The following is a 121,896-nucleotide window of genomic DNA, read 5'->3' on the forward strand; positions in this document are numbered from 1 at the left end:
GTGGGGATGCCCCCACTGAGGCTGGAAGGCATGAGCCCTCGAGTAACTTGGGATTCCCGCTCCTCCCCCCTGCCCCATCTTTCTTATAGGGATCATTTGACTGGTTCAGCTGCTCCGATTGAGTAACTCTGGGCTTTGAGTCCTAACGACAGGCCAGCCCAGCCATATTCTGTTCTATTTAATTTAGAAGGACAGGATATATATGCTCTAAAGTAAATACACTACCCGGGGGGGGCGGGGGCACCTTTCAGCATATAAATTACAATTCAATAAAAACAACATAAAACAATTAATGAAAAAGAGACATGATCAGCAATAAAGAAAAACAATTTGCTTTTGGGCAAGGCCCAGAGCTCAGTGGCAGAACATCTGTTTTCCATTTGGAAGGTCCCAAGTTCAAGCCCTCCTCCAGATAGGGCTCAGCTCAGTCCGTGTAGATGATACACTGGATAATAATACAAAAGGTCTTCCGCAGCTGGCAAACAACAGGAAGAGAGAGTGCTTCCTAGGTTAAGGTGCTCCATAATCTGCACACAGGCACTGAGCATGCCTTGAGTGACATTCTCCAGGCTACCAGTATTCCAACAACCATCCTCCCTCCCTCATGAGCAGCAGCATAGTGGCAAATTCAAAAGTGCAGGCTCCCTTCATGATCGTTACAAGCCAGACTCCTTTTTAGGATCACACAAGTTCTGAAACCTCCTCCTGTAAAAGGAGAGATAAATGTAAAATTGCAAAAGCATCAGTAAGGTAATGCTTTCTATTATGAAGAACGAAAAGGTCACAGAATAGCAAGCAAGCTTTTCAGCTCTCCAGACCTGTTCATCAGGCGGGATGTTAAATGAAATGGGGGAAGGGCAGCTGCGCGGCATGTCGGAGTCCAAAAGTTGGCCGTCTCCCGAGAAGCCCAGCTCCCTGCTTCAGGGGCTCAGCATGAAGAGAAGAAGGAGTGCCAGCAACAGGGCCCAGACTTTGAGTGGGATGCCCCTTTGAGCAAAGCCAAAGAAGTAGTTGCTTGAGGCAGCCACGAGAACAGGGGCCACTCAAAGAAAGAGATAAGCTTATGGATGGTGTGGAGAAAGTGGACAGGGAGAAGGCTTTTCTGCCTCTCTCATCATCATACTAGAACCCAGTGGGATCATCCAATGAAGCTGAATGTTGGAAGATTCAGGACAGGCAAAAGAAAAGGCTTCTTTCCATTGCTCATCATTAAACTATGGAATTTGTTCCCACAGGAGGCAGTGAAGACTACCAGCTTGGGTGACTTTAAAAGACAATTAGACAAATTAAAGAGGCTAAGGCTATTAATGACTACTAGCCCCAACAGCTATGCTGTTCCTCCACTGTTGGATGCAGTATGTCTCTGCTAGGAACCACAAGTGAGGTGTTGAGCCTCCGCTCTCTCTCGACGAGCAGGGAGAGGGAAGGCATGAATTGCAGGCGCCTCCACGGCCAGAAGGCGCAGAAGGTCCCGCTGTTGTTGTGTCTTTTCCAGCCTAGGAGGAAGGGAGTGTGTTAGATGCTCCGCCAATGCCCATGGGGGAACCCTCCCCCTTTCAGGATAGTGCTCAGCCTCCAAACGCCCTCTTGGAGCCGTTAGGGGAGGATTCCAAAAGAGCAGTGACTCCTCCTTTGCCAAGTGGTGAAAGAGCAGGAACTCCCCCTTTGTCCACCCATAACTTAGAGATGTCTGAGGCTTCCCCACCTTCTACTTCCCTGTCTGTTGATAAGGACCCTGTTTTGTCAGACGAGCCCTTGGAAGTTCGCCCCCCTTCACCTCGCTCTTGACGGCGGGAAAAGCGTACTGGTCAGAGGGCGGGGGTACGAAGGAGTGAGAGATTGCGCTCCAAAACTTCCCCTATATAAGTCTGCTGAGTTGGGAGGGGGGTGTTGCGTCAACTCTCTTTTACGTTGCAGAGCATGTCTAAAGTGTTGTTAGGGAATTATAGTGAGTTATTGTAGGAACTCTATGAAGCGCACCACTTTTGATGTATCAATTTCTCTAATAACACAAGATTTACTTGCACCAACGTCTCAGCCTCTTGGGTCCGACTCTGGACGGGACATGGAGGACAGTACCACTGCATTCAGGTCCTGCTTGCCTGCTTCTCATTGGGGCATCTGGCTAGCCATGGTGAGAAGAGGGTGCTGGACTAAATGGGCAGAAGGAACATCTTCTGATGTTCATAGGAGGTGGGTTCCAGGACCCCTTGCAATTCTGCAGAGGTCCACCAGGTACAACCTGTGGTTCAGCTGGATTGTGATTGTCTTCTTTGGGTAGCAAAATGCCTTTGGCCGCCTCTGCTTCCGTGCGTGTGCCATGCAGAACTCAGAAGTCCATCAAAACCAGTTCCATACCCTCCAGGTTCCGGTTGCACTTAGTCATAAGTTCACTTGATCTCTGTGAGGCCAACCTCATCCCTCATAGAATCATACACTACTAGAGTTGGAAGGAACCTATAAGGCCATTGAGTCCACCCCCTGCACATTGCAGGAATCCAAGTTAAAGCAGAACCGACAGGTGGCTGTCCAACCGCCTCTTGAATGCCTCCAGCGTGGGATAGCCCACCACCTCCCTAGGTCATCGGTTCAACTATCATACTGCTCTAACAGTTTGGAAGTTTTTCCTGATGTTCAGCCAAAATCTGGCTTCCTGTAACTTGAACCCTTTATTCTGTGTTCTGCACTCTGGGTGATCAAGAAGAGATCCTGGCCCTCCTCTGTGTGGCAACCTTTCAAGTACTTGAAGAGTGCTATCATATCTCCCTCCTCCCAGTTTGAGAAGAAACAATTGATAAGCACTCCGAGTACGATTCCGTAGCCAACTGTGGATCCACCTGATACTTGTTCCATCCAGCCCACATTTAGCTAGCTTGTTAATCAGGATATCATGAGGCACTTTGTCAAAAGCTTTCCTGAAGCTGAGATATATTATGTCCACAGCATTCCCGCAGTCTACCAGGGAGGTTTCCCAATCAAAGAATGAGGTAGGATTGTGGTTGTTATGTGCCTTCAAGTCGATTATGACTTATGGCAATCCTATGAATCAGTGACCTCCAAGAGCATCTGAACCACCCTGTTCAGTTCTTGTAAGTTCAGGTCTCTGGCTTCCTTTATGGAATCAATCCATCTCTTGTTTGGCCTTCCTCTTTTTCTACTCCCTGCTGTTTTCCCCAGCATCCTTGTATTTTCTAGTGAATCATATCTTCTCATTATGTGTCCAAAGTATGATAACCTCAGTTTCATCATTTTAGCTTCTAGTGAGAGTTCTGGTTTAATTTGTTCTAACATTTGTCTTTTTTGCAGTCCATGGTATCCGCAAAGCTCTCCTCCAACACCACATTTCAAATGAGTTGATTTTTCTCTTATCAGCTTTTTTCACTGTCAAACTTTCACATCCATACATAGAGATTGGGAATATCATGGTCTGGATGATCCTGACTTTGGAGTTCAGTGATACATCTTTGAATTTGAGGACCTTTTCTAGTTCCCTCCTAGCTGCGCTTCCCAGTCCTAGCCTTCTTCTGATTTCTTCACTATTGTCTCCATTTTGGTTAATGACTGTGCCAAGGTATTAATAATCTGTAATTATAATCTTTGACAAGTTCAGTGTCCTCATTGTCAGTTTTAAAGTTACTTTAGTCTTCTTGACATTCAGCTGTAGTCCTGCTTTTGTGCTTTCCTCTAACTTTCATCAGCATTCGTTTCAAATCAATACTAGTTTCCACTAGTAGTATTGTATCGTCTGCATATCTTAAATTATTGATATTTCTCCCTCCAGTTTTCACACCTCCTTCATCTTTGTTCAGTCCCACTCTCTGATATGTTCTCCATATAGATTAAACAAATAGGGTGATAAAATACACCCCTGTCTCACAACCTTTCTCCGTATTCTGTTCTTACAGTAGCCTCTTGTCCAGAGTATAGGTTGCACATCAGGATAATCAGATTCTGTGGCACCCCCATTTCTTTTAAAGCATTCCATAGTTTTTCATGATCTACACAGTCAAAGGCTTTGCTGTAATCTATAAAGCACAGGGTGATTTTCTTCTGAAATTCCTTGCTCCGTTCCATTATCCAACGTATGTTTGCGATATGATCTCTGGTGCCTCTTCCCTTTCTAAATCCAGCTTGGATGTCTGGCATTTCTCGCTCCATACATGGTAAGAGCCTTTGTTGTAGAATCTTGAGCATTACTTTGCTTGCATGAGATATTAAGGCAATAGTTCGGTAATTACTGCATTCCCTGGAATCCCCTTTCTTTGGAATTGGGATATATATTGAACACTTCCAGTCTGTGGCTATTGTTTAGTTTTACATATTTGTTGACAAATATATTTGTAAAAATTTGGACAGATTAAGTCTCAGCAACTTGTAGCAGCTCTATTGGTATGCCATCTGTTCTTGGTGATTTGTTTCTTCGAAGTATTTTAAGAGCAGCTTTCACCTCACATTCTAAAATGTCTGGTTCTTCATCATACGGTTCCTCCGTGAATGAATCTGTCATCCTTGTATCTCTTCAGTGTATTGCTTCCATCTTCCTTTTATTTCATCTCGGTCAGTCAGTGTGTTCCCCTGTTGATTATTCAACATCCCTACTCTTGGTTTAAATTTCCCTTTCATTTCTCTAATCTTTTGGAACAGGGCTCTTGTTCTACCTTTTTTGTTGTCCTCTTCTATTTCTATACAATAACTATTGTAATAGTTCTCAGTTCCTACTTTGGCTCAGTCTTCTCCCAAAACAGGGTCTTTGACCCTCCTGGCAAATGTGAAGTTAAAGGGGCAGGATTGAAAAGTCTGGGATGAAAGCACGATTAACAGGAAGATGTATAAAACACCCCACAAGCAAATCAGGATGAATGCTTATCATTGTATAACAGCCCCATAAACAAATCAGAACAAATGCGCATTAAGACTGGGCACTTCCAGACTATCGCTGTTTTTTAGGTGAGGTTTAATCACATACCGGCAAGATCAAATTGCGCAATTACAACTGTTTGGGAGCTTTTGTGCAACAAACCCGCTCCCCCCAAAAGATCAGACTTTTTGCATCTGGTTCAGCCATAGTGTTCTCACAGTGGCCAACAGATTCCCCAATGGGAAACCCGCAAGCAGGACCTGAGTGCAAAGAGCACTCTTCCCTCATGCAGTTTCCAGCAACTGGTATTTGGAAGCAGCCTATGGAGATACAGCATAGCCATCATGGCTAGTAGCGTTTTCTTCCATGAATTTGTCTAGTCCTCTTTTAAGGCCATCCAAGTTGGTGGCCATCACTGCCTCCTGTGGGAGCAAATGCCATGGTTTAACTATCTGCTCTGTGAAGAAGTCCTTTCTTTTGTCTGTCCTGAATCTTCCAACATTCAGCTTCATGGGATTTCTAGTGTTATGCGTTTGTCCTACTGTGGGCCAATGCAAGAGACCTCTAGCTGAACCTCCAACTGAGGAGACTCCTTAGACTTCAGCTGAGCCCAAGAGACATACAGCCAGCAACCTCCCAAGAACTGGTGGAGGAAGGCAAGGCTGCATTTTCAAACAAACATAACCAGCTTCTATTGGAATGCAACCAATAAAAGAATTGTACCCTATTTCTGTCCGCAAATCCCCCCAAATGGCCCATAGTTGATGCTCTGGAGCCGCTGAGTCTGAAGCATTGTTGGAATTGATTGGACTGGACACCCTTGGGAGTCCCCCGTGTATGTAAACAGCTCTGAGCCTTCTCAAGGAAGAAAGAGTGGGATATTGCCAATAATAAATCATCCTAGGTCCTTTTAATCACTACTAGTATCTGACCAGTTCTTCTCCTCTGGCCACATTTTGCGTCTCTAGGAATATGTCTTGCATGGACAGGTTGCACCAAATAAGTATGTTTGGCCCAGGCTGGTGCTCTTTACTGGGGATAGGACAGAGTCTTTGCATGATCAACTTTCAGAGCATAGCAGCAGAGCATGAAATTGAAGACGTGAAGCCCAGCAAGGGAGGTACTAGGCTTCTTCCTCAGAAGTCAGATGCACAAAGGTATGCCAAGTCCATTTAGGAGTGCTACAGGCTCAGAGAGCAAAGTCTGGCCCTGCAGCCAGATGGAAATGGCATGATGGAGCAGGAACTGCAGACACCCACTGACTGTAAGCCACACAGAGGAGGGGTGTATAAGTCTTGTAAATGCAATCAATTATGGACCTCTCGTAAATGAAGGGGGGTAGCTCTGGCTACCCACCCACCCTCCACCCTGGCTTCTCCCAGATCAGCAGTGGTTGGTCAGCCTGATTACTTAGGATGCCTTTTTTATTTTATTGATTTTTTTAAGCTGCAATTTCATTAAGCAGGGAAAAAAGAAAAAAGAGAGACAGAAAAAGAAAAAGAATCCCTGTTGGCTCACATTAACAAAATATGTAAACATCTACAGATCAGTACATGCCATCCAAATGTCCAAATATGTATCCAGATGAAGTTGCTGTTTATAGAAGGTATGCTCCGATGTAGCAAGGTCATTTAGGTCATCAGGCCATTGCATAATAGTTAGCGGGTATTTGTCTTTCCAGGCTCGCAGTATGAATCTCTGTTTGCCAGTCTGGGTCAGTTTCAGTTGCCCGTTGGGGATTGTGGGACCCCTCAGGTTTGGGAAGATGATGAGAGGGCAAGGAAGTCTGAGGACAAAGTAGGAAGATGCCTGGTAGTGGTGCTTGAATTATTGGGTGGGGAGGGAGGGGAACCCCTGCTGAAATGCACAATCCCCACCTCTGGTTCCTCCCAATTTAGTCAAATCATTGCCATACCCATCCTGCTGTGGGAGGGGGGCTATCACACAAGGGAAGGGGATGAGAACCTAGTCAGAGGCAGCATGCTTCTGAAAACCAGTTGCCGGAAGCCTCAGGAGGGGAGAGTGTTCTTGCACTCGGGTCCTGCTTGCGGGCTTCCCCCAGGTACCTGGTTGTGAAGAGATCCAGGCAGGAGGGACAATTTGGGTGGTCGCTGTGAATAGAGGTGGCTTCTGTGTAGGTGCAGCATGTTGGTTATAGTTTATTTCTATGCTGCCTTTTGGCCAAAAAGGTCCCCAAGGCTGTTCATAAAGAATTCACACAAATACAAAATACAAGTAAGAAAAAAACAATACAAATTACAAAACTTTAAGACAATAACATTAAAAAAACACTCCTAAAAGCCAAATACATTCATCTTCCTGACAAAGGGCAGTCTCCAGAAAGATGTCAGGAAGCCCTCACCTGTAGTGAGGGGCAAGTTAGGTGGGAAAGGCTTGCTCTGGATGGTCCCAGAACAGGCTCACCCTTGCCAAAGTATCTGTTAACTGGGGCAGGGTATTGCAAAGACATCACCCCACTGCTGAAAGAATTGCACAGGCTACCTATTAGCTACCAGGCCAAGTTCCAGGTTCTTGTTTGGTGTACAAAGCCCTATACAGCTTTGGACCAAGATGCCTGAAATATCATCTTACCCCTTATATCACCAGTCGATCACTGTGCTCTGCAGGTGAAGGCCTCCTGCAGATACCATCTTATCAGGAGGTCTGTTCTGCACAACATAGGAAATGGACCTTTAGTGTGGTGGCACCTACCCTGTGGAATTCCCTTCCCTTAAATATTAGACGCCGGGGAAGGAACTGGCAATTCCACCCCATATTTACGGCCTGCCTAGTAAACGTCGCAAGACGTCACCCTAAGAGTCGGAAACGACTCGCACTATAAGTGCGGGGACACCTTTACCTTTAATATTAGACAGGTGCAATCTCTGTTGTCTTTTCAGCACCTACTGAAAACCTTCCTCTTTCAACAAGCCTTATCCCAGTCTGCATCTGTATCTTAAAAAAGATGTTTTAAAGATGTTTTATAGGTTTTTTTAGCATTTTCATGCCCGTTTGCTGCCCTAGGCTCCTTTGGTAAGGAAGGGTGGGATATTAGTTTATTGTAGTAATAATAATAATAAACAGGAGTTATGGGGGACAGACTCCCCTGTGATTCACGCACTGCTTGATAGGCGCTGTCTCTTTGTCCTCAATATGGTGTTTGAGTATAGAAAGGCCCTGGTGGATTGTGTCCTTCTTCTCATTGCAATGTGATTTTTAAAAAAAATTTTGTATAATTTTATTTATTTATTTATTTGTTTGTTTCATTTATAGACCGCCCATAGCGAATAGCTCTCTGGGCGGTGTACAAAAGGTTAAAATACAAAATAAGACAATAAAATCAAGCTACACACAATAACGTTATAAACATTTAAACATTTAACAGTTAAAATGCCTGGGAGCATAGCCAGGTCTTAACCTGGCGCCGGAAAGACAGCAGCGTAGGCGCCAGGCGTACATCTTCGGGGAGGCTGTTCCACAATGTTACTGCACACAGTCTTCTGTTACAATGTCTCCGGTTTCTTTGAACTTTAATCCTGTCCTCCATAGTGCTTGCAATTATTTGCAGTTTTGTCTCATTCACTAATGTCATAGTGCAACTTTCCTTCAGCTAAGCTACTTCTAAAAAGGCTGCTGAGCTTGGGACAATCCTCACAGTCTGTGCTCTGTCGCTCTTGCTTTGTAGCTCTTCCCCCACTGCCACATTTGTGTGCTCCTGATGCTTGGCTTAGTTAGAATAGGTGCAACCTGTTTTCAGTGTGTTGAGAGTCATCCTGTACTACAATATGAAGTAACAGTAAAAGAGAGAGTGCCTCTGAGCCTAGGCCGAGTGCATTGCCTTCCCCAGCTCACCTGGGATTAGACAGCATTTCTTGCTGTCAGATAATGCAAGATCTCAAGCACTGACCAGCTATTCTTCTTCCAGCAGCAACTTCCAATTTAAATCCCTCAGATCAGATGGACAAGAACCATGTCAGGTGGTAGGTGCTCTGTCTGTTGCTCTAACCTCATAGAATCATTTGAGTTGGAAGGGGCCTGTAAGGCCATCAAGTCCAACCCCCTGTTCAGTGCAGGAATCCAAATAAAAGCACATCCAACAGGTGACTGTCCGGCTGCCTCTTGACAGGACATTTTTCCTGATGTTCAGTTGAAATCTGGCTTCCTGCAACTTGAGCCCATTATTCCGTGTCCTGCACTCTGGGAGGATCAAGAAAAGATCCTGGCCTTCCTCTGTGTGGTAACCTTTCAAGTACTTGAAGAGTGCTATCGTATCTCCGTCAGTCTTCACTTCTAAAGGCTAAACGTGCCCAGTTCTTTCAGTCTCTCCTCCTAGGGCTCCTGCTGGGAGGAAGGACGGGATATTAATCAAATCAAATCATATCAATCAATCGGGCTTTGTTTCCAGTCCCCTGATCATCCTTGTCGCCCTCCTCTGAACCCGTTCCAGTTTGTCTGCATCCTTCTTAAAGGGGGATGTTCAGAACTGGACTCAGTACTCAAGATGAGGCCTAACCAGTGCTGAACAGAGGGAAACCAATACTTCATGCGATTTGGAAACTATACTTCTGTTAGTGCAGCCTAAAATAGCATTTGCCTTTTTTGCAGCCACATCTCACTGCTGGCTCATATTCAGCTTGTGATCAACAACAATCCCAAGATCCTTCTCACATGCAGTATTGTTGGGCCAAGTATCCCCCATCCCCCAACCAACCATTCTCTTTGGTTTCTTTTTCCTAGGTGTAGAACTTTGCACTTATCCGTTTTAGAATGTGCATTCTACACATGGTTAAGAGGCACTGTATCCTGTGGAACTGTCTCGTTTTCATTGATTTTGTTATTTTGAAATGATTATTTGCCCTGCAGAAGCAACAATGTGCCTCTACACATGCTCAGAGATGGTCGGTCCAGAGGGCTTTTTTTAAAAAAAGGGTAGTGGTCACCCAGGCTGAAGCGACGTATGTGGGAAGAGGTGGGGGCAAAGGATGGGGCTGAGCTAGGTTGTGGCCCTCTGGGTGGGGGAGGGCTCGTTGATGTAGGAAGGGGCTCCCTACGGGATGCTCTAGGCCGCGGAAGGGAGAGGGTATGGGCGGGGCTTCTGATGCCGCGGTTGCCATGAGAGCAGGAGGAAATCGCTCGCTCCCCCGCCCTTCGGCGATTGCCATGGCAGCGAGGAGGGGTGGAGCTAAGAATGAGTCCCGGCCGGCGCCTGCTTGAGCGCGACGCATGCGCAGGAATCCCGCCCGCAAAGCCGGCCCGGTCTGTGCGCAGGTGACGCTGCCGCTGCCGCGAGAAGGGAGGCGGGGAGGACGGAGCCTGCCTGCCTGCCTGCCTGCCTGCCAGCCAGCCGCCGTTGCCGCGCCGGCAGCGCCGTGAGTGCTGAAGGTGAGGGAGGGGTAACGGGACGCCCCTCAGGGGAGCAGCGGGATGCAGTCTGCCCCGTCACCTCGCCCGCCCCCTCCCCCCACCACCGCAAAGAAGAGCCCAGCTGCGCTGACCCCCAGGGGGAGGGGGCTGCTTCTCCCCGCCGATTTAGTCCCTGAGGGGGCCGCAGCCGGTGCGCGCGTGAGGGGGGGAGGGCTGTGCTCTGGGTCTTCGGCGAAGGAGGGTCCGGTGGCTGTGGCGGGCCGAGTGACTCCGCAGTCCGCGTACGACGTTGGCGGCGGCGCTCCGTTGGAGGCCTGGGCGCCCGGGGGGAAGCAGCAGCCGCAGCCAGGCCATCCCCCGGCTAGGGTCCCAGCCCCTGCCTTCGTCAGCGAGGCCTTTGCGCTCGGGGTGCGGAGCGGACGGAGGGGGGCATTTCGGGAGCCGCCGCGCCTTCCGCCGCCCAGCCCCGGTGGCATCGCTGCGCCTCACGCCCTGTGAAGCAGCAAAGGGCCTGAAGGGGAGGGGAAGCGTTGAAGTGTTGAGCCCCCACCCCACGGCCATGCTCCGCCCCGGAGCTGGGGGAGAAGTGGGGCCGGGGAAGCCCTGAGGAGCTCCTTGGCAGGTGCCCCCCCCCGCTTGGCGGCTTGGGCTGCAAGGTCTCGGCGCCCCCCTCCTCTTGCTGCTCTAGCAAGGTGATGGCGTGACAGCATTCAACTGCTGCCCGTTCTCGGGGCACGCGCTTGGGTGCGTGCCGCCTGTCGCTGCTGCTGCTGCTGTAAAATGGTTCCTGCCCGCACGTGCAGAGTGGAGAGGTAGCTCCCTCTTTTCTCCCGGTTGCAGCCCCTTCCCTGTTCTCAAGGGAGGAGGAAAAGGAGAAGGATCTGACCGCTACGCTGCCCGGTGCGTGTGCGCTGTAGTTTCCAGGCCCTGCCGGCCTTCCTCCTCCTCCTGGTCACACAACAGACCAGTAACCCTGTAGGTTGGTGCGTGGGCAGTGAAGTGGGATAGCCCCTGTGGATGACCTTTGGTAGCTTCTGCCCTTGTGGCTGTCAGGCTGACACAGGCCAAGATCACAGAGAGTACCACCTGGATGTGAACATTTTAAAGGGGAAAGCCAGTTGAATTTCAGCTGTGATGGAAAACTAGCTCTCAGTTCTGGCTGCTAAGCTGAAAACTGGTCCCTTTATCCTGAATAATGATGGCCAGTGCATGTCTTGCTAGCCACCAATCCTGCCATAATGCATACAAGTGCTACCTCCACCACCTCCTTATGCCAAAAGTTATTGTGATCAGTTGGAGGTTGTTAACTTTAAGAGCAATTCAGTAACAGAACAACGTGCCTAATGTAGGGAGTATGTTCTTCATTCATACAAGCTTTTTATGAGACATGTTTACCTTGGGATTTGGGTAAGCCACATTATTCTTGATGATTCTTTTGGTTTGTATGCATAAGAAAGTGATCAGATTCTAGACCCCATTGCCAGTGCAGTACATGATTTGTTTGCCCTTTGCAAAATATCTTTGTCCATCCCTGTTGATTTATTGGCCCATTGGATGTCCACAAATAGGCCCCAACATGCTCTGTGGGAATCCCTGGCATAGTTTGAGAGGGTGTGGCTGAAGGACCATTTTAGCAACGAGTCACTTGTGGACATTGTCTCTGCTTGCCTTTTTGCAGTGTCAGGCAAGATGCTGGGCACCCTAGCAATATTGCTGTGTTTTTCAGTCTGCTAGTAGGCGCCTTGGATCAACATGCTGCTGCTTATGGATTGACAAGCACCCTTGGGTGAGTGCCCTGCCTTGGTGCTCCAGCATGTTGTCTTTGGATGCTCAGCACCTGCTAAAGAGGGCAAGGAAAGGTGGCTCTCAGCAGCTGCTGGGGCCCATTTGAGAAAGCCGCTGGGGCCTCTTGTGCAGCCCAGCAAATGGAGCTGTTGGTGCTTATGGTATCGGCATTCTCTTGTCAAGTGGCAGCTGCCCACCCTGCTCTTTTTCAGGTCAGGGATGGTGGGAGTTAGAGTCCACCCGCACTGGGGAAGGTTGCCGTAGAGTTGGGCCGAATGGCAGTTCTTGTGGCTGTCTGTGCCAGAAAAGATGGCAGTAAAGTGGCTTTTGAACCGTCTTGTATGTTCCCCTTGAAGCACATTTTGTTTGGGGAGGAGGATGTCAAAGTGTCACACGGAGGTCGGTGTCTGAGAAGTGCGTTTTCTCCTAATTCATGCATGTACACCACTTGATGACTCATAGTTGAATGTGTGAACAGACTGTTGCTGAAAAGCTGTGTTTGGGGTGATGTGAGAACTCTGTGGTGGCCCAATTATGTATGAGCTCTTAGAGCTTTACTGACTTCTTACTGTCCCATGACTTGGTGTTGGCAACTGCTCCAGTCGTACCCAAGTGGGGAGAGAGAACATGCCCCCCCTCCACCCTGTGGGGTCTCAGAGGAAGCTGGCATTGTTCCCTTGCTGTAAAGAGATCCTGGATGTTCTGTGCAACCTGCCTGAAACTTAGTCTTGATCACTCTTGCACTTGGATTGCATGAATATTTATGAGGCTGTCCAACAGAATAATTGGCATCAGTGCCTGAGATGCCATTTCCCTAAATAAGCCTCTCTGGCACTGCCTGCCTGCCTCTGCACGGCCCTCAGCAGGTACATTCAGGGTGGATTGGGAGTGTGCATGTATGGCTGGCTGCTGTTCACATGGATCAAGTGCTGGGCACCTTCCTCTTGTCCCGTGTTAGAGCAGCCCATTCTGGGCTGCATTTGCAGATTTCCCTTAACCCACTGTAGCCAAGTAGCAGGCTGAAGGAGGAAATTGAGGTGAAGCGTGGGGATGGTGGGATTGCCTTTTTTCTTTTTAGTTCATTGAAAAATAGCATTTTCTGCATTCACGTTGAACTTGCAAATCAAACTAACATAGCGAGGGAAGGAAAGAATTACTGGAGAAGAATTATTCCTTGCTTGAATGAGGGTTCTGGTGAGGAAATAAGGTTCCAAGTCACACAGGAAGACCTTGAGGGAAGTAGCGGCAGCAGCAATTCAAGGTACAGGCTGGGAAGACATGGCTACTTTGGACTCCAGCCATTGTCTTTTTTGGGATGGGGATGGCAGGAAGCGTACGGTTTGTGGTCTCCCTCCTTGCACAGGCATGTGTGAAACGCCAGATCTCTGGGCAGCCTGAGATTTTTCCATCTCGGACAAACAGCTGCTAATAGATGCCTTGAAAATTTTCAAAGGAAGGAATTCCACAAGCTTCCCAAGCAGCTGCTTCAGTAGATCCTTGCAAGGTCCTCATTTCCCTCTCTTACTTAATTAGAAGTGCTTCTGAATATTTGAAATCATTCAGCATATCTGATCGGGATAGGCAAAGACATGGCCTTCTGTTTTATGATAGGATTTGTTTATGATAGAAGTTGTTTAAAAACACTATATTAGAAGCTCAACTGGAGTGCATACCGCAGATCAGAAAAGGTACCGCCAGGGCCAAGAAGATACCAGCATGGTTAACGAGCAAAGTCAAGGAAGCTCTCAGAGGCAAAAAGTCTTCCTTCACAAAATGGAAGTCTTGTCCAAATGAAGAAAATAAAAAAGAACACAAACTCTGGCAAAAGAAATGCAAGAAGACAATAAGGGATGCTAAAAAAGAATTTGAGGAGCACATTGCTAAGAACATAAAAACCAACAACAAAAAATTCTATAAATACATTCAAAGCAGGAGACCATCTAGGGAGACAATTGGACCCTTGGATGATAAGGGAGTCCAAGGTGTACTAAAGAACGATAAGGAGATTGCAGAGAAGCTAAATGAATTCTTTGCATCTGTCTTCACAGTGGAAGATATAGGGCAGATCCCTGAACCTGAACTAACATTTGCAGGAAGGGATTCTGAGGAACTGAGACAAATAGTGGTAACGAGAGAGGAAGTTCTAAGCTTAATGGACAGTATAAAAACTGACAAATCACCGGGCCCAGATGGCATCCACCCGAGAGTTCTCAAAGAACTCAAATGTGAAATTGCTGATCTGCTAACTAAAATATGTAACTTGTCCTTCAGGTCCTCCTCCGTGCCTGAGGACTGGAAAGTGGCAAATGTAACACCAATCTTCAAAAAGGGATCCAGAGGGGATCCCGGAAATTACAGGCCAGTTAGCTTAACTTCTGTCCCTGGAAAACTGGTAGAAAGTATTATTAAAGCTAGATTAACTAAGCACATAGAAGAACAAGCCTTGCTGAAGCAGAGCCAGCATGGCTTCTGCAAAGGAAAGTCCTGTCTCAGTAACCTATTAGAATTCTTTGAGAGTGTCAACAAGCATATAGATAGAGGTGATCCAGTGGACATAGTGTACTTAGACTTTCAAAAAGCGTTTGACAAGGTACCTCACCAAAGGCTTCTGAGGAAGCTTAGCAGTCATGGAATAAGAGGAGAGGTCCTCTTGTGGATAAGAAATTGGTTAAGAAGCAGAAAGCAGAGAGTAGGAATAAACGGACAGTTCTCCCAATGGAGGGCTGTAGAAAGTGGAGTCCCTCAAGGATCGGTATTGGGACCTGTACTTTTCAACTTGTTCATTAATGACCTAGAATTAGGAGTGAGCAGTGAAGTGGCCAAGTTTGCTGATGACACCAAATTGTTCAGGGTTGTTAAAACAAAAAGGGATTGCGAAGAGCTCCAAAAAGACCTCTCCAAACTGAGTGAATGGGCAGAAAAATGGCAAATGCAATTCAATATAAACAAGTGTAAAATTATGCATATTGGAGCAAAAAATCTGAAGTTCACATATACGCTCATGGGGTCTGAACTGGCGGTGACCGACCAGGAGAGAGACCTCGGGGTTGTAGTGGACAGCACAATGAAAATGTCGACCCAGTGTGCGGCAGCTGTGAAAAAGGCAAATTCCATGCTAGCGATAATTAGGAAAGGTATTGAAAATAAAACAGCCGATATCATAATGCCGTTGTATAAATCTATGGTGCGGCCGCATTTGGAATACTGTGTACAGTTCTGGTCGCCTCATCTCAAAAAGGATATTATAGAGTTGGAAAAGGTTCAGAAGAGGGCAACCAGAATGATCAAGGGGATGGAGCGACTGCCTTACGAGGAAAGGTTGCAGCATTTGGGGCTTTTTAGTTTAGAGAAAAGGCGGGTCAGAGGAGACATGATAGAAGTGTATAAAATTATGCATGGCATTGAGAAAGTGGATAGAGAAAAGTTCTTCTCCCTCTCTCATAATACTAGAACTCGTGGACATTCAAAGAAGCTGAATGTTGGAAGATTCAGGACAGACAAAAGGAAGTACTTCTTTACTCAGCGCATAGTTAAACTATGGAATTTGCTCCCACAAGATGCAGTAATGGCCGCCAGGTTGGACGGCTTTAAAAGAAGATTAGACAAATTCATGGAGGACAGGGCTATCAATGGCTACTAGCCATGATGGCTGTGCTCTGCCACCCTAGTCAGAGGCAGCATGCTTCTGAAAACCAGTTGCCGGAAGCCTCAGGAGGGGAGAGTGTTCTTGCACTCGGGTCCTGCTTGCGGGCTTCCCCCAGGTACCTGGTTGGCCACTGTGAGAACAGGATGCTGGACTAGATGGGCCACTGGCCTGATCCAGCAGGCTCTTCTTATGTTCTTATGTTCTTATGATTTAGATTTAAGGAGGCATTAATGAAGGAAGGGAGGTGAGAGGGCAGGCAGTGGTGAGTGAGCTGCCTGACTGGGGGTGCTGCTGCCCACTTGGCACCTTGTGTCACTGACCTGCTGTCTGTGCCCAGCCGTGGGGCAGAGGTGCTGTGTGTGTGAGATGGGAGAGGCCCTCTGTTGGTTTTGCTGGAACCTGTCAGCAGAGCCTTCCTTCTCTGTGCTGTTTCCCAAGCCAATGATATCTCTTGCCCAAGTTGGCCTCAAAGAATTCATCTTTGACCATTTTTCCAGAAAGGAAAATAAAAAAAGAAGTGCCATTGAAAGAGATGTATCTGGGGAATGCAAGGAAGGTGGCCTGGTTTTTCTCGTTTCTGTTCTGTGCTTGGAGACATATAAATCTAAGAATTTCTTAGACAGGCAATGGTGTTAGCCCATTACTTTGGTATATATATGCAACATTGTTTGGGACAGGCAGCGACAATGGGACTGGGGAACAGGCAGAGGCGTAGAAGGCCTAGCGGTCCTGATGATGCTCATGAACCAGGTATTGTGGAGCAGGATTTTTTTGAGGGGGGGGGAGATGGAGAATGAGAGGGTGCAGAAGGCCTGTCCTAGCAGTGGTGGTAAGCAGAAATTCACCTCCACTCGTGTAAGTGAGTCTTCCTGTTCAGTGCCCTCCTGTTGTGCAGTACAATTGCCACAGCTTGCTTCTCTTCCTGAGAGAGGCCATGGTGGCCTCCCATGGGTTCTCACCCAGGTAGAGTCACTTGTTGATTGCCCTGATTATGGTAAGCGATGATAAGGAAGTGAGTGTGGCTGGGGACCTGATTGAAAAGCTGTCAATGACATTCTGGCAGCAGCAGTTGCTCTTTTGTAGTGGGGGCAGCCGCTGCTGCAGCCTCATTTAATTTTGCTTTATTTGAGTAGGGCTTTGCCACTTTATTTGAAATGGGCTCCACCCACCACTCACAATGTTTGTTTTTTCAGTGTTACTCTGCAGTTGTATGTCTCGGGTGCTGATATTCAGAGTTCTGACACAGCAGGCTCTACTATGAGGCTGTGCCAGGACTGTTTTGGAGAGGGGTAGTGGAGGAGTGCAGATATTGAAGTCCTTGGTTGTTGGAGGGGAAATCAGCCCTGCTGCTCTGGGAGGGAGGGAGGGAGGGAGGGAGGGTGTGCGCATGCTGAGAGGTGCCCATAGCAGTTGCTTCCCTTGGAGTTCTGTGGCCTTGCACAGAGGCCCCAAGGACACCTGCATGGCCTGGGTTAAATTCCAGCTCTTTACAGTTACTACAACTAGAGGGTTATTTACAGTGCCTTGCAAAAGTAATCACACCCCTGACCAGTGCTGACCCCTGAATTACAAATGGTACATTATAATTTTGTTCTGTATTATATTTTATTTTGAAACACTGAAACTCAAAATCAATTACTGTAAGGTGACATTGGTTTTATGTTGGGAAATGTTGGTAAGAAAAAACCCTAAAACATGTTGCTTGCATAAGTATTCAACCCCCCACATTAATATTTGGTAGAACCACCTTTCGTTGCAATAACACCTTTAAGTCTTTTGCGGTAGGTATGTACCAACTTTACACACAGTGTTGGAGGGAGTTTGGCCCATTCCTCTTGGCAGATTAGCTCCAGGTTATTCAGGTTGGTGGGACATTGCTTGTGGACTGCAATTTTCAAAGAGCATCACAGATTCTCAATGGGGTTGAGATCAGGACTTTGACTGGGCCACTGTAGGACATTCACCTTTTTGGCCTTCAGCCACTCCAATATTGCTTTGGCCTTATGCTTGGGATCATTGTCCTGCTGAAAAGTGAATTTCCTCCCAAGCTTCAGTTTTTTAGTGGACTGAAGCAGGTTCTCTTGCAGTATTTCCCTGTATTTTCTTCATCCATTCTTCCTTTGATTTTAACAAAATGTCCAGTCCCTGCTGATGAGAAGCATCCCCACAGCATGGTGCTGCCACCATCGTACTTCACTGTAGAGATGGCGTGTTTTGAGGCATGGGCAGTGTTAGGGTTGCGCCACACATAGCGCTTTGAGTTTTGACCAGAAAGCTCTGTCTTGGTCTCATGTGACCACAAAACCTTTTCCCACATTGCAACTGGGGCACTCTCATGCTTTCTGGCAAACTCCAGACGTGCTTTTAGATGGTACTTTTTGAGTAACTGCTTCTTTCTTGCCACCCTCCCATACAGGCCGGAGTTATGCAGAGCTCTTGATATGGTTGACTGGTGCACCATTACTCCACTCCCAGCCACTGAACTCTGTAGCTCCTTCAAAGTGATTGTTGGCCTCCCTGTGGCTTCTCTTACAAGTCTCCTTCTTGTTCGAGTGCTGAGTTTTGAAGGATTTCCTTTTCTTGGCAGTGCCTGGGTGGTGTGATGCAGCTTCCACTTCCTGATTATTGATCCAACTCTGCTCATTGGGATATCAAACACTTGGATATTTTCTTGTACCCTTTCCCTAATCTATGAATTTGTATTACATTATCTCTCACTTCTGTAGAATGCTCTTTGGTCTTCATTTTCCTTCAGATCCACAGCCTGACCAATCATCCTTCAACAGTGGGTTTTTCATTCTGACAATGTGACAGCAACTTTAATGGTTCACAGGTGGAGGCCAATGATAAGGTAACTGTGTCCTAGATAGGGCAATTTCTCTCATCTGTGTAAACTGGGAGCTCCCGCAGCACAGGGGGTGGATACTTGTGCAAGCAACATGTTTCAGTTTTTTATGTTTCTTACAAACATTTCCCAACATAAAACCAATGTCACCTTACAGTAATTGATTCTGAGTTTCAGTGTTTCAAAATAAAATATACAGAATGAAATTACAATGGACCATTTGTAATTTAGTAATTTGAGAGCATTGGTCAGGGGTCTGATTACTTTTGCAAGGCCCTGTATTTAATCCCATCATTTGCCACTGGCTGTGGTCTTTGTGTACCCCTTCCCCACAATCTTGTTTGATAGGTTTTTTTAGACATTGGATGGGAATCTGTGAGATCTGGCCCGTGGGCATTTTGGTAAGAGAAAGAGTTCTCTTGAGTTACGAAGCAGGTGTAGTTGTGTGTCTGTCTTTCTCATCCCTCCACCCCTGGCTGGTCTTCTTCTCACATGGCCAGCAGGCTGGAACATCCTGCACAGGTTGCTGCTGTCAGCAGCTGCCAGGCCACAGAGTCCCTGGTGAGTGATGGGCAGTGTGGGAGTAGATTGTGTGCAGGGAATCCCCCCCCACCCATTGTCTTCGCCTTCCCTGTTTTTCCCCTGGGTCATTTCTTAGGCCCTGGATAGTTAAACCCAGTCCTGAACTGTCCAGCACACTGGCTGGTAGCATCTTGGACAAACAGTGCTTTTCCTTCTGTCCCTTGGAGTATGCCAGTACCATGGGGACTTGTGGCTCCATCAGCACAATCTTGTGACAGCAGGGTTTACGACAGAAGCATAGCAAAATGTTTCCTAGCAGTTAGCTTCCTCTGAAGAGTGTGGACACTGAGGTTTATCAGAGCAAGGCATTTCTGTTAATGCTCCAGATGGAATGCTGTGGGGAAGGGTGGTGGTGCATGCAGAGTTCTGGGACTTCTCTTGCCAGAAGCCAGAGGCCTGGCTCATACAGAACAGGTCAGGTTCTCAAGCGAGCTGAGCAATGGAGCTCACAGGTGCTTCTAGAATGATCTGTAGCCTACTCTGCAAGTCCTTATCCCCAGACCCACATGTGTGTGTGGTCTTGTGGTGGTTACCTGGTGATGAAAAGGCACTCCACTTTTGTTCAGATGGAGAGGATTAGAGGCAGCATGATGCTGGGGGACCACAGTGTTACACAGTGCAAGTGGCAGAGCTTCTGCCTTACATGGGACGGTGCCAGGCAGGGGTTTGGAGTTGGAGTCATGGAGTCGGAGTCGGAAACAATTTTGAGTGGAGTCCGAGTCGGTAGAAATGTACCGACTCCGGCTTCAAAATAAAATTTGATTGACAATTTTTTAAAAATATAAATTCAAAATGTCAAAGAAGCTTCCCATGAAGTCAGCTGTAGTTGAGCATTTCACCATAACTCAAGATGAAAAACATTTTGTGTGTCAGTGTATGACACAGGACCCAGATGAAGAGAAATGCTGTGATGCCAAGATCAGCGCATATTCAGGCAGCGATAAAAATGCTCCTATGAGAGCTTCCAATTTAAAAAGACATTTACAGCCCTTTCCAGGCCTGTGGAGTTGGAAGCAATTTTGGGTGGAGTCGGAGTCGGACAGTAGAAAAATAGAGGAGTCGGAGTCGAAGGTTTGGCGTACCGACTCCACAGCCCTGGTGCCAGGTTCTGTTTTCGGCATCTCTGTGTAGAGCTGGGAATGTCCCCTGTCAAAAACCCTGGAGACCTGCTGCCAATCACTGTAGACAAGGTTAAGCAAGACTTGGGTGTCAAGCAGCTTTCCATGCAACAGTGAGAGGAGGAGGGCTAGGCCTCTCCCACCCTGCTTGTGGGCTCCCCAGAGGCATCTGGTTGGTCACTGTGAGAATAACGCTGGAGTAGGTGGCCCTTTGGCCTGATCCATCAGGAGTGGATCTTTATTACATTATTAGCCAGCGTGGTGTAGTGGTTAAGGTGTTGGACTATGACCTGGGAGACCAGGGTTCAAATCCCCACATAGCCATGAACTTCACTGGGTGACTTTGGGCCAGTCACTGCCTCTCAGCCTCAGAGGAAGGCCATGGTAAACCACCTCCGAATACCGCTTACCATGAAAACCTGTAAGTTGGAATCGACTTGGAGGCAGTCCATTTGGACATTTTTTTTTAGCAAAGCCTACATCATCTTCCCTTCTAGAGTTGGGTCCCCCTTCTATCCCAACATAAGCAGCTAAGAGCTAAGTCCTACTATGAAGCTCACTGGGTGACCTTGGGCCGGTCACTGCCTCTCAGCCTCATGAAAACCCTATTCACAGGGTTGCCATAAGTTGGAATCGACTTGAAGGCAGTACATTATGTTCTGATATGTTTTTTCTATTTGTAAATACAGTTGTATACTGCTATTTCACTTTTTTAAAAAATCAGCATATCAAAAAATACAGTAAAAACCATTAAAAATACAGTAAAAACAAAGGTCGACTATTGTAAGAAGACATATTCTGTATAAGCCTGGCGGAACAGAAAGGTTTTCATCAGGTGCTTAAAAGTTAAAACAGAAGGCGCCTGCTGAATCTCTGTTGGCAGAGCACTCCAGAGAACTGGGCCAGTGACACTGAAGCCCCGATTTCGTGTCGGTGTTAAATGAGCCTCGCCAAATCGGGGGACAATCAATGTCGCTCCTGCAGATGATCTCAGTGATCAAGGTGGGATATAAGAGTTCAGGCAGTCCCTGAGATACCCTGGACCTAAGTTGTTCAGGGATTTGTAAATCAGTACAAGGACCTTGAACCCAGCTTGGGCATGGACGGGCAAGCAGTGCGTATCTCCCGGACATGGGAACCACCTACCCAAAGATCCTCCGTCTTCCAGGATTCAAGCTTACTTTATTGGCCCTCACTGTGTTGAAATAGTTGGAGAAATTTTGCTCTATGCCTCTGTTTCTCCATGACTGATGAGGTGGAAGTGTCTTTGGAGTCATCGAGGTTTAAAGGGTCTCGCTTACTTTAAGGGTTTGGAATAATGAGTTGGGAAATGCTTCAAAGTGTTTGTGAAGCAACCTGTGAGGAATTAGAGCTAACACTGTTATCTTTTTGGCGCCAGGTCAAGACATGTGTTTTTAAAGTGTTTTTAAATTTGTATATTTGTATATTTGTTTTTAATGTTTTTAATTGTAAACTGCCCAGAGAGCTTCGGCTATGGGGCGGTATACAAATGTAATAAATAATAATAATAATAATAATAATAATAGAGCTAGGCTGTCTGCCCATTGCTTGTAATGATAAACATTTCAAGCTGGGCATGTGATGACATCAACTTTGACATTTGTGACTTCAAATTCCCACATACACATCTTTGAAAATGGCACACTTCTTCAGTATTATGTACGTGCAGGAGATTTCCCAAATCTGAACATGCTGGAGGGGGCTTCTTTTGCACTTTCCCACCTGGCATGCTCCGGTCGCTCCTGGGTCTCGCGTTTGACCTGCAGTCTAGTTTCTGTTCCTTAGCTTGTCTTTGCAGTCTCAGAGTGAAGCTCTGGGGGAAATCTGAGGTGCCTAGAAACTCTGCCAAGGGATGTGAAATGCTTTTCTTGGTCAGCTTTGAGTCTGTTGCCCCATTGTCTAGCTTCAGAGTAAATATCTGTCTACTGTTAGAGCTGGGCTGTCGGTTCTCAGAGGCCCAATTATTCTGGCTTTTCTGCTTTGGAGCTGACATTGTTGCCTGTGTAGGAGGTGCTTGAGAGACAGAGCCTCTGCCACATTTCTGTAAATGCGGCTTCATGGAACATCAGCATCTGCGCTGTGTTACTCAAGCTTTTGGAGCACAATTCAAAGAGCAGGTCTTGGCTTGCAAAGTCTGGGCCAGCATACTCCCAGGACCATCATTTCCTTTATATCTCATTGCATTCCTGCCTTAAATGCCATTTGACAGAAAGGTGGAATAGAGATTTAACAAATAATCCAAATAAATACATTCTGTGTCATCTGTAAGTGACCTGTTAACAAAGTGATCGGTACCACAGATCCTAATTGTGTAGGGAGAAATGGCTTGCCCTGGAGCTATAGTGTCCCTGGCTCCTGCACACCCATCAAAACCAGACTCTAACCATCTTCTGGGAGCTGGCTAAATCCTGTATATCTGGTCCCACTTTTACTATCTGAGATTAGGCAGGGTACTTACAACAGTTTCACTGCATTGTTATTACTATATGTGTGTTTAATCCACAGTGAATCCTCAGGATAGGGAGGCTAGGAAATCTTTTGGCTGATGCACAGGGCTTGTTCTGTCTGGACAAACAAAAGAGATGGTGAAAGCAAAGACATCTTGTTGAGCAGTAGTAGAGTGTCTGCTTTGGATGCAGAAGGTTCCAGTTCAATCCTCAGCATCTCTAGGTAGGGCTGGGAATGTCCCTTGGAGAGCCACTGTAGTCAATGTAGATAGTGCTGATCTAGATAGACCTGTGGCCTGACCTGGTATCAGGTCAGCTTGCTATGTTCTTGGAACAGCCCACACCAGCTGTTTTAACTACATGGGCAAGAGGTCTCTGAAAGAAGGCTCAGGGGTTTCAGGGTCCAGCTACTGGGTGAACTGTGTTCAAGCAAGGCCCAACACCTCCAGGGATCATTATGGAGATCTGGGTGATGTGTATTCCTTCTCTTGTGTGGGTTAAACAATTTGCATATTTTTTCTTTGCTTATGTCTACTTTTGCTAGTCATGAGGAGGAACGCAGAAGCCTCGCTGGGAGGTGGGAGCTGTGCTTCCTGGCGGAACAGAATAGATATGCTCTCTCTGAGCCACAACAGGCAGCGTCAAGCGCAGGTCTAGGGTTGTATCCACTGATGTCTGTACACAAGTGGAAACAACTTTCCTTTAATCTCCCTGCTCCTGCAGTCCCCTGCCTGTTCACCCCAAATCTGCTCTGTAGACTTGGGGAACCTCCAGGACCAGGTTTGGGAGGGCATAGAGAAGAAGGGGAAATCCCATTGTTGGATTCCACCCTTAGACTGATATCAGTGTGGAATATGGGACAGAATAAGTTTTGGTCAGGGCCCCATCTGCATCCTTGTAGAAGCTGCTGTTGGTATTTTAATACAAAGGAAGTGGCTCAAAGCAGGGCTTTTTATTTGATCTTGGCTGGGGATCCACAGAAGTCTCCTCCCTGAGCATAATGACAACCTATTTCTGCTGTTTCCTATTCCCAATCCATTGAAAGTAAGCTGTTGGAAACGGGGTAGAAGCTAGTGTCTTCAGACTGCTGAGAAGAATCCATGGGAATGGTGGTTGGGCTGCCTCTCCTAGACCCACTGCTCTGGGCCCCCATTCCCCCTTATTTCTGTGCCTGTCCAATGATGGAATTGGGTCTGTCCTGTGAGGTTGGTTGCTGGCATGTTGCCAGGTTCTGGTTGGTTTCCCCTTTTAGAATGCATTTGGCCTTCACATGCCGATTGCTTTCTAAATCTGCCCCCTGAATGCTTCCGCCTTGGGATTTGAATAAGCAAGACTAAGCAAACAGTGGGAGGGTTGGCCAGAAAGAAAAGCCCTGTTGCTGTGGAGTGGGGATGGGGGCACAGTAGATCTGTGAGTGCCTGGAACATGCTAGCTGGGAGGCCTCTGCTGAGTGGCACCCAGATCTGCTCCCTTGGTTTTTTTGAGCCTCCCGCTCATGTGCAAATAGGATAGGATTCAGCAGGGAGATTAGACTGTCTCCCAGAGCCAGTGGTATTGTACCTTAGCCTAAGTCTGGGCTGGTACCGAGGGTATACTCAAGCAAAATCTTCCAGAGGGAAAGCAGTTTGCCTGTTGCAGCAAAAACAACAAGAGTCTTGTTTAAGACTTAAGGACAGATTTGTTATGCTGGAAGCTTTCATAGACTAGAGTCCACTTCATCAGTTGCATGAAATATTAATCCTCAGTTGGGAAGTGTATGCCTGGGTAGAGAGGAAAAATTGTAAACAGCGGAACCAAATGACCCTGAAATGCAAAAAGGACTGCCTTGACAGGTCTATGCAAAAACTAAAAGAGCTGACATTTGGGGCTGTTTCAGTGTTTGGCCTATTTGTGACTGGCTCTGTTATGTGGTTAGACAAGCACAGGAGTTACACATCTTGCAACAAACCCAGATGCCAATTCTGTCTCCAGGGCCATACGGACACCATACTTTCATTCCACTGTTACTCCACTTTAAACAGTCATGGCTTCCCCAAAGAATCCCGGGAAGTGTAGCTTGTGAAGGGTGCTGAGAGTTGTTAGGAGATCCCTTTTCCCCGCACAGAGCTACAATTTCCAGACTTCTCTGGGAAGAGGGGCTGACTGTCAGACTACTCTGGCAATTGTAGCTCTGTGAGAAGAATAGGAGCCTCCTAACAACTCTTAGCCCCTTCACAAACTCTAGCAAAAGAAATGCAAGAAGACAATAAGGGATGCTAAAAAAGAATTTGAGGAGCACATTGCTAAGAACATAAAAACCAACAACAAAAAATTCTATAAATACATTCAAAGCAGGAGACCATCTAGGGAGGCGATTGGACCCTTGGATGATAAGGGAGTCAAAGGTGTACTAAAGAACAATAAGGAGATTGCAGAGAAGCTTAATGAATTTTTTGCATCTGTCTTCACAGTGGAAGATACAGGGCAGATCCCTGAACCTGAACTAACATTTGCAGGAAGGGATTCTGAGGAACTGAGACAAATAGTGGTAACGAGAGAGGAAGTTCTAAGCTTAATGGACAATATAAAAACTGACAAATCACCGGGCCCAGATGGCATCCACCCGAGAGTTCTCAAAGAACTCAAATGTGAAATTGCTGATCTGCTAACTAAAATATGTAACTTGTCCCTCAGGTCCTCCTCCGTGCCTGAGGACTGGAAAGTGGCCAATGTAACGCCATTATTCAAAAAGGGATCCAGAGGGGATCCTGGAAATTACAGGCCAGTTAGCTTAACTTCTGTCCCTGGAAAACTGGTAGAAAGTATGATTAAAGCTAGATTAACCAAGCACATAGAAGAACAAGCCTTGCTGAAGCAGAGCCAGCATGGCTTCTGCAAGGGAAAGTCCTGTCTCAGTAACCTATTAGAATTCTTTGAGAGTGTCAACAAGCATATAGATAGAGGTGATCCAGTGGAGATAGTGTACTTAGACTTTCAAAAAGCATTTGACAAGGTACCTCACCAAATGCTTCTGAGGAAGCTTAGCAGTCATGGAATAAGAGGAGAGGTCCTCTTGTGGATAAGGAATTGGTTAAGAAGCAGAAAGCAGAGAGTAGGAATAAACGGACAGTTCTCCCAATGGAGGACTGTAGAAAGTGGAGTCCCTCAAGGATCAGTATTGGGACCTGTACTTTTCAAGTTGTTCATTAATGACCTAGAATTAGGAGTGAGCAGTGAAGTGGCCAAGTTTGCTGACGACACTAAATTGTTCAGGGTTGTTAAAACAAAAAGGGATTGCGAAGAGCTCCAAAAAGACCTCTCCAAACTGAGTGAATGGGCGGAAAAATGGCAAATGCAATTCAATATAAACAAGTGTAAAATTATGCATATTGGAGCAAAAAATCTTAATTTCACATATACGCTCATGGGGTCTGAACTGGCGGTGACCGACCAGGAGAGAGACCTCGGGGTTGTAGTGGACAGCACAATGAAAATGTCGACCCAGTGTGCGGCAGCTGTGAAAAAGGTGAATTCCGTGCTAGCGATAATTAGGAAAGGTATTGAAAATAAAACAGCCGATATCATAATGCCGTTGTATAAATCTATGGTGCGGCCGCATTTGGAATACTGTGTACAGTTCTGGTCGCCTCATCTCAAAAAGGATATTATAGAGTTGGAAAAGGTTCAGAAGAGGGCAACCAGAATGATCAAGGGGATGGAGCGACTCCCTTACGAGGAAAGGTTGCAGCATTTGGGGCTTTTTAGTTTAGAGAAAAGGCGGGTCAGAGGAGACATGATAGAAGTGTATAAAATTATGCATGGCATTGAGAAAGTGGATAGAGAAAAGTTCTTCTCCCTCTCTCATAATACTAGAACTCGTGGACATTCAAAGAAGCTGAATGTTGGAAGATTCAGGACAGACAAAAGGAAGTACTTCTTTACTCAGTGCATAGTTAAATTATGGAATTTGCTCCCACAAGACACAGTAATGGCCACCAGCTTGGATGGCTTTGGATCTAGGGCCTTTTCAGTGGTGGCCCCCGAATTATGGAATGTCCTCCCAGATGAGATACGCCTGGCGCCTTCTTTGTTATCTTTTTGGCGCCAGGTAAAAACGTACCTCTTTGCTCAGGCATTTTAAGCTTAATTTAATTTTAATTTTAAACTTAATTGTATTGTAATTTTTATTTTAATTTGTATTTAATTTTGTTCTTAAATATGTTCTGTAATCCACACTTGTTCGTATTTTAATTGTGGTTTTATCTTATGTACACCGCCCTGAGAGCTTGTTGCTATAGGGCGGTTTAAAAATGCAATAAATAAATAAATAAATAAATAAATAAATAAATAAAAGAAGATTAGACCAATTCATGGAGGACAGGGCTATCAATGGCTACTAGCTGTGATGGCTGTGCTCTGCCACCCTAGTCAGAGGCAGCATGCTTCTGAAAACCAGTTGCCGGAAGCCTCAGGAGGGGAGAGTGTTCTTGCACTCGGGTCCTACTTGCGGGCTTCCCCCAGGCACCTGGTTGGCCACTGTGAGAACAGGATGCTGGACTAGATGGGCCACTGGCCTGATCCAGCAAGCTCTTCTTATGTTCACTTCCCAGGATTCTTTGGGGGAAGCCATGACTGTTTAAAGTGGAATAATAGCAGAATAAAAGTATGCTGTCGATGTGGCCCAGATCTACTCAGGCCGTGCTATTGTAGGACCTAATAACATCATCCACATTTGGGGGTCCTTTACTTGGCCATCCTCTGTGGTGGACTGTTCCATCTCCTGCCAATGATGCCCTCCTACTTTCTACATAAGAGGGTCCCCGTGCAAAAGACTAAATGGGCACAAACCTGACCTCAGAAGCCAGTGGGAGAATATTTTTCATTCTTCCAAGGTGTTCAGTGCCAGCCTGAAAGGTGCCATTCTCCAACAAAGAAATTTCAGAGGAGACTCCAGAACGAAACTAGAACTTATCAGAAAGTGTGTTTCTTTTGCTTGTTTAAGATATTTTTACCCTGGCCTTTAGCCAGAGGAGACCCAGTATGGTGTAGTGGTTAGAGTGTTGGACTATGACCGGGGAGACAGGGTTTGAATCCAAGAAGCTCACTGGGTGACCTTGGGCCAGTCCCTGCCTCTCAGCCTCAGAGGGAGGCAATGGTGAAACCACCTCTGAATACCGCTTACCATGAAAACCCTGTTCATGGGGTCGCCATAAGTCGGAATTGACTTGAAGGCTGGCCATTTCCCATTTTAGCCAGAGAGGCTCCCAGAGCAGCTTACAATCCAAAACAATTTGAGACTAAAGGGTTTCGGGGGGAGCGTTTATTTATTTCTTTATATATTGTTCTGTTTGTTCAGGTTTGAATCAAGATGTGGCTTCCTTGTTCCACTGCAGGTATTATTAATACAGTAAAGATGATTGTTTTATTGCTGCCAATTACTGCTGCTGTAAATGGTCGTTGTGCTTATCATGTATAGTTAAAATAGGGATCCGCAAACGTTTTGGGCCCTTGGGCACATTTGGGTTCTTGAGAAACTGCTGTGGGTGCACTCGCAAAATGGCTGCTGTTTGGGCATGGGCAGTCACAAAATACCCATTTCACAGTAGGCAAGCTGAGGAAGTTGAGAGGCAAACAGTTTGCCAAAGAAACTGAGTACAATGAACGGATGGGGTCTGAGCCCCAAAACACTAAACCACTTTTCTGAGCCCAGTTCCAGAGCATGGAATTGAGACCTGTTCTTTTTAACTTGTGCATAAACAATCTAGACTTAGGGGTGAGCAGTGAGGTGGCCAAGTGCATAGAACGGTAGAGTTGGAAGAGGCCTATAAGGCCATCAGGTCCAACCCCGTGCTCAAAGCAGGAATCCAAATCAAAGCATTCCCGACAGATGGCTGTCCAGCTGCCTCTTGAAGGCCTCCAGTGTCGGAGAGCCCACTACCTCTCTAGGTCATTGGTTCCATTGTCGTATGGCTCTAACAATTGGAAGGTTTTCCTGATGTTCAACTGAAATCTGGCTTCCTGCAACTTGAGCTCATTATTCTGTGTCCTGCACTCTGGGACGATTGAGAAGAGATGCTGGCTCTCCTGTGTGTGACAAACTTGCATGTACTTGAAGAGTGCTATCATATCTCCCCTTAGTCTTCTCTTCTCCAGCATCAACATGCCCAGTTCTTTCAGTCTGTCCTCATAGGGCTTTGTTTCCAGTCCCCTGATCATCCTTGTTGCCCTCCTCTGAACCTGTTCCAGTTTGTCCTCATCCTTCTTGAAGTGCGGAGACTAGAACTGGACGCAGTACTCAAGATGACTAACCAGTGCTGAATAGAGGGGAACTAATACTACACATGATTTGGAAACTTCTGTTAATGCAGCCTAATATAGCATTTGCCTTTTTTGCAGCCACATCACACTGTTGGCTCATATTCAGCTTGTGATCAACGACATCAGGGAAAACTTCCTAACTGTTAGAGCCATACGACAATGGAACCAATAACCTAGAGAGATAGTGGGCTCTCCAACATTGGAGGCATTCAAGAGGAAGCTGGACAGCCATCTGTTGGGAATGCTTTGATTTGGATTCCTGCATCGAGCTGGGAGTTGGACTTGATGGCCTTATAGGCTCCTTCCAACTCTACTATTCTATGATTCTATGACAGTTCCAAGATCCTTCTCACATGTTGTATTGCTGAGCCAAGTACCCCCCAACTGTACATTTGGTTTCTTTTTCCTAAGTGTAGAACTTTGCATTTATCCCTGTTGAATTTCATTCTGTTGTTTTCAGCCCAATGCTCCAGCCTATCAAGGTCCCTTTGAATTTTTTTTCTGTCATCCACGGTATTAGCTGTGCCCCACAATTTTGTATCACCTGCAAATTTGATAAGCACGCTCTGATTGATAAGTTTGCTGATGATACTAAATTGTTCAGGGTGGTTAAAACAAAAAGGGATTGCAAAGAGCTCCAAAAGGACATCTTAAAAGGGCAACCAGAATTATCAAGGGGATGGAGTGACTCTCCTATGAGGAATGTTTACAGCATTTGGGGTTCTTTAGTTAGAGAAAAGGCAAGTAAAAGGTATGTCATGTTAGAAGTATGTGAAATTATGCATGGCATGGAGAAAGTGGATAGAGAAAAGCTTTTCTCCCTCTCACATAACACTAGAATATATGGACATCCAATGAAGCTGAATGTTGGAAGAGTAGAAAATGTAAATGTACTGCCTTCAGGTCGATTCCGACTTATGGCGACCCTATGAATAGGGATTTCATGAGGCTGAGAGGCAGTGACTGGCCCAAGGTCACCCAGTGAGCTTCATGGGTGTGTGGGGATTCGAACTCTGGTCTCCCAGGTCTCTCTGGTCTCCCAGGTCTCCCAGGTCCACGAGCTAGAGGGAGCCCCAGCTGACGAAGCGTCAAGGCCCCAGCTGACAAAGCGTCAAGGTGAGTTAAGCAGCAGAGCGAGTTCGGCAGCAGGGCGAGGAGGCCAGGGCCCCCCACTCTGCCGTCTGTTCCCTGACCTCAACTAAACCGCAGTCTCCAACCCATTGACGTAATAAACCTTAAACAAAACTATGCAGGTAAGAAGCCAGCAGGGGTGTGGGGGCTTTCCAGTGTTTTGCACCGCCTGCAGCATGTACGACTATCTGCCTGTTGGACAGAAGTCGTGGGTGTGCTCTCGGTGCAATGAGCTCCTGGCTCTCCGGGAACGACTTCATTTCCTTGAGGCCAAGGTGGCGGACCTGGAAAAGCTGAGAGAGGCAGAGAGGTGTGTGGAGGAGGCCTTCAGGGACGTTATAGCTGTATCCCACTCCAACGATGATAGCTCTCCTGCTATCATGGACAACTATGGTCTCGGGGAAGGAGAGCATCCAGCTGAGGAAGAGGGAAACGATCCCTTAGAAGGGACCCATTCCTTGGGGGATGAGCAGCTATCCTCTCGTGCCGAGGATATATCTCCAGGGGGTGGAGGGATCCTTGTAGTGGGTGATTCGATCATTAGGAACATAGACAGTGGGGTGTGTGATGGGCGTGTAGACCGCAAGGTGTTTTGCCTGCCTGGTGCGAAGGTTGCGGATATCGCCCGTTGTTTAGATAGTTTGGTAGACAGTGCTGGGAAGGAGTCAGTGGTCGTGGTGCACGTTGGCACCAACGACATGGGGAAATGCAGCCGTGAGGTCCTGGAAGCAAAATTTAGGTTGCTAGGTAGGATGCTGAAAGCCAGGACCTCCAAGGTGGCTTTCTCTGAAATGCTACCAGTTCCACGCGCAGGACCAGCCAGACAGGCCCAGCTTCGCAGTCTCAATGCGTGGATGAGACGATGGTGTCGGGTGGAAGGGTTCGGATTTGTTAGGCACTGGGGAACATTTTGGGACAAGCCGGGCCTGTGCAAAAGGGACGGGCTCCACTTGAACCAGAATGGAACCAGACTGCTGGCATTTAAAATTAAAAAGGTAGCAGAGCAGCTTTTAAACTGACTGAGGGGGGAAACCCGACAGGAGCTGAGAAAGGTCCGGTTCAGAATAAACCTCCCCCCTGGGATAAAGACCAAAGAAATGATGAAATTTTAAAAGGGGTAGGCCTAGAAGTAGGCATTATGAGAGCAGGGGCACAGCATATAAATTCAGAAGAGCAAAATTCCCACAGGCCTAACCACAAGTGCCAAAGACACTTGAAGAGAGACACTGCTTACGAGTGCCTGTACGCTAATGCTAGGAGCCTCCGAACCAAGATGGGAGAACTGGAGTGCTTGGTCTTAGAGAAGAGCATTGATATAGTGAGCATAACAGAGACCTGGTGGAATGGAGAAAACCAGTGGGATACGGTTATCCCTGGATATAAACTATATCGGAAGGACAGGGAAGGACGTATTGGTGGCGGAGTTGCTCTATACGTGAAAGAAGGCATTGAATCCAGCAAGCTCGAAACCCCAAAAGAGGCAGACTCCTCCACAGAATCGTTGTGGGTGGTGATACCGTGCCCCAGGAGGGACTTAATACTGGGAACGATCTATCGTCCCCCTGATCAAAATGCTCAGGGAGACGTTGAGATGAGATATGAAATTGAGGAAGCATCCAAACTAGGAAAGGTGGAAGTAATGGGTGACTTCAACTACCCGGACATAGACTGGCTGCATATGTGTTCCAGTCATGACAAAGAAGCAAAGCTTCTAGATATTCTAAATGACTATTCCCTAGACCAGTTGGTCATGGAACCGACCAGAGGGGCGGCAACCCTGGACTTAATCCTCAGTGGGGACTGGGACCTGGTGCGAGATGTAAGTGTTGTTGAACCGATTGGGAGCAGTGACCACAGTGCTATTAAACATACATGTAACTGGCCAATTGCCAAGAAAATCCAACACGGTCACATTTGACTTCAAAAGAGGAAACTTCACAAAAATGAGGGGATTGGTAAAAAGAAAGCTGAAAAACAAAGTCCAGAGGGTCACATCACTCGAAAATGCTTGGAAGTTGTTTAAAAACACTATATTAGAAGCTCAACTGGAGTGCATACCGCAGATCAGAAAAGGTACCGCCAGGGCCAAGAAAATGCCAGCATGGTTAACGAGCAAAGTCAAGGAAGCTCTTAGAGGCAAAAAGTCTTCCTTCAGAAAATGGAAGTCTTGTCCGAATGAAGAAAATAAAAAAGAACATAAACTCTGGCAAAAGAAATGCAAGAAGACAATAAGGGATGCTAAAAAAGAATTTGAGGAGCCCATTGCTAAGAACATAAAAACCAACAACAAAAAATTCTATAAATACATTCAAAGCAGGAGACCATCTAGGGAGACAATTGGACCCTTGGATGATAAGGGAGTCAAAGGTGCTAGAAGCAGCTACCTCTTTTGAGCCTGAAGAAGACAACGACCCTGGAGGCTTCTGGTGGAATTCCATCTTGTCCCACTTGGTGTCTGTCGTTCCTTGGCTCATGCCAGGAAGACTATCAGCTGATAGTCTGTGGCCTTGGGTGCATCTGGTCTTGGCGGGCCCAGCTCTTAAAGCACGAGCCAAATTCTCTCTGGTGGCTCCTGAGCCAGCTTGTTTTAGGGTCTCTGCAGGAAGCAGTGAGGGTTAGTCCCTCCCTCTTATTTTCTTTGACTCACCCTTCCCCACAGTGAGTTTTTAAAAAAATAATGCAGAAGTTGCATGGTGCTTTTATTACAGGCACGCCTCAGAATTGAATATTTAGGACATTTTGTGCGCTTCTGCTTGCCCCTCCAAAAGGACACAGCACATTCTGGGAGGGGCGATTCCTCAGTGGTAGAGCACATGTTGTGCATGTTGAAAAAGGCTCTGGAGAGCTGCTGCATGACAGAGGAGGTGGGGAGGCTGGACAGACCAAGGCAGTTTCGGGGAACCTGGAAGGCCCAATAGACAGACCAGAAGGCCTCAGCCTTAAACAGCTGAAGCTCTTTGAAGACCAAAAGCCTTTGTGTGAAGCTGTAGTGTCTTTGCAAAAGTAATGCTTTCATATTGCTGAACTACAAATGGTACACTGTAATTTCGTTCTGTATGGTATTTTATTTTGAAACTCAAAATGAATTGTTGTAAGGTGACATTGGCAATTCACTATTCAGCAGGACAGTGATCCCAAGCACAAGGCCAAAGCCACATTGGAGTGGCTCAAGGACAAAAAGGTGAATGTCCTACAGTGGCCCAGTCAAAGTCCTGATCTCAACCCCATTGAGAATCTGTGACGCTCTTTGAAAATTGCAGTCCACAAGCGACGTCCAACCATCTTTGAAAATTGCAGTCCACAAGCGACGTCCAACCAACCTGAATGACCTGGAGCGAATCTGCCAAGAAGAATGAGCCAAAATCCCTCCGCTACTGTGCAAAGCTGGTACATACCTACCTCAAAAGACTTAAAGGTGTTATTGCAACGAAAGGTGGTTCTACCAAATATTAATGTGGGGGGTTGAATACTTATGCAAGCAACATGTTTTAGGGTTTTTTCTTACCAACATTTCCCAACATAAAACCAATGTCACCTTACAATATCCCCTCTTCGGATGCACACCTTAATGTGGGGTTTGAGTGTGTTGAAGAAGCTGAGAGCAATGCCATCAGGAGTCTAGACCAAGAGGCTAGACTCCTAGCAGGGGCACCCAAGGCGGAATGGTCAAAGCTGAAACACCAGACTAAGATGCATCCAAACTCAGGGGAAGGCAATGGTAAACCACCTCTGAATATCTCTTACCACGAAAACCCTATGAACAGAGTATCCAAAATGCAACACGAGATACTGCTGGAAGATGAGACCCCAGGTCAGAAGGCACTCACCGAGATACTGGGGAAGAACAAAGGACAAGTACGAGTAGCGCTGTGACTAAGGATGCAGCTGGGTCAAAGCCGAAAGGAAGCCCAGAGGCTGATGCGCACAGATGCGAAAGGAGAGTCCGGAGTTGTACGACGCACACAAGAGGAACATGGAATGTGAGAAGCATGAACCAGGGAAAGTTAGAAATTGTCAAGCAAGAAATGGAACGCATCAACATTACAATACTTGGTGTGAGTGAACTAAAGTGGACGGGAATGGGACATTAAGGCAACTACAAAATATTTTATGCAGGAAATGAGAAATTAAGAAGAAATGGGGTTGCTTTAATAGTGAGAAGTGATGTAGCAAGAGCAATTAGGAGCTACAATGCAAGGTCTGAGAGAGTGATATCAATGAGATTAAATGGGAAACCTATCAACATAACCATCATCCAAGTCTATGCTCCGACGGCAAATGCAGAAGAGGAGGAATTGGAGAGATTTTACGCAGAAGTACAGGAAGAAATTGATCACACACCAAAACAAGATGTGCTGATAATCATGGGGGATTGGAATGCAAAAGTAGAGAACAGAGAAGAATTAGGAATTGTGGGGAAATGGGGCCTAGGAGACAGAAACAAAGCAGGAGAAAGACTTATTGAATTCTGTGAAGCCAATAATTTGTTCCTTGCGAACACATTTTTTGAACAACCAAAAAGACGACTGTACACGTGGACATCACCAAATGGTCAATATAGGAATCAAATTGATTATATAATTGGTAGCAGAAGGTGGAGAAGTTCCATACTTTCTGCAAAAACAAGACCAGGAGCAGACTGCGGTACAGATCATGAACTGGTCGTATCGAAAATCAGAGTAAAGCTAAAGAAGACCAACAAAACAATCATAACGCCAAAATACAATTTAAATAACATCCCAGAAGCATATAAAGATCAAACAAGGAACAGGTTTGAGGCTTTAAACTTAATTGACAGAGAACCAGAAGAACTATGGAATGAAGTCAGAGACGTTATCATAGAAGAAAGCAAAAAGACAATCCCTCTAGTTAAAAAGAGAGAAAGACCTCAATGGATGACTGAAGAAACTCTTAAAATGGTCAAAGAGAGAAGGAAAGTAAAAGCAAGAGGAGATAGAAACACGGCCAGAACCCTAAATGCAACAATACAGCGACTAGTATGTAGGGACAAAGAGAACTATTACAATAGTTATTGTATAGAAATAGAAGAGAACAACAAAAAGGGTAGAACAAGAGCCCTATTCCAAAAGATTAGAGAAATGAAAGGGAAATTTAAACCAAGAGTAGGGACGTTGAATAATCAACAGGGGAACACACTGACAGACTGAGATGAAAAAAAAGGAAGATGGAAGCAGTACACTGAAGAACTCTATAGAAGAGATGCCGGGATGACAAATTCATTCACGGAGGAACCATATGATGAAGAACCAGAAATTTTAGAATGCGAGGTGAAAGGCGCTCTTAAAATACTTGGAAGAAACAAATCACCGGGAATAGATGGCATACCAATAGAGTTGCTACAAGCTACTGAGACTGAATCAGTCCAAATTTTGACTAAAATCTTTCAAGAAATATGGAAAACTAAACAGACTGGAAGCGTTTCATATACATCCCAATTCCAAAGAAAGGGGATCCCAGGGAATGCAGTAATTATCGAACTGTTGCCTTAATATCCCATGCAAGTAAAGTAATGCTCAAGATCCTACAACAAAGGCTCTTGCCATATATGGAGCGAAAAATGCCAGACGTCCAAGCTGGATTTAGAAAGGGAAGAGGCACCAGAGATCATATTGCAAACATACGTTAGATAATGGCACGGACCAAGGAATTTCAGAAGAAAATCACCCTGTGCTTTATAGATTACAGCAAAGCCTTTGACTGTGTAGATCATGAAAAACTATGGAATGCTTTAAAAGAAATGGGGGTGCCACAGCATCCGATTGTCCTGATGCGCAACCTATACTCTGGACAAGAGGCTACTGTAAGGACAGAATATGGAGAAACCGATTGGTTCCCCATCGGAAAGGGTGTGAGACAGGGGTGTATTTTATCACCCTATTTATTTAATCTATACACAGAACATATCATACGGAAAGCAGGATTGGACCAAGAAGAAGGAGGTGTGAAAATTGGGGGGAGAAATATCAATAATTTAAGATATGCAGACGATACCATACTACTTGCAGAAACCAGTAATGATTCGAAACGAATGCTGATGAAAGTTAAAGAGGAAAGCACAAAAGCAGGAGTACAGCAGAACGTCAAAAAGACTAAAGTAATGACAAAAGAAGATTTATGCAACTTTGCAGTTGACAATGAGGACATTGAACTGTTGGCATTAGGCCGTACTGCCTAAGGATGTTTTCATCAGGTCTGAAAGAGTTACAAGCATGTGTCTGAAGGAGGAGCGTTATCAGCTAAGACTGGCCTGGGAAACAGACACGTTGCCATGGCACTGGGTGATAACAGCTTGGGAATAGTTCTAACAGCTATCTGTACATCTTTGCGTTTGAGGACCTTTTCTAGTTCCCTCCTAGCTGCACTCCCCAGTCCTAGCCGTCTTCTGATTTCTTGACTATTGTCTCCATTTTGGTTAATGACTGCGCCAAGGTATTGATAATCCTTGACAAGTACAATGTCCTCATTGTCAACTTTAAAGTTACATAAATCTTCTGTTGTCATTACTTTAGTCTTCTTGATGTTCAACTGTAGTCCTTTTGTGCTTTCCACACTGATGTGTGTGGGAAAGGAGGGGGGTCCTTCAGTGGCCATGTAGGAAAGCTTTTCTGTTAAAAAGAAAATCATTGCTGCCTTGGGCAATTATAAGCCAGTCTTTGGGCAAGATGCTCAGATGGAAGGTAGCTAGACAACTCTGTGCTGTTGAATTAATTAGGTTTGTTTCTGGCTTTTGGTTGGGTTTGGGTACTGAAGACGCCTTGATCTCTTTGGTTGTATACTGGGAGAGGCAGGGATGAACTAGATCAAAGTGGTTTGTTTATTTTTTTAATTAGGAGATTTCTACCCCACCCTTCAGTATTGCTACTCTTAGGTTGACTTGGTGATAAATTTAAGCTCAGTCTAGGTAAGACAGAGTAGTTGATGTAGAAAGACTCTGTCCAGTTGGCTACAGAAGTACCTATTCTAGATGGGGTTGCTCTCCCCAGTCTATGCTGGGGTGGGGTACTTCTGGACCTGTCATTCTTTTATGGAATCCTTGGTAGCATCTGCTGCGGCCCAGCACACCATTCTTCAGCTTCAGCCGACAGACTGCTTGCACCTGCTACTGGAAGATAGAGACCTGACTACCATTATTATTATTATTATTATTATTATTATCATTATCATTATCATTATCATCATCATTATTTATACCCCACCATTTTTCCATTGATGACTTCTAGACTAGATTTTTATGATGAGTTCTGCATGGGACTGCCCATAGTGCGGAAGGCTGCCTCCCTTGATAGCTAATGGGCCTAAGTTGGTACTTTACCTTCAAGTTCCTCCCGTTGGCTGCCACTTTGTTTCCAGGTTCACAATCAATATATTGGTTTAGACCTATAAAGCCCACAAAGGCCCAAAAGGAGGTTATATTGTTCTTGCCAGTTTATTTTTTAATTATTCTGATTTTATGACTATGTTTTTTAATTATTAGAAACAGTTTAATGCTATTTTAAACTAGAGTTCATTTTTAATTATATCTGTTTATACTTATTCATTTATGTATTATATGCTTTTATTTTTGATAGGTTTTTAATTGTATGTGTCTTTTATCTGGAAGCTTCCGCGAGTTCCAATTTGGAAAAATGGCGGGGTATAAATAACAACAACAACAACAACAACAACAATAACAATAAATAATAATAATAATAAATGATAATAATAATAAATGATGGTCCCATCTCTGACTTAAGGTCTGTTAATGAGACCCTGCTGAAAAATCCACGCTTTATGTCAGTGCCAGGATGGCCTTGGTGAGGAGCGGGGCTTCTTATGGCCAGGAATGTGGTGATCCCTTTCTGGTGGGGGTGGGGAGCCTGCAGCTTCTTCTCTCACCCTTCTGGAAGCACGTTCAGATTCATCTTTTCTCTTGTGCTTTTGGAAACTGGGTTTGCTTACTTACTGGTTATGCGCTTTTTTGCATTTGTTTTTTAAGCTCAGGATCCCACTATCTTCTGGAACGCCTCTCTTTCCATTGTATTATTGTATTTATATATTTTCTGATTGTTTTATTGTTATGTACACCGCCCAGAGAGCCCTTGGGCTTAGGGCAGTATATAAATTAAATAAAATAAATTAAATAAATAAAATAAATCTTGATATGAACCTACCCAGACCCTTAGATCTTCTGAGGCCCTCTGCTAGGTCCCCCCTCTGAGGCCCACCTGGTGCCTTAATTGACATCTTTTTGATGCCAGGTGAAGACTTGCCTTTCTTCCAGGCATTTTCTCTTCTGCAGAGATGACAGACCTATTAGGGTGGCCTGCCCCCAGAGGCTGACGGGTCCATTTGGTTTCCATATGGTTCTTGGGGATTTTCTAGCTCATATTGCTGGTGCTCCTGTTGAAGCCCTAGTTGATCTGTGGACCCAGATGGCCTTGGCTGTTGTCACGATCGTTCCTGAGCACCCTCTCCCACTTGTTAGAGCCCTGTTGGCTCCTTGGTACACACCAGAACTTAGGGCAGTGAAGCAAGTTGGGAGATGGCTTGAACGCAAGTGGAGAAAAACTCCAGACAAAAGCAGCTGAACACTAATAAGTGCTCCTTATCAAGCCTACTCAGTGGCAGTGAAGGCGGTGAAAAAGGTATGCTTCACTACTTCCATTTCATCCTCACTGTGTTGTCCAACAGAGCTTTTCCAGGTAGAGTCTGACCTAAAGGAAGTGGTGGAACCTATGGCGGTTCACTGTGATTTGTTTGCAAAATACTTTGAGGACAAAATTGTTGGCATCCATTGGGGTCTTGTCTCCACTATTAGAGCAGATGACTCCCAAGAGGTGTCCAGAGCACTGTCTAGTCCTATTGTGTTGGATGTTTCAGTTGGTAGAGCATGGGGACGTCGACAAGGCACATGGCTCACCTGTGCTCTTGACTTTTGTCCTTCATGGCTGATAAAAACTAGCAAGGAAGAGACAGCTAGCTGGGCCAGAGAGGTGCTTAATGCCTCCTTGTGAGAAGGTGTGGTTTCAGCTTGCCTAATGGAGGCACTGGTAAGACCACTCCTTAAGAAAGCCTCTCTGGATCTGGAAAACCTAAATAATTATTGGCCAGTCGCTAATGATCTGTTCTTGAGCAAGGTTCTTGAGCATGTGGTTGCAGGCCAGATTCAGGCTCTTTTGGATGAAACTGATTTTCTAGATCCATTTCAATAGGGGTTTAGACCCAGTTTTGGCATAGAAAGTGCTGTGGTCGCCCTTGTATGATGACTTCTGTCAGGAGAGAGGTGGGTGAGTGTGTCCCTATTAATCCTCCTTGACCTCTCAGTGGCTTTCCATACCATCGACCATGGCATTCTTCTGGAGCAGATGTCCAACTTAGGGGTGGATGGCACTGCTCTGTGGTGGTTCTGAACCTACTTGGATGGTCACTTTCAGAGGGTGGTGCTTGGGGAGTATTGTTCAGCCCCGTGGAGCCTCCGACATGGGGTTCTGCAGGGTTCGATTTTAACTCCTGTGCTATTTAACATCTACATGAAACCTCTGAGTGGGATCTTCTGGAGTATGTTGTCAGCAGTATGCTGACGTCACCCAACTCGGTCTCTCCTTTACATCTCCAGGTGTGGCAGTGGATGTGCTAGACTGATGCCTTGGTAATGGACTGGATGAGAGCCAGTCAACTGAAGCTCAATCCAGACAAGACTGAGGCACTGGTAATGGGTGGTTCCCTAGACTAGGTGGAGGGGATGTGGCCTGCTCTTGATGGGGCTACACTCCCTCTGAAAGAGCAGGTATGCAGCTTGGGGGCACTCCTGGATCCATTGCTGTCACTTGAGGCTCAAGGGGCCTTGGTAGCAAGGAAAATCTTCCACCAGCTTTGGCTGGTGGCCCAGCTACAACCCAATCTGGAAAGAGATAGCTTGACTTCTATGCCCTGATAACCTCTTAAACTAGATTACTGCAATTGTTATATGTGGTGCTGCGTGTGAAGACGGTTCAGAAACTGCAGCTGGTGCAGAATTGAGCAGCCAAATTGCTCACCAGAGCAAGACGGCCTGAGCACAACTACGCTGCCTACCAATTAGCTTCCAGGCTCAATTCAACGTGCTGGTTTTGATCTATAAAGCCTTATATGGTTCAGGCCCCCAAGGACCTCAAGGACTGCCTCACCCCATATGAACCAACCCAGACCCTGCCTTCAGCATCTCAAGCCTTTCTTCGTATGACCCTCCGAGGGAGGTGCAGCGAGTGGCGACATGAGAGTGGGACTCCTCTTCTGCCAAGCACTTGGCTCTTCCTTTTGGAGGGCTCTTCAAGTTGTAGCCTCTTTTAGGGGGTAGGTTGTTGTATGTATATGTTTTTAAAGTTTGTATTTTAAGTTTTTATACTAGTTTTAACTTTTTTATTGATTGTAAGTTGTTTTGGGTTCACTTTTGTGAAGAAAAGCAACTAACAAATTTAATAAATAAACAAGTTTCATAGACTGAAATGATGTTGTCTGCTGTGAGTATGCTGCCAAAGCTTCCTGTGGCTGTCTGGGTGTGTGTGTGTTTTATTGTTTTGTTTTTGTAGCACAATATATTTGTTTTTGTTTTTAACATTGTTATAAGTCTCTTAGGTATCAAGCAACGAATAAATAAAAATAATTTTGGGTGTTTTAAGATTGCACACAATTTGTATTCAAAAGTGGCATAAAAACTCAAATGAGATCCTCGACCCTGCCTAGTCCATCTTTGGCAACGGTGCGTCCAAGGGCTTTTTGAAAACCTCCAAGGATGAGGAGTCCAGAGTGTTTTCTAGGCTGCTTGTTCCAGTGCGGAGCTTCGGGAAAGTGCCTTCCTTTTTACTTCATGGCTCACCTAAACTTGCCAATGACAGTACCGCTCATCTTGGGAAAGTTTTTTTTTTTTTAATCCAAAGCCAGAGTTTTGATGCCTGCAATCTTTCACTTAGGCCCCACAGAATGGCGGTGATGGTGGACTTGTTCCCCTCTCCAAGCAGTTTTCATAAGGACAGAAGGGAATGTTGAAGCAATTATGTACCACTTTGCTGTTAGTGCCCAGTGATAGAATCTGTAATTCACAGAACTGATTTATGTGGATTGATAAGGCTGCAGCAACAAGCCCTAAAAGCTGGTTTATACGTTTTCAAAGAGTTCTGCTGAAGCGCAGCAGGCAGTTGCTGGATTCTAGTGATCAAGGCTTCCTGTCAGTTGCTCCCAATTGCCAGCTTCCCCTGTTCGCTTAATGGAACCTCTTCAACCTGCTCTTTTGTAACATTTGCATTCCTAATAAAGATCTCAATTCTGTCAACAAAGGAACGATAACATTTTTCAAAATGCTTGTTCTTCCCAATTTTTAAGCTGCTAGTCTCAGAAGTATCCAGAACAGGCTTGCATGATTCTCTACCTGCCCACCACTCTTTTATGGCTTGCTAGTATTGCCTCCTCTCCTTTCTAACTGGTGCCTGTACTCTTCATATTGCAAGTGCTTATTCAGGCAACTGCTTCCTGAACAGGGACTGGAAGAGTGCAGAGCCAAAAGGGAGGAGAGGAGAGAGAGAACGTCAGCTTGATCCCCACCTCTCTCTTTAAAACCAGACAAAGGTGTGGAGAACTGGATGGGCGTCCTCCTCGCTCTCTGTAGCTTTGGCATGTGAATCTGCCAAACAATATGGGCGAAGCCTGAGGTGGTGCCTCCCTCTTGCTTCTCCCTACCCGCCTTCATCCAAAACAGCCCACAGCTGGGTGTCTCTCTGACTCTGGCCAGCCAGCCCCCTGAGATGAGGAAGGCCCGTTTGAGAGGGGGGTTCAAAGCAGCCTCTGCCAGGGGGATTGAGGTATTCTTACTTCTGCTGCTGCGGCCTGGACAGGTGAGGGGGGAGGCATTTTGGCCTCCAGAACTAAAGGTCTACCCGAGAGGTTGGGAGACCATTGGAAGTCCTGAGGAAGAACAAGGTGCTCAGAGAATGAATGAAATGAAATAAAGAAAGACTCCAAACCCAACACCCAGGTCTAGTCATCCTCTGGCTAGTTGGGAGCTGTACCTATGGAGCCTGCTTTTAGAGGAGGGGTGGCCAGCTGACATCTTGAGAGCTGCTTCTGACTTGGGGAGACTCTTACTTGGCCCCCAAATTTTAATTATCCTTGTTAGAGAAACAGGGCTTTTAAAAAAATGAAATCCAGCTTATAACTTTGCAGGTTCTAGACAGGTCACCACAATTGGCCATTCTTAATTTTTTTACTGACATTGATGGGAATTTGATCCATAAGGTGTTGATAGGATACCTCCTCATGGCGGCTGGGCTTACAGTGGTGACTAAGCACTGGAGAGGCCTTATAGGCTACTCTCCATTATTGGCTTCGTGGCAAAACTCAGGGTGGCACAGGGAACCTTGAAAATAATTTTTTGTCAACATGATATCCTTTTGTGGTGTATATTAACCAAAAAGAACATTCCACCTTAATATGCCTGAGTTTAGAATATGTGACCTACTCTTCAACTTTTCCCCCTTCTCTCTTGGTTGATACTGATTCTTTGCTTTCTTAACTTGCACTGCCCCCAGGTGTAAATGGGGCCACAAAGCACACTGTTCTGTCCTGTATCCAAACATGTCTCCAACTTACACTTCAGTTTGCTGTAAATAATAAAAACTCCTTTGTTTCTGCCGTTGCATAAAGGGGAGTTTAAAGGGGGTGATTTTTCTTTGCTTATGGCCCACTTTAAATTCCTTTGAGTGGACATGGTATGTTTTTGTGTTACTAACAGACTGTGTTTGAGTCACTCTTCGTTTACTGGTGTTGTAACATTTTTTCTATATGTCTAAAATCAATAAAAATAAATGAAGAAGAAAGCCAGGGTGTGTCTGTAACCCACCTTGGGACCTTCTGGTGAAGGGCAGGCAATAAATCTCCATCTCCTTCTCCTCAAACTGGGCAGCAAAAAAGAACTGATGAAGGACTCAAAATCTGCCGCGGAGGCAGAGCAGAACTGTCTGAGGCTCGTAGCCATTGATAGCTTCATCCTCTACAAATTTGTCTCGCCCTTTTTTAAAGCCTCCCAAGTCGGTGGCTGTCAGGACACTGGGATGTGAGGGGATGCTGCGGGGTTGCCGCTTGCTCCTTGCCCGTCTCGTGCTCTTTCCCTCAATGGCAGGAGCGTGTTTGGGCACTACCCAGGCATCGTGAGCTCCCACTGGGCAGGCTTAACTCCCCTGGCTCCGTTTCTCTGTCAGGCACTTTGCCTCTGACTGCTGTCGCCCTCTTCTTTGACTTGACAGATCAGTTTTGGCATTTTGCATTGGACACGCGACTGCTGAGCACTGTGATGATGTGCATGAACTGAGGGGGGGGCTCTGCTACCTGGCTAAGGGCTCAGCTGAGCTGCTCTCAGGTGAGCTGGGGGAGGCAGCACCACCTTCTGCTCCTTGGGCTGTGGGTGCCTCTGCAGGCCTCTGGAAAAGGAGGCTGGCTTCCTCCATTGTCTGCATAGGGAAGCCGAGACTCTTGGGTGGAGGTGAGGGGAAGTGTCTCCTGCCATGCCTCTCCTTGAGCCACGGGCCCGTGCCCCAGGCTAGAAGGCTTCTGCTGCTTTGCACATTTGCATCCTTCCTTTTCTCAGTTGGTGGCTCTCAATTCATTCAGTATAGTAAATAAAAACAAACTGGATCTCCCCCAAAATGCTGCAGTGGCTGTATTCCTCCTAGCCCCTGAGCGGAGTATTGGAGAGAGCACAATCTACAAGGTATGCCTTCTTAATTTTACAAACGGTGTAATGAATGTCTCAGAAGCTTTTCCAGTAGCCAAAACGAGCTGAACTGAAATGCTGGACAAGGGAGAAAAAACATGACAAAGCACAAGTTAAGGTAGTTTAAAGGCGACATTTTTGGAAAATGTGAAGCATGGTGGAAAGGTATTGGGAGGGCAGACTTAATGGATTGAATGTGTACCAAAGATAGAGAGACGTCCAGCCTTGTAAGCGATGCCAGGCTCCTGACGTGCCTGGGGGTGGGGGACGCTTTGGCCCCTGCAGATACTTACTGCTTCTGAGAAGGGCTGCTCAGCGAGATGTCAGCTCTGCCCCCCATTTCCTCCCGTGGTTTTTCACAGCGGGGGGGGGGACTGTGCTCCTTTTCACTGTGATCCCAACGGGCTCTTTCCAGCTCGGGCATGATCTGATTGGGGCTTCGTGGCCCGCGCTTCCCACCGGAATGTCCTGTTCTTCTCCCGGGGCACAACACATTTCCAGCAGAGCACCAGGAACCAATTGGAAACCCAGGAAGTTGCCTTCTGCAGAATCTCGCTACTGGCCCACCTAGCTCAGTACGGACTGCACTGACTGTCAGCAACCCCCCAGAGTTGCAGGCGGGAACTTTGCCCAGCCCTACCTGGAGATGCTGCCAGGTGTTGAACTGGGGGGCCTTGTGCATGCCAGGAAGTTTCTCTCCTGCTGAGCTATGGCTGCTGCTGCTGCCTCCACCCCCTTGCAGTAGATGTGGGAGCAAAGGGTGTCCAGAGGTGCCTTGAGGAATTTCCTTGGAGCTGACCTCCTTGTTGGGGCGTTGGCTGCTGCACCTTAAGTCAAAAGGGAATTCCCCCAGGCCGGATCAGATGGCTCAGTGTTCCAGGCTGGCTGGCTTGGGAGTGTTCTTGCTTCCCTGGTGGCCCATGGCTTGGCTCAGTTGATGGACGCGAAGGCGTCTGGACTGGGTCTCATTGCCTAGCGCAGCAGCTGGCTGAGGCTACTTTGGCAATGGGTCCACATAGCTGCAGACTTTGGAGGGCTGAGTGTCAATGAAACTCAGTTTGGTAGAGGCCTGGGTCAGGGAGCCCCGGGTTCAAGACCCACCTGTGCCAGAGACTCATTGGCCTGATTTGGGCAGGTCACTATCTCTTGACTCGAGTTCCCTGCCAATAAAGTCCAAAGAGCAGTGGCCCACCTCATAGGGTTGTTGCGGTGCCCGGGTGTTCAAATCATTATTGCAGTGAATCATTTGTGTTTTCTGGGACTTCTCAATCTCGTTGGCATGCTAAGGAGAAGCAGGGCTGCCTCTGTTTCTGGTAAACTTGCAGGGATGTCTGAGTGAGCACTCCTGCTTTGGTGAGGGCTGTATGACCATGTCTGCCTCTCCTGGAGGCCCCATGATGGCATAGGAAGCTGGGGGGGTTGGGAGGGAGGAAGAAAGGAAGGCCAAGCTGCCTTTCAGCACGTGTGCATGTGTGTGCACACTGATATTGTCAGTGGTGGACCAGGAGGAGCTTGCCAGTAGTTATGGCTTTCCGCCTGTGATGGCTTCCTTAGACTGGCAGAGTCCTCTGCACAGGACTCTTCTCTGCCGGGAGCACTCTTGCTGTTGTTGTTATGTGCCTTCAAGTTGATTTCGACTTTCGGCGACCCTATGAATCAGCGACCTCCAAGAGCATCTGTCGTGAACCACCCTGTTCAGATCTTGTAAGTTCAGGTCTGAGGCTTCCTTTATGGAATCAATCCATCTCTTGTTTGACCTTCCTCTTTTTCTACTTCCTTCTGTTTTTCCCAGCATTATTATCTTTTCCAGTGAATCATGTCTTCTCATTATGTGTCCAAAGTATGATAACCTCAGTTTCATCATTTTAGCTTCTAGTGAGAGTTCTGGTTTAATTTGTTCTAACACCCAATTATTTGTCTTTTTCACAGTCCACGGTATGCACAAAGCTCTCCTCCAATACCACATTTCAAATGAGTTGATTTTTCTCTTATCCACTTTTGTCACTGTCCAACTTTCACATCCATACATAGAGATCGGGAATACCATGGTCTGAATGATCCTAACTTTGGTGTTCAGTGATACATCTTTGCATTTGAGGACCTTTTCTAGTTCCCTCCTAGCTGCCCTTCCCAGTCCTAGCCTTCTTCTGATTTCTTGACTATTGCCTCCATTTTGGTTAATGACTGTGCCGAGGTATTGATAATCCTTGACAAGTTCAATGTCCTCATTGTCAACTGTAAAGTTACATAAATCTTCTGTTGTCATTACTTTAGTCTTCTTGACGTTCAGCTGTAGTCCTGCTTTTGTGCTTTCCCCCTTAACTTTCATCAGCATTCATTTCAAATCAATACTAGTTTCTGCTAGTAGTATCGTATCGTCCGCATATCTTAAATTATTGATATTTCTCCCTCCAGTTTTTACATCTCCTTCATCTTGGTCCAATCCCGCTGTTTGATATGTTCTCCATTTAGATTAAACAAATAGGGTGATAAAATACACCCCTGTCTCACACCCTTTCCGATGGGGAACCAATCTGTTTCTCCATATTCTGTCCTAACAGTAGCCTCTTGTCCAGAGTATAGGTTGCGCATCAGGACAATCAGATGCTGTGGCACCCCCATTTCTTTTAAAGCATTCCATTGTTTTTCATGATCTACACAGTCAAAGGCTTTGCTGTAGTCTATAAAGCACAGGGTGATTTTCTTCTGAAATTCCTTGGTCCGTTCCATTATCCAACGTATGTTTGTGATATGATCTCTGGTGCCTCTTCCCTTTCTAAATCCAGCTTGGATGTCTGGCATTTCTCGCTCCATATATGGTAAGAGCCTTTGTTGTAGAATCTTGAGCATTACTTTACTTCCATGGGATATTAAGGCAATAGTTCGATAATTACTGCATTCTCTGGGATCCCCTTTCTTTGGAAGTGGGATATATATTGAACGCTTCCAGTCTGTGGGCCATTGTTTAGTTTCCATATTTCTTGACAAATGTTTGTCAAAATTTGGACAGATACAGTCTCAGTAGCTTGTAGCAACTCTATTGGTATGCCATCTGTTCCTGGTGATTTGTTTCTTCCAAGTATTTTAAGAGCACCTTTCACCTCACATTCTAAAATTTCTAATTCTTCTTCATACAGTTCCTCTGTGAATGAATCTGTCATCCCGGCATCTCTTTCACAGAGTTCTTCAGTGTATTGCTTCCATCTTCCTTTTTTTCCATCTCGGTCAGTTAGTGTGTTCCCCTGTTGATTATTCAACATCCCTACTCTTGGTTTAAATTTCCCTTTCACTTCGCTAATCTTTTGGAACAGGGCTCTTGTTCTTCCCTTTTTGTTGTCCACTTCTATTTCTATACAATAACTTTTGTAATATTAGCAGCCTGTGGATCTGAGGTGCACTTTGTGGATTAGGAAACAGAACCAAAGATGGAAGAGCCTCCAAGACGAGAGAAGGGAAAGGGAATGCAACTCAGGGAATCAACCAGTTTTTCTCTCACTGTGCAGAGCCTGTTTTCTTGGATGCTTATTGTTGGCGGTGGGGTGCTTGGGAGGGAGTGGCCTGCCTGCAAGGGAGGAGCCAGCAGCCCTTAAGCAGCGTATGGGCAGTTAAAGGTGGGTGTTGAGGGAGCTGCTGCATTCTGGGCTTTGTCCTGCTGCTTGTTGGCTTTGCTTTGCAGGGCTGAGTTCAGCGGAACTGCCCGTGTGACTGGAGCCATGGGAAGGGAGTCTGGCCAGCTGTAGCCCCCTTTTCCTTCTCTTGTTGATCAAGTACAGTTGCAGCCAGCAGGAATTGCAGGCCCCAGCCAGCAGTGAAGAGGGGGGTTGCTAAAGCCCAGCTTGGTGCCTGTCCTGGGTCATGATGTGCCCCCCCCATTGTGGCTGCCCAGGGGTGCTCCTCCAGTTGGCCAAAGTGATGGATTTGGGCTGGCAAAGTGGAAGTATTGGGCACATTCTGCCAGGAAGAAGGGCCATCTCTGATCATTCCAGCGAGCCTTCTCAGTGAGGGGATTGTGCCTCATGTCAGGCAGTGGGAGGCAAGAGGCCATTTGGCTTTTCTGCCTGCGGCACTGCTCAGTCTCCACTTGGGCTCCTGGCCCTGATGGTGGCAGCAGCAGCAGCAGCAGCAGCTCAAAGCAGCAAGACTGCTTTTGGCCTCAGTTCCTGCAGATCTAAATGGTGGGGCCTGCCCCCAATGCCAGTCCCTGGGCAACAACAGTGGGAGAGGGCCGTTGCGCTCATGTCCTACTTTGTGGGGGCCCCTTTGAGGGCATCTTGTTGCCCACTGTGGGAGATGGGGCTGGACTAGAAGGACCCTTTGGCCTGATCTAGCCGCAGGGCTCCTCTGATGTTTGTACCAATCCATTCTTTTGCCAGTTCCTTGGGATTTCTTGTGTCTGCAAATTCACCTTAGTTGAGCAACCCTTAAGCCACTGGACACTCTGAGCCCAACTTCTGAGGCAGTCAGTAGAGATGTGAAGGCCCAGGGGAAAAACTGGGAGGAAACAGCCTTCCCCATCTTCCTGTCTCACCCCCCCCCGGCCTTCACATCTCTAGCAGTCGGCTGACGGAGGTAGAATGGGGAGATCTGCTGGACACTTCATGCCTGGCAGTGCTCTTCCTGAAACAGAATTCCCTTTCCGGCCAGGCAGGGGTGGTGCTGGGCAGTGTCTTCTTTTCTTGCATCACATCACCAACCATGTGAGAGTGAGAGGAAGAGGCCCCTTTGATCAGTTGGGTGATGGATCATGGTTATATGTCTAAGAACATCTTCAGGAAGAGTCTTGTCTTAGGAAGGGCTCAATTGCTGAGGCAGTCCTGAGCTCCCTGGCCATTCATGGGGTCTGTTAACAAGTGGCAGGACCAGGACTGAGTCATCTTGGAGGGAGGTGTGTGGCAAGGCCCCTGCCTTGGCAGTTCAGAACCTGTGTGATGTCAAGGTGCCCTCCTGGCCTGGAGCGAGGAGATCCAAGCTGGGCTGTCGCTCTTTGTCCTGCCTGGCAAATCCCTCCTTCCTGGCTCTGGAGGCTGGCTACAGAAGGGGCACCACCAGGATGCCTTTGTTGCTCCGCCTGGTCTGGGTTGCTGCATCTATTTCCTTCCTCAGGGGACTGGGAGTCCCTGGAGTGATCTGCTCCTCTTCCCCTTTGCTGCCCCAAAGACACTGCTTTGCCTTGGCTCACTGGAGGGCCGCCCGAGGGCAGTGTAGGTTCCTTGCCATGGGGGGGGAGGGGGGAGGCCTACTTGCTCCCTCTAGTGTGCCTAGTGATGAGGTGTCAGCCCTGTCATCTGATTGGCTGAGAAGGCAGGAGACTTTGTGACATGCCTGGGAGTTGGCTTTGGCCCTTCCTAAGGGCAGCCCTCCTTGGCCTGCATGGCGGGAGGGGCTGGTGCTGGCGCTGGCCGGGACTTCCGTCCAGGTGATTGCCTCAGCTTCAGTGGAGCCAGTGCTTCACCCTGTGAAGCTGTACCCTACCTTGTGCCCTCCTCTTTGTGTGCAGTGGCCATTATGGTGCCTCTGGCTGCCCCCTGATGGCACAATTAATGCTTGCAGGCAGAGAAACGGGTTGGTGCTGGGGAGGGGCGAGTGGCAGGGTCCTGACTGTCTGAGTTCAGTCTCCTGTCTGCTGCTCTACAGAAGCTGCGTCCTTTACAAAAGGCAGAGGGCTGGAGCCCCTCTCAAGTTGGGAGGGGCAAGGGTGAGCCTGGCGTACACAGCCTGCTCTGAGCCCCGAGGACTTGGCGGCCTTGACAGACTTGCACCCCCCTCTTGCGGACTCACACTGTGATTTCTGTGCTTCGTGTTGTCTGACTGACGCAGTGCCGTGAAGACTCTTCTGACATCTTCTACCTGCTTCTTTAAAAAGATGCACCTGGGGGAAACTGAAATCTGCATCGGTCCTGGGTGTATGCTGGGCAGGTGAAGCCTTTGTCCATTGCCTACGTGAAGGGCTGACCCCAGCCACAGTGGGAGCACTTGGACAAACCCAGGGGCAGGGGGCTGCCATCTGTGCTGGTAGTTCAGAGGGCGGTTAGTTGGCTGGGCGCTGCTCACAAGGCCAGGGAGTCTCCTGCTGGGAGGGGGAGGGGTGGCTCTGCCCCCCCTTTCCTGGTTGCTGTGGGATGTGATGCCTACAGTGGTGCTTCAGTGGAAGCTAATGAATCATTTTTGGCTCCTTCCTCCCCCTCTAAAACTAGGCTTGTTAATTTCTCTTTCAGATGGGTTTAGATTGCGCTTGGAGACGAAATGTGTGGGGTTTTATTTATTTATTATTTCAATTTATATACCGCCCTTAGCAGAATAGCTCTCAGGGCGGTGAACAAACAAGATAAAATACAATATATCATAGTAAAAAATCACAAAAACATGTACAAATAAACAACAGAAAGCACAACAAAAATGAAATACAACACAAATTAAGAAGGATACATATTAAAAGTAGAAAGATTAAGAAAATTAAAAGATTAAAATGCCTGCTTTGCCTTCCCTTATGTCTTGGTTTGCTTGTGTGAATCGCCCAAAGCTACTTGCTCTGCTGGTAAAGCAAGAGGCACTGAGTTTCACAGGCAGTGAGTTTGTGTGTGTGTTTGTGCAGAGGTCTTGTGTTTGCTCCTTATCCTCTCCACTTGAAGGGTCTCTGGTAGCCCGTGCTGAGGAAAGCCTTTGCCGGAGGCCTTCCTGTTGGGGCAGGGCTTGGACTAGCTTGCCTCCTGCGCGCTCTCCCCGGAATGATGTCTCCCTTCCTTCCTTCCTGCAGTTGGGGCATGGCGGTCAATGTGTATTCCACATCTGTGACTAGCGAGAATCTGAGTCGTCATGACATGCTAGCTTGGGTCAACGACTCCCTCCAGCTCAGCTACACCAAGATCGAGCAGCTGTGCTCAGGTACTGTGAGGGGCCAGGAGGGGCTCCCCAGGGACCAGGGCTCCCCTGGCCATAGGTGTCACTAGCGGCAATGGAGTGGGCCTGGGATGGTCAGGCACGCTCTGGTTGCTAGGCGTTAAGGGGCAAGGCACCCAGAACGTGGTGCCTCCTGGTCACGACGTTAGGGGGCAACCTGGCTGTCTGCACACAGATGGAAGCCAGCTCCGATGTCCTTGCCCTCAACAGGCGCTGCCTATTGCCAGTTCATGGACATGTTGTTCCCCGGCTGCATCCACTTGCGGAAGGTGAAGTTCCAGGCCAAGTTGGAACATGAGTACATCCACAACTTCAAGGTGCTACAGGCTGCCTTCAAGAAGATGGGCGTGGACAAGGTGGGTCTCTGCTGGGCAAGAGGCACAGGAGAGGCTGCCGTTGGGCCCTGTCAGGGTGGCTGAGGCTGCTCAGGGAGGCCTGCCTTTCCTCAGCCAGCTGACCGCGCCACTGGAGTTTGGTGGAAGGGAGGAGGTTGCCCTGCCTAATCTTGGACCGGCTGAGATGGAACCACTTATGTTCTCGCTGGGTGTTCCCTGAACCTGATCTCCTCAGCCCCCTTCGCTTGCAGGGCTGGCATGTGAGGGCTTCCTATAAATACGTCAGGGCAGAGGGAAACAGCAGCCTATCTAGCCGCAGGGCACAAACCTAAGAAGAGCCTGGCTGCTGGTTCAGAAGCAGAGGCCCATCTAGTCCAGCATCCTACAGTCATAGAAGAGTAGAGTTGGAAGGGGCCTATAAGGCCATCAAGTCCAACCCCCTGCTCAATGCAGGAATCCAAATCAAAGCATTCCCAACAGGTGGCCGTTTCCTTAACAGAAAAATCCTGTTTTCTTAATGCCCAACCAGATCTCCTCATGGCAATCAAGACCTGGGCGCAACAGCACTCTCACCCACGTGTGAACCCCAGCAGCTGGCATTCAAAGGCATATTGCCTCCAATGCAGGAGGCAGTACATAGCCATCATGGCTAGTAGCCATTGATAGTATTCAGCAAACCTGTTAAGGTGGCCGGCGGGGGAGCTGGGCATCTTCAGTAATGCTTTCTGCCAGTTTTCCTGGAACCAGATGTTGAGCTAGCCTCTAATTTCTGGAATCCCTTTTTAAAAATAGGTGTTAAGTTGGCCACATTCCAGTAATCAGGCGTGGAGGCTGATCTTGGGGCCAAGTTACATATGTGCCTCAGCAATTTCACATTTAGGTTCTTTAAGAACTCCTGGGCGAATGCCATCTGGACCTGGTGATCTTTTAGTTTTTAATTTATCAAAATTCATCTTTTTTGGCACCACTTTTTACCTCAGTTCTTCAAACTCTCTTCCTGAAAAAGTTGGGTGACTAAGCAGGCCTTCTGTTCTGTGAAATGGACACTGTAGACTCCCAGTGGCATTTACTTCGGAGTCAGGACCCTGACCGTCAGAGGTGCCAAGCAGAGCCCTTTAAGAATGTCAGAGGATCTGACCAAATGCCCCGTTAGTTCAACATCTTTTCCCCTACAGTAGCCAGCCAGATGTTTCTGGCAAGCCTCTGACCCTAGTCATTAACGCTGCTGCAGTTTCCCAGGGGTTGGAGCCCTTGGCTCTTTTAGGCTTTGTTCCCAATAATGAGGCCCTTCATTATTGCTAGGCCCTTGATGAAACGTGGGATTTGTATGTGTGTGGCTAAAGAAAGGGAGTTGGCAGACAGTGGAGTTCACCTAGGATGCCTGTGCCACGGAGGGGCGGTGAGCAGCCAGAGGCCAGCTGCTAATGACCTCTTCGACCCCACCCTCCCTCTCCTGTTGCAGATCATCCCAGTGGAGAGGTTGGTGAAGGGGAAGTTCCAGGACAACTTTGAGTTCATTCAGTGGTTTAAGAAATTCTTTGACGCGAACTACGATGGGAAAGAGTACAACCCGCTGCTGGCGAGGCAAGGCCAGGATGTGGCACCCCCACCAAACCCAGGTGATCAGATCTTCAACAAACCCAAGAAAGCCATTGGCACTGCAGGTAATGTTGCTAGAGACAGGTGGCACCCCAGGATCCGGCCTCTAGCATGACCTCAGCTCCTTGGCATCCAGCTTGGCACTCCCAGGGCATGGAGGGAGGGAGGGAAGGAAGGAAACCCCAACTGTCCTGGCTTGGGAGGCAGCATCCTGCTGTATGGCATAAGAAGCTAAGAATCTGCCTTGATAGCAAGTAGACCCTTGTTCCATCTAGCTCAGTATTGTCTGCACTGGCCGGCAGCAGCGTTCCAGATTTCAGGCAGGAGTCTTTCCCTGCCCTGCCTGAAGATTCCTGGGATTGTATGCAGAAACACCTGGGTTCAGAGCAGATGCACCTCCACTGAGCTCTGGCCCTCCCTTATGTGGATTTTGGAAGGGCGTGAGCAAAGTTGGAGATGAGGGAGTGTCAGGCATACCGTCAACTAAGTCCTGCTTGGAGTTGACCCTTCGAAACGAATGAACCCAACTTAGTAAGATCCGTTAGCTTCAGTGGGTCCAACTCTGGGTAGGACTGTCATTGAATTCCACCCAATAGAGTCGGAAGGGGCTTTGGAGGTCATTTAGTCCATTTACCAGCACAGTGTGGGATCCACAGTTACAGCATCCCAGTCTCTGCTTAAGTGCAGGAAAGGACAACCCTTTGCCTCCCAGGAGGACGGTCTATCTCCTCAACGCTGAACAGAGCAGAACTCTTGCTTCCTAGTTTGCTAGTCTCCTGCCAGTAGGCTGGAAGAGGGTAATGTCTCCAAGGCTGCCTAGCGAGTCTTATAACATGGGGGGGGGGTTGAACCTGGCTCTGCTCTCCGCATACCTCCAAGGCCTGTGGGTGGAGGTGTCCCCGAGTGCTGCCACCCAGGACCTGCCTTCACCAGGCAAAGGGGCCCTGCTGCCTTTCATCAGGGGTGAGAAAAGAGGCCTCCATGCTACACAACCAGCCTCCCTTATTTATTTATTTATTTATTTAAACAAAGAGTGAGTGGGGTACTGGAATAAAACAACAGCATGTGCGTATGCACGCAAGCTCTTGAGACCGTCTAGGGGATCTCCACCGGCCCCAGAACTCCTCCTGGCTGTCACAGTGGCCGTGCAGATCGTGGTCTCCTCCAGGTGGGTGGGTGAGCAAGCAGCCAAGGCAAGAGGGGTAGTAGCACTTTGGGGTATAATTAGTCCAGCAGCCAGCTTCCTTCCTGCTGGAGCTTCTGCTTGGAGGGGACCACTCCTGGCATGAGCCCTCTAATGCTGCCTGTTCCTGTAGAATGGACTGCAGGCACCAGGTGAATGGGGCAGGTGTCTGCGTTGACCCACTGAATAGGGAATGGAGAGTGAAGTCCCAGGGAGCCTCCCAAAGCTGCCATGCATGGCTTTCCCTAGCTGGGCTCGCTTGCTTTGCTGTGAAGTGGCAGCAACATATTGGGGGGGGGGGCTTGGCCGGGGTCACAGCTCCCTTCCCTGCATGTATGTAGCTTTATGCTGCCACGCAATGAGGGGTGTGGGGAGGAAAAGCCTCTGCTCTGGGGTGGGGGTGGGGAGATATTGTTGACTCCCAGGGAGGTTGAGGGAAGGAGAACCAGGAGTCAGGACTCTGCCTGCCTCTGGTGAAGTAAAGCAAAAAGGGATCCAGATTTTGGCTGTCCTCCTCGGCTCTGCACTTCCAAGTGGCCATCTCTCTCTTTGCAACCAGGCCTGGGGCTCCCAGTGTGCACATGCCTCTTGGGGGCTTCACTCAGGCTTTCACCTGTCAGGGCCCAGCAGAAGCGGATGGGGTTGGTTGACAAGAGACTCCAGAGTTACTTCTCTCTCTCCCTCTTTCTCTCCTTCATAAAGTCCCACAGCGAACCTCCCCCACAGGCCCCAAGAACTTGCAGAATCCAACCCGAATGAATGTCGCTCCCAGCAATATTGTACGGAAAAATCCTCCTTCAGCCCGGAATGGGGGCAGTGAAGCTGATGCCCAGATCCTGGAGCTGAACCAGCAGGTATGGTGTGAGGATGGTGTTCGTTCTCTCTCTCTCTCTCTCTCTCTCTCTCTCCCTCCCTCTCCCTCCCCCCCTCTTTCCCTCTCTCTTTCTCTCTCTTTCTCTCTCCCCCTCTCCCTCCCTTTCTCCCTCCCTCCCTCTCTCTCTCTCTCTCACGCACACTCTTGTGCTTTGGCAGAGACCCCTTTCCCTCCCTCTGCTGTGCTCTGGGACATGGCGTTGGGGGAACTGCTACTTTCAGTCCAAACCTTACCAGGAAATGGGTCCACGGAACCGGGGTAATGAACCCCACTACCACCACCACTACCGGCCAGTTGCCCGGCTTAAAAGACCAGGTCAAGGAAATCTCCTGGCCCATGTTCAGCATCTTGTTTTTTCACAGAGACATGCCAGATGCCTCTGGCAAGGCCACCACCAGGGCATGAAGACAGCAGCCCTGCCTGCCGTCTTTCTTTTGGCCCTTAGCAACTGGTTTTCAGAGGTATACTGCCTCTTGATGTGGAGTTTCTATATGGCCATCACGTTGCACAGAAACTGACTTAGTTGAGGAGACCTTTGGACCCAGGCCTTCCTGGGCCTAATCCCACACCTGTCTAATCACCATACCTTGCTGCCTTTTCACTGAGTAGATGTCCACCAGCACCTGTGCAGCGAGTAGCTTCCTTCCAGGGAATCTCTCTCCACCCCCAGATTATCAGAGGCAAAGGCCACCTTTCCAGGACCACATGCCTTTTCCGCCCCTGTGAGTTCTCTTAAGCCCTGGTGGACTGAGAATCTTTGGACACTCCTCACCTGCCCTGTTTCGCCAGCACCATTAGCTCTTCTCCTCTGGAAGGCTGGAAAAAGGAGTCAGCAACAGAGGTTGCGTAGCTCTGTTTGGCTGTGTTGCTTTTGGTGCTGGCTGTGTGGGCAGCCCTGACCAAGCCAAAGGGAGCTTCTGGAGTGCTTTAGTGGAGGAAGAGGGCGCCAAGGCAGGAGGTGCAGGATCCTCCTGTGCTATGACTCGCACAAGGCCCAAAAAGAGTTGTGGGGGAAGGAGGAACTTCTTCCTAGCCACAAGAATGACAAGCAAAAGGAGAATTAAAAAAGAAAATACACACAAACCCATTCACACTCCTCCTTGAATTAGGGGGTCTGCCACAACCTTAGCTGAGGTCTAAGTAGCTTTTTCCATTGCCAGGGCTCCTGTCCATCATGAGGGGGTGGTGGTGGTGGTGGAGGGACTGCCACACCTACCATGGCTCACTGTGCCTGTTGTCTCCATTGGGGCAGTTGATGGACCTGAAGCTGACGGTGGATGGTCTAGAGAAGGAGCGTGACTTCTACTTCAGCAAACTGCGGGACATTGAGCTCATCTGCCAGGAGCACGAGAGTGAGAACAGCCCCATCATCTCAGGCATCATAGGCATCCTGTATGCCACAGAGGTCAGTGCAGGCTGGGAGTGGCAGCCACTCTGGCCTCTGCTGTTCTTGGGGGCGGGAGCTTTCAAGGCTGGCATGCCAGCCTCTCCACCAGCATGAGCCCCGTGCCCATTGGGTCAGCTCAGAGAGGAGCCAGCTTTGCCATGACCGTGCCTGTTACTTCTCCCCCCGTCCTTGCAGGAAGGCTTTGCCCCACCAGAGGACGACGAGCTGGATGAGCAGCATCCGGAGGACCAGGACGAATACTAGCTGTGCACAGGCACACTTGCTCGCTGTCCCACCATGACAGATCGCCCCGCGCTCCTCACTGACCATGGACATTTAAGGTTTTGCATTGTACAGCCTCGTCCTGCACAGTCACACATTATAACAGGTTTCTACCGACACGAGAGGCCCGCGGTGGTTTCTGTATGTTCCGCTGATCCCGTGGGACTCCCACGACTACATGGTAAATAAGCATCGATAGAGAGAGGAGATTAGCGCTGTAAATAGGCCTGTTGTGGGGCAGGAGGCTTGGTTCGGTGCCCCAAGCGCCTTTTCCCAATCCCCGCCCTGCCTCATCCCACCCCATCTTCCTTATTTATTGATTTTTCAGTTGTCTAGGGTGTGAGCGCTCCCAAACCCTTGTATTATATTGAGAGACAAATTCTTTGTATATTTTTCCGTACTGGATTTCACTTGCACTTTGCCTGTTGTGTTCATGCTGAGCCACGCTCCGCTTGCCTCTCCTGGCTTCAGAGGGCTTGGGAACGTGTGAGCCTGGAGACCAAGCCCAGCACTGGAGGCTTGCTAATTTGAGGGGGGGAGGGGTTGGACTTGGAATATTTATTTATTGGGGGTATTTTAATGACGCTGCTGAGAGTGTGGGTTTTCCACATGCTCTATCTCACATATCGAGTGGGTTTGAGAGGAGGAGAACTTAGCAGTGGGTGGCCTTGTTCTGTCAGAGCTTTATGGGGGAACCTGGGAACATGGCAGCCTTGCAGTTGGTAGGAAAAGGGTGGGTGGAAGCCCCCCCAAGAATGATCTGTTCCTCACAAACATCTCCTTGATTTGAGTTCCGTCATAGGGAGGAGGGGCTTGGGCCTCTCCCCCTGGCCCACCAAAGTTTTGTTCATGCCGTTTTGACAAGATTGCCACACAGGCTTTGCTTGGCCCTGTTCCTTGTTTTGCATTGCCTGTTTAACCACAGACACTGGTGTGCAAAGCCTGCATCTGTGTTGCGTTTTATTTAAAATAAACTTGTGTGGTTAAAAACCTGTATCCCAACGTATCTGTGCCATGAAGTCCTGCCTCTGCCCCAATCTGCAGGTCTGACTGAGGCTTCATCCCAAAAGGCCTCTTCGTGGAGCACAGGGAGGCTGGGTGGGCAGTGTCTGGGCAGGCAACTCCCTTTCCCAGTTACTCTAGTTGGGGAGTCTTTGGCAGCTGTGCTAAACAAAAGGGTCTGGTCCTCATGGAGGAGAGTAAGGCAGTTCACCGCAGGATCCCATGGGTGAGAGCAGGCCCACCCAAGCCTGGCTTACATCTCTTTCTGTGGATGTGGTGCGGTAAGCCCTCTGCTGCTCTTGCATCCTTCCAGGTATTTCACAGCTGCATAAATGCTGCCCGGCCCAGAGCAGGTGCTTCTTCAAAGCTTTCTGAGCAACACAGTGACCATGATGGCCGCCACCCCCCCATTTCCTATGTTGTTAGAAGGTGAAACAGTTGCCCCACCTTGGAGGCTGAGTGATTTATCATGACAGAAACTTTTGTAGGCAAAAACATGTATTAGCCAAATGAGGGATGTCCTGTTGCACTGGATCACAGAAATTAAAAGCCACTTTTCTTTGCAGCTCTGGAAACAAAATTACAATTTGAGAAGCACCCAGTTAGGCAAGTGTTGGAGAGGTGGGGTATGGGCAAGCCTCTTGGTAACCTAGCCCAACCTGTGGGCTTGGGGTAGAAGCCGAGGGGGGGGTTCAAAGGGGGAAATGAGCCGCAACACGTCTTTGGTACCTGATGCTTACCATTTGTGTAAACAAGGCCTGTAGACCTATGTGCATCCTTCTGTTGCGTTCTACACAGGTTTTCAAGTGAAGTGAGATGCTCGTGTCACATACCTGGACCACTCAGCCTTCTATGCAAGCTTAATGCATATGAGGCACTAAGAGACCCTTTGGGTCTTGACTCATCTGCCATAGTTGGGAGCTAACCACCACTTTGTAGGAATGCCCAAGTCTCTCTGGGGAAGTGCAGGCCAAGCTCCCCTTTTCCCCTTGGATTCAGCAGAAAACAGAGCATCATCCTGGGGAAAAACAAGCCAAGAGTAAGCCCTGCTGCTGGGAAGGGCCTCTGCGTCCTTGGCACAGGACACATTTTTGTCCTGCTCCAACTCTCCTTGTTTGTGGGATGGGTTTTTCTTGCTCACTCTGCAGCATCTACCCTTGTCCATAATTTGATAAGGAAAATGGTAGCTCAACAGAAGAAAGAGAGACATACCAAGGTTTGCTCAGGTAGTAGCACTAGGAAATTGAGGTGTTATTCTAAAGGCATGGACACAACCTGCATGGGGCTGGGGAAGAAGATCATTGAGAGCCATGGTGGTGTGTATGTGCGCACCTGTGCTGTTGTTGCTCTTCCATTCCATGTACGCTTCCCTTGCACCAGAGCATGCCCAGCTTCCCCATATGTGGCTAATTGGGGATGGAGCCTGATAAAGAAGAGGAGCCAATAAGCAGGGTTGATTTGAATGACATCAAATCGATTTAAATTATGATTTAAATTGCTTCTCTGAAGGACTCAGTTTTAATTATTTAAATCACAGTTTAAATCACTAGTGAGGAAGATTCTATTTAATTATCATTTTTAATATAAGTACATTGTTTAATATAACAATACATATTCAGAGATGTAAGTTTCATTAGAAGGTAGGTACACACTAAGCAATTCTTCTGAATTGTTTTCAGATGCATTTTCATCACAAAATAGGATAATTTGGTCATTTTAGTACAAAAGCAGAATGAATTGGTGAAGTCATTCATGAGATGAACCAGCTCCAACTGTTCAATTAATCATGATATTTTTGTCATGATGTACCAGAATCACCAGCACTAAGATTGTTTATTCTTCTGGTTGGTCTTCTTCTTCAACAAACATTAACAAAACGTATATGGATTTTTGAATGGATAACTATTTCAGTTACTTAGATAAATGTAAAGTTCTCTAAAAAAAATAAAATTTAGGCCATTTCAACCAAGTCAGTGAGCAACTTAAAATATTGGATGTTACTGTTAACTCAGTCTTCTTCCTCACCTTTGCCTTCCTTGTTCATCGTATGGAAAAGAAGTACAAGCTTTCCTGCTTTTTCAGTTCCCAATTCAGAATGAATTAGTCCAAAGGAAGAAAAAATGCTCTCTACACCCACTGAAGAGGCTACTGCTATTAAGAGCTGGATTGGCACTTCACTGGTCTCCTCTTTAATTAGATCTACTCCATCTCCCCAAATTCTCTGTTCATTGACCTTCTCTATCTTTGCACTTAGAGAGGCAAGGCCCAGAGAGAGAGAGAGAGTGCACCTCATGGATCCATCTGCAGAATAGGACTGATCAGGTTATCTCCCATCTCCATAAACTGCTGTTAACATATTCATAGAATATAATTAGAAGTTGTATAACTAGTATTCATAATTATATCTTTGACCTAGGCTTTTTTTACTAATTGTTTTAAGAAAATTCTAAAATGTGATTGAAATAAAATCTGATTTTTAAAAAATCATTGATTTTTATCAACTCTGCCAGTAAGCAAGCGACTACAATTGCATTTTACTTCAAAGAGGAACATTCTAAAAATGAAGAGGGTATGATGGTAAAACGTTAGTTGAAAGGGAAAGTGAAGAGGGCTAAATCTATCCAGAGTATTCAAAATAACAGAAGCTCAACTAGAACATATATACTGCAGATCAGGAAAGGTACCATCAGGGCCAAGAGGATACCAGTGTGGCTAATGAACAGTTAAGGAAGCTATCGGAGGCAAAAATGCTTCCTTTGGAAAATGAAAGTCTTGTCCAAATGAGAACAGAGAGGAACACCAACTTTGGCAAAATAAATGCAAGTGGACAATAAGGGATGCTAAAAATCCCCCAAAACACATTACTAAAAACATTAAGACCACCAGCACTAACAGCTTCTTTAAATATTTTAGCAGCAGGAAACTTAGTAGGGAGGTGTTTGGACCCTTGGATGACAAGGGAGTCAACAGTGTACTAAAGGAAAATGAGATTGCAGAGAAGCTGAATGAATTCTTTGAATCTGTCTTCGCAACAAAAGATGTAGGGCAGATCCCCATGAACGAACTTTTAAGAGAGTCTGAGGCAAATGGTGGTGACAAGGGACTTTTATTGACAAACATTGACAAATCACTGGGTCCACTTGAGTGTTCTTAAAATGTGAAATTGCTGATCTAACAAAAATATGTGATTTCATCCTACCTTCAGCTTCAGTATCAGAGACTGGAAAGTGGCCACCGTAACACCAATTTTTAAAAAGGAGTCCAGCAAGGATCCTGAAAATCACAGGCCAGTTAGCTGAATGTCTGTTCCATGAAAACTGGTGGAAAGCGTTATCAAAAATAGAATTACTAAACATACAGAACAAGTCTTGCTGAAGGAGAACCAGCATTGCTTCTGCAACAGTAGGTTTACTTTTAGAGTTGAGAGTATCAACAGGCATATAAGATAGAGATAATCCTTTTGAATGTGTACTTAAGATTTCCAAGGCTTTTGACAATGTTATCTCACCAAAGACTCCTGCGTAAGCTTGGCAGTCACAGAATGAGAGAAGTCCTCTTATAGATCAGGAACTAGTTAAGAAATAGAAAGTAGAGAGTGGAATAAATGGACAGCTCTCTCACTGGAGGGATGCAGAATCATAGAATCATAAAATGGTAGAGTTGGAAGTCCAACCCCCTGCTCAATGCAGGAATCCAAATCAAAGCAGAAAGTTGAGTCTCCCAAGGATTGATATTCAAGCCTGAGCTTTTAAAGCAGTGAGGTAGCCTAAATTGTTCAGGATAGTTAAAAAACAGGACTGAGAAAAGCTCCAAATGGATCTGTCCAAACTGAGTGAATGGGTGGTAAAATAGCAAATGCAATTCAATGTAAACAAATGTAAAGTGATGCATGTCAGGGCAAAAAAACCCTTAACTTCAACATATATGCTTATGTGGTCTGAACTGGCAGAGACTAAGCAAGAACAAGATACTGGCGTCATAGTTGGTACCCTCGATGAAGATATCAACCCAGTGTTTGGCAGCTGTGAAAAAAGCAAATTCCATGCTAAGGGTCATTAGGAAAGGTATGAAAATAAAACTGACAATATAATGCAACTATCCAAATCTATGGTGAGACCACCCTAGCAGTACTGCACTATTCTGATTGGTTTACTTGAAAGGGATATTGTATAGCTGGAAAAGATTCAGAAAAGGCAATCAAAATGATCAAGGAGATGGAGAGACTCCCTTACAGGGAAAGGTTGCAGCATCTGGGCCTTTTTAATAAGGGGAGGGCGCAAAATAGAGATGAAATCCTGCGCATTGTGGAGAAAGTGGACAGATAAGTTTTTCTCCATCTCCTAACAGCAGGATCTCAGGGGTCACCCGATGAAGCTGAATGTTGGAAGATTCAGGACGGGTGAAAAAAAGTGCTTTCCACATTGCATAATTAAAAGTACGGAATTTGCTCAACTTGATGGCTTTATAAGATTCATGGAGGATATGGTCTGCCTTCACTGCCATAGGCAGTATGCTTCAGAATACCAGTTGCTGGAAACTGCAGGCAGGGAAAGTGCTGTGGCAGTTGGCTACTGCACGACCAGGTTGCTGCACTTGATGAGCCTTTGGCCTGATCTAGTAGACTTGTAATGTAATGTACTGCCTTCAAGTTGATTCCGACTTATGGCGACCCTATGAATAGGGTTTTCATGGTAAGCGGCATTCAGAGGTGGTTTCACCATTGCCTCCCTCTGAGGCTGAGAGGCAGGGACTGGCCCAAGGTCACCCAGGGAGCTTCATGGCTGTGTGGGGATTTGAACCCTGGTCTCCCAGGTCGCAGTCCAACGCTACTATGCCACACTGGTTCTAGACTCTTAGGCAGAAGCCAAAGTTCTGATTTTTGTATTTTACAACTTCCCAGCTAGAAACTATTAAAGCAAGGCGCAATAAGATAAAATACAAAAGATGCAAACTCTTAACAAAAGAACTATTTCTACAATTAATATTTCATAAATTGCGTCACACTTCAGCAAAAGCCTTTAACAAAAATGTCGGCATCCATCCAACCAGAACAAAACCGGTACAATGCAGTGGAGACCAAATAGGCCAGAACCAGCAAAATAATTCTGTGCTCCAAACCGTTTTGGTTCCACGTTGCTGATTTTAAAATGAACGTAATGATCTTACTCTGTTTAAATTTATATTAATGTTTATTTTTAGTGAGAGGATTAGATAAAGTCATGGAGGGTAAGGCTTTCAATGGCTACTCGCCATGATGGCTAGGCTTTTCCTCCATGGTCAGAGACAGCATGTTTCCAAACATCAGTTGCTGGGAACCGCCGGAGGGGAGAGTTGCTTTTTGCACTCAGGTCCTGCTTTCGGGCTTCCCAAAATGGGCATTTGGTTGGCCTCTGCGAGAACAGGATGCGGGACCACCGGCTGAGGTGCTCGTTGTAGGTTGCGTTGCAAGCCGCCCCGCGTTCCGCTCTGGAGGAACAGCAGGGTATAAAAACTCGCAATGCATTAACTCCCACCGGGGCTGCAGACATGAGCGCGCGCCAGAGCCGTAGAGTCGGCCAGAGCATCTGCCTTCTGTGCCCAGCAGGAAAATGCCGTTCAGAATCGCCACCGCTGCTGCTGTCCCAAAGCGAAGGCGGCCTAATAGAGCCGCCCCCCGGACATCCAGCCCTCCTCGGTGGTCTACGAAGCGAGGCGAGGCTGCCGTACACGACCGCTCGGCGGCGGGGCCACCCACAAGCAGGCGCCTTGAAAGAGGCTGCCAGGATGAATAAGCGGGGCGGAGTTTCCCTCCTTGGCCCCTCCCGCCGAGAAGGCGGGGTCTTGTGGCATCACGTGGCGCGTAGAGGCCGGCTCTCTGGGGACGGGGCAGAACGAGCGCCCGTCACAGGCTCACGCGCGCGGGGGGAGGAGCGCGTCTGAGCAGCCAATCAGCGCCCTTCCCCTCCTCCGTCGCTGTCGGCCGCTGCTTCCCTCGGCCTGTTGTCAGGAGAAGCGGGAGGAACGGCGATGGCTGCGGCGGCGGCGGCGCTGGGCCGCTGGGAGGTGGTGCGGAAGCCTGGACGGAGGGGGGCCGCGGGCGGAGGCGGCCCCTCGGGGCGGAAGGCGCTGGGCGAGGCCAACGGGGGCCGCGGACTGGCCCTGACCAGTGAGTGAGGCGGCGGCGAAGGGTGGAGCCCCCATGTTCAGCAGCAGTCTAGCCGCCAGAAGCGGGTGGGCGGCGCGATGCCTCTACTATTGGGGGGGCGCCTGGGCAGGACTTTCCCTCATGCCCGCCCGGAAGGGGAGACGGGCGGGTCCTCGGTGCCCACTAGCCCTGGGGTCGGAGGCGGGGTCGGTTGACGCCTCTCCCTCCCCGCCACGTGCTCCAGACTCGCCTCCTGTCAAGCATCATCTGTGGGGCGGGGCGGGGAGCTCTTGCGGCTTTCTGCTTCAATTTGTGGGGGTGGGTCCCACTTGCCTGGCTGCCTCCGGCTCCAAAGCGGGGCACCTCCTCCTAGGGCCTAGGCCCTGCTGCATCTCCTTCAGGGCCGCCTCACTTGCCTTGCCTTTGCAGCTCCTCTGGTCCCTTCCGAAACTCTCTTCGAGCTCGGCTTCGAGAAACCCTCGAAGAAGCGGAGCAAAGAGCAGGTGCCTCCGCCTCCGGGACACCAGCAGCAGAAGAAAGCAAATCCCGGGAAAAATGTGAAGAGGCCTCTGGCAGGAGACATGGGGCACAAGCAAGGCAGATTCCGGACCCTGGAGGATGCTCTGAAGGCTGTGAGTGGGGGCACCCTTGGGCTGGCCCAGCCTGCGCTGTATGGATGCATGTGTGGCAAGTTTGACACAGTATATTTTTAAAAAACTAGGTTTTTAGTTGATTGCTAGTAAGTGTTGACTTGCTTTCTATTTTGTGCATTGTTTTGAGATTCTTTTGAGCATAAAGCAATTGAGAAATTTTCTAATAGAGAAATAGGAGGGGGCTACATGGAGCAAAGATTTGGTTTGCCCAGCTGCTGCCGCCACTGCTGCCAGTCAGGGACTACAGCTGTGTGGAAGTGGCAGCAGGTCACCCAAGGGAGTAGGGCAAAAACAAGAACTATAAATGGTGTTAGACCAGATGGGCAATGCACGTTAAACCTCTGTGCCTTAGGGTTCCTCCTCTTCGGATGCACACCTTAATGTGGTGAGGGAGTTTGAGTGTGTTGAAGAAGCTGAGAGCAATGCCATCAGGAGTCTAGACCAAGAGGCTAGACTCCTAGCAGGGGCACGCAAGGCGGAATGGTCAAAGCTGAGACATCAGACTAAAATGTGTCCAAACTTAGAGGAAGGCAATGGTAATTTACTGCCTTCAAGTCGATTCCGACTTATGGCAACCCTATGAATAGGGTTTTCATGAGGATGAGAGGCAGTGACTGGCCCAAGGTCACCCAGTGAGCTTCACAGCTGTGTGGGTATTCGAACCCTGGTCTCCCAGGTCATAAACCACCTCTGAATACCTCTTACCACAAAAATCCTATGAACAGAGTATCCAAAATGCAACACGAGATAGTGCTGGAAGATGAGACCCCCAGGTCAGAAGGCACTCACCGAGCTACTGGGGAAGAACAAAGGACAAGTACGAGTAGCGCTGTGACTAAGGATGCAGCTGGGTCAAAGCCGAAAGGAAGCCCAGAAGCTGATGCGCACAGATGCGAAAGGAGAGTCCGGAGTTGTACGACGCACACAAGAGGAACATGGAATGTGAGAAGCATGAACCAGGGAAAGTTAGAAATTGTCAAGCAAGAAATGGAACGCATCAACATTACAATACTTGGTGTGAGCAAACTAAAGTGGACGGGAATGGGACATTTCCAATCAGGCAACTACAAAATATTTTATGTAGGAAATGAGAAATTAAGAAGAAATGGGGTTGCTTTAATAGTGAGAAGTGATGTAGCAAAAGCAATTAGGAGCTACAATGCAAGGTCAGAGAGAGTGATATCAATGAGATTAAATGGGAAACCTATCAACATAACCATCATCCAAGTCTATGCTCCGACGGCAAATGCAGAAGAGGAGGAATTGGAGAGATTTTACGCAGAAGTACAGGAAGAAATTGATCACACACCAAAACAAGATGTGCTGATAATCATGGGGGATTGGAATGCAAAAGTAGGGAACAGAGAAGAATTAGGAATTGTGGGGAAATGGGGCTTAGGAGACAGAAACGAAGCAGGAGAAAGACTTATTGAATTCTGTGAAGCCAATAATTTGTTTCTTGCGAACACATTTTTTGAACAACCGAAAAGACGACTGTACACGAGGACATCACCAAATGGTCAATATAGGAATCAAATTGAATTGGTAGCAGAAGGTGGAGAAGTTCCATACTTTCTGCAAAAACAAGACCAGGAGCAGACTGCGGTACAGATCATGAACTGGTCGTATCGAAAATCAGAGTAAAGCTAAAGAAGACCAACAAAGCAATCATAATGCCAAAATACAATTTAAATAACATCCCAGAAGCATATAAAGATCAAACAAGGAACAGGTTTGAGGCTTTAAACTTAGTTGACAGAGAACCAGAAGAACTATGGAATGAAGTCAGAGACGTTATCAGGGAAGAATGCAAAAAGACAATCCCTCTAGTTAAAAAGAGAGAAAGACCTCAATGGATGACTGAAGAAACTTAAAATGGTTAAAGAGAGAAGGAAAGCAAAAGCAAAAGAAGATAGAAACATGATCAGAACCCTAAATGCAACAATACAGCGACTAGTACGTAAGGACAAAGAAAACTATTATGGTAGTTATTGTATAGAAATAGAAGAGGACAACAAAAAGGGTAGAACAAGAGCCCTATTCCAAAAGATTAGAGAAATGAAAGGGAAATTTAAACCAAGAGTAGGGATGTTGAATAATCAACAGGGGAACACACTGACTGACCGAGATGAAATAAAAGGAAGATGGAAGCAACACACTGAAGAGATACAAGGATGACAGATTCATTCACGGAGGAACCATATGATGAAGAACCAGAAATTTTAGAATGCGAGGTGAAAGCTGCTCTGAAAATACTTGGAAGAAACAAATCACTGGGAATAGATGGCATACCAATAAGAACATAAGAAGAGCCTGCTGGATCAGGCCAGTGGCCCATCTAGTCCAGCATCCTGTTCTCACAGTGGCCAACCAGGTGCCTGGGGGAAGCCCGCAAGCAGGACCCGAGTGCAAGAACACTCTCCCCTCCTGAGGCTTCCGGCAACTGGTTTTCAGAAGCATGCTGCCTCTGACTAGGGTGGCAGAGCACAGCCATCATGGCTAGTAGCCATTGATAGCCCTGTTCTCCATGAATTTGTCCAATTTTCTTTTAAAGCCATCCAAGCTGGTGGCCATTACTGCATCTTGTGGGAGCAAATTCCATAGTTTAACTATGCGCTGAGTAAAGAAGTACTTCCTTTTGTCTGTCCTGAATCTTCCAACATTCAGCTTCTTTGAACGTCCACGAGTTCTAGTATTATGAGAGAGGGAGAAGAACTTTTCTCTATCCACTTTCTCAATGCCATGCATAATTTTATACACTTCTATCATGTCTCCTCTGACCCGCCTTTTCTCTAAACTAAAAAGCCCCAAATGCTGCAACCTTTCCTCGTAAGGGAGTCGCTCCATCCCCTTGATCATTCTGGTTGCCCTCTTCTGAACCTTTTCCAACTCTATAATATCCTTTTTGAGATGAGGCGACCAGAACTGTACACAGTATTCCAAATGCGGCCGCACCATAGATTTATACAACGGCATGATGATATCGGCTGTTTTATTTTCAATACCTTTCCTAATTATCGCTAGCATGGAATTTGCCTTTTTCACAGCTGCCGCACACTGGGTCGACATTTTCATTGTGCTGTCCACTACAACCCCGAGGTCTCTCTCCTGGTCGGTCACCGCCAGTTCAGACCCCATGAGCGTATATGTGAAATGAAGATTTTTTGTTCCAATATGCATAATTTTACACTTGTTTATATTGAATTGCATTTGCCATTTTTCCGCCCATTCACTCAGTTTGGAGAGATCTTTTTGGAGCTCTTCACAATCCCTTTTTGTTTTAACAACCCTGAACAATTTAGTGTCATCAGCAAACTTGGCCACTTCACTGCTCACTCCTAATTCTAGGTCATTAATAGAGTTGCTACAAGCTACTGAGACTGCATCAGTCCAAATTTTGACTAAAATCTGTCAAGAAATATGGAAAACTAAACAATGGTCCACAGACTGGAAGCGTTCCATATACATCCCAATTCCAAAGAAAGGGGACCCCAGGGAATGCAGTAATTATCGAACTATTGCCTTAATATCCCATGCAGTAATGCTCAAGATTCTACAACAAAGGCTCTTACCATATATGGAGCAAGAAATGCCAGATGTCCAAGCTGGATTTAGAAAGGGTAGAGGCACCAGAGATCACATCGCAAACATACATTGGATAATGGCATGGACCAAGGAATTTCAGAAGAAAATCACCCTGTGCTTTATAGATTACAGCAAAGCCTTTGACTGTGGAGATCATGAAAAACAATGGAATGCTTTAAAAGAAATGGGGGTGCCACAGCATCTGATTATCCTGATGTGCAACCTATACTCTGGACAAGAGGCTACTGTAAGAACAGAATACGGAGAAACCGATTGGTTCCCCATCGGAAAGGGTGTGAGACAGGGGTGTATTTTATCACCCTATTTATTTAATCTATATGCAGAACGTATCATACGGAAAGCAGGATTGGACCAAGAAGAAGGAGGTGTGAAAATTGGAGGGAGGAATATCAGTAATTTATGATACGCAGATGATACCATTCTCTTAGCAGAAACCAGTAATGATCTGAAACGAATGCTGATGAAAGTTAAAGAGGAAAGCACAAAAGCAGGACTACAGCTGAACGTCAAAAAGACTAAAGTAATGACAGCAGAAGATTTATGCAACTTTACAGTTGACAATGAGGACATTGAACTTGGCACAGTCATTAACCAAAATGGAGACAATAGTCAAGAAATCAGAAGAAGGCTAGGACTGGGGAGGGCAGCTGTGAGAGAACTAGAAAAAGTCCTCAAATGTAAAGATGTATCACTGAATACTAAAGTCAGGATCATTCAGACCATGGTATTTCCGATCTCTATGTATGGATGTGAAAGTTGGACAGTGAAAAAAGTGGATAAGAGAAAAATCAACGCATTTGAAATGTGGTGTTGGAGGAGAGCTTTGTGCATACCATGGACTGCGAAAAAGACAAATAACTGGGTGTTAGAACAAATTAAACCAGAACTGTCACTAGAAGCTAAAATGATGAAACTGAGGTTATCATACTTTTGACACATCATGAGAAGACATGATTCACTGGAAAAGACAGTAACGCTTGGGAAAACAGAAGGAAGTAGGAAAAGAGGAAGGCCAAACAAGAGATGGCTTGATTCCATAAAGGAAGCCACAGACCTGAACTTACAAGATCTGAACAGGGTGGTTCATGACAGATGCTCTCGGAGGTCATTGATTCACAGGGTAGCCATAAGTCGTATTTGACTTGGAGGCACATAACTACAACAACAAACACTTTGCTGTGGAGGGGGCAGTGGAGAGTTGTGGGACTGAGGCAAAGGCTGGGCGGGATGGAGTGAGATGAAACCACAGTCCACTTCCTTCAATATGTTCCTCACCACATCCTTTGATAATCATCTGAGGACCTTTCATTTACGGGTCCTGCCATTCCATAAAGGGTGGCTGGCATAACCTGGGGCAGAGCTTTCTCTGTAGTGGTGCCCACTCTGTGCAGTGCCCTTATCGACTGGGGCACGCCCAGCCCCATCACTGTATTGTTTCAGGCAACAAGCTATACGCAAACAAAAAGTTGTCTAAGGTATTTGACTAAATATTCTCTTGGCTGACGTCTGGTGTTGATTTAGTTTTGCAGATTTTTTTTTTACAAATTATTATTGTGACTGGTTCTTTAATACTTTGGTGTTATGATTGTTGCCTAGGAATGGGGATCGCTGTACGTTTTAAATACTTTATGAAGTGTTGATTTGTTAGCCACCTAGAGTTTCTTTTGAAAATTAGGTAGGATATAAGTTTTAAACAATATCCAGAACTATAGGTCAGGAGTAGCAAAGTCTGCAGAAGGACTTGGCAGTGGGTTTGACTCCTGAGGTGAATATTTCACTTATCTGTGGGAGGCGGTTTGGAAGAAATTAAAAGTTGCCAAAAGCCCCCTCCCCTCTGGCAACCTTATTTATCTTGAAACCCCTGTTGAACTCTTTGCATGAATGGATGGTATGTTTTTATGGAACTTGATGGGCGGGAGATGGCTACTTCTTTTTGTACCATATCTCTTTGGAATAGGTTCACTTACAGGATAGTTTCAGAAAACCCCAAACCGAACAGTGCTAAAACTGGATTGGCAGTTCTTCCTTTTCCAGCTGTTTTAACTCTTTTCTCCCCAGCTTGATTTGTCAGAACTCCAGAAGGAGCTGGATAAAAGCATGAGCATGTTCCCAGAGAATCCTTCTGTGTGGGTCAAAGATCTGGCTGGATATCTGAATTACAAGTTGCAAGCTCCAAAGAGTGACCCCACCCTAAGCCAGCACCCTCATGGTCAGTGGAGCGCCTTGGAAACTGTCTTTCTGTTAGTCATGCATGTGTGTTGGAGAGAGAGAAAGAGAGGTCATCTTGCTTGCTTGCACACCTGGAGGGCGGGCCTGCTGCAGGATTGGTTTGTGGCCTTCACAGTTCCTTGCACAACGTACTAACTTGCTAATTCACTGGTCGATGAAGGAAAATGTCAGTAAGCTCCTGTCAGCAGGATTTGAATTCTGCAATTAGAAAAACTCAAATGTTGCAATTGACCCAAATCTTTTAAATTGGGGAAATTGTCAGCATTTGGGTGCTTCATAGATTTGTTGCTAGGAAACCATTTAGTCCTTCAGAATTTGGAATTTTGCATCCTCTGTTTTTTGAGGACTACGGAAACAAAGGTAAAGCTGTGGCACCAGGGGTACATATTTGTGCAAAGTCAAGAGCTAAGAAGTTATGCAGAGTAACCCCTGGAATTCTAGCCTAGAGTGCATTGATTTTGTCACATACCTGGAAATACATGGGTAGCGTCTTTTTTCAGCCGCACAGAATTGAAACTTACTTTTAAACTAAGATTGCATTCTCAATCTTTTGGGTGGCATTCCTACACTCTGTCCGTCAAGGAGCTGGCTCTGCAGATTTCTTGTGCCTCCTAGGTGAGGTTGATGGGCTTCACTGTGTTGCCAGTGCCACTGTTCTGATTTGGAGCTGTAGAGGACAGGCCAGGCCAGGCCTTCCCCCAGCCGTTCTGTCTGAACTTGCGCTTCCAGAAGCAACCCTCCTGGTGCACGTTCAGGCTTCTGCTCAGAACTCCATTGTGAGCCTTGTCCAAAGCAAGGGTTAAAAGCAGCTCTTCTTTGCCAATATGCCAAATACCTGGAAGGCAAGGAGATCATTGGCGGAGTCCTTTGGTTTGCCTTGGGAAGAATATCAGGTGCAGTATGGCTTTACAATGCTGCTTTTGTCTGTGGTGTTTTGAATGGCATTTTCTAGGCAGGCAGAGATCAGATGATCTAAAGATGCCCCGTCTGACTCCACAAGGATTTGGATGATGGGAGTTCATGGGGAGAGGCTGGCTTTGGCAGTTGTGCAGTATCTTGGGCTGGGATTCTGCAGACTCTGGTGCACGTTCATTTCTGCCGCCCCAGTGGGAGTTTATTTATTTCAAGAGGTTTTATACCCTGCCCCCCCCCCAGATCAGAACACTGGGCAGCTTACAACACAACGTACAATAAATAGTAATATAAAATATATAACGAATAAAAAATATATAATTTTATACATATAAAATATAAAACGGTCATAGCTGTCCTAACCAGGTGCAGCTGATATTCTAGACTCTGAGGTTATCTGAATCTCCAGCGATCGAGAAGCACCACCAGACCACATGAATTCATTATAAAACCAGCTATACTAAGCCTAATCAGTTTGGGGCACAAAATACTTTTCTGGTTCTGTTGTTATTCCACTCCATTGTACCAGTTTTGTTCCTGATAGATGCAGACTAGCGACGTTGATGTAATAATCTCCCTTCACCCAAAAAAACCCAGAGGCTCTTGACAGACTTATGTTAAAGAATCAATATTTATGGTACAATTTACTTTCAGCAGTTCTTGAACTCTGAGAGACCCTCCAGTCAAGTGCTAGAGCAGCATGGCTTCAGCATTAGCCTCATGCCTTGGTGTCTGGCATTGTGCTGGTGAAGAAGCAGCTGGGCCCTGTTTGGTTCAGCAGTCGAAGTGGGCCAGTGAGCGCTTCACAATATTCCTTCCAACATTGCCCTTGTATTGTCAAGGCAGCATTCCAAACCGGGACTCCCTGAGAGTCAGCCCAGGCCCTAGTTGTGGTCTGCGCTGCTCTTTTCAAATGTGGCCTCCCATTGTTCTCAGCCATGGTGCTTGTTTCCAGGTGCCGTTGTGAGAAAGTTCTTGCAGCAACATAGGCCCATGAATGCTGGCTAAAATCCTCCCTTCATGCTGCCATCTTATTTTTGTCTGCAGGCTATCCTTACTGCCTTGTGAACAAAGAGCTGAAGAGCACCATCAAGTCCTTGCTGTCGAAATCAATGGGCGTCCTGGAGCTTTTCTTCGACCACTGTATTTACACAATGTTGCAAGAGCTGGACAAGAGTCCTGGTGAGGGTGAAGTGCAGCTCAGTGAATTACACTTTGGGTCAAAGGCTTTGCCACGCGTGTGCCCTTGAAGGCAGAGGGCAGCCTCGAACTTCACGGTCTGTGAGGAGGGTGCTGGTGTGCCATTCAGGCAAGGGTGTTCTTCTAAAGAGTTCATGTTCTGGTAGTGACACTTGGGAATGGAGGGCACCAGAAGTGACCTGGGCTGAGTTTGTGAGCAAATGTGATCTCATATCCACATAATTCCCAGGCTATGGCCCGAAGGCACAACAGGCCAGCCCCCTGCTGAAGCTAAGCAGGGTCAGGTCTGGTCAGTGCCTGGATGGGAGACTGCATGGGAACCGTATGTAAGCCGCCTTGGGTTTCTATCACGGAAAGAAAGGCAGGGTATAAATGTAATAAATAAATAAAATAAATAATTCCTAATGCTATCATCCTGAAGGATGCAGTGAGGAGGCAAAAAGTCTATGCCAAAGCTGTGGGTTTTGTGGTGGGAGGCTGACAGATGCAAGCATCAGAGCACAGGCACTGGGATCAGGTGGGGAATGTACAGGCCTGAGGGTGTGCCAAGAGAGGATGTGCCAACTTGCACTCGTGCAACCTGCTTTTGTGCCTCCCATGGGCATCTGGTTGGCCACTGTGAGAACAGGATTCTGAACTAGGTGCCCCCTTTGGCCTGATCCAGCTGCAGCCTGGCTCTTCTGAGGCGCTGATGGGTCAGTGGGCCAGCAAGAGAAGCCAGGAGGCAACAGCTGAAAGGCAGAGCCAGGGTACTCGATCCCAGCAGAGGGAGGGCAATTGTGGTGGGATTGGTAAAGGAGACTAGTGTCAGGTTGTTAGCAAAGACATGAAAACAAGCAGGGCTCCTCTTATAGGTGACTTTAAAAGGGGATTAGACAAATTCATGGAGGAGGATTGGTGGCCATGGCAAGGATACTGGGTTTCAAACCCATCACAGGTACTGCCCTGTACTATATTGAATGAAGTAGGACACACATCCTCGGCAGGCCTCTTCCCTCCGTCCCTCCCTGCTCCCACAATAGCTGGATAGATTTGGCAGGCATTTACCCTGGGAGGAAGTCTCCCATGGATTTGGTCTGAGGGTCCCAAACTGATCTGCTCTGCCTGGAAGTGCCCTAATTGTCTCCCTCGCCGTCCTTGTCTTTCAGGGGAGTCACTGCATGGCTACAGGATTTGCATACAGGCCGTTCTGTTGGACAAGCCTAAAGTTGCCACAATGAACTTGAGCAAGGTGGGTAGCTGGAGTTGCCCCATCCATCCTGAAGAGTCCTACTCATGTAGACAGAAGTCTGCGTCATGGAGGGGCATCTCTGCAGAGCTGAATCTTAGAGCACTCCAAGTCTGCTTTACGCCTTTGAGGGGATCCAGCTCTCTGTCCCCCTTCTAGGGAGCAAATTATTCTGAAAGCTCCTGGTATTTTTACTGAGGAGGCAGTAAAAGGTAAAGCTATTGCCTGAGTAACGGGAGCACTCCTTTTTGCCCTGCGCCCACAGAGAACAGGGGACCTTTGTTGCAGGTGGCTGTCTTACCGCCCTCCCTCCCTCCCTCCCTCCCGTTGCCCACCTTTATTATTATTATTATTAACTTTATTTATACCCCGCTGTTTTTCCAAATTGGAACTCATGACAGCTTCCAGATAAAAAACGGATACAATTAAAACCTACCAAAGTTAAAAGCATATAATACATACATGAATAAATATAGACAGATATAATTAAAAAATGAACTCTAATTTAAAATAGCATTAAACTGTTTCTGATAATTAAAAACTATACTCATAAAATCAGAATAATTAAAAAATAAACAAGCAAGAGCAATATAGCCTCCTTTTGGGCCTATCCTTAGCCACCTTCCTCTGCTGGGAGTCCTAGGCTCAGTCCCTGGCGTCTCATCTCTTGTGGCTGACAAAACCTGGAAGTTGGAGTTTTGTACTAGAGGACTCCTTGTTGAATGCCACCAGTAAGCCAGGGACCATTGTCCTTCCTTCCGGGGCTCTTTGCTGAAAGTTTTCAATAATGCTGTTGCCTGTGCCTTTTTCACTTCAGTATCTTGAGCTGTTGAGGTCGCATCAGAACCATCCGGCCAGGTGTCTCACAGTCATGTGGGCCTTGGGGCAAGCTGGATTTGCTGATCTTATCGAAGGACTTAAAGGTGAGAGCAGCTTCTTTGAGGGAGATGGGAGGGTTTCAACAAGGCCCTCTTTATGGGCACCAGAAAGCGCTTGCTTTGTGTGCCTTGATATTTTCTTCCAACTGCAGTGCCTGAAACCAGCATTTCATAGAAGCATAGAATAGTAGAGTTGGAAGGGTCCTATAAGGCCATCAAGTTCAATGCAGGAATTCAAATCAAAGCATTGTGGGGCAAATCTGTCAAGTGCTTTTATATTGTAGTGTCTTTTTTATTTCATATTTGTTCTTAAGAACATAAGAACATAAGAAGAGCCTGCTGGATCAGGCCAGTGGCCCATCTAGTCCAGCATCCTGTTCTCACAGTGGCCAACCAGGTGCCTGGGGGAAGCCCGCAAGCAGGACCCGAGTGCAAGAACACTCTCCCCTCCTGAGGCTTCCGGCAACTGGTTTTCAGAAGCATGCTGCCTCTGACTAGGGTGGCAGAGCACAGCCATCACAGCTAGTAGCCATTGATAGTCCTGTCCTCCATGAATTTGTCTAATCTTCTTTTAAAGCCGTCTAAGCTGGTGGCCATTACTGCATCTTGTGGGAGCAAATTCCATAGTTTAACTATGCGCTGAGTAAAGAAGTACTTGTCTGTCCTGAATCTTCCAACATTCAGCTTCTTTGAATGTCCACGAGTTCTAGTATTATGAGAGAGGGAGAAGAACTTTTCTCTATCCACTTTCTCAATGCCATGCATAATTTTATACACTTCTATCATGTCTCCTCTGACCCGCCTTTTCTCTAAACTAAAAAGCCCCAAATGCTGCAACCTTTCCTCGTAAGGCAGTCGCTCCATCCCCTTGATCATTCTGGTTGCCCTCTTCTGAACCTTTTCCAACTCTATAATATCCTTTTTGAGATGAGGCGGCCAGAACTGTACACAGTATTCCAAATGCGGCTGCACCATAGATTTATACAATGGCATTATGATATCGGCTGTTTTATTTTCAATACCTTTCCTAATTATCGCTAGCATGGAATTCACCTTTTTCACAGCTGCCGCACACTGGGTCGACATTTTCATCGTGCTGTCCACTACAACCCCGAGGTCTCTCTCCTGGTCGGTCACCGCCAGTTCAGACCCCATGAGCGTATATGTGAAATTCAGATTTTTTGCTCCAATATGCATAACTTTACACTTGTTTATATTGAATTGCATTTGCCATTTTTCCGCCCATTCACTCAGTTTGGAGAGGTCTTTTTGGAGCTCTTGGCAATCCCTTTTTGTTTTAACAACCCTGAACAATTTAGTGTCATCTGCAAACTTGGCCACTTCACTGCTCACTCCTAATTCTAGGTCATTAATGAACAAGTTGAAAAGTACAGGTCCCAATACCGATCCTTGAGGGACTCCACTTTCTACAGCCCTCCATTGGGAGAACTGTCTGTTTATTCCTACTCTCTGCTTTCTGCTTCTTAACCAATTCCTTATCCACAAGAGGACCTCTCCTCTTATTCCATGACTGCTAAGCTTCCTCAGAAGCCTTTGGTGAGGTACCTTGTTAAACGCTTTTTGAAAGTCTAAGTACACTATGTCCACTGGATCACCTCTATCTATATGCTTGTTGACACTCAAAGAATTCTAATAGGTTACTGAGACAGGACTTTCCCTTGCAGAAGCCATGCTGGCTCTGCTTCAGCAAGGCTTGTTCTTCTATGTGCTTCGTTAATCTAGCTTTAATCATACTTTCTACCAGTTTTCCAGGGACAGAAGTTAAGCTAACTGGCCTGTAATTTCCAGGATCCCCTCTGGATCCCTTTTTGAAGATTGGCGTTACATTTGCCACTTTCCAGTCCTCAGGCACGGAGGAGGACCCAAGGGACAAGTTACATATTTTAGTTAGCAGATCAGCAATTTCACATTTGAGTTCTTTGAGAACTCTCGGGTGGATGCCATCCGGGCCCAGTGATTTGTCAGTTTTTATATTGTCCATTAAGCTTAGAACTTCCTCTCTCGTTACCACTATTTGTCTCAGTTCCTCAGAATCCCTTCCTGCAAATGTTAGTTCATGTTCAGGGATCTGCCCTATATCTTCCACTGTGAAGACAGATGCAAAGAATTCATTTAGCTTCTCTGCAATCTCCTTATCGTTCTTTAGTACACCTTTGACTCCCTTACCATCCAAGGGTCCAATCGTCTCCCTAGATGGTCTCCTGCTTTGAATGTATTTATAGAATTTTTTGTTGTTGGTTTTTATGTTCTTAGCAATGTGCTCCTCAAATTCTTTTTTAGCATCCCTTATTGTCTTCTTGCATTTCTTTTGCCAGAGTTTGTGTTCTTTTTTATTTTCTTCATTCGGACAAGACTTCCATTTTCTGAAGGAAGACTTTTTGCCTCTAAGAGCTTCCTTGACTTTGCTCATTAACCATGCTGGCATCTTCTTGGCCCTGGCGGTACCTTTTCTGATCTGCGGTATGCACTCCAGTTGAGCTTCTAATATAGTGTTTTTAAACAACTTCCAAGCATTTTCGAGTGATGTGACCCTCTGGACTTTGTTTTTCAGCTTTCTTTTTACCAATCCCCTCATTTTTGTGAAGTTTCCTCTTTTGAAGTCAAATGTGACCGTGTTGGATTTTCTTGGCAATTGGCCAGTTACATGTATGTTTAATTTAATAGCACTGTGGTCACTGCTCCCAATCGGTTCAACAACACTTACATCTCGCACCAGGTCCCGGTCCCCACTGAGGATTAAGTCCAGGGTTGCCGTCCCTCTGGTCGGTTCCATGACCAACTGGTCTAGGGAATAGTCATTTAGAATATCTAGAAACTTTGCTTCTTTGTCATGACTGGAACACATATGCGGCCAGTCTATGTCCGGGTAGTTGAAGTCACCCATTACTACCCCATTTCCTAGTTTGGATGCTTCCTCAATTTCATATCTCATCTCAAGATCTCCCTGAGCATTTTGATCAGGGGGACGATAGATCGTTCCCAGTATTAAGTCCCTCCTGGGGCATGGTATCACCACCCACAAGGATTCTGTGGAGGAGTCTGCCTCTTTTGGGGTTTCGAGCTTGCTGGATTCAATGCCTTCTTTCACGTATAGAGCGACTCCGCCACCAATACGTCCTTCCCTGTCCTTCCGATATAGTTTATATCCAGGGATAACCGTATCCCACTGGTTTTCTCCATTCCACCAGGTCTCCGTTATGCTCACTATATCAATGCTCTCCTCTAAGACCAAGCACTCCAGTTCTCCCATCTTGGTTCGGAGGCTCCTAGCATTAGCGTACAGGCACTTAAGTGTCCTACAGTACTCTGGAGCAGTTTCCCCCAACCTGGTGCCCTGCAGATGTTGCCTTGCAACTCCCATCAACCCTAGCTGTTACATGTGCTGGCTGGGGCGGAGGGGATTTATAGTCCAAAACATCTGCAGGACAGAAGATATGGGGAGGCTGTTTTGGATTTCACACCCATTTGGCATCTTTAAGCTTCAATCCTCTTTGGACAGGAATTGCCAACAGAAAGGCAAACTTGGGCCACATTCACTCCAGACATTTATTCCACTATTATTCCATTTTAAACAGTCATGGCTTCCCCAAAGAATCCTGGGAAGCATAGTTTGTGAAGGGTGCTGAGAGTTGTCAGGAAACCACTTTTCCCCTTACAGAGCTACAATTAACAGAGTGGTTTTACAGCCAGTCTCTCTTCCCAGAGAACTCTGAAGAAGTGGCACAACCTGGATGTCCATCGTGCGCTCAGAATATTTGTGGACTGCACTCAGTCAGTCCGGCAGATCAAATCCCTCCTCGTCTCCTTAGACAAGTATGCTTCTATGGAAGCAGCCTTTGGCTGGAGGGTTCTCCAGAGGTTGTGGCAGAGGTTCTCCCCACCCGGGGACAGGTTGGGGGGGGTCACTGCATCGGTACCTCACGTTGCAGTACGCTCCACTGCTCTGCTGACTGCGAATAGAAAGTTGGCTTGACTGAAGTGACCTTCTGGTCAGCAGCCCCGCCCTTCCAGTGGGACCTAGCTGGGGAGTGAGATTCCGTGAACTGGGAGGCTCCCAGGGATTCTTCGCCAGCGCTGGAACCCACACAAGGCAGAGAGGGCTTCCTTTCCCTTCCCTCCCTCCTGCGTGCTTCTGCCTATATTTTTCGTTGCTGTTGCTCTTCGCCAATTGGAATTTGAACCAAGTTATTTCAAGAGTTCCTGAGGTGGCCAGCTGCTTCCCCATTGGGCTTTGTCATGAACTGACAGAGTGAAGGATTCCTCCCCTTCCGGCTGGCCACCAAATGTTTTTTTCAAAAAGTGCTCTTTGATGCTGCCTCCAGGAGGAGTTAATCTGTTTCCGCTGACCAGAGGGCCGCATCACACTAAGGCCAACTTTCTGATTAAATACAATGTCATGTATAAAACCAATTAAAACATTTTCATGGATGAAAGCAGTTTCAAATCCGGTACAGACTGGGATAAATACTTACTGATACAGACTGACCACTGTGGTCCATACACTGGTAACCTCCAGGCTGGATTACTGTAATGTGCTCTATGTGGGGCTGCCCTTGAGGTTGGTCTGGAAGCTGCAGCTGATGCAAAAGACTACTCACTGTAGCAGGGTATCACCAACATGTCACCACACTATTGAAAGAATTGCACTGGCTGCCCATTTGCTACTGGGCCAAGTTCACAGTTCTAGTCTTGGTGTACAAAGCCCTGTACAGCTTGAGACCAGAATTCCTGAAAGCCAGTCTTATCCCTTACATACCCAGTCGATCACTGCGCTCTGCAGGTGAGGGCCTCCTGCAGAGACCATCTTATCAGGAGGTTCGTTCTGAACAATGTAGGAAACGGACTTTTAGTGTGGTGGCACCTACCCTGTGGAACTCCCTCCCTTTGAATATTAGGCAGGCGCCATCTCTGCTATCTCTTCGGCGCCTTTTGAAGACTTTTCTTTTTCAACAAGCCTTTTAAGTTGAGAGCTATCCCACTCTGTGTCTGTGTCAGAATTGCTTAATATGTTTTTAATAATGTTTTTAACCCTTTAAAAAAAGTTTTAAAAATGTTTTTAACGCTGTTTTGTCTTAATGTATTTTAAGATTTGTTTTTATGATGTTTTAAAGTGTTTTTAGTGCCTTGTTTGCCGCCCTGGGCTCCTGCTGGAAGGGCAGGATACAAATTAATTAAATAATAAATAAATAAATAAATAAATAAAACCTCCATTTCACAGGCTTGTTGAAAAGGGGAAGGTCTTCCATAGGTGTTGAAATGGCAAGAGAAATGTCACCTGTCTGCCTGATGAGTAATGGGAAGGAGTTCCAGGGGGGCTAAAGTACAGTGAGGGGAGGAACCAGTTAAGAGTGTTTTTTGTGGCAACAGGGCAGACTGTAGTGGGTCAAATATATTTATTTTTAAAGCTTAATATACTGCGTTTCTTTTACAAATCTCAAAAGTGGTTCACAATATACATTAAAAAAAACATTGCAACCAGTAAATGGCAACAGTTAAGACATCCAGATAATGTCATAAAACATAATTTGAGCAACCAGAACCAACTAAGAAAACAGCCAGGTGAACAAAAAAGCACCCCCTCCGTGCTCTCCTGATCTCCACAGGGAACTCCTTTCAGAAAGCGGGGGGCACAGCGGAACAAGCCCCCCTCAGCAGAACTACACTGGGCCGTAGTATGGTGAGCATAGCATAGTATGCTGCTGTGCACCAGCTTTGCCTATTCATCATGTTGCTCACAGCCCTTTATGGGCTGTCCTGTTAATGCACGGCACGCCTGAGAGCCAGAGAGGTACAGGCAGGTGGGAGGTTTTTTCCTCCAACTAGCCTGGCTTAGCAACAGAAAAGGAAGGCAAGGCTCAGTAGGAAGAGCAATGCTGGTTCAGCCCTGTTGGGCTTGCAGTTAACGGCTTGAGCAAGAGCGGAAGGATCTGCTCCCACCCACTGAACGGTGATGCCCTCATCCTGCCCCGGAAGGCTAAAGGGCATGTTGCGTGGTTTGAAGGCACTTGATATAGAGGTCTTTCTGAAGCTCAGCAAGGCTGCAACTGGCAGCTGGGCGGCATCTGTCAGGGATGCTTTAACTTGGGTTCCTGCACTGAGCAGGGGGGCTGGATTCAGTGGCCTTATAGGCCCCTTCCAACTCTACTATTCTGTGACTCTATGGGTGGTAGCCCTGTGGGAGCCATTTTGAGCAGCATCATGGAGAAAAGGCAAGGATGCAAATGTAATTGTGTTGCTGTTGTACCCACTCTTTTCTCCGCAGTGTGGCTCAGCATTATGCTTCCAGTTCTGGGCATCAAATCTCTCTCCCCATACGCCATCGCCTACCTGGATCGGCTGCTGCTGTGAGTTGCAATGCTTTTCGTTTCTTTATTCAACAGGATTTATATGCCGCATGATTATCCATAACCTCTAAGCCCAGCTGGGCAGGATGGAGTTTTGGCCAAGTGGGCCAACTTTGACAGGTGGCTGGGGCCAGAGGTTCTCCACCTCCGCTGTAAGCAGTATACACTAACAAACATCCTGGTGTGGGCATCTTAACTGGTACTGCTGTTCCCAAGTTCCTGGGCAGCGCCCTTCCTTCCAACTGACGCCCCAAAGCATGAATGTTGCCCTCATCAGAATGATCCGATGGGCTGTATTGGTGGTTTGGGGAAGTGCTGAGATTCAGTCTCTCCTGTATAGTGCTGAGAGTCCCTTGCCTTGTCCTTCTGAGAGCCTTTGTAACAGTCTGCTTTTCCCATGTGTATAGCCTGTTAAAATGCTAATGGGAGAAGGAGGAAGCTGAAGTTCCCTCACGGGTGTCCAGGACTAAGTGCGTCATCACCGCCTGCTCCAGATTCTCCCCTGGACTGGCAGTGGGCTGGCAATAGCAGCAGCAGCAGAGCCCCTCTGACCCAGCCAGCGCTCAGTCTTGGCCCTCCTTCCATGCTTGCTTCTTAAGGTCGTGGATGGTTTAAACCTTTGCTGTGGAAGGGCCTGGCTTTGCTTCCTGGGGAGGGGCCGGAGGGGGAAGCAGGCCTTGCTAGGCGAAGGCCTACCTGCTGATTTGGAAGCAGGGTGCCCAGCACGCCCAAGGCTGAAGTCAGTGTCTTGTCAGTCCACAGCCTGCCAAAGCATACACACCTAACTGGGGGGTTCTTGGACTCCCAGGTATCTTCTGGGGAGACGTCTTCTGGCAGAAAGAAATAGGGATCCTAGAAAGGCTTCTCTTGGGACAGCAAGAGGAAGTCAGCTGGGGGCGGTGGGCACAAACAGGGCAGGTTTTCCCCCTGTGGCCTGAACCGTTGAAGTGGGTCTTTAAGAAGCTGTTATTTTGGGAGTGGCTGGGGAGGGAGAGGGAGTTTGTGATGGAGGGGAGGTGGGAGTGGCTGCCCCATCTGACAGGCAATGCTTTCTCTTTGGCAGGATGCATCCCAACTTGACAAAAGGCTTTGGCATGATAGGACCCAAAGACTTCTTCCCTCTCATGGATTTTGCCTTCATGCCCAACAACTCTTTATCCCCCAGGTATGGCAGCCGAAGGGAGAAGAGCATACAGCGCATGTATGGAAAGTGCTAGCCCCCCTCCCCAATTACAGCAGGGTGTATGTAGGGAGGGGGATGTTGTGCCTTCTTTGGAGTGTCTCTGATAGCACCAAAAGGCTTGTTTGTTTAAAAGATTTATATCCCATATTCTCACCAGTTTAGGTCTTTAAGCTTGGTTTGAATGAAGGGCATTTTCACTCTTACCAGGAGCAGGTTTCACATGTAGCTCTTTGGCCATGGAAGAAATCAGCAGGGCCTTTTGCCCTCTGCCCATGCCAAAGGGCCAGTGCTCTCCAGCCCCACTGTTCAGCTCATCCCACTGGCATTGCCTCACTGGTGGCAGCATCCTGGAGTGGGGCTGGGGACACCATCTGGCTCAGGGCTGCTCCGGCCACACAGTTCTTTCCACAGACCTTTGGCATGATGACCCTGGGAAACCCCACAGGAGGAGCGGGCTGGATGGAGTTGCCCTCCTGCCTTGCCAATGTCTGTGGGTGGTCTGGCTGAGTCAGCAGTGGCAAAGGTTGCTGAGGGAAAGGGGGGACCAGGGGCTGCAGAGGGGCTGCCAGCTAACCATGGCAGAAAGAACTCTGGATTGCTTTGTGAGGACCAGTTCTCTGCCCTCTTCTTGTTCAAGGAGGAGGGGGATCCCCTCGGGAGGCAAACATGATGTAAATCTCATAAAATACTAAACTTGCAAATCTTACCTCTAACCAGAAATGGCAAAATTGCTGGAGTTTTTGCACAAATCTAGCAGTAATAATAATTACATGTTGTATCCATAAAAAGCCTAATCATTTCAAGTGAAAATCCGAACATGTTATGACTGCCCTCAGCAGCCATGCAATTCACTCTGCCCCTCTTCCATTGTAGTTTTCACAGCAAGACTAATGTTTCTCAGTTTACGGCTTTCATACAGCATGTAGTTCCATTTCTATTCGTGTTCCAGAGCTAATAGGTTCTCATTTAGATGTAATTGATTATTTAAGGATTAAAAAAAAATGCTTAAGATGGTGCAGGCACGGTGGTGGGGAGTTCGTGCTCATCGGAGACACAGTATTTTATTTAGAGTGGATACATATCTTGCCATCCCCCTAAGGATCAGTAAGAAGAGCCCGCCAATATTCCCTAAAAGGCTCCTTTGCCAGCAGTAGTGCCAACTTGAGTGCTGACTTGTTTTTTTCTTTGGGTGTTGACGCTACTCTATAAATGAACTCATGGAAATGGGGCACAATCAGAGGTAGCCGCTGTGGTGCTGAGTGCCTGGCATGTGCCCTCCCAGCCAGCCAGCCAGCCGTCCCTCCCTCTGTAGCCACAGGGCTTTTAAGAAGCATGTTGTGCCAGCAGCGGAGCAAGATGCTCATTCTTTTTTAATTGATTTTTATTGCAATTTCATTAAGAAAGAAGGAAAAGAACAAATGAACTAGAAAAGGAAAGAAACCCCAGCAGCTCACATTAACTGAACATTTAAATATCTAGGCATCCATTCGTTTAAGAACACAAGAAGAGCCTGCTGGATCAGGCCAAAGGGGGCCCATCTAATCCAGCATCTTGTTCTCACAGTAGCCAACCAGTTGCCCATCGGACACCCGCAACCAGGACCCGAGAGCAAGAGCACTCTCCCCTCCTCTGGTTTCTAGCAACTGGTGTTTGGAAGCATGCCGCCTCTTGACTGTGGAGGCAGAGCATGGCCATCAAGGCTACCAATGGCTACTAGCCATAATTCTCCATGAACTGTCTAATTCTCTTTTAAAGCCCTCCAAATTGGTGGCCATCACTGCCTCTTGTAGGAGCAAATTCTAAAGTTTAACTATGCGATGGGAGAAGGACTTTCTTTTGTCTGTCTGAATCTTCCACATTCAGCTTCACTGGATGTCCACGAGTTCTGCTGTTATGACAGAGAAAAAAACCCATTTATCTATCCACTTTCTCCATGCCATGCATAATTTTATATACTTCTAACATGTTGACTCTTACTTGCCTTTTCTCTAAATTAAAAAGCCCCAAATGCTACAACCTTTCCTCATAGGGGAGTTGCTCCAGTGCCTTGATCATTCTGGTTGCCCTTTCCTGAACCTTTTCGAACTCCACAATATCCTTTTAGAGGTGAGGCAATCGGAACTATACACAGTATTCCAAATGCGGCTGCATCATAGATTTGTATAACGGCATTATGACATTGGCAGTTTTATTTTCAGCACATTTCCTAATGATTCCTATTGTGGAATTTGCCTTTTTTTCACAGCTACCACACACTGGGTCAGCATCTTCATCGAGCTATCCACTATGACTACAAGGTCTCATTCCTGGTCATTCACTACTAGTTCATACCCCATGAGCATATATGTGGAATGAAGATGGTTTTGCCCCAACATGCATCACTTTACACTCTTTTACATTGAATTTCATTTGCCATTTTACCACCCATTTACTCAGCTTGGATAGATCTGTTTGGAGCTCTTCGCAATCCCTTTTTGTTTTAACCACCCTGAACTATTTATTATCATAAGCAAACTTGCTTGCCTCACTAAATGTAAATCATTTAGTGATCGTTTATGAACAAGTTAAAAAGCACATGTCCGAACCTTGGGGGCTCCACAGCTCTCCGTTGGGAGAACTACCTGTTTATTCTTACTCTCTCGCTACCATGAGATATAGCGATGGCCCTACTTAGACAATGCCTTCCAACGGCTATTAGTCATGATAGCCATATGCCACCTCCAGGATTAGAGGCAGCATGATGCCGGGGGACCACTGTGTTACATAGCGCACTGGCAGAGCTTCTGCCTTGCATGTGAAAGGTGCCAGGTTCCGTTTTCGGCATCTCCATGTAGAGCTGGGAATTCCAAATGCAGCTGCCCCATAGCAACATTTGTATAACGGCCTCTTGTGGGAGCAAATTCTAAAGTTTAACTATGCGATGGGAGAAGGACTTTCTTTTGTCTGTCCGAATCTTCCACATTCAGCTTCACTGAATATCCATGAGTTTTAGTGTAATGAGAGAAGGAGAAAAACTTCTCCCTATCTACTTTCTCCACATCATACATACTTCTATACACTTCTGTCCAAATATGTAATCCAGACCAAGTTGGTGTTTATAGAAAGTACACTCATATGCAGCAAGGTCATTTCGGTCATCAAGCCCTTGCATAGTAGTTGGTGCTCGTTCTTTCCCATGAGCCTCTGGAGCGTTGCTAAGGCCTGGCCACCCTTCCTCCCTGTAGTGCCGGGGCTGCAGTGGTTGTGACATCTGCCCAGCAACCTTCATAAGGGGGAAGAATTGTATCATTCTTGGTCACAATATATTGCTGTTCAAGGGCAGGGACAGTGAAGGCAGGAAAATGTGCAACTAAATGCAGTAAAAGGGAAGGCTTTGCCCAATCAGCCACTGTTGCTGACTGGCCTGAGAGCCTGACTCTCAAGGTGGAAGCCATCTCCTGACTGATGTGGGCGCTCTCTCTCACTCTCAGTCTCTCTCCCTCAGCCTGCAGGAGCAGCTCCGGCAGTTGTATCCCCGCCTGAAAGTTCTGGCCTTTGGGGCCAAGCCTGAGACCACCCTGCACACCTACTTCCCTTCCTTCCTCTCCAGAGCCCTGCCCAGCTGCCCTGTTGACATGAGGAAAGAGGTGAGGAGGGGAGGGGAGCAGGTGGAGGAGGGGGCACACACATGGGTCTTCCTCAAGCTTCTGGTGGGGCTGCAATATTTAGACAACAACTGAGCTGGACTAAGCTGCAAAAACATTTGGATCACGAGGTACCCCCAATTAATGGAGCCAGACAATTTGTTTCTGCATGTAATGCTCCCAGTGCAAACCAGTGGGTGATGGGTCTCGTGATGAAGTGGGTGTTTCTTTCTATACGAAAGAGACGTGGGGCGAAAGGACTTCCAAGAGGGTGTCTGCTGGGCCATCCCTGGCAGCTAAGCTCCACGGTTTTCACGGCTCTGGTCTTCTCCAGCGCCCTTCCTCTCCACCTGCTTGGTTCTCAAGAGAACAGGGTGGAAGCAGGGAGACTGGAAAAGTGCAGGATCCTCCCTCACATGCCCTAAAAGACTTTGCATTTTGGAATGTGAACAAACTAGTTTGCTTGAGTTTCTGTTTGCAGCTAAGGCGGCAGCCCTGCGTTTTCCTTCTCTTGAGGAAATAATTGGCTGGCTGGTGTTCTAAAAACAAAGCAAGCATGTTTTATCTTTATCTTTTATTTACGTGCAAATTTATGCAAATATGATTGATTAGAATTCATATGATTGATTGCTGTTTCTTTTCTGGCTATAGTAATTGCCCATTGAATCAGAGACCAGGGCAGTTCAGGACAGGCTTATGACCTTTCCTCCAAGGAGCTCGATACAAATATGGGTCTCCCCTTCCTGCTTTTATCCTCACAACAACCCTGTGAGGTAGGTTAGACTGAGAGACAGTGACTGGCCCAAGGCCACCCAATGAGCTTAGTGGACAACCAGGGATTTGAACCCTGGTCGTCGTCCAGGCCCCAGTCTGATCCTCAAACCACTGCACCACACTGGCTCCCTCCAGTGCCAGGTGCTGACCGAGGTTGTCCCTTTAACTGAAGGTGTCAGGAATTGAGGCTGGGATGTTATGCATGCAAAGCATGTGGTCTCCTACTGATTTGTGGGCCCTTGCGAGTGGGAGTGTTGAATGGCTCCCTGCTTTGCTTTATCGTCTCTGCTGCTACAGAGACAGTTGGGCAGTGAAATGATGCCTTCAGAGCAACTAGCGCCAGAGAATTCATGAAAGAGCACAATACACCCCCTTATTTAAACTGTAGCCTGTCTTATCTCTCTCTGGTACTGTTATACTGGGAGGGACTTCTTCATGCCCCTTGTTGCAGCAGTGACATCCTGAATCAGAAGTGAAACTCACCCAAGAGGCAACATTAAAACAGTCTCACTCCTGCCTTGGCCCTCACGTCCGAGAGAAAGGGAAGAATTTCAAGGCTGTAGGAAGAGCAATACTTCCTGACCCCAGGGGTCAGTAACTAGGAATGTTATAAATCCATCCAGCTCTCTTGAAATCTTTGGCCCCGAGGCTGTGCTAGTGCTGCTGTTTGGGGAACTTTCTCTGTCTGAGCGTAAGATTTCCAAGAACAATTCTGCTTTTGTCCTGTGTAGCTGCTGAACTGCCTGGCAGAGTGCCTCAGCCGAGACCCTCTCAGCTTCAATGTATGGAGGCAGCTGTACATCAAACACCTCCCACAGTCGAGGTGAGACAAGGCAGGGAAGCTTCTCTACACCATGCCGCCCTGGGCTCCTTGTGGGAGGAAGGGCGGGATATAAATTTAATAAACAAGTAAAATAATAATAAATAATGTACAACTTGATAGTTTTAAATTCTGCATGATATAAATCCTGTTGTAACCGTGGTGGTTGAATCTGCGCTAGAACTTTTTAGAAAAAGGCTGTTTCAAGCCCTCATGGTTGCTAAACATGAGAAAAAGTCAGCCTGAGTGCAGAGGAGCCTTTTCTATTTCACAACAAGGGTTCTTCCGTGGGTCCTCTGGGAACCTTTACTACTTCAGGAGCCAACAGACAAGGCTCTGCAAATGTCCTTTAGCTGATGCCTTGCTTTGTTTTCCTAGCCTGCTACTGAATCACTTTTTGGAGACGTGGGACAGCACTTCCAAAAAGGTTTGTGATCCCTGCTGTTTGGACTTCATTTTGCTTGAAGCAGTTTTTAGTACACTGGGGACAGACAAGGGTGATGAATTCACAGCAGAGGGTCCTCATGCAAGTCTGTTGGTCAGACCCAGACGAGTGGGCCAATGCAAAGCAGTAGCCCATTACTAAAAGCTGCTAAACATTAGTTGCATTGCCAGGATTTAGTTATGCCAGCTCATCATAGCTAGCTTTCTGCTAGTTCTGGTTGCTTATGAAGTTTGTTATCCACCTCAAGCTGCATGGATAGGATGGGTGAGAAACGTACAACAGATGCTGCTGTCTGTGTGCTCCATAGTTTGCATTTGGTTCAGAGCAGACTGTGTGAGTGGCCCACCTGGCTCAAGGGTGAGGAGCATGAGGCAAGTTCCTTGTAGTTTTGGAAAGGGGCGGCTGCAAAGCATATGGCTGTTTGGCCATTCAGCACCCTATTCCTGCTGCTGCTGTAATCTTGCATCCATCCTGGTATGGTCCAAGGCTCTCCCTGCTTCCCTGCGGTGGCATTTGTGGGACTTTTCTCTTTCAGGTGCGGAAGTCTTTACAGGAAACGGTTCATTCATTCAGAGTCACAAATGAAGACCTGGCCGTGAAAGGAGCAAACAGCAATCAGGATGTTGCAGGTTGTAGAGCTGCCTGCAAGGTAATTTCCATTATTGTGGGGAGGTCCATGTGGCCAGCAAAGCCCTGTGGGGATACTCAGACTTGCTTCCCTCACTATAACATTGATTTTTCTCTCTCCCCCCCGCCCCGCCCCCTTTAGAGCCTTCTGCTCAAGATGAAAGCCAGCAGGTTTCCTTGGCCTCGACTGATACTCATCACCTTGGTATTTACTGCAGGCTTCCTAATGCATGACATCAGGACTCACGGCTCCTTCCAAGGTTAGGCCCTGTCCTTGGAGGAAAGGACGCATGTGAGATCATGGAATCATAGAGTTGGAAGGGGCCTATAAGGCCATTGAGTCCACCCCCTGCTGAATGCAGGGATCCAGAGGAAAGCATAAGTGACAGGTAGCTGTCCAGCTGCCTCTTGAAGGCCTCCAGCGTTGGAGAGCCCACCACCTCCCGAGGTCTTTGGTTCCATTGTCGTACTGCTCTAACAATTAGGAAGCTTTTCCTGATGATCAGTTGAAATCTGGCTTCCTGCAACTTGAGCCCATTATTCCGTGTCCTGCCCTCTGGGGCGATTGAGAAGACATCCTGGCTCTCCACTGTGGGGACAGCCTTTCATGTACTTGAAGAGTGCCATCACATCTCCCCTCAGCCTTCTCAAGGCTAAACATGCCCAGTTTTTTCAGTCTCTCCTCATAGGGCTTTGTTTCCAGTTTCCTGATCATCCTTGTTGCTTTCCTCTGAAACCGTTCCAGTTTGTCTGGATCCTTCTTAAAGTGCGGTGTCCAGATCTGGATGCAGTATTCAAGATGAGGCCTAACCAGTGCTGAATAGAGGGGAACTAATACTTTACACGATTTGGAAACTATACTTCTGTTAATGCAGCATAAAATAGCATTTGCCTTTTTTGCAGCCACATCACACTGTTGGCTCATATTCAGCTTGTGACCAACGACAATTCCAAGATCCTTCTCACATGTCGTATTGCTGAGCCAAGTATCCCCCATCTTATAACTGTGCATTTAGTTTCTTTTTCCTAAGTGTAGAACTTTGCATTTATCCCTGTTAAATTTCATTCTGTTGTTTTCAGCCCAATGCTCCAGCCTGTCAAGGTCTCTTTGAATTTTGTTTCTGTCTTCCATGGTATTAGCTGTGTCCCCCAATTTTGTATCATCTGCACATTTGATAAGCATGCTCTGTACCTCCTCATCCAAGTCGTTAATAAAAATGTTGAAGAGCACTGGGCTAAGGACCGAGCCCTGTGATACTCCACTCGTTACTTCCACCCCGTTTGAGAAGGAACCATTGATAAGCACTCTTTGAGTACGATTCTGGAGCCAACTGTGGATCCATCTCAGTTGTTCCATCCAGCCACATTCAGCTAGCTTGTTAGTGACAATATCATGGGGCACTTCGTCTAAAGCTTTGCTGAAGTTGAGATATATTATGCCCACAGCACTCTACCAGGGAGGTTTCCCGATCAAAAAAGTGAGACAATATTAGTCTGGCGGGATTTGTTTTTGATAAATCCATGTTGGCTTCTCGTAATCTCTGCATTATTTTCAAGGTGCTCATACACTGACTACTTTACAATCTGCTCCAGAATTTTCCCAGAGATTGATGAGGCTTCTCAACTCTTCTTGTTGAACCTAAAGGCGAAGCCCACACCATCACTCCTTTTTGTTGGGCTGTTGGCCAACTTGTGCTCATTAGCCCACTCAAGGGAGTCTCTTTGTGTTTTCTAGCTTCTGCCTCTGCTCGAGTCCTCCGCTCTTCTGGTATCCTGCCTGCATCCCAGCAAGCCTGGAACAGAGTTTCCCATTTCTCTGCAGAAGGGTACAGGTCAGTGACTTGCTCTGGCTCTGTGTCAGCAAAGAGGCACAATGGGAAACCCCTTCCCTTGGAGAGAGACCAGTGCAGATAAGTGCTTTGTGTCTGGGAGGACCAAAGAGTGATCCTCAGCAAAGCCAGTGGGAGAATTGTTACCTGAGAGGGAGGCCCTTGTCAAGGTCTTACTCCGCCTCCCCTCATTCCCTGCAGCTGGCTAGAAGCAAACATGCCTGCCTACTATTCCCATGTGGCAACCGTGCTGGGACCAAACTTGGAGCTGGTCTGGGCAAAGACCAACGAGACTGCTGCCTACATCTCTGGGAAGTGCTCCGCTCAGCTAGCCTGGCTCAGACACAGCCTCCCTAGGCTCATGGAATGGGTAAATGCGGCACTACCTGCGGCTTGTTAGCTAGAGGTGGGGAAGGTGGGATGTTGACTTGTAATGTCAAATCGGAAAGATAGACAACCTTAGAGAGGGTGGTGGGATGCAGGTCCTGCTTGTGGGCTTCATGGAAGAGGTGCCCAGTTGGCCACTGAGAGGACAGGACTAGATGGGCCTTTAGCCTCATCAAGCATCTTCTTAGGTAGGTTCTTGATGGAGCGGAGGCAGACCGGTCAAGACAGAGCTCTGGAAAGCCAAAGCTTCAGGCAAATCATCAGTTGTCCCAGTGTGTTCTTCCAGAGGCCCAGGTGGTCCTGTAGGCAGTCTGTGAACTGCCACGCAGTGTCTTACGTTGTTCTTGTTTTTAAATCCAGGCCGTCAGTGGCTACTCAGCTAAGATGTGGGGTGGGGAGGCCCATTCATTGGAAGGCAGCACTGAGGGAGTTGTCTGCCCTCTGCACCTACAGCTCACCTTGGTCATCTGTGCCTCAGTTCTGTGCGTGTGAGCAGTGCTGTTAAGGAAATAGGGCCCCTAGGGCGTCAACCACTCCTGTGAGTAGTGAGGAGGGGCGGAAGCCAGAAGCCACGAGGAGGTGGCAGCGGCAGCAGCAACAGCTGAAGACCCTTACATTGAACTGCTGGGACGTGGCCCCTTTCAGAGGAACGGAATGTTGCTTTCAGCATTTTCAGATTCAGTATACCTGTCTGTTTCTCTCTCTCCTCTCCACACACCTCCTCCCCTGTGTCCAGTTCTATGGCCTGTCCTTATTGAGAGCAGTTGTCATGGCCTTGATTGAGCTACCTAGTGAAGAACTGGGATCTGGCCATGGCCACCCTCCAAGCCTCGGGGTGGCTCACCTCAGAGTGGGTGTGTTCCAGTTGCCAGGGTGCCTCCAGCCAGCCAGGGACGCTCTGCCTAGGAAGGGAGTATCGGCAACTGAACCAGGCTGAGCCACCGTGTTCTTCTTTCCCAGCTCCAGACCCGGATTCCGGACTCTCTCCTGCAGGGGGCGGAGTACCTCAAGGAGCTCCTGCTCTTCCTCCTGTGGAGGTACTTTCTGCCTGTGGTGGACTATGTTGCTGCATCGCTGGAAGGGGGCTGGAAACTCTGGCTGGCTTCCTGCAAGTGAGTATTGCCTGTGCACATACTCGGCCCTGCAGAAAGTGCACCTCAGAAGAGGCGGAGGGAAGGGGGCGCATGGAGACAAGCAAGCCACGCCTCAAAGTGTCCAGCAGGGGCAATGGAAAGGTGGGGAGTTGCACAGTGGCCAGCACTAAGGCTGCGTGGAGCTCCCGTGCCTTTCACTTGCCACAGACCTGAGTGCAAAGTGTGAGATCCTCAGCTAAGCTGCGACATGGGTGGGCTGAGTGGAATTCCCCAGAGCCAAGGCAGCTGGGGATGACTTCAGTCCTCTGTGCATCTCCTTGTCCCAAGACAGACGAACAATGCAAAAGCAGCAGCAACAGCTGCACCACAGGCGGCCGCCCTTGGGATCTGTCTGGCTTTCCCCCCTCTTCCGCTGTCACCAGCAGCAGCAGCAGCAGCAGCTCGGGTTTGGGGACGCAAGTCAGCAGAGCGCCTTTTCGTCTTTCTCCTCTGAGCACCTGCTTGCATCGGCAGGGAAGGGGCCAAGCAGCAGGCGTGGCACATCAAGTGGCCCTTCCCTTAGCATGCGCCTTCCCTTAGCCTGCACCTTAACCCACTGATTTGGCTCTGTTCTCTCTTCTAGCGGCGAAGGGTCCTGGGACTGCTTGTGGAAACACTTGGCTAGCCTCACCCATTCCTCTTGGACATACCTGCAAGACACAACTGTGGCCATCAAGGACTGGGCCGTGGCCATCATCTCTGGGCCCTAGCCGTGCTCCTGGGCTCAGGAGCTGGGCTTGAAGTTTGAGTCACTGCTCTCTGGGTGCTGGCGACAGCAGGGTGTGCCAGATACTTCTGTGCGCTGGCCACAAAGTGAGTGACTGTCCACCTTTGACATACTGCTGAAGCCCACGCCTGCCCAGCAGGCCAGAAGCTGCCATGCTCCTCCCCCCCCATGCTGCCAGGCCCGTTCCCAGGTCCAGTCTTGCTAAAAAGTCAGCTGTCCCTTTCACAGAGTTGCATCAGGCCAGAGAGAGCAATGCACAGCCAAGTAGGCAGACAAGCACCTTCTCTCTTGCTTGCTTTCTGTGCTGTTACCCAAATAAAGTGGTTGCTGGGGCTGCGACCCCCTTCCCTATGGTTTTGTGCAAGGAGCACCTGTTCCCACCCTCACCTTTTCTCCTGGACTGTTGTAGGCTGCCTCAAGCAACTCGAGCCAGTCTTAAGGACTGGTGCCTCTGGAATGCTGCCCTGGCAGTCTCCCGGGAAGAGATTTTGTGGGCATTCCCCAAGCCATTAAGCTGCCCCTTCTCTCAAGTGGTGGTTAATGGCATTGGCTCCTGCACACCAGAAGTGAGGGCCTTAGCCTTCCCCCAGAAGAGGGAGGAGAGCTGAAGTCTTGTTGTGTAGCAGAAGTGGGACATAAAGGGCTGTTTAGCGTAGGAAGAAAGTTGAACTGTATAGGCAAGAGGACTGGCCAGTTGAATTTAGTAGATTCCTCCCCTCAAGCTTACTTCTGTAAAACGGGCCCAGTTGTGACTGTGGAGGGGTGGGTAACCGCTGGTCTTTGGGCCTCCACAGGCTGGCTTGCAAGTGCCACAAGAGGCCCCTCTGCTGCCTGCTGGCTTGGACTGTCACAGTGGGATGCTGATGTTTGGACAGTGTCATCTCTAACCTCACCTCCTCCCCCTTTTTTTACTAACCTGGTCTCTTCCCATGGCTTGTGTGTAATCTCCAGGCTTTGAAGTCTGGGCTGCGGCTGTGGCCCCAATGTGCCCCCAAATAGCCTGAGGCGTCGTCATCTCTCTCTCAGCCAAGCTATGTGGACAGCCAGACTTGTGTGGGAATGTAGAGGAATGTTCTCTGACCTGCCCCCCCCCCCCGTGCATTTCTCCCCTTGGCTCAGGCAGACTTCCAAAGGTGATGGGGACTCAGTCATGACAATTGTGTGGGGCTCTCGTCATGTACAATAAAGAAAAATATATTTGGTTACAGGCTGGACAATATTTATCTACGCAACCCTTTTTCCTGAGGTCAGTAGTTTCCAGAACCCAGTTCTTCTGAATCTGCCCCCTATGAAATATATCTAAAAGCTGTCTTTTAGGGCAACCCCCCCCCACGTGACTCAACAGTATTAAAAACATGGGCTTAGTGTCAACCCACTGAAATGAACGAACCTAAGTAAGTCAAGTCTATTCACTTGAGCAGGACTAGCATTGAATCCCACCATGGAAGAGTGAAAACCAGACAAAGGCAGGAATAAAGCAGCAGTGGTAACTTTAAAACTGCCCAGTAGAATCATAAAGCAACAGGAACAGGAAAGGCAAAATATTCCCCCAACACAGCAGCTCCTATTCTGCCTCTTTGGGTGTCCCTTGAGGGCCACTTCTTCCTTTTTACACCAATAAAGCTGCCACTTGCATCAGCTCCAGCCAGTATGTCCACGCTTAGGGGTGAAGGGAGCTGCAGGGCAGCAACAGCTGGAGAGCTACAGGCTCCCCAGCCCGCTTTCACACACAGCAGGGAGGGCAGAGTTGCCTGGGTATGGAGTGGCTGCTGAGATATCCATGTGAGGCCCTTAAGCACTTTGCCAGTCTTGGATGCTCTGGCTGGCTGTCCTCCAAAACGCCCTTTCCCCCACCCTCCAGTGGATCAACATCTTGTTCAAAGGTGAGGAGGCAGCCAAGAGGGTGGCCTACCTTTAAGGGGCAGGGCCGTGGCTCTGTGGCAGAGCATCTGCCTTGCATGCGGAAGGTCCCAGGTCCAAACTCCAGGCAAGACTCCTTGGCTGAAGCCCTGGGGAGCTGCTGCTGTCACCACTAGTCAGTGTTGACTACTGAGCCAGATGGAACAGTGGGCCAGTCTGAATAAGAGCTGCTTCAGTTGGTTGCCTTTCAGCTGGAGGTTGGCCAGAACTGGAAACAGGCTCAGGAAAGGTTGGCCAGGACTCCCAGCTGAAGTTGGGCTGCCTGTTTGTGCTGGTGTTTCTTCCCGAGACTGGTAGGGAGAGGAAATAATAGTACCTGGCCCTCATGGGGACTATTTTAGCCTCCCCAGGTTATTTTATTTATTTATTTTATTTGTATCCCGCCCTTCCTCCCAGCACCAAAAAACTTTAAAACTTCATAAAAACAGATCTTAAAATACATTAATACAAAACAGCATTAAAAAGGGTTAAAAACAAACATTATTAAAACACATATTAAACAATTCTGACCAGATGCAGATTGGGATAGATCTCAACTTAAAAGGCTTGTTGAAGAAAGGCAGGCAGGCCCAATGTGCAGAGCGTGTTTGCCTTTCCAACAGCTGGACCTTGTCTAGCCTTAACATCTCTGTGGCGCATTGCCGCCGCCCCCTACCCCACAAAATCTCAGTAGCCCTCCAACCTCAACGGGTTTTGGTGAGTGTGGGTGGCAGACCCCCCCACACAGTGACCCTCCCTCTAGGGCTGAGGCAATCAACCCTCCTCGGTCCAGGATGTCCCGACCTTTAAAGGGGGCTGGGCTGCATGCCCGGAGGGAAGGGGTGGCATGGCGCTCCCACAGGAGCCGCCTGGGAAAGGCTTTGTCTCGCAGGGTGCGGCTGCTCTTTCGTTCTCTTCCGGCCCCTCACTGGAGAGAAGCTATAGCCAAGCGGCGGAGGGGGGGCTCCCCGTAGCATGCGAGGGGGAGTGAGATCCACGCCTGCATCCTCCAGGAGCGGCTTACATGGCGTCTGAAAATGAAGCGCCTCCTACGCCTGGCTCAGAGAAAAAGGAGCCGTGCCCGAAAGCTGGTTCCGCGGCAGGTGTGCCTTTGAATCGCGCGCGCAGGAGGATGCCTTGCCTGGGCACGCCGAGGGACACCCCCCCCGCCCGAGTAAAGCGGCAAGGGGTCGGTTGGCGCTCCCCGAGGGAAGGGACGAGCAGGAGCCGGAGGGTTCCCAGCGCCAAGGGCGTTGGGGCGCTTCTGCCGCTGCTCCGCCAAAACCCCAAATCCCCCAGCTGGCTGGAAAGTTTCTCCGCTGCTGCGGCCCGCCGGTCGGTCGGAGGGGCTCCCCACCCGGGACAGCAGCCGCGCAGGCACAGACGGAGCCAGGAGCCCCCGGGCGGCTCTGAAAGAGGCGTCGACAAACGCGCAGAGGGAGGACTGCTCGTCGCCACACCTTCGCTTCCCGCGGAGGCGTCTCGGCAGCCGGACATCCTGCCGCCGGGGTCTCCTGCTGCTGCGGGAGCCCCGCCCCTTGCAGGGTCACGTGCCACATCGCGGGCGGGGCGACGCTCTCTCACTGGTGGAATTGGCAACAACTCCCGCGACGGCCCCGCCCCGTCTGGTTCCCATGGCGACCAAACAGTTCTAGGGAAGGGGCGCGGCCAGCCAACGGTGCGTCGCGTTGCTATGGAGAGGGCTAGTGGGCCAATGGTGGGCCGGGGTGCTTCGGCGGTTGTGCGCTGCCCAATGCGCGACCGCGTTGTTGTTACCTCGGTAGCGGGGCGAGGATAGGGCTGGCCTGGCTTGGGGGCCCTGGCGGCGGCGGGAGCAGGTTGGTCCGTCGGTTGGTTGGCTGAGGGGAGAAAAGAGACGAGTAGGCCGGCGGCGGTTGTCGCGCCTGCCTCTCTTTCTCTCTCGCGCGCGCGCGCCTGGCCTGTATGCAAATTTAGGTAATGACGGGGAGTGTCTGGCCCGGTGGCCCCGCCCCCTCTCCTCCCCCCCCACCCGGGGCGACGGCACTCCCGCCACTGCCCGGCGCCCGGGGGGTACCTCGAGTGGGAGAAAGGCCGGAGGCGCCCCCGGCCCTCCCATGCCCCCTTAGCGGGTGAAAGGCAGGCGCCCCTCTTCCCCGGGCGGGGAGGGGCCCCGTGGGAGCGCCAAGAGGCCCTCCAGGGCCACCTCTCCCCGTTTACTTCCCACGGCGGCTCGTGGGAAGCCCATAAGCGGGGCGCCCGTGAAGGCACCAGCCCCACTTCTCTGGTTGCCCCGGCAAAACCGTCTTCCTTGGTAGGCTGCCCCTCGACATGGAGGCTCCTCTGAGCTTTCTTGACAGATGGTCCCTGATAGACCTGTCCGTAGTTTGTCCGCCGCTGTTTTATAGCCGCCCGAGTTGCTGGCCATCGCCATCTCTTGCAGTAGCACACACACTTCATAGTCTGAGCTGTGTGCTGCGTGTGAAGAAAAGCTTGTTGTCCGGCCTGGATTCCCAACATTCACCTTCACTGGATGGTCGTGAGCTCTAATAGTGTGTGAGAGAGCCAGCCACGTTCTCCGCACCATGCAGCATCTTATACACCTCTGACAGCCACCCCTATACCTGGCTTTTCACTCAACTCGAGACCCCCAAGTGTTGTAACCTTTCCTCACAGGAGAATTGCTCCATTCTCTTGATAATTTTAGTTGCCCTTTTCTGAAACTTTTCCAGCCCTACAATATCCTTCTTACGGTTCTGCAGCCAGAACTGCACAGTATTCAAGGTGTGGTTGCAGCATAGATTTGTATAAAGGCATTCTGGTATTGGTAGGTCTATTTTCAATCTCCTTCCTAATCTGTTTTTCACAGATGCTGCATACCAGGCTGATGTTTTCATTTTATTTTCCAAGAACAACTAAGGTCTCTTCCCTGACTAGTCATTGCACATTCTGGACCTTTCAGTATATACATGGTTAAGGGTTTTTGTTCTGATGTGCATCACATTTATAGTTCCTTCCAATTGCTGTTTTGTTACCGGTATTGAGAAACCTTTTGCAGCTCTTTGCAGTCCACTTTGTTTTTTGCCACCCGCAATCTTGGTCTCCTCGGTGGCTCACCCCTAACTCTAGGTCATTTGTGAACAGGTTAAAAAGCACAGGTTCCAATATAGATTCTTGGGGAGTCCACTCCACTTTCTTCCACTGCAAGACTGTGCTGGCTGTGCCATTTTCCCATCTCTGTGGCTGAGTGGAAGAGCCTCTTGAAGGACTGGGCCAGCACTTCTCAGTGGAGGGAGGCATACAAAGATGGCTGCTAAATGTGCTTGTTGCACTGCTGATCTGCAGCAGTCTCTGCCCTCTGTGAGATGCTGGGCAGACCCTAAGTCTGCTTCCAAGTGTCATGCTGTCCCAAGGCCCCCCTGTATGAGAGAGTGTGGCATGAAGCAGCCATTTAAGCCAAGCAGACTGGCCTGTGCCATTCCAGAGTCTCCTCTTTGGAATCTTCAGGCTCAGCAGCCTTTTCATCCTCTCCATACAACTGCTAGAGAGAGGCAGGCCTGCTGAGTTCTCACTTCCTTTCAAAGCTGAGCCTGGTGCTCTCTTTCAATGCTAGAGGTGGGCAAAGAGCAAGAGGCGCAGGTGACCCTGATGATGGTAGTGGTGGTGATAATGATGGCACAACTGAGCCAGCTTGAGAGCAGGAGACTCTTGCTATTGGCATGACATTTTAATTTGCCCCAATCCTTCAGATGGGTGGGGTGGTGGAGGCTGCTCTGCTTGAATGGAAAGATGTTACACGCCCCTGTCTCAAAGATTCAGACTTGTTTTCTTGGATGATGTCCTGTGTCCAGGTGCTTCCAGATTAAGAGTGACTGTGGCACAGCAGGTTGCTTCTGTAAGCCTAACTGAGGAGTGTGTTTGTGTTTTTGCATTCTGGAGAGTGTGGCTTCTTGTACATCCCTTCAGCCCTGATGTATGTTTTTATGCCACTGTTAAGGTTAAAATCAGTTCACTGAGTTTTTTCGGTGTCTTCCTTATGTTGCTTAGGTAGGACTTCAGGGGGGATTCCTTTTTGTTTTCACATCACGTTGAGTGCTGTGGAAAGACTTTTGGGGGGGGGAGGGGGGAGGGAGGCAGGAAATGAGAAGGTGGAGACTGGAAGGTGCAAGACCAGAAACGGACTCTTGCGCTACTGTTGGCTTACTCTCATGCTAGCCTTCCTCCACTAGCAAGATAAGGAAGCTGGATTCACTCTGCAATGTAGAGGCGAGGAACTGGAGGTACAAAATGTACTTCTTCTATTCTGCTCTGTAGGAAATCCTCAAAACGACCTGTTGCGGAGAGGATGATGAAACCACTCTGCTGCCAGCGAGGTTACGATGGAGATTCGCTGTGGTGGCCTCTTATTCAGCTCCAAGTTTGACTCGGGGAACTTGGCTCATGTGGAGAAGGTGGAACACCAGGAGGGTGATGGCGATGCCACTGGGAATGGTGGCGGCAGCAGCAGCAGCACCTCAGTTGCCTCAGTGGTGTTTGGCAGCTCCCTCCCCGTGGCCGACTATGAATTCAATGTGTGGACGAAGCCAGACTGCGGAGACACAGAATATGAGAATGGAAACAGGTAACTCAGGGGCCAGCCCTCTCTTTGTTAGGCCTTGCGAGGAGCCAGGAGTGAAGCTGAAAATAAGCCATATCAAGCCTAGCTCTTCTTCACACTAGCCCTCATAGCTTCTCCTCTTGGAAATTTCTTGGGCTGTAACTTCCAAAGTCTTCCTTCAAACGGAGACCAGATTAGGCTGCCTCCCTTGTAGCTGCTTTGTCCCACCCAATAAGAGCTGCAGTCTTTCAGCCAGGTGTGGGGAACCTTTGGCCCTCCAGATTATGTTGAAGGACAGCTCCCATCAACCCCAGCAAGCATGGCCAGCGATGATAGGAATTGTCATTCAGCAACATATGGAGGGCCAAAGGTTCCCACACCTTTTTTAAACGTGGCTCTTTCTGCTGTTTCGTTTGAGGCCTTCCCCTTGTCAAGGGAAACCGGACCCTGTCTCCATCTCTCATGCCTAGCCTTGGCTCTCTGCTTGTCTGATGCTTCAAGGAAGGCCTTGTTGCTGGCTTCTTTATAGGGCATGGCAGTTTGTCCTCTGGGTCAGGCTTTGCAAAGGGTGCCTGGGATGAAGTGTCGCTGCTTTGACTCGCCAGGAGGATGCAAAGCTGATGAGATTCTGGGTCTGCCTGGTCTCTCTGGGCTGGGGGGAGGCGACGACAGTGACTGGGAAGTCTAGCTGATGGGTGGCTAGAATCCTGTCTGACCCTTGTCTGCCTCCTCCCTCTTGCCTTCATTCCCCAGATCCTGGTTTTACTTTAGTGTGAGGGGGGGAGTCCCAGGCAAGCTGATCAAGATCCACATTGTGAACATGAACAAGCAGACCAAGCTCTACTCACAGGGGATGGCCCCCTTAGTCAAGACTGTGCCTGCCAGGCCTCGGTGGGAGCGGATCCGCGAGCGGCCTGCCTTCGAGGTATCTGTTTAGTGAGCACCTTGGGGAAGGATGTTGGATTGATGTGCTGAACTCTGGGCTTGCCTGCCCTTGCTCCCATTGTCTCTGAAATCACCTTTGTGGCAGTGCCATAACATGAGCCTCCTAGGGGAGGGGGTCACTTTGCTGCCAAGAGCTTTCAAGGAACCAGGGCTAGAAGAGGGCTAGAGGAAACTGACCCTGGCTGACACTCAGGGCTCTTAAAGGGACCCACTATGAATTGGCATCTCCCAGTTCCCAAATGCCTGGAAGGGGATTCAGGACTCTGAACATGGCACTGCCAGACAGCTAATCCAGGTAGTGGCAAAAAGTAAAGGCTCTTCAGCCCCGCCCCAAACCACAGCAGGCTGATAGCAGCCTAGTGGTCTGCTTGTGTGTATTGCTGTCTGTGATGCTCCAGCCAGCCGGGGGTCAGTGGGTGGGGATGACGTCTGGGCGGTGATAACTCAGTGCCTGTTCTGTCTTTTCCTTCCTCTTGTACAGATGGTGGAGACCCAGTTTGTCCTGTCCTTTGTGCACCGCTTCCTGGACTACCGAGGTGCCACCACTTTCTTTGCCTTCTGCTACCCCTTCTCATACACAGAGTGCCAAGACATGCTAGCACAGCTGGATGTCCATTTTGCGGAGTGCAGGCACCTCTCTCCTATTAGGTGAGCCTGGTCTCTGGTGTGCCGCCCTTCTCCTCCCTTGGCCATTCCATTTGCCTGTGTAGTTGGCTGGGCCCAGACCCCTTGGCTCCAGAACACCCAGGCATAAGAGGGGTTTCCCTGGAGGAGAGGTTATCCCCTGGAGAGGGCAAGGAACGAACAGCACATTGCCATTTATTCAGTTTTCAGAGGGGGAGCCATCTTATTCTAATACAGCAAAATCAACAAAGAATCTTTTGGCACCTTAAGAATGTAACTAATTTATTAAGATTTATTAAATAGTTTACAAAAGCTTGCCATAATAATCTTTTAAGGTGCCACAAGAGACTTTTGTGGCTTTCATCATTTGAAATTCATTATTTTTATACAACTTGTTGCATTCAAGCTCTGTTATGGTTCTTACTTTGTTAAGGTCAGTCACTCACAGGTTCTGAGTCTAAAAACATGTGATTGCCCCAAGACCACCCCATTAGAGCTGGCCTCTCAAGCCTGGAGCCCTATGGTAGCTGCTGCTGCAGTGGCTATCCTTTGGATCACGGTGGGAAGCTGCAGCTGTGGTCTCGCTTAAAATGGCATGTGGGAGAGGGATGCCCGTTTTCCTCCAGAAGTGGAGGTTATCTGGGGGTGGGTTACTCCTCCCAATTGCTTCAGACAGGGAGCTGTGCACATGACTTTGTGTTTGGTCCCATTCAGTGAGGGGAGACCCCCAGTTTCAGATCTGCCCTGCTTCAGTGCAACAGGGCTTGTGGTTGGCTGCTCTTTCCTCTCCATCTTAAATGCCAGGCCTGGAGGCCTCCTCCAGCATAGTCTTCATTTGGTCCTGGAATTGTTTGCCTTTGACTTCTCAGAAGTGGGACACCTCTCTCTGTGCCTCAGAGTTGCTTTCTTTGCTCTCTGCTTCTCTGGTGATTGTGCAAAAGCAATTGCCTTGTTCCAATTGACAAGGGCCAATTATTATTATTGTTGTTATCATCATTATAATTATCATCGATGATTATGATGATGATGATGATGATAATAGCAGCAAGTGTGCAACACAAGTGCTGCTGTCTCCCCAATATCCGGAGACACTTCAGAGAAAGAAAGAGAGAGAGAGAAAAGCAGCTGCTTCCTGTTAGCAGGCGCTTCTGCTTCTTTACGCAAACGGTGTAAAGATGCTGGTACGTTTTGTGTCCTGAGCATACTGTAGAGATGATTGGTGCAGCTAAGACTTGCTTTGCTGTTTGGATGTTCCTTCCAGGCATGGGTGAGCAAGGAGGAGAAAGCCAGTAAGCCATCGTGGAGGTTGGGTGTGCTATTTCGACAGGGCAGCAGAGTGGCACACATTCCCCTGCCAAAGACGGGCAACAGCGCCATGGCAGGGAAAGCCCACCTGCTGTTCTTAGGGATCAATTCTAGCCTGTTTCTTGGTGCAGGAGGCCCCCTGCCAGGGGGTTGCCCATGGCCAGCACCTACTGCCAGGGCCCACATGAGAGAGGTGTATCCTTGCTGCCAACTTCTCTCCCGTGGTCATCTGCTGGGTCATTGCTTGCCTCTGCCAACAGAGCAGCCAAACGGCACTTGTGTGCCAGCTCTGAGCTTCCCATACAGTCCACTGCCGCCTTTGCTGACGAGTCCAGGGGTGGGGGAAGGGAAGGAATGCAGGAGTAGTCAGAGACGTTATCAGGGTGCTCAGGCGAGACACCAACGAGGTGGGGACTTCAGGCTGCTGCCTTGGGACACTTTCAAGTTCTTCCAGGTCCTTGGATCTCCTGAAGTCCCCTGCAGGACCCCTCGCCTCTTCTTCAGAGGAGCTCTCCCCGAGTTGTAGGTCAGGTGGGATCCTGACAGGGCCCCTCTCTTCCTCCCTCTTTCTTTCTGTGCTGCATCGTGGCCTGTAGCGCTGCCTGGCGCATTTGGCTGCTTTCCCATCTGTGTGTGTGTTTGAAGGTGCCTGAGAACAGAAGCGCCTTGGCTGCCTCCCACACATGCTCTGGCCCGGGGCACCTTGCCCCAGGAGCACCATTTGGCCCTTTCCCTCCTGTTTGCTCCAGAAACTGTTCAGAGGACTTTTACTCTACAGCATTCTTACTTCTGCTGGTTTCTGCTGAGATATTTTTTTCTTACTTGGCTGCTATTTCAGGATTGCTTTATTGTGTGTTTTAATTGTCTCTTTGGTTCAAAGTTGTTTCAGGTGCTTTTTAATTAGACAAGTGGGCTATACAAGCAAAAGCTTGCCAGCCTGACCAGTCCTGTCCAGAGGAGGCTGTTGCGGGTCAGCTGCTTTCCTTGCTCACCCATTGCCATCTCCTGTGTTGGCCGCACTTGTGGACACAAGAATAGCCTTCTGCATCACATCAAAGGCTTCTCCATTCCAACTCTGGCTCTCCAGAGGTGGCTAACCAGATCCACCGGAGAAGTCCAGACACGGGCCTGTGGCGTCTGGTGTGCAGAAGTCGTGTGTCTCCAAGTGTGCAGGTTTCTTTCCTAGTTATTGTAGCTCATAGCCCTGTAGCGGCCACCAGCGCATCTTCCTTATGCTGCCTGGGCATTACATGAAGGAGCGTTTGCTGAGTCTGAATGGAGTGGAGTTGGCAGCTGCCTGCCCTTGCTTCGACTCCTTGATCAGGGACCCTTGGGTGTCTTGTGACCACTGCCAACCTGGCAGCAAACACAGATGTCATAATGACACCTGCCACTCCCTGCCTCAGGGTACTAGCTAGTGTGGCTTGGGACTTTGAGCAACCAGGAGCTCCCTGTTCCCTTGCCAGGTTTGTTCTTCTTAATTTGCTCTCTCAGATATTTGGCGGGGAGGAGGGACAAGAATAAGGCTGGTCTGAATGAGAAGAGATTCCCCTCCCAGCTCTGTTCCCTCCTTTCTTTCTTTGTCTGTGTGCCTCTTGTGAGTCGCCAGGGGCTGCCGTAGTCGGGAGAGGCAGAAGCTCCTTTGGGCCTTGCTGCTGCTCAGGGATGTATAGACTGACCAGTGAAGTGGGGGGGGGTCTGGAAAAGGCAGGAAGAGAAAGGAACTATCAGGAGCAGGCCCTCCTTTCCTTGACTAACCTAGTGTCCAACTTTCTAGCACAATTAGTCGGCGGGCAGGTGCAGACTCCAGGAAGGCTGAGGGGAAGCTGCGATCCACCACCCACAGAGTGAGGAAATGCCCTAAAGGGGGACGTGCAAAAGGGAGGAAGGAGGAGGCCCTGCCCAGGGGCACACCGTAAGTGATTGCTTTGATTCCCTTGCCAGGCCCAGGCAGCCCCTCCAAGGGCACTGGGTCGAGTTGGGGCTCTCGGGAGCTTTTGTGAGGGCACACCGTGGGAGAAGGCAGGGGACACTTCCTCCTGCTGCTGCTGCTGCTCAGACAGCCTCATGATCTGCTCTGGAAAGAGCCCGACTTGGGGAGAGAGCCTGTTGGGAACTGAGGCCGGTAGGAAGTCCCTTTGGCCATCCCTCTCACTGCACAGGTGGTTCTATATTGGGCAGGTATAAGACAGGATCAGCTAACAAAAATCCTTGGAGTGGGAATCGGCTCACAAACGCTTAGGGGGCAAGGCTGCCGTAGGTGCTGGATGGGTAAGGGAGAGTCCTCTGGAGGCTCCTTCCTCTTTAGGGACTTCCGCCTGGCCTTGGGAAGCAGACGCCCTTCCTAGCTGAGGGAGGTTGATGGGCCTGTCCGTTCCCTCCATCTCCAGCTCTCTGGATTCCATCTATTACCATCGGGAGCTGCTGTGCTACTCTCTGGACAAACTGCGTGTGGACCTGCTCACCATCACGTCCTGCCATGGCATGCAGGAGGAGCGAGAGGCCCGTCTGGAGAAGCTGTTCCCTGACAAGAACACCCCCCGGCCACACTGCTTTGCGGGGAAGAGAGTGAGTTGGCTGCTGCCCCAGCAGGAGGGGGCAGCTGTATGTGAGACCCAGAGTGGCTGGCAAGAGGAGATGAGCCACGGCCATCCCTAGAAGCGGCCGCAAGCCCATAGCCACTGTGAGCGTGGGGCTTGGGGCAGTTGGTCTGCCCTTAATTCTGGTTCCAGAGGGGCCGGCTTTGGACCCGTCTCACCCTGGGCACTGCAGCGTCCTCCTTCCTGGCTTGTCCCTCCAGCCTCTTGCTCCTCCTTCCACGCTCATCTCGGCAGCCCCCTTCTGCCTTCTCTCCTGTCTCCCTGCTCCCTTTGGCTCTGCATTGGCTCACGTTGCCTGAAGGGATTCAGTTTGGATTTCTGCTTTTGTCTTTTTACATGTTTGTGTTGGCCTCCTTTGTTTTCTCTCCCTTTCTAACCCTTCCCACCTGCTTTTGCCTTCTGACACCCCTCCCCGTCTCCTCCCCCCCCCCCCCCCCCCGTGAGGCTGCAGGCAGGATTGGTCGCTTCTTCTGAAGTGATGTAGAAGTAACAGATCCTATAAATGACTGGATAGACACGCAGCCCACTGGGATACCCCCTTGGGGGTTTGAGGGAGCAAGAGGACTTGCAGGACACACACACACACACACACCCTTCCAGAGATGCCACCGGCAAGTGTCCATTGAGGGAGCAGGTGACAGTGAGTCAGTCTCGCATGCACGCACACGCTCTCTGTCTCTCTTTCTGCCCCACCAGGTGTTCTTCCTCAGCAGCCGAGTGCACCCAGGGGAGACGCCCTCCAGCTTTGTCTTCAATGGGTTCCTGGAGTTCATCCTGCGGGAGGAGGACCCTCGGGCCCAGATGCTGCGCCGCATGTTTGTCTTTAAGCTCATCCCCATGCTGAACCCGGACGGGGTAGTGCGGGGCCACTATCGGTGAGTGCCCCGCCCGGCCCTTGGCTTCTGGACAGCAAAGCTGGTGCCAGCACCAGCAGGGCGGCCCTGGCTCAGGTCCCGGGCTGGTGGGTCTGATACACCCGGATGAAGTGGAGGCTGAGCAAAGGCAACCGGCCAGCTCAGTTGGCACGGAGAGAGACCTGCCCAGGGGGATCCTCCCCACTCATTACCATGAGGCTCAGGAAGATTCCTTTCTGCCTCCTTCACACGAGACGCACTTGGCTCCGCCGGCAGGAGCTTCCTTTGCCCGCCAACCAACAGCCGGCAGTTGAAAGGGTTCTGGCCTCTGTGTGCTCATGGGGGTAGCCAGTGACAAGTAGGTATTAGCCTAGGGCAGCTTGCCATTGATAATCAGCAGGCACTGCTCCTTCCCACAGAGGCATGGGAGTTCTGGCTCCACCGAGACCCTTGTCTGGATGGGGCAGGAGCGGCTTGGACCTCCTTTCTCTGGAACAGAGGAAGCTGCCTTTATACTGAGCCAGACAGTGGGCCCATTTAGCTCAGTATTAATATGTTTTTTAATAATGTTTTTAACCCTTTTTAAACGTTTTTTAAATGTTTTTAATGCTGTTTTGTCTTAATGTATTTTAAGATTTGTTTTTATGATGTTTCAAAGTGTTTTTAGTGCTTTGGTTTGCCACCCTGGGCTCCTGCTGGGAGGAAGGGCAGGATACTAACTAACTAACTAACTAAATAAGTGATATTGTCTGCACTGACTGGCAGCTGCGGCTCTGCAGGGTTCCAGGCAGGAGTCTCTCCCAGCCCTACCTGGAGATGCAGCCGTTCTGCATATGAGACAGAGGCTCTTCCCCGGATGAACAAAGAGTGTGGCTCAGTGGCTCCCTAATAATGCAGGTCCTGACTCTATTAGCCCACCGCAAGAGGTGGTGGCTGAAGCTTCTCCTCCTGCCTTAGTCCAGGTGGTTTTCCTGTGGGCAAGTGATTGCACTCAGTATCCAGAAGGGAGATAACTTTGCCCAGCCTGGCTCACCCCTGTGGCTTCTTCCTTTCCCCCCCACAGGACAGATGCTCGTGGAGTTAACCTGAACCGCCAGTATTTGAATCCTGATGTGGAGCTGCATCCCGCAGTGTACGGGGCCAAGGCCGTCATGCTCTACCACCACGTCCACAACCGCGTCCAGCCAGGCTCCCCTGATTGGCGGGCCTATGGCCCCCCCCTCGGCACCAAGGCTGCCAATCAGCTTTCCACACGCAATTGCGGCCCCAGTGAGGAGGTCCCCTTTTCTGAGCTGGAGAAGGCCAACAACCTTCGCAACTGTCCCAGAGATACCTGCGTCCCCTCATCTCAGGACCCTGAGTCCCTGGAGGCCCCGGGGAGCCAGGAGCAGGACGTTTGGATCCTCTCAGAAGAGCCGCCTTCCGAGCACTATAAGAACGAAGCCGAGAGCCCCTCCCCGCCTGCCCCAGAAGCCATCCCACCTCAGCAGAGTGGCCTGGCCTACTACGTGGATCTGCACGGACACGCCTCCAAGCGTGGCTGCTTCATGTATGGGAACAACCTCTCTGACGAGAGCCAGCAGGTGAGGAAGAGGCAGCTGGAGCTGGTGAGGTCCTGAATGGGCCATGCTGTGGCTTGTCTGAGCTCCGTCCAGAGGAGCAAGGCGGAAAGGGATGCAGGATCTCCTGTCAGGGTCTGCGTGAGGCTGTTGCGGCTGGGCAAGGAGGCGCCTCTCAAGGTGTTGCTGCTGCTGCTGCTGGTGTAGCCTCTGGTAGCATTTGGAAGGGCCAGCCACACACAGACACAACCCCCCCCCAGGCATCTCTGGTCTGCGGAGCCTTGGTCTTTTCCCGCTTTGCAGGCCCCCTCCTCGATTGCCATCTGCCCCCAATTCCAGCAGTCATATTTCCATGTGATGTTGTGCAGTGTTCCATGTGCACATGAGTAGCACCCTCAGGAAAGGCTTTCCCTGGGAAGAGCAGGGTCCGCTGGTCAGGTGACTGGTTGGTACTGGCCCGTTCAGCAGCTCAGTGGAAGTTGAGCTGGGCTGGAGACAGGCGTCTCCGCCAGTAGTAGCTGCTGGATGCCAGCACTCGGTTCTTTGTTGGTGCTTTCTCCAGCTCCTCTGTCGTTAGATTCTACAGAACTTCCCCCCTTCCAGAGTTCATCATGACTCCCTGTCTGAGGCCAGCCAGCTCCCTGCTGGCTTCACTTTCATTCGGAGGGTTGCGGCTGCTTCTCATGGGTTATGCCTGAGCTTAGGCAAGACTTCATGCAAACACAGCACGTGTGTCTCCAGCCTCTCTGGTTGACCTTGCAGGTGGAAAACATGCTCTTCCCTAAGCTCATCTCCTTGAACTCTGCGCATTTTGATTTCACGGGCTGCAACTTCTCAGAGAAGAACATGTATGCCAAAGACAAGCGGGACGGACAATCCAAGGAAGGCAGTGGGCGAGTGGCCATCTACAAGGCCTCAGGCATCATTCACAGGTAGGTGCCCTGGTAGGGTCCTGCCTCACCACAGTGCCAACCCCTGCCATACACTCCCCCCTGCCTTGCCTTCAGGTGGCTTCAGAACGCGAAAGATTCTACCACTTTAGTAAGAACCCTCCTAGATCATCCCAGAGCTGGAATGAGCCACGGAGCGATACAGTCAGGAGGCCCCCTTGAGAGGCTGGAGAGTTCCTCCGTAGAGGATCCTGGCAGAACATGTTGCAGGCTTGGCGTGTGCCTCAGAGAGCATATTGGGCAGCGGATGTTGTTGGGCTGCATAGGGAAGGAGCACCAGTGCTGAGTGAGGCTGTTCCTGGCCCAGTCCATTTTAGTGGGAGCCCCCATCTGAGCAGCAGTGGCGCATTGATTAGGATAGTTACATACCGATCCCTCTTTCTGTCCTGGAGACAGCAGTGGCTTCTCCTCCATCAGAGTCTGCCCACTTTCCCCCACCACCGTGGTCTGATACCCCCATCAGTGGTAGTTCCCTGACACTGCCAGGCTAAAGCCTTCTTATACTGGCAGGCTGCTCCTTTGGGATCAGGTGTTTTTTTTAAAAAAAAAAATGCCTGTGGTAAGCACATCAATGAAGCTGGGCTTCTTGTAAATAGAAATATGTTGTCTTGATGTGTTCACTAGAATGGAATTGTGTTATTGTGTTTTAAACATTCAGTTTCTTAATGTTTTTGTAAATCAGAGAGACGTCAGTAAGAGGCAATTCAAAAGTATAATAGGTAATAATGCTTGATCCCCACCCCTGTGTTTTCTAGCTACACCCTGGAATGCAATTACAACACGGGACGATCAGTCAACACTGTTCCAGCAGCTTGTCACGATAATGGGCGGGCAACCCCTCCTCCTCTCCCAATGTTCCCCTCCAAATACACCGTGGAGCTGTTTGAGCAGGTATCAGTCCCCTTCCTGCCTCCCAATTATTAGATGAGCTTTGTGTGAGTGTCAGTAGACACAGAGTTCCAGAAACTTGCCCCAGGGCAGGCTGGGTCCTCACTGAGTGATTCTGGTTACGCCCAGAAAGGTTCTCCTGACCACTAAGAAGTTGAGTACAGATGCTTTGAGCACTGGTTCTAACTACAGAGGAGCTGCCAAGTCTGGTTGCTTAGCTAGTGGTTGAGTCCATGCAGAAGACTGTGGGTAATGACCCGCCCAGAAGACAGCACTCATAGGGCTGTGGATCATGGCCATCAGCCCCAGCCATGATGTTTGATGCCAGCGTGGCAAATCTTCCTATTGCAGTTATCCCCAGGAGATACCACCAGAAGAAAAGCCCTTTGAGTGTCGGATCTTGGATGCATCATTGCCAGGGGCTCCTGCACAGACGGCCCATGTTTGGCCTTTTCAGGCTTGCTAGCCTGCCTGGGTTGCAAAGGAATGGCAGTCCTCGGGAAGACTGAGGACTGAAGGAAATCTGGCAGCGGGTCTCTGCCACAGCTGCTACGCTGGGGGTGGGCTGGCCTTGACCTGACACTGGATGGTCAGCAGTCTCCGTCAGTCAGCACGAGACGGGTTCAGCAGCTGCTCACCTGGGTGTCTGGAGGGGATCTGTCTGCTAGTCTGTGTCCTTGGCCAACACCTTTTACCTGAAGAGATGGACTACCAGCAGTAGCTGCTGCTGAAGCAACAAGAACCTTTATTTTTGTTGACTGCAAGAGCCGTACCCCACATTGTTTTGAGGTGGGGGAGCAGTGCTCAGAATCTCCTGATATCTTCCCATGCACAGGTTGGAAGGGCCTTGGCAATCGCAGCCCTGGATATGGCAGAGTGCAACCCCTGGCCTCGGATTGTCCTCTCTGAACACAGTTGCCTTAGCAACCTGCATGCCTGGATGCTGAAGCATGTGCGCGGCATGAGGGGTGTGGCAGGCTACTCCAGGAGGAAGGGCACCAAAACCCCTCCCAAGGGGGCCAAGTACGTGAATGGGCGAGGGGCACTTGGGACTGGGCGTTTCGTTGGCAGGGTTCTCAAGGTCACTTCCCACAGTCCTTTTCCTGGCCCTATCAGAACAGGGGCCGTGGATTATGTCTCATAAGACACTTGGGCCTTGTTGCTTTGCTGCTGCTGCTGCCGCCACCTCCTCCTAGTTCCAGGCATAGCCAGCCTGGTAGCAACAGAGGCAGCAACCACCTGCAGCTCTGGAGGAGGAGTGGAACCAGCCCCTTGCTTCACACAACAGCGCCCCTAAATGGACTTGGAGCGCGGCGAGCAATAAGCCATTTTACTGCAGATTTCTTTATTTTGTGGTAGGGTGATTTTTAAAACCCATTCATTGTTGTAAACCGCCCAGAGAGCTTCGGCTGTGGGCAATATACAAATGTAATAAATAAATAAACAAATAAGTTCCCCAGGGTGGGTGGCAGTACTTGAACAGCCGTTCTGAAACTGTGGGATAGGCCTTTCTTGGGGCGGCAGCAGCAGCACGTGTTGGTTGGAAGGATGGAAGGATCCTGGCAAGACTGCAGAGGCAGGGCTGCTGTTTATTCTGAGTCTCAGTTCCTTGTGGTTGGCTTTTCTCATTCTAATGGCAGCATTGGGTAAATGCTTCAGCCACAGCTGCTAGCACAGAGCAACAGGCTGCGTGGATTGAAGTAAGATCTGGGGAATAACCAGGGGAAGAAAAGATCCATTTATTTCTGTTGCATATACAGTAGGGCCCCTCTCATACGGCGGGTTACATTCCAGACCCCCGCCTAAAAGCAAAGCCCGCCTAAAAGCAGAACTCCTTCAATAAAATGACGCCCGAAAAACACAGCAACAGCGGAACAAGCGCTGTATGAGTGGGGCCTTACTCTAATTTTAGCCACCGTATTAGCGGGCTGATAAAAAGAGGGGTCCTACTGTACTTGGTTTCAGCAGAGTATAGGAACTGAGGAGTTGTGCTGGTTATCATGAAAAGGGGAGATTTTGAGGAGGGACGGTATTGGGTTTCAAGGTAGAGTAAATTCAGAAGGGGGATGTTGGTGTCCAAAACCAAACATTTGAGAAGTGAAGCTCAGTGTACAGCATCCTTCATGGACAAATTAGAGGGTTTGGGTTCTGCCGCATTGGTGACAGGCTCCATTGTCTACATTTCCTCCTAGTGGGGTCTCTGCCTCCAGCTCCGAGAACTCTCTGTGCCGGGCCAGGAGCTTCAGCAATGGGAGCAGCAGCTACAGCCAGCAGACCTCCCCGCAGATCAAGACCTCCCCCAGCTTTGTCTTCAGCTGCTCCCACCCTGGTGCCCCCCTGAGCCTGGGCCAGAGCCCTCAGAAAGGTGCCTCCTCGAGGGTGCTGGCGCTTGTGCGAGGTAAGCTGGCTGGAGGCTGCGTGCTGGGAGTGATCCGAGGGATCTGGGAGTGGATGAGCTGCCGAGAATGACAGCCTTGCAAGAACTTTGTCTCTTTTTCTTTCTCTCTCTCTCTCTCTCTCTCTCTGAAATAAAAGTGTTCCACAATACAGCCCAGTCATCTTGTGAAAGCTGCTCCCCTGTCAACCCGAGCCCCACACCCTGCTCTCTGAACAGAGGGGAACCCCAGGCTTCAGAGGGCCTGTGTGGGGTTTGTGTACCGCACTGGGCAAAGGCCTGTGCTGCTGCCGCCACTCCTGAGGAATCGGCGGGTGAGCTGATCCTGCAGGGAAAGAGGGAATGCCTGCTTGGAGGAGAGAGGTGCTCTTCCTAGCCCCTCCTGAGAAGGTCTGTCGTTGCTCCCATCCCAGGCCTCTGTTCTGTTGTTTAGTTGTATTATTGTCATTTATTAGTCACTTCCCTTGCAAAGCAACCCAAAGCAATTTATAACAATAAGATTAAAACCAATTATAACAAATGAACCCACTGAAACAAGAAGCACAACATAACCTAAAAATATATCCATGTAAATAAAGAGAGCTCTTGCAACATTAAAAGAGGCCATTGGTAGCTAAAGCCCTTCAAGTGCCAAAAGAGGGTTTTGCCTGGCACCTAAAAGTAGATAAGGATGGTGCCAGGCATACCTCCCTGGAGGGACCATTCCACATGCAGGGGGCCACCACTGAAAAGGCCCATTCTTATGTTGCCTTGGAGGGGGCACATGGAGAAGGGGCTCAGATGAAGAACACAGGGTCCGGGTTGGTTCATGTGGGGAGAGGAGGTCCTTGGAGTTTAACACATTTCTCGCATCTTCCCTCTGACAAGCTCAGGGCAGTATCTGAGATTATTCATTTGATCTCCATGATAGCCCTGTGAGGTAGATTCTGCTAAGGGTAGAATCATAGAATCGTAGAGTCAGAAGGGGCCTATAAGATCATCGAGTCCAACCTCCTACTCAACGCAGGAATCCAAATTAAAGCATACCTGACAGGTGGCTGTCCAGCTGCCTCTTGAATGCCTCCAGTGTTGGAGAGCCCACCATCTCCCTAGGTCATTGGTGCCATTGTCATAGCGCTCTAACAGTTAGGAAATTCCAAGTGATTAGTTATTCCTTGACTATTTGTCTATCACTCTCAAGGTCCAATCCTGCCCCTTCTAGTTCATGTTTCCGAGAAGGGTCATAGACCCTCCTTTGGGAGAAGACTGAGCCAAAGAAGGAATTGAGCACTTCTGCCTTGTCTTTGGCATCTGTTATCATTTTGCCATCCTCATGGAGTAGCTGTGCCACCATTTCTTTTCTCTGTCTTTTACTACGGACGTACCTGAAGACAGCTTTTTTGTTGCTTTTGGCATCTCTCGCAAACCATTCTCAACTTTAGCCTTCCTGACGCCATCCCTGCAATTCTGTGCTACCTGTCTGTGCTCTTCCTTTGTGGCCTGGGCTTCCTTCCACTTCCTGTTTTTTTTCGTTTTCAGGTCATCTCTAAGCTTTTTGTGGAGCCACATTGGCTTCTTCTCCTGTTTCCCCCCTTTTTTCCTTGTTGGAATTGCTTGCCATTGTGCTTTTAGAATTTCCTTTTTTAGAAACTCTTCCATCTGGGACTCCTTTTCTCATTAGTGTTGCTTGCCACGGAACCTTACTTACCATTCTTCTATTGTAACTTGACCAAGGACACCCAGTGAGCTTCATGGCTAAGCAGAGATTTGAACCCGAGTCTCCCCCTTTCAGGCTGCAACGCTCAACCTAAAGCCCCCCTGCCAAAGTATCTCTCAGGGCACCACACTGCGTGCACTACCACCAAGTCCACTTCCTGCTTCTAGGCACTCAAAAACCATTCCTGCTGTGAGAAACCTCTTGGCCTCCCAGGCGACCCAGCCAGCCTTTGTCTTTGTTTGCCCTTGGAATGGCTCCACCCACCCACTCCCAGCCACAGGGTTCAGTCTGCCTTGGCAGGAGGCAGACATTTGCGCTTACGAAGCTGACTTTCCTGTAAGGCCACTATGGAGCGACAGTGGTTCATCAAGGTCTATTTGCGAAGAAGTCAGTGTGCTGAGAACAGAGGGAGAGCAACGTCTTTCTCGAAGTCTACCCCTGGCAGAGCACAGGCACCTTGGGTGTAGCTTCAGCAGCAGCACCATCCTTGCAAATCTTATCCTTCTCTCTTTCCTGCTGTTGCTGCTGAAGGAAGGATGTGGAGGATGGAAGGGCCTGCTAGATGCGTTTGCCTGGGGTGGAGGAGGGAAGGGAGGAGCCACTGAATGCTTAAGGATTGTGGGATTTATGCCACAGGCACACACGACCTATCACTTTTGCAACTTTTCCCATAAACCCGCTGCTGGCTTTGTAGTGCAGGGGGATGGGGTAGCACAGCCTTGTCTTGCCCTCCAGGTGCAGTCACCTGCAGCTGTTCAGTACCTGCCACACAAGTGGAGCAGGGATTCCTCATCGACGTAGAGCCAGAAGAGGGATGGGGGGGAGTCCCATCCTTCCCCTGCCAGCTTGACAGGACCAAAGGTCCCTCCTTGTGACCTGGCCAATGAGGTCTGTGCCCCTCCCAAGGCCACGTCACCACAGCCCAACTGCTGCATTTATCCCACCCATCGGTCTTGGTGCACCTGTTCTTGGCTGGAAGAAATTTAGCAGCGGAGACCCTCCAGGAGCAGTGGGTGCGACAGACACGTAGCACAGTTTTGCACCCCCTCCCACTGAATAGAACAACACTGCTCAAAAGCACCTGAAATGGGCCTTTGTTGAAGGCAAGATAATGGACTCCCCTTCTCGCCCCCTGCTTGCTGGGCGACTTGTGGGCCAGCTCTGTGGAGGAGAGGGGAGGAGGGCGATGGGACCCCACCCCACCCCCACGTCTTGGGACTCGGCTTTTCTTTTGTCCTTTCTCCTGCTTAGAGCCTCGAGCCCAGGAGAAGCGGCGCCATCCGCACCAGACCTTGCTGCAAGCAGCAGTGAGCAGCATCCAGGCGCCCTCCTCTCTTCCTTCATCCGCCATGACAGCCTCCCTCCTCCAGCTGCCTCCTGGTCTAGGCTCCTGCTCCCTCCCAGCCACCCTCAGCCTGACAGGTTTGTTCCCCCCCTCCACCTGATAGCTCGGCCAAAGGCTGCCTCTGCAATGGAAGCCTGAGCAAGCTGGCCACCAGAACAAGCCGAGGGCAAAGGCTTGCATGCCAGCTTCCTGTTGTGGGCTAATGCCAATAGGAGGGTTGGCCTGTTCCTGATGGTTCTCAGTTGCCACCAATACCAGTTGTGTAGCCAGCCCTAACTGACTGCCCATGTCAGGCCAGAGAGGGTAGAGCATGAATCCTTTCCTTCCTTCGACCCTCTTTCCTCCCTGGCCCTCCTCTTTGCTGGAGTCTTGCATGGTGCCCTAATCAGCGATCTCCCAACACCTGCGGTCTCCATGGGCACTGCCCCTATCTCAAAGTGGCTTGCAAACACCAAAAGCATGCAGCGAGTTCTGATTTTCTTTGTAGCTGTAGCCCAGAGAGATGCTTTAAGTGTGACACCTTTCTCCTGGAGACTGAAATGCTGAGTTGGGTGTGTAGCACCAAAAGATGGCCCGTTTTAAAAGGAGCAGAATCCCAGATATAACAGTCGTGTGGCTGTCTCCAAGGCATTAGCTAATTCCTTAGATAACATTAGACTCTGGACTTCATGGTTTCTGGGGGGCCATCTTCAGATAGCAGCTACATATTACCCCACTTACTTCACCCTGCTGTGGTGGTGGCGGCGGGGGGAGGCGGCTTTGGCTCATTCTGGTAAAAGGGTCCCTGGACGTCAGCCCTCCAGTCCTGCCCTAACAGCACTACTGAGGTGGCTGCCTTGTGGCCCTCTAGATGATGGTGGGCCCTGACTCTCACCAGCCCCTGGTACAACGGCTGGCATGGTCAGGCACCATGGGAGTTGTAATCCAGCAACCTGTAGAGGGCCACAGATGGGCCACTCCAGTCACCTGCCTTTCCTCATGGCAAATGGATCTAGCCTTGGGGCATGCTGCATTTCTGTGGATCGACTGGTTGGGGCTCTGTGAGAATGGAAATGCTTTTGTGGCCTCCCCAGATTGGCAGCTGTGGGAGCGGCATGAACACTGCACTCTGAATGGGAGATGGGGGTGGACTTTAAGGGGGGAAATTTGGGAGTGACACAGGTTGGAAATGGGTGTCAAAGGGGGAGCTAGGAGCTCCCCAGCGCTGTGAGCTCTTCCCTTTTCTTACTGCCTTTTAAAGAGGGGATTTGCTGCAGGAGCCACCAATGGAGCTGGCCTGCTGGGGCAAATTTAGAATTCTATGCTAGTCCACAGGTTTTATTTAAGAAGCAAAAGGAGAGTCGTAATTTTCTGCTTTGGGGCTTCCAAGAGACATCTGGCTGACTGTTGTCAGAAGATGATGCTGGACTAGATGGATTCAGGAACCAGGAACATGCTGCATTAGCTTGCAGAAAAGGTGCCAGGCATGGTGCCACCCTGTCTCTTGTACAAGGGAAATCCTGAGGCAGCCCTGGCAGCTGGGGATCCTGGCCTCCCAGGCTGGGAAGGAGCGGGAGCCTTGCTCCAGCAGCCAAGTCTCCTCTCCTGCACTGGAGTCCTGGGCTGGGCACCTGCAGCCTCAAGGCACGTATGGCAGTGAGTACTAGAGGAGCAGCAGCCTCTCAGCCGTGGGCTTGGATCAGGGCACATTTGCTAATTGTCCACTGCTGCTTTATTTGTTTATTTATTAGATGTATTAGTCGCCCATCTGGCTGGTTGTCCGGCCACTCTGGGCGACGTACAGAATAAAAACATACAAATACATTAAAACTTTAAAATCTCAACAATAAAAAACCTAACCCACCCCAAAAGCCTGTCTGAAGAGCCAAGTCTTCAAGGCCTGGCAGAAGCTCATCATAGCGGGGGCGTGGCAGAGACCGTTTGGGAGGGGATTTTGAAAGAGGACCTTGCTGATTCACCTCTTATGGGAGAGCCTCTTCCCATTCCGTTGAGCTGGGGCAGAGGAACTGGAATGGAGGCCAGGGGCAAGAGCTGCTCAGAAAAAGGGGGCCACGGTAGACACGCAGGTAATGGCTGCCAGAGGAGAGCCAACCGCAGTTCCTGTTCCTGCATGACTGGGTGGGTGGGTGGCTCTCCCTCCAGCCCTGGGCATCTTCTCCTGGGACTAGCCCTGGAGTTGCTCTGGAAGGGCATCAGGTGCTTCTGGTGAAGGAGGAAAAAGGTTGTGGCAAGCTCTGTCCCACTGAACTGTTTGTCTTGTGCTACCATCCTGTTGGAGGGGCAAAAGTACCAGTCCCTATCCAAGACAGGGTATCCAGGCTCTTCTTTCGGGGCTAGCCATTCCCTTGGCCAAACTGATCACTAAAGATCTGCTGGCATCTCACAGGGGGAGTCCTCCATACCTTCTGGGGCTTGCTTGGCCTTCTCTGCCTCAGAGGGCACAGCCAAGCCTCGAGCCCCACGGCATCCAGGGGAGGGCTCTTCCCGTGAACTTGTCAACAGCATCTCTCCTCCTGCTGGGGAGGCAGCCCAAGCAGCCAGGGCCTCTCGCCTCCTCCCAGGACATTCACCCCCCTCTCTCTCGTTGGTCATGCAGGGCCAGGCTGCAACAGTCTGCTTGCAGCTGCCAAGGTTAGCAGGGCAGCAGCTGCCTGCCACGGACCGCAAGAGGCACAGCACCCCCACGAGGAGCTACAGCCTCCTCCGCCTTGTGGCCTGGCACTGCTGCAGGTAAAGGGCAGCGGTTACACTGGGGGAGGAGGGCTGGGATTGGCTGGATGAGGCAGCCGTGCGCCTAGCTTGCAGGGGAAGTTCAGACGGTGGGCTGTGCCCTGATCCAGCCGTGACGTGCAGCTGTCTGGCACGACCAGAGGCTAGAAAGGGCACTTTGTCCAATTCATCTTTGTTGTTATTTTGCAACCACAGAGCAACACACCTTGTGGCCCTTGGTTTCCTCCCCAGAGGAAAAAAGGCTCCCAATTTCCTGCTACTCCTCTCCCCCCCCACACACACACACCCAGTGCTTGTGGCAACTCGGAAAGGAACCCAGACAGTCTCTGCACCGAGTCCTTGGCCTTTTGCATCCTCCGTCCCAACAGATTTCTTTTTCTTTGGGCAGAACATTTCGAGGAGGCTGAACAGCGAGAAGCTTTCAGAAACACCCAGGTAATGGCGGCAAGAGAGTGGACATTGTTTGTAGACACTGGAGGGGTGGGGTGCAGAGACCACACTGTAGCGGCCTTTCTGTGCCACTGGCAGCACAGAAAGGCGAGGTGCAGAACAGCTGTGTGTGTGCGTGCATGCGCGCTAGAGACCAGAAGAGCAGACACCTCAGGAATAGTAGGGGTGTTTGTTCAGAATGGCTCTCGCCCAAGATCCTCTCAAGATTTCGGGATTCTTGCTACTGAATGGCTTGGCTGCTGAGCACACTTCCAGCCCTGCGCTCTCCCCACAGGCTGGAGATACTCGCACCTCGGCCCAGCCGGATACCCATCCGCAGGAGACCAGCTGGACAATCCCAGCACCTTGTCAGGCTTCATAGATACAGTGATGACTCCTCCCTCAAGGTGTGGAAATACACCCCCTCGCAGCTGCCAGCGCAGAGTTCCCTGCCAGGTAGGTTCCTGCAACAATGTCTGGGGGAGATGCCCTTTATCCCAAGGCTGTTGTACTTCCAAAGATGGCACCTCAGAAGGCTTGAGCTTCCTCATTTCTTGGGCCAGAGAGAAGCATAAGAAAAAAGTCTGTTCTGTGGCCAACCAGATGCAAGGCCTCTGGGAAGCTTGCAAGGTAGAAAGGAGTGCAGCGTTCTCCTCCTGTTGTTGTTCCAAAATGCCTCGTCTCCAAAGGCATGCCGTCTGATCCTGGAAGTTGATGGCAGAGTCACACCAGGAGCATTTGCCATTAATGGCTTTATCCTCCATGAATTCCTGTGTATGCAACCAGTCACCGCACTCTGCCGGAGAGCAGACTTCTGCAGATGCCATCTCCCAGGAGGTCCATTCCATGCAATGTTGGAATTGGGCCTTTAGTGTAGTGGCACCTGCCCTTTGGAACTCCCTCCCTTTAAGCATCAGATGCCGCCCCTATTGAAGACAATCCTCTTTCAGCGCCTTCCAAGTGGCAACTTTTACCCTTAGTTGGTATCTGTACTCCTTTTCAACTGATTTTATATATGCATTGTGGTTTTTATGTATGTAATAGTTTGTTATAAAAGCAAATGTTTTAGCTGTTATATATATGCAATTACTCTGTATGTGGTTTTTATTGTATTGTAAATTGCATTGGAATGCCTTATGGGAATCAAAATTCCTATTTAAAGCTACAGGTTGGTAAGCATTACCACATTTTGGAGAAGATAATTTCAGTTTAATTATGTTCTGTGTGGAGAAATTCTTCCTCTTTTTTTCCCCAAACATCCTATCCTTCAGCTTCATTGGATCTAGTAGTGGCTGTAATATGTGTTTTTATTCTTTTTAATATTTTATCTTGGATTTTGTAACCCCCAAGGCAGGCAATAAATATACAGTAAATAATAATATTGGGAGACAGGAAGGAAAAAAATCTGTCCACTCTGTCCTTATCATGTATTATTTTATGAGCCTCTAACCGTGTCATTCCTTCAAATCAGTTAGAAATGACCTCAGAGGTCATCTAGTCCAACCCCCTGCTGATGCCAGAAAATCTACTACAGCAGTATCCCTGATAGAGGTTTTTAAGTAGAGGCTGGATGGCCAACTAAACAAAGAAGAGTCCACCGCCTTCCAAGGCACTGTTCTCAAACAGCTTGTTGTTAAACTAACCCGTGGGAAGAACCTCCCAACTTAATCTTTTTTCTAAAGAGCCCCCAAATGTTACCACTATTCCTCATAGGACTCTTCTGCCTAATCTAGCAGGACTCGAGAATACAGTCAAAACCTCATCACTTCCAGACAACCTGTTTTTTGAGCATTCACCATTATTTGTTTGCACAAAGTTTGTGGAGAGGTTATATAATTCCCGCTGTTTATTGAGCATGCATTGTGATCTGTTTGTATCATGTCTTCTCTTCTTCCAGGCATTTTAGGATGTATTTTTAAATTGTTTTTTTTTAAGTGTTTTTAAATTTGTATATTTGTTTTTAATGTTTTTAATTGTAAACTGCTCAGAGAGCTTCGGCTATAGGGCGGTATACAAATGTAATAATAATAATAGGGGAGGTCTCCTCTCTGCAGATTTCCCGCTGGAAGTGCCAGAGCTGACGGTAGCAGGTCAGAGGGAAGAGCCGCTTTTTCTGTGCAACCCTTCCAAGGTTTTGCTGGACGAGGTATGGAGAGGGGGGAGCTCTGCAAAGCCAGCTGCTGCAACAGCCCTCCCCTGCAACCGCTGCCCTCCCCTTGAGCCCCTGCTCTGTAGGCAGCAGCAGCAGCGCATCCACCGTGGCGTGGGCAGCGGCCACCCTCCCCCTTGAAGCTTTGGGGCAGCAGAGCCCCAGCTGACTTTGCTAGAACCCTGAGCCAGATCTCTCTGTTGCAGCATCTCCCGGGGCAAGCAGATTCCCCCCAGCTCACCTACCACAAGATCCTGTCTTTCTGCACAGAGGCCTGACCTGCCAGGGCGGGCAGAGCAGCTGCGGCCAACCTGCTCCAGCTCCTCAGGTGCCGCCATCGCCCCACAGCATGCCAGCAGCACTCTGACTTCAGCTCGCCCCTCGGTGTGGAGGAGACCAGTGGAGACACCCTGCCTGCTGGCCTCTGACAAGTGCCCAAGCCAGCCTTCCCCCAGATCCTATCCCTGCCCTTTCAAACCAAAGCTGCTCTTTGGGACACAGCAGCCAATGACTCTGGCTCTGAGCCACTTTCCCACACGCAAGGGCCCCTTGCCACCCTCCCCTTGCAGCCAGCTGCACAAGGCACCGGAGGCCTGGCAGGAGAAGAGATGCTCTGTGCCTCTCTTCCAGCTGCCCTGACTTGAGCCTGTAGGTTTGTCTCCCTACAGCCTGTGCTGTGCCTCAAGGTCCCACCCACCACTCATCCAGCAGCAACTGCACCGGCTACAGGAAGTGCTGTGGAGCGTGCGTGTGTGCATTTCAACCAGTAGGCTGGGCAGGGGGTTCTTGTGGAGGCGATTCTCAACAAAGCCCGAGTCCCCCAGGCAACGGCAACCCTTAAGGCCCTTACTGCAGCTATGTACATAGTTGGTTACTGGATTGGAAGGTATTTTTGAAATGAGATTGTCTTGTAACATGTTTCTATTAATAAATTTTGTTTGGGGGAAAAAAAAGGGGGAGGTTGTAGCCTGTGAGCGTTATTGGCCAACAGCTGCGAGTGCTGGTTGGACCTAGAGCTGGTCTGCTGGACCCAGACGAAACCGAAGGCGGCACCGGCGCTCCTGCTCTCGTCCAGCGGGGCTTCCGCGCGCCATGCTGCTGGCCGCCTCGGCCGCCCTGCCAAAGAAAAGGAGAACGGGGTGAAAGGGGGCGCCGGGGGGCCTGTTGGAAGGCGGCCTCCCCCCCAACGGCCTGCCCAGAGCGGTACCTTGCGACGAGGCCCCCCGGCCCGCGTCACTCCTGCTTCTTGGGGTTGTTGACGGCCACGTAGTGGTAGAGGACGACGAGTAGGAAGAGCGAGACTCCCAGCATGTTGGCGAAGATGGCCAACTGCACATCCGTCACCATCCTGCGGGGCGAGGGGAGAAGGAGCGCCAGGTCAGCCCAACGCCGTCTGCTCTGCAAGCACCGGGGCAGCCGCCCTCCCTCTCTGCCTCAAGGGCCAGGGAGCGCGGCGTGGGGAATCCTCGAGGGACAGACCGACCTCCATCCCGGAGGAGGTTCCGCCTCGGCTCACCTGGCGGTTCGGTGTGACGCGCGGCGGCTAAGCGGCTCCCGGGGCGACGAGCGACACGTCCTCCTCAGCTTCCGCCGCGGTGCCTTGTGGGAGGGATTAGGCCACGGAGAGAGACGCAGCCTAGACTTCCGGCTAGACTGGTGCCGCTCTGTCTTGTCGGCGCTGTATGCTCCTCTTTGGAAGAAACCTCGTTCAAGATGAGGCGGAAGTGGCGGAGAGTCTCGTCTGTTTCTTTCTCCCAGGGCAACGGCAGCGGCCCCTGCAGGCCGAGCGTGGAGCCGCACTTCTGCCGTCGAATGAAGGCGAGGCGACGGGGGCGAGTAGGGAGCCCCCTGGTGGCGATGCGCCACGCGGGCCAGGCCCGTTTCGCACCCTCCGCAGCCAATCACGCTGCAGCCAATCGGCTCCCGGATTTGGAAACCCGCGGGATACACGTTGGTCGGATTCACACGCTACATCCCTTTACAACGCCATGCTGGACACGACGAGGCACGCGCCCCCGCCAAAGCCCTTGGGAGGAGAAAAGCAAAGGCGGGAGGGCGGGAAGAGAGCCGCGGGGGCCTTCTGCTTCCGGCCCGCGGGCCGCCCGTCTGCTGCCGCCCCCCGCCCGCTTCTTGCGGAGGTCTCCGGGCAGCCCCGGGGCCTGGCAGTCTCCGTCTCCGGGGCGTCGCTGGGCTCCGGGGCGCCGCCTGACCGTAGGGCCGCCCCCGGTGCGCTTCTGCCTGCGGGCAGCAACCCGCACCCCTCCTCTTCCCCCGCGTGCTCCATGTCCCTGGCCTGGCCCTGAGGCGTCGTCGAGGGGCAGGCTGAATCCGTGCCTGCTGCTTTGGTGCTGGACAGTCGCGAGGCTGCTTTTCCTAGGGAAACCCCGGTTGGGGAACTTTTATTTATTTATTATTTGATTTGTATCCCGCCCTTCCAGCAGAAGCCCAGGACGGGCAAACAAAAGCGCTAAAAACCTCGTGGCCCTCCAGATGCTGCTGGACTCAAACTTCCACCAGTCCCAGCTGCATGGCCAGTGGTCAGGCATGATGGGAGCTGTAGTTTAGCAACATCTGGAGGGCCACAAGTAAGTCACCCCAACCCTGAGGGGCTGTACAGCCCTTTGGCCCTAGCTGGCATCCTGCTGGATGGCTGCTCTGTGGCCTCAGATTGAGGTCTGTCCCACAGCAATGGGCTGGTGCTCTCAGGCTGTGAATTAAGTCGGGAAGCAGTCTAAAGCCACCCCATAACTTAAGTAGTCACTTTGGAGTCTCCAGCTGCCCACTGCCCACCAGCCCATATGCAGCCCAGCACCTC

The 121,896-nt window shown here is 48.9% G+C and overlaps 4 protein-coding genes across 15 annotated transcripts; 3 read left to right on the forward strand and 1 right to left on the reverse strand.

Annotated features, from left to right (window-relative positions):
• Nucleotides 1-10,016: 10,016 nt before the first annotated feature.
• Nucleotides 10,017-57,388, forward strand: MAPRE3 (microtubule associated protein RP/EB family member 3). Of its 2 annotated transcripts, none has more exons than XM_061625925.1 (7): nucleotides 10,017-10,240; nucleotides 50,590-50,717; nucleotides 50,943-51,088; nucleotides 52,530-52,731; nucleotides 54,552-54,703; nucleotides 55,976-56,128; nucleotides 56,306-57,388. In XM_061625925.1, exons 2-7 carry the CDS (start codon nucleotides 50,597-50,599, stop codon nucleotides 56,372-56,374), a joined length of 843 nt encoding a protein of 280 aa, XP_061481909.1. In that variant the 5' UTR covers nucleotides 10,017-10,240; nucleotides 50,590-50,596; the 3' UTR covers nucleotides 56,375-57,388. The 2 variants fall into 2 exon arrangements, with proteins under 2 accessions (XP_061481909.1, XP_061481910.1); XM_061625926.1 differs by having other exon boundaries at nucleotides 10,020-10,240; nucleotides 52,530-52,686.
• Nucleotides 57,389-63,272: 5,884 nt separating this feature from the next.
• Nucleotides 63,273-93,342, forward strand: TMEM214 (transmembrane protein 214). Of its 2 annotated transcripts, none has more exons than XM_061625940.1 (17): nucleotides 63,273-63,539; nucleotides 63,948-64,150; nucleotides 69,836-69,986; nucleotides 71,966-72,100; nucleotides 73,267-73,349; nucleotides 74,164-74,269; nucleotides 80,508-80,589; nucleotides 81,653-81,754; nucleotides 85,257-85,398; nucleotides 86,901-86,992; nucleotides 87,368-87,416; nucleotides 87,970-88,083; nucleotides 88,204-88,321; nucleotides 89,797-89,893; nucleotides 90,092-90,260; nucleotides 91,238-91,314; nucleotides 91,994-93,342. In XM_061625940.1, the coding sequence occupies exons 1-17, from the start codon at nucleotides 63,401-63,403 to the stop codon at nucleotides 92,118-92,120; spliced, it is 1,986 nt and encodes a 661-aa protein (XP_061481924.1). In that variant the 5' UTR covers nucleotides 63,273-63,400; the 3' UTR covers nucleotides 92,121-93,342. The 2 variants fall into 2 exon arrangements, with proteins under 2 accessions (XP_061481924.1, XP_061481922.1); XM_061625938.1 differs by having other exon boundaries at nucleotides 63,274-63,539; nucleotides 91,238-91,389.
• A 1,753-nt stretch (nucleotides 93,343-95,095) lies between these two features.
• AGBL5 (AGBL carboxypeptidase 5) lies at nucleotides 95,096-120,006 on the forward strand. Of its 10 annotated transcripts, XM_061625935.1 has the most exons (19): nucleotides 95,730-95,992; nucleotides 98,330-98,636; nucleotides 99,366-99,537; nucleotides 100,039-100,205; nucleotides 103,264-103,401; nucleotides 103,877-104,054; nucleotides 104,783-104,961; nucleotides 106,004-106,523; nucleotides 107,262-107,431; nucleotides 108,205-108,340; nucleotides 109,173-109,360; nucleotides 110,530-110,735; nucleotides 110,873-111,046; nucleotides 113,680-113,850; nucleotides 116,370-116,503; nucleotides 116,892-116,938; nucleotides 117,228-117,388; nucleotides 118,987-119,078; nucleotides 119,288-120,006. In XM_061625935.1, exons 2-19 carry the CDS (start codon nucleotides 98,395-98,397, stop codon nucleotides 119,357-119,359), a joined length of 3,147 nt encoding a protein of 1,048 aa, XP_061481919.1. In that variant the 5' UTR covers nucleotides 95,730-95,992; nucleotides 98,330-98,394; the 3' UTR covers nucleotides 119,360-120,006. The 10 variants fall into 10 exon arrangements, 9 of the variants coding, with proteins under 9 accessions (XP_061481917.1, XP_061481915.1, XP_061481911.1 ...); XM_061625933.1 differs by lacking the exon at nucleotides 95,730-95,992 and adding an exon at nucleotides 95,096-95,139 and having other exon boundaries at nucleotides 118,987-119,359; XM_061625931.1 differs by lacking the exon at nucleotides 95,730-95,992 and adding an exon at nucleotides 95,631-95,714 and having other exon boundaries at nucleotides 118,987-119,359.
• OST4 (oligosaccharyltransferase complex subunit 4, non-catalytic) lies at nucleotides 120,000-120,755 on the reverse strand. The gene is made up of 3 exons (XM_061625941.1): nucleotides 120,598-120,755; nucleotides 120,289-120,429; nucleotides 120,000-120,197 (listed from the first exon to the last, which is right to left on the reverse strand). The coding sequence occupies exon 2, from the start codon at nucleotides 120,426-120,428 to the stop codon at nucleotides 120,315-120,317; it is 114 nt and encodes a 37-aa protein (XP_061481925.1). The 5' UTR covers nucleotide 120,429; nucleotides 120,598-120,755; the 3' UTR covers nucleotides 120,000-120,197; nucleotides 120,289-120,314.
• Nucleotides 120,756-121,896: the final 1,141 nt, after the last annotated feature.

Source organism: Rhineura floridana, chromosome 4, assembly GCF_030035675.1.
Source record: "Rhineura floridana isolate rRhiFlo1 chromosome 4, rRhiFlo1.hap2, whole genome shotgun sequence".
Taxonomy (NCBI): domain Eukaryota; kingdom Metazoa; phylum Chordata; class Lepidosauria; order Squamata; family Rhineuridae; genus Rhineura; species Rhineura floridana.

Excerpts from the sequence above, each read along its gene's own strand:
- OST4 (XM_061625941.1), bottom strand. The coding sequence starts at position 120,428 with ATGGTGACGGATGTGCAGTTGGCCATCTTCGCCAACATGCTGGGAGTC.
- AGBL5 (XM_061625933.1), top strand. The coding sequence starts at position 98,395 with ATGGAGATTCGCTGTGGTGGCCTCTTATTCAGCTCCAAGTTTGACTCG. Across the intron at positions 106,524-107,261 it reads TCTCTGACGAGAGCCAGCAG|GTGGAAAACATGCTCTTCCC; the intron begins GTGAGGAAGAGG and ends TTGACCTTGCAG. Across the intron at positions 108,341-109,172 it reads CCGTGGAGCTGTTTGAGCAG|GTTGGAAGGGCCTTGGCAAT; the intron begins GTATCAGTCCCC and ends TCCCATGCACAG.
- TMEM214 (XM_061625938.1), top strand. The coding sequence starts at position 63,401 with ATGGCTGCGGCGGCGGCGGCGCTGGGCCGCTGGGAGGTGGTGCGGAAG. Across the intron at positions 69,987-71,965 it reads CCTAAGCCAGCACCCTCATG|GCTATCCTTACTGCCTTGTG; the intron begins GTCAGTGGAGCG and ends TTTTGTCTGCAG. Across the intron at positions 88,084-88,203 it reads GTTGTAGAGCTGCCTGCAAG|AGCCTTCTGCTCAAGATGAA; the intron begins GTAATTTCCATT and ends CGCCCCCTTTAG.
- MAPRE3 (XM_061625925.1), top strand. The coding sequence starts at position 50,597 with ATGGCGGTCAATGTGTATTCCACATCTGTGACTAGCGAGAATCTGAGT. Across the intron at positions 51,089-52,529 it reads AGAAGATGGGCGTGGACAAG|ATCATCCCAGTGGAGAGGTT; the intron begins GTGGGTCTCTGC and ends CTCCTGTTGCAG. Across the intron at positions 56,129-56,305 it reads GCATCCTGTATGCCACAGAG|GAAGGCTTTGCCCCACCAGA; the intron begins GTCAGTGCAGGC and ends CCGTCCTTGCAG.